General features: G+C 37.3%; 1 protein-coding gene across 4 annotated transcripts; it reads right to left on the bottom strand.

The window, feature by feature from the left end:
- Positions 1-1,285: 1,285 nt before the first annotated feature.
- marchf8 (membrane-associated ring finger (C3HC4) 8) lies at positions 1,286-103,462 on the bottom strand. 4 transcript variants are annotated; one of them, XM_056248095.1, is made up of 10 exons: positions 103,345-103,462; positions 78,790-78,971; positions 28,404-28,454; positions 19,170-19,249; positions 18,026-18,856; positions 13,711-13,891; positions 8,366-8,501; positions 4,876-4,890; positions 4,165-4,212; positions 1,286-2,551 (listed from the first exon to the last, which is right to left on the bottom strand). In XM_056248095.1, exons 2-10 carry the CDS (start codon positions 78,883-78,885, stop codon positions 2,247-2,249), a joined length of 1,743 nt encoding a protein of 580 aa, XP_056104070.1. In that variant the 5' UTR covers positions 78,886-78,971; positions 103,345-103,462; the 3' UTR covers positions 1,286-2,246. The 4 variants fall into 4 exon arrangements, with proteins under 4 accessions (XP_056104070.1, XP_056104069.1, XP_056104067.1 ...); XM_056248094.1 differs by lacking the exons at positions 4,165-4,212; positions 4,876-4,890; positions 18,026-18,856 and having other exon boundaries at positions 103,345-103,456; XM_056248092.1 differs by lacking the exons at positions 4,165-4,212; positions 19,170-19,249; positions 28,404-28,454; positions 78,790-78,971; positions 103,345-103,462 and having other exon boundaries at positions 18,026-19,001.
- Positions 103,463-104,444: the final 982 nt, after the last annotated feature.

Raw genomic sequence — 104,444 nt, 5'->3', positions numbered from 1 at the left:
GACCTTTAATCACTGTTATTACAGTCATTTAAAAAACAAAACAAAAAACAAACATCTTATACAACACAAGGCTGGTGAAAAATTCTACATTTTCTTTATTTGGTTGTTTATTTTTTTTTTATCCTCAAAAATGCTTAGAGAAACTATTTACTACTAGAGAAAAATTACAAGGAGATGCAAGAAACAGTCATGTTTTTCATGTTCAAGCCAATTCAGTAGTAATGCACTGCAAGTTTGATGCACTGAACACTTGTATGATGAACCATGAAACAAAACGAAAAATGACTGCGCTTTAAAACACGTCCATCAAAATATGAAGCAGTGCTAAAAAGAGATTTTGGAAAATGCGTATCTATTAAGGTGTTTCCACCACTAGCTAGTAAAAGGAGCCAGCTCCCGTTGTTTTACAAATATGCTATCAAAGAAACAAAACTAGTTTTCACTGAATCTTGAGAAAATGTCAAATATCTCTCAGCTATGGGGATTTAATTCGAGATGGTAAGGATTTATATGAGGCCTGGCAAACCATTGAAGTGCCGAGCCCAACGACAGTAGTTTTATTCCATGTATTTTCATACATCTCCAACAAAATGAGAGCTGACGGGGTTGCATTAATTCATTGTTGTAGTGCATACATTGTGACATTATGCTTGGTCGCACACAGACAGACCTAGCTCAAGAAGATGAGCTTCACAAAAAGATAGACTTGATAAGGAATACAAAAGCTATGCAATTAGCACTGTGAACATTGAGCATATTTTATTGGTCAAACGGCACAGAGCCAGTCAGAAGAGGTTAAAAAAAAAAAATGAATGTGCATTGTCTGTGCAGTAGCTCTAGATGGCAGAAGTATCCTATACCTTGTGAACATATCAGATCATTAAATTATTCATCATTTCCCAATAGAGTTTATAAGAAGCACAGCCCATGTACGTCAATCAAAGTCGTGTGTTCAGGTCGCTAAAAAAAAGCATTATGTTAGAATGAAGGCCAAAACTAACATGGCTATTTTCCAACATTTAAAGCCATTGAAAAGCTATACAATATTCAGAATAAATATAACCTGAAATTACACCTATGGGAAATTTGCTATGATTGTTTTTAAAACCAAAACAAGCAGGACGTTTTAACCGTCCTGCTAAGTAGTTCATGTCATCATTGCTAAAACACCATTTCTGTTATTCAAGTTATAGATCAAAATAAACTCCGAAGAGGTGCAGGAATGCCAGAAGCGGGCAGATCTTTGATAATCCATTTCGTGAATGAAATAAATCGGAAAACTTGGATTTAATTAACTTCCGAGTTTCCCGCCGGTCAAATTCCCAATGAAGGTAAATCTCTTTCATGATTCAAGATGCTACAATGGAGTTCATTTCCCTCAGGGAGAAATTGGAATTCTTTACATTCGCAACATACACTTTAAGGCCTGATTTACTAAAGTCTTTCACTAATGCACTCAAGTCTTCAGCAAATGCAAAAAACAGCAGCATAGCCAGTGACTAGTCACAGTATGGTATCATTTTTGCACATGCTAAGAACCGTAGCATCGCACTTTAGTAAATCTAGCCCTTGATCGGATAAATATCGTAATCAAATGAACCAGATTATTTAGTTATCAGCTGATATAAAATAAAGCCTATGTCGTGTAAATTTCACAATGACTAAATTCATAATGATGAAATCGTTTTCTAAAGAAGATACATAACAGTACATAAATGTTCCCTCATTGCTCCTTCAGATTCCTTTTTTTTTTTTTGTTCCATCCGAGGGGGTCTGTGGAGATACAAATGCACCTATAAAATGTGAGATGTCGCCCACAAAACTTCAAGTTTGTTTTAATGTCTTCTTATCCAGGTAGAAAGTAACTGAATATATTATTAAAACAGGGGTCTTTAGGACAGGGAAATAAAAAGTGCTTATATGCATCGACTCCATCAGAACCAACGGAGACACGTCCACACATACACAGCTCGAACGGTGGATTTCAACTCTTGTACGACAGCAGTACAATGGCAGTGGTTGGAATGATCGAGATCTAGCGCACACTGATTCATTATGGTTAGCCAACAACTTACAGGAACAGATCGGACAAACGAACGAAGAGAAAATAACATCTAAACGACAAAACAAGTCTAGTCTCAGTCCTCTTGCCCAGTGCTGTGTGGCATCCACGTGTCCCGGAGCATGCGACGCCCCAGCCGGTCCTCTAGGGGGGGTTGGGGAGGGTGTATGTGGGCCAAGAGCGATCACACGTGCAGGATCTCCATACTGTAGTCCTCTGTCTCTGTGTACTGGGAAGAGTTTGTGTCCGACTGCGCCGGCCCGAGCGCCTCTTTATTCTCCAAGTTGGGCTCCAGGAGAGAGGGCTTGTCAAAAACATTCTTTTTACAGGTCTCTGGGCGGTTCTGCACATATATTACTCTGTTGTAGGCCTTGAGTCTCTTCCACAACTGGATGTAGACCTTGCATTGCACGTACATGAACACCAGTCCGCCAGTGAAGCCTATGGCCACCACCACCAGCTTGGTCCAAAAAGGCCATTCCAATAGTCCTGTACGATAAACGAAAGGGAGAAATAATCCAAGTAAATCGCTGGAAGTATGTCACACACATTACAATGCTTATTTTCCATCGTGATATGAATATCTGTTTACAGTACAAGGATCAAACATAAGGGTCAATGACAAATAAGAGGGTCCATAATAACAATGAAGAAAACATTTATTTAAGTTCTTAGAAATGTGCACTTTATGCGCTTGTCACGTTGATTTCATGTGATTTTAAAAAGCTTATAATGTTTTAATAATTAAAAAAGACATTTGGTGTATCTGTCAAGTAAAAATTAAACATGTATATAATACTATGAATAAATAAAAATAAAAATGAACACATAAAATAAATAAGTTCAAAATAAATGCAGAAAAAAGTAATACAAAAAACAAATTCAGGATTACATTTAATTTTTAGTATCTATCTATCTATCTATCTATCTATAGAATACATTTGAATGTTTACATCTTAAACCTTATTTTTCAAATATTTTCAATAAATATTAAAGTATATATTTACAAATATTATGAATTAATCAGAAATATCATTCAGTTTTTTGACATTAAGAGCCACACCATATTTTTTAATATGCCTTGTCATAAATAAAATCATATTATCGGATATTTTAAGGAACTTGCTGAACTTGACATTCCTCAACAATATAATTTCCTGTTTTATATATTTTTTTCTGCATGTTAATTACACCACATGAATTTTGTTGTGTCACATCAGATGACTTTGATTTGGTTGTCAAAGGTTTTTTAAATATTAATAAGTTTTGTTGAAACTTTTTTCTTTCCTATGAATAAAGTTATTTTATCAAACTACTTTTCTTTTACTTTAAGGTTTCTTTTGAAGACTTTCATTCTTTTAATGAAGCTTTTACCTCATTATTTCAAGACGTTCCATCTTGATATTTCCCCCAAAAAAATGTAACATTTAACTTTCAACATTTAAAAATGTAAAAAAAAAAAAAAATCCCCATCATAGAAGAGGTGTATTCAGGTGGTTGTATGTATGAATTGCATTTTTAATGCATTTCTGAATAAATTAAAAGACCTGTCCTGGACAAAAAAAAGATCCTCATGTCATTGACCCATATGCGGCAATCCTAACGCAAGATTGCAGTAATACATTACCCTACAGCAATATTGTATAACCTCTATGTGCATATGAAGTTATTCTGGATTACAACACAAGATCTAAAATATGCATCAAGCACAACACTGGGGCAAACACAGGAGCAGGGATGCAAAGACAGGCGGCTGGAGTCCTGATATCCCACCCAAGCTTCTAAAGAGCCAGAAATGGACACAGGGCTATGATTCAGAATGCAAATACAGCATTTTCACCCTTGACCATTTTACCAAAATCAATCGAAATGTCTGAGAAAGTGAGACCAGGAGCAAAGACATTTCAGGTGTTTCTCAGTGCACCTTTAGTGGAAATAAATTCCGCCAACCTTTGAGTTGTTTACAGTTGCTTTCCTCTCTGGAATTAAGCGTTTGGAAATGTCAGGAAAGATCAAGTGTGAGGGAATTGCCATGTGCTACAGTACATCTCTAAATGCTACGGTCTGTTCAAGCACAAGGCCTTGGACAAGGAATACTGTACTGCTTTCGGAGGCTCCGTAAGTCAGGCCGGGGTGCAGCTTTAGTCCACCTGACATGATTATCAAAGGCAAAGGGGGGAAAAAACGAGGTTAGTGCCGCACTTACGGGACAGTATTTAGCATTTTTGCCAACCTGCTTGCATTTCTACTGATAGAAGTGGCCTTTTCAAAATCAATATCTTGTGCATTACAATATAGCTAATTATATACAAAGGACCGGTTTGATTGGTCCATCTCATTCATTACACTGACAACTACACATTTGCCTGAGCAATATCAGAGGAGAGCAGATCGATACAGATTTATGTCATTTTCGAATTCGATTAAAAACACGCCACAGTCCATTCAAATGCAGCGCTCGCCTCTTTGTTCCACGCATTACCTCCATAGTCATGTACAATTGCTTTCGCTTTAATTTCTTTGTGCCTGAATATATCCAGAAAATCGATTTAAGAAAAAAAAAAAGAGGTCAGGCTGTGATAAAAGGCCATCAAGCCTGAAATTGTCTTTGTCCAGCACATTCGCAATATGGGGCAGGCGTGCACACTGCGTTCGGAGCGCGTTCTCGCTGTGAAGCATTATTGCTTTCATTCATGCTAGAGATGGCTGGTGTAGCTGGGGGAGGGAGAGAGGAACCTTCAAAGAAATAATTACAGTTAGAGGAAAAAGTTGGTAAGTTAGGAGGAAAGAATGGTAAATGTAAAAGCGTTTACCTGGTATTCTCCCCGCTGCATGGTTAAAAAGAGTTCGTTACTATTTCACTATTGGCAAAAGGTGAAGCCACTGATAGGGGGTGGAGGGTCAGGGGTGCAGGCGGATGGGAATCATATCTTAAGATAACTGCTGGTTACGAATGGCAAAAGAGATGAGGAATGACACGGGGAAACATTCAGGTGTGTGCATGCACTGCCTATTGACTCTGCTCAAGCCTTACCATGCATGATGAAGAAAAGTCAATGGTGTAACCATGGTAACAGTGATCAAAGATCCCCCTTGAAGCTACAGTTCTTGTACAATGAGGCGCGTGTGAATGGGCTCTTAATGTTAGGAGCAAATCAGTAAAGTGCCTGCTGTCAGACACCCATCAGCGTACGGGTCGAGGATAGTGCTAAAACTCACCCAGAGTGCTGTAAAAGGATTGGCGTGTTTTAGTCAAATCACACACTTGCATCCCAGCTCAAATCCAATTTGTAAATAAAATCCATTGCCGTCATATTCTCCGAAGACATCCGGTCCCTGCGCTCCACAGCTACCTAATGGTATCGATTCAGTGGAGTTTGATGACCTGGGAGTAAATCTACTCTATTATTCGTGTACTAGTCTCCCATGTAGCTTAAGGCCAGTTCGCATCAAGAATGACAATTATAAATATAAAGTTTAAAATAATCATTCTAATTCTATGAGAATAGGTAAGTCTATGCCACAACTATAACAACATGGAGAAACAATATCTGTAATCAATTTCAGAACGGTTTTTTTTCCAGCTGGAGAATGATAAAAACATTGACAGCCAAGCTTTAAAGATCTCAAGCATTTCAAGTGGCAAACAACATAATTGCCGCACGTACTTATAAAATACAGAGCATTATTAACCTGTTAACTGGCACCCCCCTTTTTTTTGCATAGACATAAAAATCACTATCCAAACTTAAATGGTTGTAATTCAGGAATGCTTTGGAATATAGACCTATGGCTGGTCTTGTTTTAAAGAAGACATTTTCCAGATTATTGTAGAAGTCTAGAAATTGTATAAAATGAAACAGAAAAAAAGTTATATAAGTTTGAGTTTATGACATTGTGTAATGTAAAAATATAATGATTAATATTTTATATAAAATATATATATTACAAAATATATTTTACTCTAAAACTGCAAGAAAATTAAAGTCAAATATCTGAACAAGTTGTATTCCAAATTTTAGGTTGATATCTCAAAAAATGAGCTTTCAGTAAGATTTTATTCGGGCGCAGTACCCAACTTTTTCACTAGGTGAACACCAGACTCCATTACTGCCCATATAAGGGCGCCTCCATTTTCATATGTTTTGAGTGATCTGAACCATGTATTTCCATCATTTTCATACAATTTATGAAGTAGACATCCTATTCAGAAGTAGTATGGGTGGTTTGGCAGTATTTGATTTGAATTAAACCTCTAATAAATGCATAAAGACTACGTTATAGCGTTATAGCTCGCAGCCGCATTACAAATCGAGAATCCATACATTTTTCTTTATATTTAAAACATTTTCAGACCTTTTTTTCTCATAAAATGGAATTGGTGTTATCTTTTTAACTCATGGCATGAAAACAAACTGAGGTTTCTACCAATCTTTCATGATTTTTCATGTTTATTGTTATTTCAAAATAAAGGCCTAAATACTCCTAATGAATATGAAATATTCTTGTTGCAAATTGATAAATTTCTGCTCCTCTGTAATATATTTTAGATAACAGCCACCAAATATGAAAACTAGAGATTTTAAGCTTTCAAATGATATATAGTTTGGCAATATTACTTTAGGTTTTTACTAAGATATTATTGTTTTGAACATGCAATGGCAAATGGGCCCGCCGGCGGTTAAGAGGTTAACCGTTGGTGTGAAAGCTAATATAGTTCTCATTATAATTGAACAACGACCCCCATCAGCAGCATTTCGGCTGATTGAGCATGTTGACTGGCTGTTCAGGTTTTGTTTCGGTTTTAACTATCCACAGTCCTAGCTCTTCCGGATTCTCTTTTAGAACGCAGAATACGGACTACTGCCGTCTGCTGGTATGAAAAATCTTTTCCTCTCACGCAGCCGCATTACGTACAAGCGCAACTTTTTGGCCCAAACGCAGATGACACCACAGTCGAGTCGGCTTTTATCACCGATACGTCTTTGATGTCGGTTTGGTGTCTGGTCCTTTAGCAGCAGTTAAATCTGAGACTGTATCAAAATAAAAGACGAATGTAGAAAACAAAGCAGGTTATACATTTTTATCCGCTACTAAAATAACATACACTGTATTAGAACTTCTGAAGAAGTGCGTTTTTTATTATGTAGGTTTAGAGTATAAAATCCTACCTGGAAAAACTACATCTACCATATTGGCTTTGTCCTTTGAACCTTACTGTATGTTCTTTAACCTACGATGTATAACCAGTTTTGTTAAACAAGTACACTTTAACTACAAAGAACAACTTTCTTGGTACGTTTAGCACTTAAACTTTTCAAAAAAGTTGTGCTTTTAATTTTTTACCTTTATTTGTAACTTTACTGTGGTCTAATTGGATAGTAAAGTATACATTACCCCTGTATTGTTCACCAACTGCATATTTAGATGTATATCTTAGAATACTATATAGTGGAGAAGTATAGAGCGGAGGTTTCGTAAAATCAGCCAATCAGATTAGAGTTTTCCAGTTGTGTGTATCCCTTACATGACATCAATGTACTAAAAACAGAAAAGTTTTTCCTTTGCATTTTTCGCATACAGACGACAACGTTGTCAAAACGATCCCCATTCACACGGATACGTGAAAGCGATTAAAAGCGCTGTATTATGCTGCCAGGCCAGTAGTTGGCGACGTCACTTTGTAAAGAAACACTACACGCTATAGACTGAATGTAATACGCATGCGAATGCCGCCACCATTTTCACAAATTCACGTTTTTATAGTTTACACAGAGACAATAATGGTATCATTTTCAAAAACTTGCACTTTGAAACCCGTTTTCAAAAGTTTGCGTTTTCAGGGCCCCAAAACGCTGTTGTCGTTTAAATGAAGAATGGCCAAAACGCATACAAAGTTTTCCCTTTTAGTTGAAAACTGTGTCATGTAAACAGCCCCTAATATGTATTAGACGATCAGTAAAAGAATTGTGCTCTAGCTGTAAATGTGCCATCTGAGAATGAGACTATGAGCGCACCAGCTCACACATAATTAAAACGAGACACCCATATTAAGGTACCCGTATCTCAAAGAACGGATAAACCATCTGCATATAATGAATACATCAAGATATGCATCACTGAGTACAACAAGTAGCTGTCAGTCAGAGGAATGTGATTGTTCCATAAGCAACAGAACAATCCGGGGGGGAACGTAAGGACAGCTGTATGGTACGGAGGGGGGAAGCAGGCAGACGGTGCTGGATGAGGTAGTGGGAGGTACAGTAGTGTTTAATTGGCTGGTGAAGGGTGGGCGTGGCTAACCTAGTTTGATCTCCTCTGCCGTGCGGTCAATGAGGACGTAGAGCGACCAGACGACACATGTGATGGCGATGACGTGAAAAGTGACCGAGCACATGATCTTCCTCCTCTCGCTGGCGGTCATCTGAAGCTTCTCCCACTGCAGACAGAGATATTAAAAACACATTTAATCTTTAATTGTTGTTGTAAAAGAAGCACTTTGATGACTATAATCAATATAATAGTCTATATTCTTCAGAGTTCCCGTTTACTGCTCAGTAAATATTTCATGTGTGTTAGAGAGAGTGATCTCTGGACTCCATTTTAGCCATTCAGTGAAAGTCTCTATGTCAAGCTATGAGCCAGAATCCATTTCAAAATTTCCACATTTACCAGAATAGCATTATATCAACAATGAATAATCAATTCACTTGTGTTTATTTAAACTGTAGTACACATTTAATCCAATTAAAAAGCCAAATATACTACACAGTTAGGGCTGCATGATAAATCATATTCAAATCACGATTTCTGCTTCTCTCAATTAAGCATAATTGTCTGCGATATTTGCCCGCTGGTTATTTATCCTGTTTCAATTTGATTTGACATTTGTGATATCTTGTACTTTTAACAAGCCTGGTTGCCAGATGTCAAGTGTTTAAATCCCTCAAACAGAGCTTTACTCTTAAGTGGATACATTTTCTGTCCAGTGCTTTATCTTCCCTACCTGGCAACCATGTGCACGCATTCTCTCTGCTGATAACTGAAAAAAACACCGGAAAACATGCATGTTGGAGTTTGGTGATCTATGTGAAATTATAGTGATCACTGTAATATTTTGCTCAAATTACACGGTTAAAAGCCTGTTTAAAGGGATAGTTCAAACCCAACTTTCTTTCTCTTGTGCAGATATTTTGAAGAATGTAGGTAACCAAACAGTTTTGGTGACCACTAACATCCATTGTAATGGCAAAAAAAAAAAACCCTCTATGACAGAAATCTATCAATCTATGTATCTATGTCAGAAGAAAGGAAGAAAGAAAGTCTTGGGAAGACATGAGGGCGAAAAAAATTCTATCCCTAATTAATGTGGCAATTTTAGCAACACATACAGCTAACAGATGTATAAACTCAAGCATATCACCATTAAATCTTTAGACAAACATTTTCAGCACAATGGGAAGTACCAAATAGCTCAGTGACTGTCAATTAAATGATTTACTGGTGTGAAAAAACTTGACACAAACCCAGACCTGAACAGAGTCGACTGTGACCCTCCCTGATGCTCTTGCAACTGAATGGGAGTAAACACCCGCAAACTTATTTCAACATCTAGTGGAAAAACTGTCCAGAAACCTGGAAACTATTATAGCAGCAAAGGAAGGACAAACTCCCTTGTAACATCTATGGTTTTGAAATGAAACGCTTTCAAGCACATATGGATGTGGTGCTTTGCTGTGCACACACTTTTGGCCATGTTATACTCAATGGCAAATGATTATATAAGCTTGCCAGTTTTTGTATGGTTATATAAGCGTGTCAGTTTTTGTTTACACAGCCATAAAACATTTCATAAAATGATGTTATAAAACAGGAGACTCTATTAAAAGAGCAGACAGCATGTTTACAATGTTGACATACCTTGGAGTTTTTCAAACAGAGAACGGATGGAATGTTCAACATTTCTTATTTCGTCTATGTTAAAACTAAGCTATTTCAGTTTTGAAAAACGTATCACATGGGGACCCAATAATAGGTTCTGAAAAAAAAAAAAAAAAAAAAACACTGCACCTGATGCACCAGACCCAGGTACAACTAAATGGGACACGAGCAATGATTTAACCAAGTACTGAGGATTAAGTTGGACCAAAAGTACTTATTTACGAACTTATCTACGAACGCCGATCCAAGTGCGCTGGTGAGATGTGAACGAGCTATAAGTTGTGATAAGGTGAGCACGAACAGTAGGCTTGGATCGGCGTTTGTAGATCGACTGGTAGAGACTGTTTTTCAAAGATGGCTTCTGCCTGTACACACAAAGTTGACTGTATGTATAAAATATCTTCTTATTAAACTGTCTGGACACTGACAAAGTTCTCAATGCTTCGGTTTGAAGGTAGGGACCCTCATTATGCTACCATGTTAGTGTGAGGCTATTTTGAGCCTTGTTAGTGGTATTAACAAGCGATTTTTATTTGTCATTACTCTATGCCCAATATACTAGCGTTATAGGCTAAACTGTTTTTAGAGATAAAACTATTTACATTCGATAATCATGAAAACAAATCTCAGATAACGGTTGACTAGGTAACAATGTGTAATTAGACCAAAGGTTCATTTTGCGCCGGAGTTCTCCTTTAAGCACAATCTCTATGGTGACACATAGGCTGTCCTACAGATGTCCTATTTTAAGCCCCATTTTAGAGACAGCATCAGAAATTTAATTAAAAGAGGAAGCAGTGAACACTGAACACTGAAATGGCTGGACTTTCATCAAGTTCATGCCACTCAAAAATAATTCATTATAACAATTAATTATAAAAACCTCCTGCAGGCTTTATGGACTAACTTGTTTTCAATCATCTCAAAAGGACAGGTTGTTTCTCATCAACACTGATCAGCTATTGTATCTGCATACAAAATATCACAAAGCAGAGTGCCCTTAAAATACCTTAGTTAAATTCGTGTTGCTTGATTACCTTCAAGTACATGTACAGTGTTTTAATTGTGTCAAATGTTGCAACCCAGTTCCCCAAGACCTAATAGGGTTTGTAACTAACACCTGTGGTAAAAATTGAAGTCACTCTCATCCTCTTGTGGCTCATCACTTCATTATACATGGCCTTGAGTGGTGTTACTGTTTTTATGCAACAATGTGATCAAAGATAACACTTTTAATACCCAGAATGAACACTTCTTCCATAAAGCACCTATATTAGCCTAACTTCAGGCTATTTACGCAACAGCATCATTCATAAAGTGACACAGTGACTGCAGTTTCCAAATGATTTTTGTTCCAATCATTTTCACCATAGGAATTCAACTGAATTCTTCAATAGAGAGTTTAGTCTATCTAAAATATAGTCCATCCATCCGTCCATCTGAACTAAAAATGAACAGTTCTATTTTTAATTAACTAATGTTAACAAACATCAAAGGTAACTCTAGCAGTTAAGAACTGGGCCCTCATTAAATTATGGAATAATTGTTAAAAAATAAATAAAATAGGCATATTTGTGGAAAAAATATCTAGTATTTGAGTTACATAAAAGCTTTTTATTTGTTTTCTTCCTAATTGTCCTTGAAATAGTGGTCAAGTCCCCCCCTCCCTCCCCCCAAAACAAAAATGGTTTGGCCACTGATCAAAATTTGATGTTGTCATTTGATTTGAAGTTCAGTCTACGCTCAAAATGTCCGGTCAGCACAAGTCCTGTGCTCAGAAAAGAAAAGAAAAGAAAAGAGAAGAAGAGAAGAAGAAAATAGAGGCCTTAGAGGTGTCATAAACAAATATTTTTAAAAAACGTTGGTGACGGTGAAGCTGAAACTAATGTTAGTAAAGTCAACGTAGAGCAAGGTAAGAAACAGCGGTACTTGATGCGCGTTCATACCCGAAGCGCGTGCAGTTGCGTCCTCTTCATAAAAGCGCTGAGACATGGCGACCGGCGGTGCTGCTGATGTGGTGGCTGTAAATCCACTTGTTGATAAGAAATGAGGAAAGAGCCACATATCGAAATATTTTGGATATTAGCTCATAATAGCGACGCGGCGCGCTCGTTTTTTCCAGGCGAGCCAAGTTCATTGTTGCATAGCAACGACAGACGCCACAAGAGAGCACGCGCTTGTGGAAAGGAGAAAGCGGTGCGTCTGCTCTCCATGATGACGAGGAAGTATTAGCAAAGAATTCATTGATTTCTAGCCCTTGCATTAGCTTTACTACTAGATATATCTATGGAGATGATAAATAAAAAGCCGGCTGAAATGCGTCACTGTCGGCATCGGTGAACAGATAATGGGCCAGATCCGAGTCTATTTTTGCTCATGCTTAATTAAAAGTGAAAGCACACTTTTGATGGACAAAAAATAAATATGATTTCACACAAAAAGTGCCCAAAATGCACAGATTTTGCATGTCTAGTGTGCTTTAACAAGAACTGCAGTAGGCTATGTCAGAAAAGAAAATGAAGACATTTATAGAAAATGTACCCATTTAAACGTGTTTTTATTATTCAGTTTGGGTAAAAGTATATGGTGTTTTATAAAAATAAATAAAAATGGAAGTCTGCTGTAAAGTGGTTAGAAAAACGGAATTCTGATCTAAAATCAGAATTGGCCTAGAAAATTGTAATTGGTAGAGGAACTGGAGAGTAAGAGCAGAGGAGAGGAACAGGAGAGGAAGAGCAGAGGAGAGGAACAGGAGAGGAAGAGCAAGGGAAAAGGAGAGATCTGGGCGTGGGGGGGCCCATCTAAGATTATCTTGTCCCGGGCCCAGGCAAGACTGTCAGCTGGCCTGTATATGACAAGCGCTGAGCGCGTCCGTCTCTGGCTCAGCGCAGCCACCGCGCGAAAGCACAGTTTGAATCTGGCAGTTCTGTCACGTCACTGTACATTCGCTCCTTATTGGTCAACTGCTGCAGAGCGTGCCGACATCAAAATTGCTGATGAGATGTAGAGGAAAATATCTTCGCGTTGTGCCTACGCCTCTTAGCTGTTCTAAATCCACTGTAAAACACGGCTTTGCGGGGCTTATTGCTTAAGTGAAAAATTAGAATGTTAGCCCCGCCCCTCCTCCCGATATCATCGTCCATCGCGATGTTTCACTGTACACATCGTCTGATGCCAAATTGGTAGACATCGCACAACCCTAATGAGCATGAAAGTGCAATATTTTATGCAGTTGTTTTGACTGATATGAAACACTGATATGGTCAAAAGCTGCAATTTTTATATTTTGCCTAAAGAGAGCGAGAGAGAGCGATTGTTTTTCTCCTCATAAAACATTCACTACTAGGATTAAGATATAACCAGTTAAATTAAAAATTGTTGAGTGATGTTTACAACATTTCAAATCCCCCAGTTTTCCATTCAAAAAGCCAAGCCAATGTGGATTCTCGTTTTATCACACGCTCTGTCGCATTCTCTTTTTGCCAGCTGACTCTCCTCTGTTCGGCTTTTTTTAGTTTTTTAAACCGGTGATTCCCCGGAGGTTTGAGATTAACTAATGGGACCTTATCGTAAAGTGTTACCCCATATAAAGGCTTTTCATAACATTACAGACTCTAGCAAGTGACAAACATGCTGTGTATGTGCAGTATGAGCAGGTGCTCAATCCATATATTTTTGCATCTATATATATTTGTCTGTGACATTACCTTGCGGAGTGGCTTGAGCTTGGTCTCCATGATGAAGTCATACTTGCAGAGCTCGCAGCAGCGTGTGTCTGAGCTCTTGATCCACTGCTGCAGGCAGCCTTGATGGACAAACCGCAAACTCCCAGTGCAGTGACAGGGGGTTATCAGTGGACTCTCATCATCCCCCTCACAGTGACAAATCCTACAGTTTATTTACAGAGAGAGAGGGAGAAACACTCGGTCATCCTCCCAAAACCACTGCAAAGCAACATACTCTGTTCTCAAAAAAAGAAAAGAAAAAGAAGAAACACTTTTTAAAGTGACTGACTATGTAGTGGACACTAGGTCCAAAGCTTTTGCAGGATAAACATAACACTAAAACAGAGGTCAGTGGCTGGGAATGAAAGACTCTGTTTTGGTGTTTTATTTCCCATGTCAGTGCCACACTGTACACATAAATCTAAAATCGAAAAAGGATTCGTGAAAAGTCACTCTCAACAAATACATCAACAGAACCTATAGAAGCGTACAACCGTTAAACTTTAAATCACATAAGCGGGGGGAAAAGGAAAAGCAAAAGCTGTTTGTTAGTGGAAGGAAGGCTGGATTTGTGGAGAGTGTCCAGAGGGAGAGCAAGATCTAAGCCGAAGGCTCAATTTATTCTCCATGTAATCTCATTGCTGAGAAACAAATGAGATGTATTGAGATTGGATTAGTCTTTTTCTTCCCTATGGGCTGCTGTGCTTTTTCTTTCACTCGTGGGCATTTATGCATATTAATTTAATTTCTGACTCAGCCAATGTTTAATAAGCTTAGAGGTCATCCGGGAAGCAACATGTACAAACAATTGTGTGCCAAATGTCAAGATTCATATTTCGAGGATGTCAGCGCCATTGTTCCACTGATGCAAGCGGCAGTTCAAAGGGAATCACAGATGAGTTCACATCTCACTGGTGCTCTTCACATGACACCACACATGACATCATTTTAAAATAGAGATCAACTGATATTTTAATGACCAATTCCATATATAATACTAATATAAAGGGTAAAATTAATAATAAAAATAATAATAATACAATTTTGGAGAATACATGGATAGATAAATAGACAGATGATCAATAAATTAAAAATAAAATAAATAATAATAAATAAAAGTAAATATTAATTTGACCTGAATTAACACTATGAATAAAAAAAAAAATACTGATGGGAAAATAAATAAATAAATAAATAAAGTAAAGACTAATTTTACCTGCATTAACAACACTATGAATTATATAATATATATTAAAAAAAATACAATACCATTTTGGAGAAAACATGGATAGATAAATGGACAGATGAAAAAAATATATATATACAATATTATATCAAATACAATTTTTTTTTTACCTGAATTAACACTACTGCAACTGAGATGTAATGAGACAGAAACTAAATTGTGGAAATTAAATAAATATGTTTTGGGAAGATTTACTCGTATTTTGTAAATTGTTCATTGACATGAATGCTGGTAGATTTGAAACAAACACAAGGGGGGAACTACATTTCTGTGTTAGCAGATCTCAAAGTACAATGTCAGTGTCATGGGTTTGCTTCCCAGGACACGTGATAAAATGCACACTTTCAATTCTGTAAGTCACTTAAACGGTCTGCTAAATGTGCAAAATAAAGTCTACAGACATAAGAGAGTTGGCAGATTTCATTAAACATTCCAAGCAGCAGTACTTTCCAGAGGAACGAGGAAAAACTATATATATAGACAACCATAAATTTAATCCCTGATGTTTATACTTACTGACAGAGCAACATACAATAAATGACATTATGGGCACAGCACACGGTTTAGCCACTGTAATGGATGTAACAATCATATCCTTTGCGATACTGGCCCTCTAAATGTTAACTAGCTGCCGCGGGCATAAATGAGAGGGAAGATTGCTTCCGTGTCAGCGTCCAGAGGAGGCTTTTCAGACTGAATGACCAGGATAGTAACTATTTTCAGACATGCCTGATCCAGTCAAGGCTCTACAAGATAAGTAAACAGCACAGACAAAGAGAAAAACGAAGCCTGTCACATCTCCATCATCTTTTACGTGACTTTACAGCCCATCTGAGCACAGTGTGTAATAACTTCCACGAGGGCTGAAGGCACATCGCTTTAATGGGCTCATTTTGTTTATGATCGCTCGTATTCTAGCTCGGCTAGATTCATTTCCCTCTCTCACTTACACCTATTTTAATCAGATTGTATTAAAACCATCACGTAGAGCTAGATTAGATTAAATTAGAACAGAAAGAATCAATCCAATTACCACATTTAAGACATTCTATCCGGCCTTTTCACAAGGTTTGGCCCATGAGTTCATTGACCTGATGTTCTGGAATAGTGAAATTATTTCATTACATTAGACAAACATTTCACTCTATAGCACTGTATTAAAGTAGAAACACTGGCAGATATGATCCTATATGATTAATTCTATATCCATTTTTAATCCTTTTTATGATTTTGATATGTATGGTACACTGCATGGTATTTGCAGTGACATGGCTGACATGTTTCATAAGTAATGTATTTTTCACTAAATGAACATATGGAAAAATTGTATTAATTATTTTAATTTATATGCACCAATATTATCAATCCATTTTCAACATACTGTATATTTTCACTAAATCATTTTAATACACGAAAAATGTCACATGACTACATTGAATGTTTTTGGGTGCAAACGATTCATTGAATTAGATTTTTAAATATATATAACAATATATATTTCAATATATGTATATGTATATACAGTATATATATATATATATATATATATATATATACACACACACACACATGCGCGCACACACACACACACATATATAACTAACTGCAGATGTGAACTGAACACAAAACAAAGAGCAGACATGAATACAATTCCTATATTATTCCATGATTCGATCCCTCAAACTAAAAAATTCAGATGCTGCTAAAATATACAAATGCACCGGTACATGGGATGTTCCTCCCACATAAAATGAGTCCTTGCCATGGATCACACCTCAAGACACCTGAGCATACTTTGTGGCAGATCTCCAAGCCTGGGTATGTCAGCTCTGGTTTAAACCAATAAGTCTTGCTGGCTGATCTCTAAATGTCAGCTATTTTAAGAGCACATGTGTTTTCACAGCACCGCGTGAGAGTGGTAATACATGTGGGAAGAAACCTCACCTCACCCTTAAGAAAGATGTACACAATTGGTATAACATAAGACGTCTAGTAAAGTGCATGCAAATAGCTTTAATTTACATAAGATCATCTTCTCAAAAACCTTGCTGGATGTAGCCACTTTCCAAACAACGATAGGCTGAATCCAAACAATCATACTTCCCTACTATTTAGTAGGTGAAAAATAGCATGTAAAAAGAATACTATGTCTGAATTCACAGTATTTATTAAACAGTAGGTGAAAAGTGCCAGGATGACATACTACTTCAGACGAGATGCGAATCTGATGAACACTTTACTATCCCATGAAGCCACAGTAGAGGAGTTGTGAATGGTAATGAAGCGATGCAACTGACACTGGTAGATCACATGACAATGACAACGTGACGAATGTATTCAGTACCTACCAATTTTGGACGCAGCCACATTATTTTTCTATATAAGCCACAGAGGAGTTCACTTGAAAACTACTTCCTAAAATCTGAGATGTCAAAAAGTATTTGTGAAAACCAATAGTCATATTCATAAGTACTAAGACTTCTAAGGTATTTTTTGTTTGGAGTTAATCATCGGCAAAGCCATTTCCTTCACAAGTTGCGTGCTAATTGTTTCCTGAGGCAACCATGAGGCCCTGTAGATGAATACTGAGAAAAATCAGTTATTTCACCTCAAATACCAAAGCCAGAGAGCCACAACCAAAGCTGCAATCAGATCTCAATCTCCATTCTACCTAAACTTCATCAATAATACCATAAATATATAATAAATTCAAAATACCATAAGTATCGATTGGATCTCTCAGAGGAAATCTGCTTAGATTATCCATGACAGTGCTGTGATACAATATGTATCCCGCACAGCAGGCAAGACACTTCCTCTTCCACACCGCGGATCTTTAACATTCACAACTCCACCAATATACGAGCCTTATCATCGATTGCCATTAGCGAAACGATCACAGCACTCAGGCTCTAACAGGAAGGATAAACAGGGACTGGTAGGAAATAAATATCCAGATGAGGGCTGTAGAGGGACTACGAGGATGAATCACCCTAGAGGTGAAGCCCATGGGTAAGAGGAGCTGGGCGGGAGTGAGTAAGCCCCACCAACCTGCAGCAGTCCCCCGACAGGGAGTAGGGCGACAGGGGCCCGTTTTTTTCCGACAACGAAGAGGAGGATTGATCCAAGTCGCTATCCTCCTCGAGAGAGCAAAGAGGAGCCTCTAACCCCTCCGTCTTCAGCTTCCACCGAGAAGAATTGTCCTCGAACACTTCGTCGTCTCCCATCTCCTCCATACAGCAAGACTCACCGACGTCCAGCATGGCGCTGGATGACTTGGCGATGTGGAGCCTTGAAGCGTAGCTTTCCATCTCAGACGGCTGCAGACTTCCGGCGGTGAAAGAGTGGGTGAGCGGAAAGATGAGGCGCAGGAATTTGGAGCTTCTTTGAAGGTCTGAATGTGGAGGAGCAGGAGGAGCCAGGCAGTTCTCAGGCCTTGGGTTGGAGATGTATTTGTAGTTGTTGAGGAAGGATGGAGGCTGAGAAGCAAACGGAGGGGGAGAGTTGGCTTGACCATTGAGGGCTTTGATGTGGCCATCTTGCATGAGTTGTTCCTTCTCCACTCCCAGCTCCCCGTCCGAACAAGTGCGGTCTATAAAGTGAAGGCCGCTGCATAGGCTGTCCATCTTTTGTCCCACATCATTCAGAGACTTTGAGAACTTGAGACTGCCTCCTTCTGGTTTCAAGTTGACTGGCGGTTTGAGTAGAGAGAGCCATTCTGTGCCAAACAAGGTCCTATTTTTGGGTTTGGTGGGAGAGTCCAGGCAGAGCGTGGTCATGGTGACACACTGAGATGCTGAGCTTTTACCATTAGAGTTCAAAAGCACTACAGTGGCCTGTAAGGGCCTCTGTGAGCCCAGGTCCTGAGCGAGGTCATTAAAACTGCATTCGAGAGGAGAGGAGAGGGATGGGACAGAAAGAGAGGTGCAGAAACAGAGATGGGAAGAGAGAAAACGGACGTAAAGATACATGCAACATGCATTAGAGAACAAATGGAGAAAGATTACAAAAAGACAGGTGGAAGGAACCAAGAGGAAGGTTAGAAATCAAAATGGCAGAATCAAGATGGATGGCAATGTTTGCCCACTGATGCTCTGACAGTTCAGTCTCTCTTTAGATATTTTTCTCTCTTTCAGTACATGATCAGACTGCAGGAGGATAAAGAGGCTTCAGGATTGAGGGAGGGCAAACCTACCTGCATATATCCTGGTTCGAGGGCGTCACTGAAGTCCTGGGGAAGCTGTAGGGAGCGTTCACAGAGGTCGGGCTTCCTGCCTGTATGCAAAACAGAGACCATAGCAGCAAATTAGAAACTTAAACTAAATCAGCACTTCTTGATGAAAATCCCAAGTAAAGTTAACTTTTTGTCTTTGGTTCGGCATAAATGAAATGCATCACAGTCACTTTGCCATTATCACATTCACAATATATAGCACATCTTTTTAAATATATGCTAAAGTTTTTTCTTTGAAAGAAATTAATTTTATTCAACAAGGATGCATTAAATTGATCAAAAGTTACAGTACATTTATAATTTATAAACATAAAATTCTATTTCAAATCTTTTTCAAATACAAATCTTTTGTACTTTCTATTCATAAAAGAAGTGCATCATGGTTTCCACTATATATTAAGGGTTTTCAACTGTGATAAAAAAAAGTTTCTTCAGCACCAAATCAGCATATCAGAATAATTTCTGAAGGATCATGTGACACTGAAGACTGGAGTAATGATGCTGAAAATTCAGCTTTCACAAAATTAAGTTAAATTTTTAAATATATTAAAATAGAAAACAGTTATTTTAAATTGTAATAATATTTCACAATATTGCCATTTTTACTGTATTTTTTAATCAAATAAATGCAGCCTTGGTAAGCGTGAAAGAATTAGTAAAAAAAAAACTTTGGGTGATATGTGTATGGCAAATATATGCAAGGAAGATAAGACCAATCATGATTCAGTATATAAACAGATCGAAGAAAAATGACATGTCATTGATGTAAGTTAATTTTTAAATGTTGAACATTATCTACGTTAATGGAACATTTGAAAAAGAAAGTGAAAAAAAAACGAAAAAAAGTTTACATTAAAGATAAATACCTTTTGAAAATTTCTTCCTCACACACAAACAAACTAATATTACCTGGCTGTTCGGATCAGCATGGATCGCATGCACAATGCTTGATTCCATCATTTATGTCCCAGACTAATTACATATTGATTCTATCTGTAACGAATAGAGAATTTATAGCCCTGAGCCTGACAGGGATCAATACAGGATAGAGTGTCCGGAAATGCCCTCTACACTAACACACAAGCTGACACACAGTCACACAAATTCACATCTTTGATGAATAATCTTCAAAGAAACTAGGAAATAATATATGTGTTCAGGCACAACAAATGTGGAAGTAGGCCTGAGTAAACGGCGCTTTCCATTAGCACTTCTATTAAAACTTAATTATTTCATATGGTTCACATTCACAAACATACACACCCTTTCTGTAACTCAGGAACTGAAGATGAGAACATTTTCAAACATTAAATGGTACTTTCCACAAATGGGGTACACAAGGTTGGGCAGTATATCGTGTTTGTATGATACATCGATATATTTTTTTTAATAAATGACAGCTATCGAGGGAATATTGTTTATATCAATATTCAGTAGTTTGATATTACGACCTGAAAAATCACAGAGGACACAAAGTGAACTGCTGCACGGAAAGTGCATAATTCAATTTGTCCTAAATATACAGTAAGACATGCATTACATTACGGGCTTCACACGTAAGATATAGTTCACCAGTAAAGTTTAAAGCGGCTTGCCCCGTCAGATGCATGATGCGACAGATGTGCTGTTTAATGCGTTTAAAACGTGTGTACATTTTAAAGCCATATTTAAAAATCTAAATTAAATATTACATAGACAATTAAAAAGATTTACAAATTAAAAATAAACAAAAAAACAAATGTGTTACTTTTTTGGAGCCACATTTTTACACGCATAGGTGTAAAATTGTGTTTTTGGTATTTAAAAAAATATTGTTATGTACAGTATACACATTTACTTAATATATCTAGTAATAAAAACACATTTGATGTGTTCTTCTTAAGAATAGTGGAAAGTGGCAAATGTGTTTATGTCTATGTTGCACAGTCAAGTTGTGACGACAGTGTGAACGTGATTAACTGAGTAACTCCGGCTCCATGCAGCCTCAGTCAGCAAGATAAGCTTGACAGAGTGTGTGTTTGTGAAGAGAAGTCTCCTTCTGAGATGTGACACAAAAACACAAACCCTTGACAAAACCACATAGCGACTGCTGAAGATTGGAAAGAGATGAGGCACAGTCTTGCACGTGTCGACAGAAATGCTAGTAATGGAAAATAGTCCTGCAGTTATGGAATTTGCCTCAAGCATATTTTAAAGTGTAGATTCAATCTACCTGTGAGTAAATTTGTGAACATTAAAAAAAATACTTGTTTGTGGAGGCCAACAGCTTGTCACACATTGGGAGTTATTCAGAGATAATGGAAAATCATTTATTCTCTATTGCGAACATCGAACTGACATTAGCTCAGACCTGCGAGACAAGTGCTACTGAAACCAGAACAGAAATTTAATAAACAAGGCCCATCACTGCATGTGGTTTTAGTTAAGATGTTGACACCATGTTTTAATGCCCAGCTCACACTGACAGCAGTTTTATCACTGGAAGCTGGCATTCCTGATGCTGGATGCCATAAGATTTAAATATTTTAAATGAAATGTTTTGCCAGTAAAAAAAAAAAAAGAAAAAAGAAAAGAAAGTAATTCTATTTAGACAAGTTTTTGTCTTCCTCAAAATATCAAGATGCAGGGGAAAGTGTTTGTATATAAACTGCAGCAGAGCAAAATGCATCACATCATTAACAAGATGAACGATTATCAATGCATGAATTAAACATTGAGAAAACTGAATTTCTGATATGGTTTTCCCTGCTTAATTTTTAACAAACTGAACAGTGAAATCACCCACAGTAACATTCATTGCTCAGTCTTACTTCTCCCTTTACTCCACTTGATTGCCCCACGGGAGATGAATTACATAATCTCCACTGACTTCACTCCCATTGGTAGCCGGCCGCCCCTTCAAGTTCTGCTGATTTGCATAAGGTTGCACTCAACTTTGTTGAGTTGAGTTTCTAGATATGCCCACACAGCATCGCCAACCGTCGCTGTCACTCATATTAGAGCTCAATTTAATGGGCAGCATTTCAAGAAATCTCCAGCTTCTTTCCCACATATTTTTGAGACTTGAATGTTTTTTTTTCTTCTGGTCAGCACAGGAAAAACATCAGAAGTGCACAGATGCAGTTTAGAGAGAACATTATTGGGATAATGTGTTCTAGCCTTCAGATGCTGAGAGCAATTTTTGTCAGTGTTCTAACATCCACCAGACTCAAATTAGAATGCCAATGTTAGTATGTTGGATTAGTTGGGATCCTCAAAACAAACAGAGCAATGTTTTGATAGCACCAACCATGCACAATGTTTACACTTTTCATAGGAATCGTCCTACGATTGGCTTACTTTGAATTTGTAAAATAATTAGTGCACATTAAGAGAAAGCATGATACTATTCAAAGGTTTGGGGAATTTTAAATTTTAAAGAAATTAATAGTTTTATTTGGCAAGGATGCATTAAATTGACCAAAAGTGACAGTTAAAACATTGTTATAAAATATTTTAATTCTAAACTTTGCATTTATCAAAGAATACAGAAAAAAAAAACATATCATGGTTTCCACAAAAATAACAGCACGGCTGTTTTCAATATTGATTATAGTAAGAAATGTTTCTTGAGCAGCAAAAAAAACATATTACAATGATTTCTGAAGGATCATGTGACACTGGAGTAATGATGCTGAAAATTCAGCTTTACTATCATAGTAAAGAATAAATTACATCTTACAGACCCAAAACTTTAACACTAGTGTATTTTGAAATTTAAAAAAAACACAAAAAAAAAACCACATGAATAGCCTTTAAGGCTTTCTGAAAGGACCATCACCTGAGACACCCAAACTTCAAAGTAAATGTTTGTGATTTCAATTCTGTTATCAGAGAAAAGATAGGAGAGAGAATGAACATGTGGGATACATAACAAGAGAGGGAGAGTAAAGCCCATGCCTCCAAAACTCCTCAGCAAGCCTTCATAAGACCTTCCGATCTCTTTCTCTCTCCACAAAGCTACTGTAAAGTCATTGTGTGCCATCCGCCTCTGGAGGGCTAAATAGCTCCCAGTGACGAGTGTGATTCTGGGAGTTGTCCTCTCTACATGGCTCCATTCATCACACACACAGAGCACAGTGACCTAGCAACTTGGGCCAAGATTACACGCTCCAAAATCTTCCCTCAGCCCACAACTTAAGCACAAGTGTGCAAAGGGCCACACGACTAAGGTTAATACACAAACTGAATAGTTTAATTACAAACAAAACCACAAAATGTTCATACTGTTAAATTATATCTGCCAAATGTGAGAATGTCAATGTACAAAATAGATTTCAGCCCATTTTCATGGTCTCCTGGCCCTTAGCCGTAAGATATCACTAAATCGCTCACTGATATATTACATATACTGAGCACCTACTGTTACCCGTTATCCACCTACAGTAGATGCCTACAAGTCATTATCAGTCTTTTGAAAAAGACATGTGATGTAAAACTGTGATTCTCAACCTATTAGACTCCAGTGCTCCCCTTTGTTCAAAATATTCGAAAATCCAATTACTTTTCCAGTTGTTCCAGATGATCTGGATAAGAATAAAGGCCTCCTGGTTGAGAACCACTGGAAAAAATGTAGTGAATTAACTTGTGAATCGGAAGATTAGATTATAAACTTGATAACTCTGTACAGTAACTCTGGCAATAAATGTCAGTTCATGGACTGTTAATGTGAATGAGGAAATAAATGATTACACACTGTAGGTTTTTCGTTGATAGCATTATTGCATAAATGATAAAAAAACCAGTGTGACTCAGTAAGAATGTTTCATAATGAGGTGGATTTGAGTTTCTTGTGATCTTTTGGATTGAACCTAAAAAGCAATCAAAAGGAAATTAGGAAAAAGTTGCGTACAGAAATCAGCACTAAATGCAAAAGCCTTTAAATAAGCAAGGTTTTGTTTCCAGACTGTTCAACCCGAACCAATTTTCTGGAAGCCACTCTGTAGCTAATTGTTTGTACATTATCATCTGCACAATTTGAGGCGTGTGTCTACAGATTGATTATGGAAACGAATGCAGACGCTGGCATAAAAAAAGGTCTGTCAATCACTTGCATGTGACACTTGATGGATGTGAGGAGGCAGAGGGATTCACAACAGATGTTCTACCCTCCTTTAAAAACGTACTTAAACTAGGTCCTCAGTCCTCCTGCCTGCTATATGTCAGACAGATATTCCTGCCCCAAACCCACACCATTGTTTGAGCTAGTGTTGCTGAGCAATGTAAAAAAATAAAAATAAAAAAAAATAAAAAGTTGCTGCCTTAAACGTCCAAGTTCATTGGAATTATTTGAATGTATGTTATTTCAACTTAAAATACATTAAAGTTGAATGTTGTACAACTTATAAAAAAAGTTTAAAATTGCTTAACTTATAAAGTTTTAAAGCAATAATTTTAAAGCAATGTAAAACATTTGTCATAACTTATTAATCATATATTTTTTACAGTGTCAAGTTCTCTGCATTTCAAGTATTTTAATATTGAAAAAAAAAATGTTAGTTTCTAGTCTAGTTTCACTAAAAATGATAATTATAATTTAGTCACCCTCATGTTCTTCCAAACCTGTTTGATTTTGTGTTGTAAAACACAAAATATATTTTAACTGTAGTGTCTATAACATGATTGAACCCCATTGACTTGCAAAAAATGCATTTAAAAAATATATCATCTTTGTCAGTCATATGGGATTGGAACAACATGAATAATAAAAAAGGTATTTCATATTTGGATGAATTATCCCTTTAAGGCTCGGGAGATCACCCCAATCAGGAAGATTCTGGATAATAACAACACTGACATGGATCAGTTGAGTGTGTTGTTTTGTTTGATTGCTTAATGTGCGGCTGAAATGACAGAGCTGACAGGAACACCCCATGGACCCCTATTAGGACCCTTTGGGTTTCTCTGCAGTCAAAACCTTGTCATGCAGCATGAGTGCGTGTCGGACACTGAAATGATAACAACTGTAAAGGGACCTCTTATGTTATTAATCCTGTCGGAAACAAATGAGCTCTGGAATGATGAAACGTTTCTTTCCGCTGGGGATGAACGCAGATCATCCTGATGCTCCTTGGTGCAAAACAGTCAATTGAACATGTGCTACAGTACATGAGGCTTTAAAAGTAAATAAAGAAAAACTTTTCACTCAACTCCTAAAAGCACTAAATTATGAGAACAAACATTTAGGGAATTCACTCTACGGAGTCAGTCTAAACTCGAAAATGGTTCACGAACACTTCAAAGGGTGGCCTAAGGTAGTTGGTATTCTGGTGTCTTCCATATTTACAATGTGCAAAATAAAGGAGATATACTTCAAGCAAAATCAAAGAACTAACTGGTGGGACATCATTTCGAACAAAACCAGGCCAAAACAAAGTTTGTTTTGGAAGTTTGAAACAGCTTGCCAAAGCTAACTTTCCGGAAAATATCGCTCAGGCTGGTAAACCCCTTCAAACTACTATTGATCCATGGCGATTATGTAATAGGTAGGTGCGGCTCTGAGGCTCTGCCTTCTTTGACGTGGAAATCTTCACCGGTTCATTTCTTCTGTTCAGTCCTGCTCAGTTCAGACGCAAGAGAACATGAACACACTGGACTGTGGAGAGCTGCTTTATAGTATTAATTGAAGATTTAATTCTAATTAAAAGACACACTGACACTATTTTTCATGTATAATATTATAAAGATACTTACTTCAAAACAAAATTTTGTATGCAGTGGTATTAGCCTGACTTTGTCATACTCATATTCTAGTCAGAATGTGAGTCTGATACTGCTCCATAGGGCTTTGATTATGAGGCGTGTCTTAACCGAACCAGTGCACTCAATTGGATAGACCTACAACCAATCAGAGCAACGCAGTAAGTGTTTTTTTTTTATGAGCTACGCAAAGTTGTCATCAGAACTCAACTACACGCACGCTGGAAGTAGTAAAATAATGAGTGTTGCTTCTTTTACTTGGTCCTCCATGAGTGCGACCAAAGGAGAAACCACAACGACCACAGGGCTTTCATTGCGTCCCATCTTCTTAGTGACCATCGGAGCCAGCTGATAAAATAAACTATTGCCGAATCCTGTAGGAAGGACGGCAAACACATCTTTCCGATCGACAAATGCCTTGATTGCAGTTCTCTGTTCGTCTTTTAAAATGAATGCGCTGTCGATTTCTTTTACAACAGACGCAATAGTGGAATCTATACATCTCAATTCCCCAGCTGCAGTCATCTCTGAGGGAAACCAGTTCAACCCAAGCGCTCTTTGATGACGTGAGGATTACGTAACTGCAGATCATCTGTCCATCATCGTATAAAGCCCGCCCTGGCAATTTGATTGGCCCGACTAATTCTGAACCGATCATAATTACTCCTCAATGGATCGAGTCCAGACCGAACTTCCCGACCAAAAAATGTTGTGGGCGGGGTTCGGGCTGGCATCCAGGCTACAGTGGTATATAAATACTGTAAACGTGACATGACTAGAGTGGCTGGTGCAAATCTGTCAACATCGCTATAAGCGGATGCTTTCTTAACTAATGTTTTCTCACCACTGTCATTTTTGTTGTGCCTTTTTTTTTGTGTTATTCTGAGGGAAAAGAGTAGCACATTTTCATCTACACGCAGGTCCAAGCAGTGTGGGTGGCGTTGGGATGTTTGCTAACTGATATTCTGCTGAAAAGGTATTTCAAACATCGTTTTACTCCTAAGCGAAGAATGAAAAAGAACTTCGCTGTGAGAATATCAGTGTCATAAGTTTGAACCATGCATTCAAACCAAATGTGAAAACAGCCTATAAGCGCTTAAGGCTTGAGTGTGAACCCAAAGTCCTCAGTAGCTGAATGTCTTGAGCTACACCAGTGGAGCGTTTTTCAGAGCAGGTGACCCTGACATCTATTAGTTCATGTGAAGGGTTTATCTGTTAAGAGGCTCAATGTTACGCAGAAGTGCAGTAAATCTCCACTAAGAGGAAGAGAACCATGTTAGAGTGAAAATGCCTGACAGATATGATTCCAACATGAACTCACTCGCAGTCCTATCTTTAAATAGTCAAATCAATACCAATGTGGGGTAGGGTTTATTTGAATAGGGTGAGAGCAAATCTGTTTGCATTTTTTGTCAGAATCCAACTCCAAAGTTATTTTATATTAAAAGAAATTAACGGCAATAAGGAACACTGTTACATAACTAGATAAAAAAAACCCCACAAATATATGAATGCTAGCAATATAAGCTGGATTACACTCATCAATGTATTTTAAAATGTGTCCAAATGCAGTTCATTATCCAACAGGCAAATTTTAATATATAATCTAAGAAATAAGACCAAAAGTGGCATTGTTTTTTCATTAGAGTGGAAACACTATACACGAGTATAAGTGCAGGGACACTCCTAGCTACCTACTGACGCTTTCTGAAATGTGACAATGCAAGTACGCACTATATTCTCAACATGGGTGCAAAGGCCATCGTAGTGCATTACAGTAAACAGTCTTCCATTTCAGATCAACAACTGTCATATAATAGGGCAAACATTTGAGGAGAATCTTGCTGAGCAAGTGGGAGTTAGTTAAACTGTCAACATGTTTATACTTGGCTACCTGCATAACAACACATCCAGTTAAGTGGCACAGACATTTAAGGGCAACTATTGTCCCATTTAGTACAGAGGTTTATTATAACAACACTATCGCAAGAACTCATATTAAAATATACAGTAGGAATGAGGACCTGCAAGCATTCAGGTCTCATTTGCATAGTTGCATAGAATGTTGTAAGCCTACGGCATATGGCATTTATTAAAATATCAGACCGATAAACAGGTGAAAATGGGAATTCAAGATTGGATAATAAAGCACAAAGCTTCCTTGACCTGAAAAATAACCACAGTGAAAGAGTCTACATAAGCATAAAATGAGCTCTTGAGACTTTGTTATTGTCTGCTGCACTTTTTTCTTGCTTCTAGGTCAGACAAAATGTCCTTCCTATCTCCTTTGCATCAGGCAAATAAATATATGTCTGTTTGAAATGCTTAGAAATCTTAAAAGAACAAAGTTTGAGGAAAATGAAAACAGTATTTTTAGATAGCAGGTGCAGACCCCCTAGAAAGCTAAGCCACTCACTCAGTCTCAGTAGAAGAGGAGAAGGAAATGGATTTTCATACCTTTGAAATGTTGCTGGACCTGCTTGCAGAATGACCAAGCGTTTTCTCATTCTGTGGAAGAAAGAAAAAGTTTGAGAACAGTGCTTAGCATTTCTTTCAGAAGAAACTATGAGAACAAATACAAAGTCTCCTGGAACTGACTGCTAAAAAGGTTTTTTAATAACACTGCAAATTTAAGAATCTTTAAAAGGATGAAATACACCTACACAGAAAGGAAATACATTTTGTGTGATTTAACTATATGACTGCGTTAATTAATGGTCTTTATGCTCAATATTTCTCAGCTGGTTAATTCCACCCTTAAGCATTGAGAAGAGATGTATTTTCCCTGCTGCGTTATATTATTTATAGGTCAGTTATGACTGTAATGTAAGAGGGTTGCTATATTACCACAGCTGTTCTCTGAAAAACTGATTTGTTCAACTGCAATATAATGAAATAGTGAATATTAAAGGCGCAGTAAGCGATTTCTGAGAAACACTGTTGATATTTGAATTCAACCCAAACACACGATTCTCTTTTCCTCTGCCCCCAAAATGCACAAACAAGCAATGCAAGAGGGAATGTCGCTTTATCAAAGGAAAATATTGCTTTGCGAAAAAAAGATATGGCAAATGAATAACAAGGAAGAACAAAAATTAACATACAGTACACATACAAGCAAGAGTTGGTTGTTAGTCGCCAGCAGCACTCCAGCTCCAGACAAACAATAGCACTCAAAAATGTCCTGTTACTATAGCTAGCATTACAACAACAGCATATCTTGATTCTGTTAAACATAGCAAAAGCAATGTTACTCACATATGGAGCAGAAACAACATAACCTCAGCATCCGTTATCAGGCCTGGTCCCTCCAGCGCGGATCCTAAAGCTCTTGCCTGATCAAAACCCTTCTTTTTCCAGTGACCTTTTCTCTTTTGCAATGTCTTTCAGCCTCAGCCATCTTTCTTTCTACAGTTTTTCTTCACATCTCACTCTTGCTCACTCTCTCTCCTCCCCCATCATGAGGACACGCCCCCTACTGCTGATTGGCTACAAGCGTGTTGTGGTGCTCGGTTTACTGCACCTTTACGTGCTTTAAGAAGGGAAGAGAAAGGCTTGTAATAATGATAGACTGATTAATTGGCTGATCGTTCAGCATTTAGGGACACTTGTTTGAATAACAGAAGATGTTGTTCGTCTGCAACAGTTTCTCAACAGCCTCGTCAATGAATAGTAAACAATTCGGTTTTGGTTAACTCTTTTCCCGCCACCGACGGAATTTTTCCATAATTTATGAGACGACGCTTCCCCGCCATTGACAAAATTTTCCGGCTTTCCATGTTTTCACTGTTATACGTAGGGGGCGGCTATTACGCAACTTCTGAAAGAGTACCGAATCTCCGGACCAAAACACAGACAAAAAAAATTAAAAAAGCAGAAACAAGTGATAAAAGCATTGCTTATGCACGTTGTGTGCGATTTTCTAAGCTTGTGATTTTCAAAAAAAAAACATCATTTGGGCTCAAGTTTTTAAATAGGCCTTTGTATTTCTACTGACATTCCTTCTTAAGTGGCTAAATTGTGGTTAGACTCAAATAACAACAACAGAGAAACCCTGAGCAAACACACCCTTTCCTCTTTCATGACACCTAATGATGTCTATCTATTGTCATTGTTTTCAGTCTTTGGCATATTTACTCTTTTCTTGTTTCAAATCATACTAAGTTAAAAGTAGACTAAGCTCTAGATTGTACGACTGTCTAAAAAAAGGGGCTCATGGATACAGACAGGCTGATTGAATGCATGCCTACACAGAAAATCACTCACAAGAATCAATATCATATTAACATTTTTGATGGAACATCTTGTTCTAATCCAATTTCCTTTGTACTTTGATGAATATAGTCAAATGTTTTAATGTCACTTTTTAACCAATTTAATGCATCTGGAATATAAAATAGTAATTTATTTCCTAAAAATTACTGCCCACAAACTTTTGAATGGTAGTGTACAGGCCTATATACACCAAATTTAATTTCTTATATTATTCAGTCATGTTCTTGAGAGGGTTCATGAGAGTCAACCAAACAAAATCTTCTTTTCGTCTCGCATCATTTATAGCACAAAAAAAAACTTCCAAACAACCAGCAGCATTACATTTAGAACAAAAGAAAACTAGCACATGCTCGTTTAGCATTTCCAGTCCTGTGTGAATTATGAGACAGAAATGGTGCTAATATCAGTGCTTGGCAGAGAAAAGCTCTGCAACAAAGAGCCCTTTGGCACAATGTGCCATGATTAGCGAGTGGGTGCGTGTGTGAGAGCTCATTGTTTTTCCTCTGAACCGAACTGTAATGGTGAGGACCCAATATGTGTGTGAGCATGTGCAGCAACAGAAGGACATGCTCTTTATCTTTAATCATTCCTGTGCTTTTTACTCATGTCTCCAGCCCTGTGCTGTTACCATGGAGATGGCAGAGGAAGAGACCGAGTCCTAAATCCCTACTAGTTACTGTCTTTCTGTTATTAAGTAGAATATCAGCCATTCTAGACATCAAAACACTTCATCTTTTCTATACAACATTTCTCACATGACAAAAAAACAACAGACCAAAAGTCGAAAACCACACTGGAATTTCATCAACCATCTTTCATCATCTATTTAAACCAGGAACAAAATTTGTTTTTAATTTTATTTTAATGACAAATATATTTATTGATCGCAACATGTCTTATTGTTTATAGTTAAACTGTGTGGATTTTCCTTGTTTATTTTTATGTTTCGTGTTTTCCCTCTTTTGTGAACTTGTATTTCAAACTAAACATGTCTTGATTATTATGTGTAACTAGGTTTTTGTTGTATTAAAATGTTTTGCATTATGCATTTTAAATGCACTTGAAAGGCATTACAATTAAAGGGTACAGGATTTTATGCATCATACACAAGCGATATTTTATTAGAAAATGACTGGATGTGAAGTTAATTTTAAAGGAATACTTTAATGTCAGTGAAGGTTGAGAACTAATGTTGTTTGATGTCACTGACGTCGTCAAACCTGATGAAACTGATGAACATCTTATGATTTGAGAGCTTGAAATGTAAAAATTCAATTTCAATCTGGTTCATTAAACAATGCTGATTGGCTTCAGAAAACATGGACTAAAGCACACGAATCAGATGGACCACTTTTAGGATGCTTTTATGGTACTTTTTGTGTCAGTTTGGAGCTCAATAGCACCCATCCACATTCACTTTTATTATAAATGTGCAATCAGGATATTCTTCAAAAATGGTGGAAATAAGAAATGTTGAGATGAATCAGTATCAGTTGTTGAGACAGAACACTGGGGAGAGACGAGAGCCCTACAGTTACACATAAGAGGACATTTCCAGCTGTTCTGACTACCAGAAACACGACTTCTCATGATTGTGTACTAAAACTAATAATAGTACTGATTAGTGCAATTGCCAATATTAATTGTCTCAAAGAAACCCATATTTGACAGGATGTTCAAGTGACCATATAAACATGGTAAGATTGTTATATGGTCAATTATAAAACAATTCATGGTGTTAGTTATAAAAAATAGCCTACCTCATTCAGAAATTAAATACTAAATAGCTTTTTTTTTTTTTACGAAATAGAACTACATACACTATTCCATTATGTAAAAAAAAAAAAAAAAAGTTTCTTATGCTCATCAAGGCTGCAGTTATTTCAGAAAAAAAATACAGAAAAAAACAGTAATAATTGTAAAACAAATATATTAATAATAAATAATAATAATAATTTATCCCTGTGATGGCAAAGCTGAATTTTTACAGTTTCCAGTGTCACATGATCTTTTAGAAATCATTATAATATGCTGATTTGGTGCTCAAGAAACATTTCTTATTATCAATGTTGAAAACAGTAGCTGCTTAATATATTTGTGGAAACCATAATAATTTTTCTTTGATTAATGGATAGTTCAAAAGAACAGCATTTGAAATGGAAATTATAAAAATGTTAGAAAATAATTGAAATGCTTTTAAATTGTGCTTTTCAGTTACTTTTGATCCATTTAATGTATCCTAGCTGAATAAAAGTATTAATTTCAGGAAATTTTTATATATATATATATATATATATATATATATATATATATATATATATATATATATATATATATATATATATATATATATATATATATATATATATATATATATATATATATATATATATATATATATATATCTTTTACTGGTCCCAAAAGTAAGAATGGTAGTGTAAATTTAACAGTTTTCCTCATCAACACGCTTGATGTGGTTTCAACAAGTGAAGTCATTTGAGGTTCCCATAGGCTTTCATAACAGAGATCGTGCCGAATTGAAATGGGTCACACAGCACTGCAAACTAGTTCGCACAGCGGTGTTCAGATTGCTCCGAGCGGCACAATCCATTGAGCCACACAAGAATACACATGCTCGAGGTGCTCACATCACGCTCTGCACTGTCCGTTCTGTTTGGGTTAATCGATTTGCACTGATTCGTCCTGCTTTTGGCGTTTCCCCATACACAACAGGACATGGCAGCACATGATTTAAAAAAAAATAATTAACAAAACCAACTATAAACGAACAAGAAAATAGTCATAAAATGCAGGATATGTGGCTGGATGTTTACAAGCACTTCAGGTGTGTGGCTGTGTAAACAGCAACAGCAGAAATCAAGTGCTAATACATTGTTGTTATGGATCTGCACAGGCTTCATCAAGTGTGTGGGCAGATCCAGAATAATGAGCCAGACTCCAAGGTTGCCACGAGTGCACATATACTATAATGAGATGACAAATGCATGCCTGGTGCTTGAATGTAATTTGACAGGGACGATTAGAGGAGAAAACAGCATAGTGAAGTTTGAGGTTTATACAAATCAGTGTGCTCAAATAATGCACCCCTCCACCATCTCAGTGAGCGCATGTTAACATAAGCCTCTGATAACACTGTCAGGCTTTTAAAGAAGAGTGCAGGGTACAGTGAACATGGCAGCCGTCTCTGTGGCTACTGTCTGCTCCCATCAGCGTGTGAGGCATCTTCCTGGCCTCAGACTACATTGAATTAGGTTAAGTTAGGCATCCTGCCTCATTCAGTCTCACTATTGTAGCATATGATCCATAGAAACCTGAGGAACTGCTAGATATAACCATGGATAAAAATGTGCCAGTGTTTACTGCAATACTCTATCTGTCACATTGGGGAAAACGCTTCTCATAGGTCGCTTTACCACCACCCACTTAGACTGGAAGAGACCATCTGAACAACATGTAGGCCTGGTTTCACAGATAGGGCTTATATTAAGCCAGGATTAGGCCTTAGTTCAATTAGGACGTTTAAGTAGATTTTATAAATGTGCCATAGAAAAAAGCAATACTGGTGTGCATCTTGAGACAAAACAATGGCACTGACATATTTTAAGATATGTCAGTGCAAGTTGCTGACAGCTAAAACAGCACAATGCATTTTAGTCTGGGACTAGCTTTAAACAAAGCAGAATATACAGGTGTGGTCAATGATATCTTGTTTATTTTCTAATAAATGTCTCAAACTAAAGTCTTAAATATGCTTTTCAGACTCAAACGGCAAGAACCTTGGAAACTTGAGCTAATCCAGAGTTCTACTAGCTCTACTCACTTCATTGAAACAGAATAGGAAACACAGAAAAGCTACAAAAATAAGACAGAGGTTTAAAATGCTTGTCTTTAAATAAAAGTTGCGATGAAATGGAAGTAGCAACAGACCTTTTCTTCCATTTGTGACTTGTATTTTGAGATTACTAACAAATATTTAAAAAAAAAATTATTTGAAAGAATTATATTAAATTAATTTAGGATAATAAATGAAGGATAATAACACTTTCAATAATATGACACTTAACATCAATATTTTTCTCATACTGCTTTTTATGAAAATACATAGGTAGCTTTTTTTTAAAACATATTTTAGGTAAGGGATATCATCATATTGCCATCAAAAAGTTTGAAAACCTCAGATCTACTGGAACGGGTGATTTCAGGTTACTCTTGCAGTTTTGGAGTGCAGTGTGCATCAAATAGTCCTTGAACTGTCTGTGGGCGTTTAGTGGGTGTACTGTCTGAGGTTACACTGCTAATAACAGTTACAGTCCTGAATATAGTTGTTTGGGAAATTTACCTGACTCTGTTATACATGACTATCGTCGTGTCCTAACCAGGGGTGCGTTTCCCGAAAGCATCATAGCCAACTATGGTTGCAAGTTCCGTCGTTATCAACGAACATTCGCAAACAGCATCACCAAGTTGTGTGGTTGGAACGACAGCTCTCGACCTGTGGTTAGAAGCAGAGTTTCTTGTTTGCATGACAAGTGGACTTAATAAATCCTTATCTTGATACAAATAAGCAAGCTGACATTCAGTGCAATCTATATCTTTTATTTCGAATATACTGTATACAAGTGTCATTTACGTCTTTTAGTTTGTCAAGAGATTTAAAGCGCTGTTTTTGAAGAGCGCGCATGTGCGTACGTGCTCTAGTACGCAAGAACGAGCCTGATTGAATTTGGAAATAAAGCAAAATAACTGAGAAAAATGAGAATTAGTCCTCAGATGACATGTCCGTAATTTATAGCAAAAAAATCTAGCATTAATAACATCTCAAACGGATTCTTTAAAATAAGTTATTACTCCACCATACGCATGGCATCATTAACCAATGTGGTTGAGCGTCAAATTTGTGACAGTAAGGTTTCGGGAAACAGTCGTGACAAGCTAGTTGATTTCTTCAACGATGCATGTTCAGCAGTTCAGCAGCGAGTTATGTCGCTGTACGGGAAACACACCCCGGAAGTTGCAAGCAACATGTAAACACAAATCTGCTTTGTAAAGCTACACAATCACAACCAATCAGAAGTTTTTTTCAAATCACAGTTATGCAGTGCCGTAACTACCATAGACATCAACTTTAGGGTAGTCTCAGCCTCAGACATCATCAACGGAGTCGTCATCTGATTGGTTGATTTCTCCAGGATTTCCGGGAAAAGTGTGTGTTGCACTCTTTTACGGTCCGCCTGGAAACAAAGCAGTCATGACATCAAACCCCTTATGGAAAAATCCCAGATATGCTGCCTATATGTCTCACATAGGATGACCTGCTTCAGCAGTCTAATAGCTCTCATCAATGTCAAAATGGTGAGATGACCAATCAAATCAAAGGAGGCGGGCTTTACTGTTTACAAAAGACAAGTGTGAATTCCAATCCGATGCATCAGTTTTAACAGTAAAAGAGAGCAGGGTAAAATATAAGTTGTTAAACATTTAATACCGTGTGTTTTAAGAGAGAATTGCAAATAATATTCAAAGATGTGAACTATGTCAGTTTGGCCAAATTTAAAAAATGAAAATAGTCTACTGTATATCATTTATGCTCTTTGTGTAATTCGCAATTGAATGTGAGAGACAAGAAACAAACAGAGCTATGTTAGGCATACGATTAAGAGTGAATGTGCATATTTTAAAATAGAAATATTATTTGAAAATAGTTGCAAATGCATTATTTTACAACAGATTTTATTACTACCATCGGCCAATGTGTTCAATCCTTTATTTCTTTAATCCCTTTAAATAAAAAGAACATTACAGTTATGACATAACCCCAACCCCAAAATTAAAACTACCCACACACACACACACACACAAAAATTGTCCCTTCAGTGTTTAAGTCATGGTGATGGCCTTGCAGTTATTAAAAGAAAAACGGGGCTACTCTGAATAAGGCCATATAAGTATAAAGCAAGAATATGTCAACAGAGGCTCTGGAAGACTAGCTTTTATCGCTTGTCGCTTTATTGTGTCATGCCAGGTTCATTTTTTTTTTAAGTCTCAGTTGTGGAATGCACATTAATACCTCAGCAATGTGACATTGTGATTTGCACAGTCACACTTTAGTAAAGCTTTGTTGAGAGTTTCTGGTATCTGGGCCGTCTCCGAGGACAGAGTGACGGCCATGACTGGCTCATGGAGAAGATTGAATTATCCTACTGGGTGAGCAGAGGTTGTTATCAGCACTGAGTGAGTGGAGACCTGTGACAGATGGCCATCTACACTTCCTCAGCTGACTGCTCTCTTCCTCTATCTCTAAGATTCCCCATCTCCATGCCTCATTGCCTCAGACAGCTCAACGCAACATCGGCAGTCAGGGGGAACAGACCGCAAATGAGACAGCACTGCTACAACAATCGCCACCATCACGGTCTTTCTATTTTCATCTCTCTACTCTTCACTTCCTGCCAGTTAACGTTTGAATGGCCTTAATGGCACAATCAAATTCTTAGGACATTCCCAGAACTGGTTTCTCATTACCAAAACAAGAAACGCATGGTTCCTTAAAGCATTACGGTAAAAGGATGTGATCATGGTTCAGCTATGGAGATTAAGGAGCAAAAATAAACAGCATCTGTACCAGCGTCACAAATTAAGCAAGGCTTGAGGAAGAAAATTCCCCTGAAAGTGACAACTACACATGCCCAATGTAAATGATTGTACACTTTTCAAAATCAAACAGTTGGGTTGTGGAAGTATAAAAGATAATACAACATAATAAACTAAATTTAGACCAGTTAATAACTTTCGAATTACTTAAATCTTCGAATATTAAGCCATCTGGTGCAAAAGGAGAAAGACTGACTCTGACTGACAGGATAGCATCATAGTAATAAAAAAAAGATCGCATTGTTTGAAGAAAATGTGAGTGGTTCTTGCCTGTGCAAACCTTGGACAATACATTGCTTCTAGTTGGTTGCCAGAGCATTGTAATGATGTTGTTAGGGTGTTCAGAGGGGTTGCCAGGATAGTGAACCCTTTGAAAAGTAACAATAGATCTCTTCTAAAACATATGTATGATCTCAGGTATCATTTGGGTACAACCAAGTGTAATAATTTGAGAAACTGTAAGTGCAATGAATGATAACGAACTCAACCCTGGTCAATTTCCAAGACATTGCATAGTATAATTTTCCCAGCTTACTGTTAAGTATTCTGAAAATGTAACAGTTCACAGAGTATAAACGTTCAGATTGCTGATGTGACAGGGACATGGCTGTTAATTATTACTAATATTATTATTAATATTTAATTAACTAATAATTACTGCATTAAAAGGTTGTTCCTTAAGAGCAAAACTGCTATACACCAAATCATCTGTGCTGAGATTATTGGTTCTTATACTACGGGTCTCTTGAATCTGATTGGTTGACAAACGTTCTAAGGAGTGCAATTATTTTCAGGGAAACCCACGGCTAAAGTAATTCCATGCAGGTTTTGACCGCATTATAGTTCCATATTACTTCGCCAAATGATTTCAATTATTTCAAAGGTCCTTACAGACTAACAACAAAAGGACCAAAACCCACAACGACACTGACTAACTAAGCAAATAAATATAGCAAACAATAAGATAAAAATGACTAATTATTTCCATATTTTTGCCACAAAATTAAGCTTTATTATGTACGGAAAGCACATAGGCTACACTCTTTCTCCCACTCAAACGCACACGCATACAGTACGGACACACGCTCGCACAGAAACGTGTTGCTCTGACGATTTTAGCAGTAAAATAGTTTAGCAACTTAAAAGCTACATGACATTTCTCACTAGTGAGGTAATAACGATGCTGTTCTTGGAGCAGATAAACTTACAGTTTAGCTATTAGTAGATACACTGCTGCCGAACACTGTTGAGAGACAGACTATGCTTAAACTCTCTCTCATTAATGACTGCATTAGTCTGCTATCATTGGCTTAAGCCTGTTACTAGCTCTAAAATGACGTTTTGAAATTAACAACGGAGGAATGGGATGAGATGCATAAAAAATAAAAAGCATTTTAAGGACAAAAACCTGACAAATGTCTTGAAATACAACTTCTGAACAATAATGCACACTCTGTTTTGCGTCGTGGCCACATTACCACCTAAGGTGTGCATTTATTTTCTAATAACTCAACAGCACATTGTCAATTATTCCTTACTTATTATTAAGAGAGTTATTACTGTCTGTGTGTAAATACAGAGAGAGAGAGAGAGAGAGAGAGAGAGAGAGAGAGAGAGAGAGAGAGAGAGAGAGAGAGAGAGAGAGAGAGAGAGAGAGAGAGAGAGAGAGAGAGAGAGAGAGAGAGAGAGAGAGAGAGAGAGAGAGAGAGAGAGAGAGAGAGAGAAAGAGAAAGAGTCGACGACTAATCAGTGATGTGACATTAGCATTTTTCATGCTAAATCATGCTAGAAACATGATAATTCATGGAAGATAATTAATTAGAGAGAGAGAGAGAGAAAGCAAAATAGAATGAAGACAGTGAAAAGGAAGCAGCAGAATTAAATCAACAGAACAAACATCACGATCTGAAGGAAGGGTGAAATGCAGCCTGAATATCGGGCTGATGAAATTTCGGCTTTCACATTTAGTTATAGACATTTCCTTTCAGGAGACAATAATCAAGCGACGCGCACGTCATATTTCATATTATTGCTTCCTGCAAGGCAGCAACATCCTCCACCACAACAAAATTAAGCCATACACAGTAAACAGATACAGGAAAAATAGATGTTCTGATTATGATGCCAACAATGAATCCAGAGGGACAGAGAGCAAAACAGCATTAAAGACCATGAAATAGTTTAATAAAATTTTCTGTCCCATGTTGACGTAAATCCCACTGAAACAGGAAGTTGAAGTAGGACATATAGGCTTAAATAGCCTTCGGTTTACATCACAGCAGGGCCGTAACCACCATAGATGCTATATAATAATTAGATATATGGCCAAATTCATGCTAGAAACATGCTAAAACATACTAGCAATGTGCTAATTCATGCTAACAATGTGCTTATGCATGGTAGAAACATGCTAGCCACATGTTAAAACATGCTAGCAATGCGTTAATTCAAAAATGTGTTAAATCATGCTAGCACCATTCTAGCAATGCGTTAATTCAAAAATGTGTTAAATCATGCTAGCAGCATTCTAGCAATGTGCTAATTCATGCAAAAAAACAAAACATTTTTAGCGATGTGCTAATTCATGGTAGAAACATTCTAGCAACAATCTGTTTTTCTGATATACTATTGCCTTCAAAACCTTCAAACTTTAAGCAACATTACAAACTACATTAAACTTCAAACTGAAAACCTTGTCTTTGTCTTTTTTTTATCTAGTTTTAGTTCAGAGTATGAAGTGCACACCCGAACTGAAACACAGTTTGTTCGTTTATTTAGCAGATCAGAGCGATTTCACAAATAGCAGTAGTGAGAGTCAAACCAGCCTTAACAAGAAACTTTCAAATCCTGTCATGTCACGCGCAAGCAAAGCATGCTGGGATCATCCACTTCTGCATTGAATTTCATGCAGTGTTTAACTTGACATAAACAAGTGATTAGATTTGCAATTCAGCGTATCACACCCCATTCAAACATGTACTTTAAACTAATCAAAAGCTTTGAATCACACACACATTACACAGTACAATCTACTTTCTATATGATTTCTAAAATGACACGTCAGCATAAGTAGGATTCATTTACAACCTAAATAACATTAAAATGTATTATAGTGGATAATGTGATTGCAGGAAAGATCGAAATACCCTGGAACGATTTTCATGCCGAGAGACACTGGGAATGTAACCCTATCTTACAGGAAGTGCGCTTGGAAGTATTTTCCTGTTTGAGCTCCTAATTTTTACACAATGGTAGCTCAAATTTCCATATCAAATAATCAGCACACAGGCAGAGAAGGATTCATATACTGGGCAATGACAACAATTATGGGTCACTTTTCAGCTGAGAGCAGCAGTTTACCCATCTGACCTGTCAAACAAACGCCAGCCCTCTGGGGCCCATGAACCCGAGATCACATGATCCGAAAAGAAGAGTTAGAATCAGCTCAGCTGACTGAAGGCCGAGCACCGGAGCACTATCTCTACTGAATCACAGGAAACGGTCATTTCTCAGCAACTGAAATGGGGAACTGGGTTGTAACATCCACACATCTGTTTGACTTAACCATATTCAACCACAAACTACATTTACACCAGAGTGAGGAATGAAGAAGTACACTTAAAGCATTAAGATGTGAATGTGGATTTGTATACATCTGGATTAACCAGTGGTATTTATAACTGGTAATTATATTTAGCAGTGAGTTTGACATGGAAGACAAAGTAAATGTTCAACTAAAAGAGAAAATACTTGTTGTGGTTAAAAAAACACACACACACACACACACACACACACACACACACACACACACACACACACACACACACACACACACACACACACACACACACACACACACACACACACACACACACACACACACACACACACACACACACACACACACACACACACACACTATATACACTCACCGGCCACTTTATTAGGTACCCCATGCTAGTAACGGGTTGGACCCCCTTTTGCCTTCAGAACTGCCTCAATTCTTCGTGGCATAGATTCAACAAGGTGCTGGAAGCATTCCTCAGGGAGTTTGGTCCATATTGACATGATGGCATCACACAGTTGCCGCAGATTTGTCGGCTGCACATCCATGATGCGAATCTCCCGTTCCACCACATCCCAAAGATGCTCTATTGGGTTGAGATCTGGTGACTGTGGAGGCCATTTTAGTACAGTGAACTCATTGTCATGTTCAAGAAACCAATTTGAAATGATTAGAGCTTTGTGACATGGTGGAAGTAGCCATCAGAGGATGGGTACATGGTGGCCATAAAGGGATGGACATGGTCAGAAACAATGCTCAGGTAGGCCGTGGCATTTAAAGGGATAGTTCGGCCAAAAATGATATTTAAACCATGCATTACTCACCCTCAAGCCGTTCGAGATGCATATGTCAATCTTGTTTCAGACGAACACATTTTCAGTTATTTTAGAAAATGTCTTAGACCCTTCAGTGGATATAATGTGAAGCAATGGGGTCCACCTCCTTCAAGTCCCAAAATGTGCATATATCCTTCACAAAAGTAATCCAACCGGCTCCAGGGGGATAAACGAAGGCCTTATGAGGGTAATCCGTGCGGTTTTGTCGTAAAAATATACATATTTAAAACTTTATAAATGAAAATATCTGACTTCCGGCAACGATCGACGCGCGTCCACGGGTGATGGAAGTCGGCGTACGAGGTAGGACGTAGCGTCGTGACGTAGAACGAACGCGCCCGCGCAGCCAGAGAGCAGAGCAAAACATCACCCGTGAACGTGCATCGATCGTTGCCGGAAGTCAGATATTTTCATTTATAAAGTTTTAAATATGTATATTTTTACGACAAAACCGCACGGATTACCCTCATAAGGCCTTCGTTTATCCCCCTGGAGCCGGATGGATGACTTCTGTGAAGGATATATGCACATTTTGGGACTTGAAGGAGGTGGACCCCATTGCTTCACATTATATCCACTGAAGGGTCTAAGACATTTTCTAAAATAACTGAAAATGTGTTCGTCTGAAACAAGATTGACATATGCATCTCGAACGGCTTGAGGGTGAGTAATGCATGGTTTAAATATCATTTTTGGCCGAACTATCCCTTTAAACGATGCCCAATTGGCACTAAGGGGCCTAAAGTGTGCCAGGAAAACATCCCCCACACCATTACACCACCACCACCAGCCTGCACAGTGGTAACAAGGCATGATGGTTCCATGTTCTCATTCTGTTTACGCCAAATTCTGACTCTAACATCTGAATGTCTCAACAGAAATCGAGACTCATCAGACCAGGCAACATTTTTCCAGTCTTCAACTGTTCAATTTTGGTGAGCTCTTGCAAATTGTAACCTCTTTTTCCTATTTGTAGTGGAGATGAGTGGTACCCGGTGGAGTCTTCTGCTGTTGTAGCCCATCCGCCTCAAGGTTGTGCGTGTTGTGGCTTCACAAATGCTTTGCTGCATACCTCGGTTGTAACGAGTGGTTATTTCAGTCACTGTTGCCCTTCTATCAGCTCGAACCAGTCTGGCCATTCTCCTCTGACCTCTGGCATCAACAAGGCATTTCCGCCCACAGAACTGCCGCTCACTGGATGTTTTTTCTTTTTCGGACCATTCTCTGTAAACCCTAGAGATGGTTGTGCGTGAAAATCCCAGTAGATAAGCAGTTTCTGAAATACTCAGACCAGCCCTTCTGGCACCAACAATCATGCCACGTTCAAAGTCACTCAAATCAACTTTCTTCCCCATACTGATGCTCGGTTTGAACTGCAGGAGATTGTCTTGACCATGTCTACATGCCTAAATGCACTGAGTTGCCGCCATGTGATTGGCTGCTTAGAAATTAAGTGTTAACGAGCAGTTGGACAGGTGTACCTAATAAAGTGGCCAGTGAGTGTATATATATATATATATATCATTATTTTATTGAATGCATGCTTTGAATTACAATGTATATCACCAAAACAGATATAAGAGTAAAAAAGTTTGCCTACTCTTAACTGAAAGTGCTTTAGGGTGTGTTCACACTTGGCATGTTCTGTGGGGAAAGTTGGGTCTTGGTCCGCTTCCAAACAAACTCTGGTGCGGTTCGAATGAAATCTGAACGCAACACGGATGTAAACGAACCAAAAACAGAAGGATGAGACGCTAAAAACGAAAGAATGTTTTTTCTCGTCATAGTCGCGATGTTGCCCATCACAGTTCGGTATCAGAACCTCTTCTCCTCGCAGAAGATCTTCGTTTGTGTATGTGATGGAGGGATTCCTGCCGCTGTTTTGACTCCTTTACACATTTTATAAGAACTTAACGAGTTCTCAGCTGGTCAAAATACCATCATATGTAGACTATGCATATACAACGAGAGCATTAATCCTAGCACACAGCGTTGTTTTGCATGTTCGGTAAGATCCGTCTCAAAATACGCAATACGTCATAAAAGCTAAGGTTGTGAATTTATCCCTATGCCTTTAGGTTTGGTGTTAAAAATGCCGATTTGAACGCTAAGCGGACTAGGACTAATTGTTTTTTTAGTCCAGATCAAACGAACCAAACTACTAGTGTGCTGTGACCACATCCTACAGTCGTATCGTAATAGGAATATTACATTAGTAAACAAGAAATAGGAATTCTGAACATTAAACCTCTGAAAGAATGAGCAAGTGAAATGAAAGTGAAGGTAAGAGAACACAAGTGAGTATGAGTAATATTGAAAATCCATCTATAATACAAAGTCCAAATATAACAGCCCACTCACTGCAGTCCTGTTATTGTTCGAATCTCAAAGAGAAACTACATTCCTTTGTAAAAAACAAAACAAAAAATGTATTTTGGTTGTTCACTTTTAAATTATTTATTATTTTCTGATGTTGGAATAAAATCCACTCCTAATTAACTCAGGCTAGTCAAGACTAATTCGTTTTCTGACACTAGGACCTCTGTGTTCCCCAGTGTCCCGCTGGACGGTTCCCTCATGTCTAAATGCAAATGCGAGGTCATTCATAGATGATAAACAATCTGCTTCCGTCTCTCAAACCACATGATGATGTAGTACATAATCATCTACAACACAATGACACTGGAAATGCAGCAAACATAATCAGACATATTAGCAAGTTAATATACAAATATTTATGAAAATGAGGTTTGAGTGCATAAACATCATTGTGCATTTGCTGTGACTCAGCTCAACTTAACGGGATATTCACTCAAAAAATAAAATGCTGTCATTATTCACTCACCCTCATGTCGTTCTAAACCTGTAATGTATTCCTATTGATCACAAAGAGCTTTTTTGCAAGTTCAGTTAACACATCTGTCAAGCTCCAAAAATTACAAAAACAACAAAAATAGATCATATAAATTGAGCTATCAATCCAAGTGACAAAACAGCTTTGAATGAGCAAAATGTAAGTCATTATTTACTGCATTATATTTCCCTCCAGTCACATATTTTCAGATTAAACAGTACAGTAATTTATTACTAAATGCAGGGGTGTGATGGATTATATAATGATTTATATTTTACATATATTATACATATTGATGTACACTACAAGTTTTTTTTTAAGAAATGAGTATTAATATTTAGCAAGGATGCATTAAATTAATCAAAATTGACAATAACAACATTTATATTGTTACTTAAGATTTCTATTTTTTTTAAACGCTGTTCTTTTGAACGTACTATTCATAAGAGAATCCTGAAAATAATGGTTTCCAAAAATTTCTAAGCAGCATGACTGTTTTTAGCATTGATAATAATAATAGTTTCATGAGCAGCAAATCAGCATATTAGAATGATTTCTGATGGGTCATGTGACACTGAAGACTGAAGTAATGATGCTGACAATTCAGCTTTGACATCACAGGAATAAATTACATTTTACATTATATTAAAATAGAAAATATTTTAAATTGTATTAATATTTCACAATATTACTGCTTTTACTGTATTTTAGATCAAATAAATGCAGCCTTGGTGAACATAAGAGACCTTTCAAAAACATTTAAACATTTTACCGACCCCAAACTTTTGAGAATTATAGTGTACATAGGCCATTTAAATTGTGCGCTATATTCCAAGTCATTCAATATCTTTGCGTGAGCTAAATTTAAGCCACATGAAAATTTTCCCCTCTAAACAACAGATTAAAACTAACCAGATATTTAATACTAAATTCAGGGGCATGACAAATATCAATTTAAATGTATAATAACATAATATATATTATATAAATACACGATGATATACACATTAAATTATTCATTTGTTCTGTGATGGACTGGCCACCTGTCCAGGTTGCGTTCCCCTACCTTCGGCCTAAGATACTGGGATAGGCTCCAGCCCTACCCTTCAGAGGTCATATATAGAAGTAAAAGAGAGGAGAGAGAGAGCGCTAAAGTCATCAAATTCGCCTTTTGAGCCCCTGCACAACTCAAGTACTGTCTTGATGTTGAAATTTGATGATGTAGCAGGTCATCCCAATCGAACAGATTTTGCTAATTGAAGTGATCTTCTACAGATCTATCTTCTCAGTGTGTAGGGAGAAGTGAGCACTACGTAGGGCTCCTGTGAATCAGATGGCAGAGTGGTAAAGTGAAACAGCATGGCAGTAATAGGGATAATCTGTAGTGTACAGCAGAACCCTCAGGCTTTTCAGTCACATCTCCCTTAAATCACTGAGTCATCCCTAATGAAAACGTGTTTCTGCCCGTGTCTGTCTCTCTGGTCTGGAACGAAGATGGCCGGATAATTGTTTTTGTTGACACAGGCACACTTCCTGTGTTCGCTCATGACTTCCTCTATCCCACAGGTTTTAAGCTGGGGGGTTGGTGCATATGACCGCTAATCTCAGTCTGCCCCCTCCAACAAGAGGATTTCACACAAAGCCTACGATTTTGTGCGTCCGTCAATGATGCGATTTGCTCGTGCACTGTCACAGACACGTGTGTCTCTATTGCTGGGATGTTTCAGTCAGAACAACTCAAAAATTAAAGTACTGAGTGTAATGATGAACTTAGCCAGTATATTAACAGGCCTTATTTAACAGACCATCATTGAGATTTAATGACACATAATGGCTATGAGAGAAAGTACAAATCACCGAACTAATGTGTCCGTCATTGCAAACACACATAAAGCAGTAGGTTGCAAATGTGTCGCAGGTCTGTTCTGAAGTTCCGGTCGTGGACAGCAATGCTAAATGGAAATCATAACATACAACTAATCATATAATAGAGCATTAATTGGACAAAATAGGCTTATCAACCTTTAAAAGAAAGAAGAAAACTTATCTTTCGTCCCATATCTTTCAGTGTTGATGTCCAATCAAACTCTACAAAATTCTGGTGCAAATTCATCTTAGTCACTTGGTAGAAGCCAAATTAGGCAAATGCCATAATGTACATTATGTACATATGAGGTTGTAAAACATAGTTCAAATCCAATGTTAGCTTCACTTCCTGTTTCATGAGATACCTTCATCTGATCAATATATGAAGGCAGCATAGATAGCAAAGTCCCCTCGCTGACTTTGCTATCCCACAAGCCTGTGCGTTCCTTTCTGTAACATTTAAGGTAAAAAAATAAAGATTTGTTGCATTTGGTGGTCAATTTGTGTGTTTATGACCAACATTTTCCACTATTGGATTATATTGACTTAGTTATCTCCAAAGCTCTCTCTATTTTGTTGAAGAGCATTAAACCGTAACACTTCCTCAGAAGTCCGAAATCAGTTTCGTGAGATACCTGTGCGCACAAATGCTGCCTGCGAAGCCGTTGCCTGATGTGGTGCCTAAGCTTTAGGATGCAACCAGTGTGTTTTGATTGATAAGTTATTGGCTACCAAACGCATTAAACTAGAAATGCAAGATAACTCAGTTAGTTATCGGAAGATATTAGAGATATATATGAATATATACTAACTCATTCTGTCAATATTTAACCATTTATCGTTTCAGTTCCCATTGACTTCCATTGTATTGATACAATAGAGGCCAATGGGAACTGAAACCATAGCTATCAACATTCATTAAAATATCTTCTTTTGTGCTCCACAGAAGAAAGCTATATAAAAGTCATTCAGGATTTTAATATCAGTCATTTATCAGTTATCAGGCATAACATGAAATCAATGATCAGCTTATCAGTCTCTGCAAGAATATTAATATTGGTGCATCCCTACATGAACCTAAAAAAAAACAAAAAAACAGGAGATGTCTAGAAAGTGTGTTAATTTTCCAATTCAGCCTGTGTCATGTTAATAATTTTATTAGGGCCTTTTAGTCTCATAGTAATATTGAAATAAAATATTGAAATAATATTGAGATAAAAAAAAATTTGGCGCAGCGTTCAGTCACCACTTAAGGTTTAATATAATATTGTGGTTAGTAAGTTCATAAGTCCCAAAACCATACACTAATCTGCATCAGAAACTAATGAATCTTCCCAGCCACTTTATGATTGATTACTGAGTTTGTTTGCATGTCTGCAACCCCCAAAACCATGCAATTACAGTTCCTATATTGATGCGCAGAGTTGAAAATAAAAGGAAGTGCTCTATGTGTAGCTAAACAAAAGCTCAACCCATCTGGTTGGTCAGTATAACATGAGAAAAAAAAAAATAAAAAAAATTCAACAGTAGTGCAGTCTTGCTAGCAAAAATAAAAGCCCTCACCGGAGCACACATTTACAGCAAGAAGTAGAGAGTGAAAAGGGTTGTCACAACCAGGAAATGGAAAGCACAAAAATGCACAATAATTGTCGGCATTGTTTATTTAAGAAAAACAGCATTCTGCTCACAGCTGATGCTGAAACTGGCACTAGTGAACAGAAGCTGCCTCATCTCCATAACACAACAACAGGCCTCTCAATAGCAACCATGGAGACAGCAATCGCACAGCTCCCCTTTCACATGAGCACAATGACACACACACAGCCTCGGCCGCAGGACGCTGACAAACAGAGGAAAGACAACACCAAAACATCGCAGCATTTGTACCTGAATCTTCATTTTCCAACAGGAATGCATTGGTGAATCCTTTAGAAGGAGGTGGTCCCCTCCTTTACACACACACACACACACACAGACAGACAAAGCCTTGCTGGAGAGGTTACATGTCCCCAGTGTAAATCCTGTTGGAGAGAGGTGAAGCTGATAAACACGGAAGTGGTGCGGAACAAGATGCAATGAAGATCCAACTGTCCTACATCCAAGTTCCTTCTTTGGAACAGACAGAGGCAAACGCGCGCACACACACACTCACAGAGCGAACGAGACAATACTAGCCAGGACTTGCTCTCTCAGCCGGTAAACCCAGCAACCAGCCACTTCCTCCAGCTGACTCCTATCAGCAGGGACAACCCGAAGCATTGTGCATTATTTATGAGGGGGCGGAGCCGAGCGTGCTCTTTGGCTGTCTGGGTTTCAAATCCCCACCCCCATCCTCCTAACACACAGTCCCTCCCCCTCCAAACTGTCATTTGTCCCTTTGCTTGGTTAATGTTCACCCTGCCTGCCTTCCTTCCTCATCCTTCAGTGGATTCACTTCATCGGCTGTAATGTAGTTAAGACTGCACGCTCCCGAAAGAAAAGGTCAAGAACCTCAGACGCTCACCCACAGCAATTATTCTAATTTAGCCAGAAACACTGATTATAAGGGCTCGCTTACAACAAAGAAACACTGATTATAAGGGCTCGCTTACAACAAAGCACCAGAGAGATAGACAGGGAAAAACAAAGTCAAAGACAGACCGTAGAGAGGTTGGGGGTCATGAGGGCGCCACGTCAGGGAGTACAAACTGCAGAATCGAAAGTGTTAGAGAAATAATTCTGCTGAAGCTGAGGAGCCTGTCCCAGAAAAACAAGTTTCTTACATAAGGAACTGATTTCACTGTGATTAAGAATCTGTATTATATTTCAAATAAAAAGGTGTAATAAAAAATGCATTTATTTCTTTAGCACTGATGAAGATAAAAAATAAAATAAAAACTGCAATTTTGATCACTCTTCATATTTTTTCATTCTATTTTATTTAGCACTGATGAAGCTAATAAAATAACATAAAAATAAGAAGTGTGATACAAAATTGCATTTTGTTTTTATTTGGCACTGATGAAGCTAATAAAATAAAATAAAATAAATAAAAGTAAGAAGGGTAGGCTAATAAAAATTGCAATATAATATAATAAGAAGGGTGGTTCAAAATGCATTTTGAGTTTTATTTAGCACTGATGAAGCTAAATAAAAATAATAAAATGAAATAAAATAAAAAATGATTATGATTAAATAAAAATAAGAAGGGTCATAAAAGTGCATTGTTTTTTGTTTGTTTTTAGCACTGATGAAGCTTTTAACATTGTAGATATTTACATATATATTGTAAATATTTATATTTATATATAATATAAATTATATATAAATCTATATACAGTATATACATGAAAATATTTCTTAAATATATGCAAGCATGTGTGTGTATTTATATATATAAAATGATTATACACAGTGCACCCACATATATTATGTAAAAAAAACTTTTATTTTGGATGTGATTAATCACGATTAATCATTTGACAGCCCTAATATATATATATATATATATATATATATATATATTCAACAATTTTTTATTATTATTTCTTTATTATATTTGTCTTGTTAAATATACTTTAATGTCTGTTATGCAACTTGCCCTGGGCAGTAATAAATAAACTGACAAACTAAATTTTTATCATCTCTTACATATATATTTTAAATCTTACAGATTTCACTGGGGGTTTGTCAAGTTATGAGCCTTATACAACTTTCATGAAGTGAAAAATCGTACTCTCCAGAGTTATGGGAGGAAATACATGACTGAAATAAGGAAATTGTGGTCACGGCCGCCCTGGACTAATAATGACTAAGCACTTTCCAGTAAAGCAGGTACAAAGGACATACTATACAAAGAGCTGTACGCACAGTACTAATAAAATCCTGCTTAAAATCCCTCATAGGGAGGCTCAGGGTGAGGAAGTGGGCGTAAGGGTTGCTGCTCTCGGCTGGGTCTCGTGCGTTCACCTGAGGTCTACTATTTAAGTGCAAGCCCTTCATAAGCTGGATAATCAACTAAGGGCGTCCTGTACCTTTCACTTTCATTCGCTTGCCCTGCTAAATGGCTCACGCTCTATAAAACCTCTGCTTTTCGCTTTTTAAGTCGCTTATGGACTTTGCTCTGTCAATACAGTGAAGATTACTCATTAAAGCACCTGAATGGAAAACATCAGTGTTTTCTTTGTGCGCTGTGAGGTTGGTAAATACTGCTCAAATACTTGACTACAGCTATTGAGATTTCTGCAGTGATTGAAAGGAAAACGTTCACTGTGCCGGCAGTGATATGTAAATGCTGTGAGGGGTTTAATGAAAATAATTACATTCAGATGAGTCACAGTTCAAAATAAAATACTTCATCTTTTGTTTTTCAGGTTTCATACAGTGCTAAGGGAAATTTGCATAATGTGACAACCAGTAATCAAAGATTTCCAACAAAGTAAATGAGACCTCCTATGATGACTAGAAATGCAATTTAAAGTGCTAAAAATACACTAAATAAGTTTTTATCACCACAATGACCACTGAAAGTATATATTTCAAGCATGCCTTTTTTTTTTGCTCCTGTGCTCCAAGTGGTGACAAATATGTGAAATATTCCTTGCATAAATCCCCCAAAACTGAAATATGAAGACCAAAATCACAAAGTCTCTCGCAATGCTTTTGTGACAGGTGCAGTTTCACCGAGACGTGGTTCATCATTCTCGTGATGCTGAGAGTGATATAATGACTGCACTGTTTGTCACAAGGAGGAAACCGCTAAATAATCCACTGTCACGGGAAATAAAATATTTTTAATTTAATATAATGCACTTTCAAAGCTGTTATAAATTTAAGGCTTGAAAATTCTCTCAGTTGGTGTGGTATAATTTTCTAACTAATATTTATATTAAAATATAAATTTGCAGTAAAAAATACAGTAGTTTTGAGCATCAATATCATTTATCATAATAAATGTATTAAAACGTCGTTTCATGATCAGTAAGAAATATTTTAAAAAGTATTATTCTCTAAATAATATTCATATTAAAATATTATTTTTCTAGTGAGTTAAAAAAAAGAATAAATAGTATTATTTATAATGGTAAATAAATGTAAAATGCTGTTTCGTGGTCAGTAAGAAACATATAAAGCCTGAAAAGTTTCTCAGTTGGTGTTATTATTTTCTAAATAATATTCCAATTAAAATATTATTTTTCTAGTGAGTGGCAAAGGCAAATACCGGTACATAATATGAAATGTACACCAATATTTTTCTTTTTATACATTTTAAATATCATTATTTTTAAATGTAATCCTTTTTAAAGTACTATTTAACCAATATTTGTGTGTATTGCATTTTTAGGCTTATCAATCAGAGCATCATGTTGTTAGCTTAGAAACATGCTAACATCAATTGAGCATCAAGTTTCCTGCACTTCACATGAGGAATGCAATTTGAATGATCTATAATGTTGAATGTTTCAAAACGTTTACCAACAAGATTACATTTCCGTTGGGACTGCCTACAATGAGGGCAGAAATCGAAACAGCTCCCTAGTTTCTATATCAGAGCCAATATTGTTGAGAACAGCAAATTATTGGGCCATCCTTAAGGTGAAATCACAAAGAATAGATAACATCTCTGAAGTGTCTTTACCTGCTGATTTCTATTAAATCAGCAGGTACAAAAAAGTACACTTCGGACTCTGTGCTCAGCTATTGGTCACACACACACACACAGACAAGAGGACGGTGCTAAAAGCACTGAGACGAGTCATTCAGTAGACTGTTGAAAAATAAAGGGTGGTGGCAAAGAGAGAGTGAAATGAGGCATTGAGTGAATCAGGGGTAGGTGAGGAGACTGAGACACTTTGAGCTAAATGTAGTGAAGAGGATATCAGATAACCCCTGGGGCATGAAATTGCGACGTAATAGTCCTTTCAGCTCATATTCAAAAAGAAAGTCAAATCCTCTCACAGGGTCCAGGGGTTGCCAATTCACACAGAAAATGAGAGGGAGACCATCAACAAGACGGCCATATAAGCCCAAACTCATTTAAGTTTGACTGGAAGAGCTGGATGGACTTCTTACATCAGCAGCTTTGAAATCTGCATTTTAATCTCAGCTCTCATGTATTGATAAAGTAAGGCTGGGAGTGTGCGAAGGGAGCGTGTGTGGATTTGAATATTTAAGTAACTCGCAGAGGTGCATATCAGGGAAAGTATTACCGTTCGATAAATATAATGTTTTAAATGACCCGTTTTAAAAATAAAAGCTCTGCTTTTGGGATGTTATTTTTGCAGGCCAGGACAGAGCGGAAAGCACATGTGAAGCAGGTCACCCACTTACACCCCAGTGATGACTGGTTTACTAAAAGCCGAGGATATTGATCTATGCCAGTCACACAATTCCCATCAATCCGTTCTCATCAAAAGCCTCGGCATCAGAGAGATTACTCAGTTCAACCAGGAAATGAACACTTAGGGTACATTTACGTGACAACGATGTACTAAAAATGGAAAAGTTTTTCCTTTGCGTTTTTCGCGTACAGACAACTTTGTCATAACGATCCCCGTTCACACGGATCCGCGAAAACGACTAAAACATCGTATTATGCTGCCAGGCCAGTAGTTGGCGATGTCACTTTTTACAGAAACACTATACGCCTATAGACTGAACACATAATACACATGCGCATGACGTCACCATTTTTGTAGTTTACACAGGCGATAACAATATAGTTTTCAAAAACGTATACTTTGAAACCCGTTTTCAAAAGTTTGCGTTTTCATGCCCACAAAATGCCATTGTCATGTAAATGAACTGCCAATACTGCCAATACGCGCAGCTCTTAAAGGGGCCATATACCTTATTTCCACTCGTTACAGCGTCCATCCTACTGAACAGGTACCGGTGTACAGGGGATCCGGTGTTCTGACGATTTGTGCTGCCTTGTCGAAAAATGCTACCGTAGCACGAATCGATCACAGAATGTCGATTATATTATATGAAATACAATTATAATACAATTCTAAGTTACGTATTAAATCAAGACAGCTCACAAGGTTCTAAAACAGAGCCAATATTGTTGAGAACAGCAAATTATTGGGGCATCTTTGAGGTGAAATCACAAAGAACGGATAACATCTCTGAAGTGTCTTTACCTGCTGATGTCTGTTAAGTCACAGACTGGCCTGACTGCATGAAATTTCCCTAATTTAAAGTGAAATCAATAAGGGCCTTTGGCAGGTCTGTCTGCATGTCTAACCTTGGCAGCCTATAAGTGTAATTAAGGGAGATTAGACACTATTAAATGGCCTACTTCAGTGAGATGAGCATAAACAAAGTTTAAAGAGCCGTTCCATCTCCATTCCCTGGGTAGGCTGTGTTTATCCCAAAGCCTTTATGGCGGAGAGAATGAAAGTTTTCAAAGTCCTGCTGATGGGAATGGCTTGTAGACTGGGTTCACAGACTCAAGACTGTGATCTTTGAGAGCAGCCAGCACAGAGTAATGAGAGCGTTCAGGAAACTCGGGATGGAATTCCCCTCCATTCCATACAGATGATGACGATTCCTGCAGTAATGCAGACTGAAACTGTATGACAAAGCTTTTTGTAATCAGACTTAAGGCTGAGGATTGTGGCACTGGTCTTGATGTGCGCTGGCCTAGTGGTTGGCAGATTGTGTCTATACGCTGAAATGTTGTTTTCGTCAACGATGACGATAACGAAATTATTTCGTTGACGCACTTTTTTTATGACGATAACGCGACGATGACTAGCTAAAAATGGCTCTAAGGTGACTAAAACATGACGAGACGTTTTCGAGTTTTCGTTGACAAGACGAGACGGAATGAAAATGACTATAAGTCTGACGTTCGCAATGCATGTCATTTCTGCCTATTTTGCGTGAAATCTGTCTGTTTTGAGCTAAAAAAGTATCAGCAATGCTGCCGCTTCCTATCATTGTTTTGGGTACCCATGCCGCGCGCGCACCAGATTCCACACAACAACACCTGCGGCTGCGGCTAGTCACTCACCACACATCTTCGAACGACCATGGCGGCGAAGCCAATAAACGGGCTTGGTGGTCGGAAACGACGAGATGATTTATGGACATACTTTCAGTTTCAGCATAATCCAGCGGTTCTCAAGGTGTGGGGCGCGCCCCACTGGCGTGACAGGTCTCCTCCAAAACGGGAGGAAATTTTCCGTTTTATGCCTTTTTATCTTTATTCGTTCACGGCGAGTTCGCATCGTCAAATTCATCTTTGCAGCGGCACCGAAAACACCAGTTTATTAATAAACAATTAAATGTCTCCTTGCTATTTTTTTACACATTCATAATCATTACTTTTGCCGGTTCTTTGTGGCAAGCTTTATGCGTGCGGTCGTGCGCTTGAGTGCGGTTATAACGCTCAATATCCCGTATAGCCTATTTAAGTAATTAAATTAATATAAAGGGGCGATTTGTCCACTAATGGCTTAAATGAACAACTACTAGTCGACTAGAATAAAAACTTTAGTCGGAGGCAGCTCTTATTCCACATATTCTCGAACCAGCAGGCCATTCTGTGTTGAGCGCGCGACCCTGAGCTGAATGAGCGAGCGGAGGAATATTCAGAAATGCGCTCTCCGCTCACATGCTCTGATCGGAACAAAGGAATATTAAAGTAATTAATCATTAGTTTATATCTTATACACTGCCCATACACTACCCATCATTTTAATCCCATATCAAACACAGTATGTTATGTCTATTTTATCTATTTAAAATATCACGTTTTTAAGTAGGCTAAAGGCAGAGAGCTGTGTGCATTCTTCTTCCCTTTGCCATATCATATCTCTGTGAGATGGGCTTTTCAGCTGTTTCAGTTTCACTGAAAACAAAGTAGGCCTACAGATCTCAGCTGAACATTGAGCATGACTTTTGAGAAATTGTGCAATTCAAAACAGGCTCATTGCAGCCACTAATGCAGGGATAAATAGACCTGTCTTGCCAAATGGATTTCTATTCTTTTCTTTTTTTTTAACAGATTGCAAAGTGGCACTTTTATTTCTTTTCTATTTTTGAACTTGATACCAATTTTGACACAGCCGCATTTTATTTTCTCTATTTTTTAAAGACTTTTTTTTTTTTACTAAAATTGACTAAAACTTGATTAAAACCTTTTTGCGTTTTCGGCGACTAAAACTTGACTAAAACCTTTTTTTGTTTTTGTCGACTAAAACTTGACTAAAACTATTAAGTTTTTAAGTGACTAAAATGTGACTAAAACTAAAAAGCATTTTCGTTCAAAAGACTAAGACTAAGACTAAAACTAAAAGGGCTGCCAAAAACAACACTGTACACAGATGGACATCTTCACTAGCCCGGGCTGAATGCAGCCAATCCGCACAGGGGACAGACTGAAGGACGTCCACAAATGCAAGCTAAGGGGTCAAGAGGTCAGGAGCTGTTATTCATGCAGTCGATTACTGTATAGAGCCTGAATCTTTCCTCAATGTCAAATGCTTGTCTCTCTTTATGACTCATTCTCAGCCATATTCTGTATGTTTCATTTTTGGGGGAAAAAGCCAAACTAAAAATGACATTAAAAAAAAGAGGAGGTTACCAAAAATACATTTACTTCATACACCTAATCTTTGTAAATTGAACAGAAACTGATTAAACATTTTGAACCCTTAAATTCACAATTAAATCAAAACGGTTTATAATACTGCAGTATTTATAATAAATGATTTATCTGTGCACATCATTATTTTTACTTTTTAATTCATGTACCCTTGTAATATTTAATCAAAATAAGTTCCCCTCCCTCTAGCATCTCTTCACTGCTCTGATGATGTGTTTACTGTCAAAACTCAAAAAGGGCGGGATACAGCAATAGGAAACCACAATGATCCAATCATCTAATTAATTCCCGTCCCGAAAGACAAGGATATAAGCCCTAAATCGCAACTTTCGTTTCATGCCGACTTTAAATTCCCATAAAAGGTTTAAGATAAATTTTCTTAAAAGAGAAAAACCATGGCTCAGATCAGCGTGAATTTCCATGTGCGCCCAGGCTGGTTTATGCTAATTAGCACTTAGCGATGAATCGCTAAAAACAATATTAGGTCACCCTCTAGTAGTTCAGACAAGCAGACAAGACAAAGAGCTAATATTTTTGGCATACTTAGAGTATATTTTAATGCATAAGTCTGCTGAAAGTCCTTTTTAGCCTAACTAGCCTAGACATGCCAAAGTTTCGAGCCACAGATTTGATTCACATTCATTTTGATGACATTAAGGCAAGATTAAGGGTCAAAATGTTCTGTACATGTTGTCCTTTAAAAGTGATATGATGTTGTGTCTGAAATGTTGTAACTGAGTCCTGCCAGTAATGTTTTCTAGGGCTAGGCTAACATTCCAACAGGAAGTGAAATAGCACGCACTGTAGTTGTGCAAGCTTGTCTATCTGACTGATTCAGGCTGAATGAAAGTGAAACAACTTCCATTAGCAAAGACCAGAAACCCCGAGGCTGTCTGGATGAAATCAATGCCATCTGCACCTACAGTGTAGAACTCAAATCATTACTAACATTTTACCTTATTTTAACTTCGCTACAATGACTACGCTAGAAAGCTGGCTAGGGAGTGTGTGTGCTTCAGTACAGTCTGCGGGCTGCGTTTTAGGATCCAGATTGGGTCATTAATAAAGATCAGTCATGAGACTCACATGGGAGATTCGGCGAGGAACTGTTTTGATTGATTAAATACGACGGAATTGCTCATCATTTCAAGGCCACACAAATGAAAAGGCCTTGAGAGAGTATCGAACAGTGTCTCTCTAGAGTGGAAATAGCTAGACTCACTTCCCATCAACCAAACACTCATTTACTGTAAAAACTAAATCAGTGACTTTCAGTTCCTATATTACTGTTTTTTTTTATGGTAAGAACCACAATAAAATGTATAATGTTTGTAAATCATCTAATAAGACCTGAGGTGTTTTCTATAAAAAGGCAAGAGCTGGTGAATTCTCAAAAACATTAGGATGAGAAAATAACTTATAAATGAAAAAAGAATACTGAGTAAAGTATTTATAGTTCCACTTGTGAATAAAGTTTGAGAGGGAATTGGTGTACTGTGCTCTCACTGAGCTCCTAAAAGCAGCAAAATCGAGGTTAAAAGTCACATGACATGAGGCAGTGCCTCCACGTCACTGTGATTGGCTGATTATCTTGTCAGTGGGATGATGCCCACCTATGTATATACAGTACAACAGGTCCACAAATTGGGCTAAATAGTTCAGACTTAGAGAGCAAACAATTAACCCAACACCACTTTAGACACATCAAAATGAATCTGAAATGACTTGCAACACATAGTGAGTTGGTGAGTTTTTAATGAGCACTTATTAAATGCGATGAAAACTTGATGCCTTTGATGTGACTTGATGTGGATATAATGTTAATATAAACAAGCAAGAATTTTAAAGTATTCATTTCTCATTGATAGTCCCAAGTATAAGATAAATGGTGTTGGATAAGCTTTTATTTAGGAAACCATAAAAATCAAATGCAGCTGAAACATGAACACATTGATGTGAATAAACTCAAAGGTATAAAGGGACTTCGCCTTCTCATTTCAGAAATCACTTCGTGTCACTAAATACAAGTCATTTCAAGCCTAATCATCCTTTGTGTAAGGCTTCATAGAGCCGTGAACCTCGATGAAATGGCTGACAACACATATCATGCAGATGTCTTCTCCACACACTGCTAAAGAATGCCAGCATCCCACACGCCAATACTGCTGCCTCCATCTGTCTCTGCCATTACTAATTCTACCAGTCAGTTCATTCCCACTGAGTTTACTTACAGTACACTAAAATCCAAACACACATAGATAAAGCCTTTTCCCTCAATAATTATTATTATTTTCTGCTCGACTATGAAATAACACAAATGGAAGTATGTGAATTATGTCGAGAGAGTGTAATCACCATGGGGAAATCTTAGAGAAAAACTGGGAGTTGTGAAAAATATGATTGCCGGTTTTTTACTCGTTTAATTCCTTTTATAACTGTTTTATTTTCCTTGCTTTTATTTTGTGAATATTTTAATTCCTTTCTGTGTAAAGCACTTTGAATTCCCAAAGTGTATGAAATGTGCTATATAAATAAACTTGCCTTGCCTTGCCTTGCCTAGAGACAAAAGGCTTCACCCTTTGTCTAGATTCCAGCTCAGCTGCTTTTCTTTCACTGTCGGGTCAAAAATGAAACGAAACTAAACAAAAAACTAAACAAAACAAAATGGCTATCCAGCTAGGGTGAAAATTCAAGCACTGTATTTATGCACAAAACCTTTATTAAAAGATTTTTTAAGATAAGAAATAGAAACTCAGTCAAGTACTTTTAACCAGTAGTGTATCTCTCACACAAGTATCATTTTGAAATGTATCAAGCACAAGACATTTGTTTTGCATGAAATGCTCTTTACAAAGGGAACCTATTACAGACAAAGACACCATTCCTCTTTCATTTGCACACATTATTAGTGAAACACTTAAAGTATCTGGTGAATAAAAAGGAGCAAAAATTATTGAAAAAAGGTCAGATGCCTAATTTGCTACAATTAATGAAACTAATGAGTAAACCTTTGAGCTGCCATAAGCTACCAGTGATTGGAACAATGACGCTAACTAAGCCAATGTCGTAAATGTAACTGATTGCATTGCAATATGTGGAATTATCAAGGAAAAAGTCTAATTAGAATAAACTCTTGCAGAAGAGAGAAAACCAAGAGAGAGAGAGACACCTGGATTCGTACAGGCCCAGACCCAAGCCTCCATAAATTAACAGAGTGGTAATGAAAATGTCATCTCTCTCCTAAAGTAGTCCACCCTAATGTACTATTTCTCAAACACATCATCTGCAGCGCATACATTTGAATTAAGACCAAGCATATTAAAATAATACTGCTGAGGAACACATGCATTAGCATTCTAAATGTTGGTATATACAAATCTCACAACAACAACAAATCTTAGATGAAGAAACATTTCAGTGAATGACAAACTTCTCAGTAACTTCTCAGGATTTGAACGCCACATTCTCTAATCTCATTTTTATTTATGGCGTAAACACTGGCGTGTCTTCATCTACTGATCTTGGCCACCTGACATATGACTGCAGAATGTGTGATGCTGTGATAGTTTGCATAACTCAAGCAGCTGTCTTCACCCTTCAACTCCCATTGGAGCGCAGCAAACGACTGACCTCAGCACAGTGCAGGTGCGTCCCGCCTAAACACGTCCCAGATGATTAAACTGTGAAGAGAAGTCGTGCAAATGAAAGATGTTTATGAATACTGTTTAGAGTTTCAGAAATCAGTTTACAATGGTGTTTTCTTGTGCAAAAATCTCCACAGCAATGCTCAGATGCTCTAGGAATTTGAACAGAATGAACAGAATGTTAATATAAACAAGCTAAAATATTATCAGGAGCACTGTGTCCATTTACACGCGTGCAGCTCACTGTGTTTCAGTCTCAGAGCGGCTTGATTCGCTTGATAAATAAACGCAGTTGGAAGGTTTAGAGAGTAGGCAGGTTTATCTCTAAACCTGCAGTGCATTTATTTATTTTTGCAGACAAACCGCCAAAATAAAAGCTCAATAGTTTAATGTTTGAAAATGAAAAAGATTAAGGCATAAACATTAGTATTGTAATTTTACAGTTGTACTATAAATTAATATTTTTTTCAGTTTTATTAAATGATTTTTATTTTAAAGTCAAGTAGTATTATTGTAATATTATTGTCATATTTTGTTTAATATGTAATAATATTAACAATACAAATTATACTATTCATACTCAAAAAAAAGTATTCAGAGTAAGAAGTCATTTTTCAGATTTTTTTAATTATTAAATAAAATAAAATAAATCACCCCAAACATTCTAGAATGATTAATTATTTCCAAATATAGCATTTTTAAGTCATGTTCTTGGCGGTTACTGGGTTCTTACTTACTGGTCCAAGTCTCTACATATGTTTTGGGTCCTTCCTTCAATGTATTGAAAGATTGAGAGATATTGTCACCTGATTTATCATCTAACAGGTGAAAATCATATGTTGAAGTACAAACTGTTCCAGATGAGCTACCCGCCAAATCTGAATCACTATAAGCAATAGTAATATTAATCATCATGTAATGCATGATGGTGGCAACTGTTTGTGGTCTTTAAGAGGAATATAAAGTGCAATGCTGATTAGGAGACTAATTACCGGTAATAGGAGATTCACTAAAACTCTACTGATTCAGTGCCCCCTGCTGGCCCTGATCCTGAAACTACCACCCCCCTGTGTAGTTCCCTTTCATCAAAATGCCTGTCTAAATAGATTGAGCTTCCATAGAACTTTTAAAGTTATGAATTTTCTCATTGAACCCAACTGAAACCAATTAGACACGAGGAAAGATGTGTGTGCGTGCTTAGCCTGCAGATATGAGCTCTGGGACTTATGGTGCTCACGTCTGCTTACTGAAAGGATCCCCTCCAGGAAGATGGTTTTCTTATTTTAATGCGACAGAACTCCAGAGATGCTTTTCTCTTATAAAACAACAGCCAATGACTTAAACATTAGCCACAGGGCCAAGCACATACATTTTTGGGGGCAGGTGCTCAAGTGAGAAAAAAGGGCACTCTCTCATAATTACTATAATGTAAAAAACATTTAAATTACTTTCATATTCATTTATTTATATAAATAAATGTATTTTTGCTAGCATTACGCTGTAATTGGTAATTGAGCAAAATCAATGTTGTGCATTACTGACAGAAAATTACTATTTGTATTACTACTATTTTTTAGATGAAACACAGTTGCAAGAATAATGTTATGCAATCAGTGTTTTAAATGTAAAATTTTGAATATAGAAATATGATTTTTTTATTTTATGAAATGATACCGTTCTGTATAAAATACTTTTATATGAAACTGTAGGTGGTGGTAAGGCATAATAAGTGTTTCAAAGAATCATTAATTCACTGATTCGTTCAAACCGACTGATTCATCTGTGTTGCAAGGAGACACAACTGTTCTGCTTAGCTTGGAACTATTTTTAATCGTGAATTAGAACAAAAACAGTAAAAATTTACATTACTGTGTTTAAAAGTGTAAATGAATATCGACAAATTGTTTATTGAACTTACTTTTATTAAAATAATATGTGGTAAAATTATCAAATCTAAATATTAAAATTACATTGATTACATTACAATAGGCCTACATGATATTGGGAAAACCAGCATCTTTGCTCGTGTGATATTGCTTAACCATATCACATGATATTAAAGACAAAATCTCATAAATTCATATCTTGAATTTTGCAGAATGTTTTTTTTATTTGGTGCTATTTTCTACCCAGCACAACATTATTTTACACCAACGTCAGATTTGCTTTTTGTTGTTAACCTTAATGAATGGCTATTGCCTAGTTAGGCTGCCTCTATGTAGATATTTTAAAAGTTTTTTATAGCTAATAGTTCATTTAAATAGTTAATTTGACAGCAGAGACAAACAATGCGAAACTTAGGGTAAACACTATGGTTAGCTAGCCGGCTGTCACCAGTGAATGCTGCTGTGCTTTATTTGTGCGGTGGCTGTAATGAGGGATGTAGAGGGGGAGGCAAAGAGGGCTCATGCGGTCTCGCACAGTTAGATCTTCATGTCGTTTATGGGCACACATGTAATTGAGAATTGATGCCATGGGTCAAATTATAATAAAAACTAAAGTATTAAAAAAAATGCCCTCATGACTTAGAATAGGGCACTTAACAAGTCATAAAAAATAGTGATCTAGTATCACTTATAGTCAAAGAAGCACACCCCCCCCCCCACCCCCACACACACACACACACCCTCTCTTTCAATGACAGGTTTACGCCTCACAGTCATTATGAAACAGCTCTCCTGGTCTGTCTGGTCTGTGCTGTTGTCTCTGAGGCACGTGACTGATGCCATGCACAAACACACCTCAATAACAAGACCTGATGGCTCAGAGCCACCGTCATTTTTGGACCAATTGATGGAAATGTCGCATTCCCCATAGTACAGCTTTTTACAAACCTTTTCCACACACCTGTTTGTGTTCACCTTGATTAGGTTCCCCGTGTATTTAAGCCCTGAGTTTTATTCTCTTCCTTTGTTCGGTATCATCAATGTTTGGTTGAGAGTTGTTGTTTTTTTTTAGATTCTCCTGCGTGTTCCCTTTTTGGACTAATCAAAGACTTTTCATTTAGAGATTTTGTTATCTACTCCTTCAGTTGTGCGCTTCACTGCAACTGCCTTTTGTGCAATTTATTAAACATTGCTCTGAATATTTAAAGGACAAGTTTGCTGTTTTTCAACCAGTTTTTGGAAGTAAATTCATTATAGGTCATTACAAATACTGTGCTTTTGAAAGTACAAAGTAGTCACACAGTGAGAAAAAACTAAATCATGTATTGAGAAATAAAAGATACATCAAGATGCATCAATAAGCGTTTTATCATCACATTGCAGCCCTCTGAATGGCAATCGAAATGTATCACCGCTCACGGACAGTTGGATCGAGATCATAGCATTATGTCAAGAAGTCAGTTTAGAGGTTACCGGGCCTGAGAGTAGGGGCGTCGCTAGGTTTTCTGGGCCCTTTGTACAGGTCATTGGTTCGGGGGTCCTCCTCGGTTGAAGTCGCATTTAGGGCCACTGTAACTTTGTTTTACTTTTACCCCCTGTCCAATGCCCTTGCCTTAGAGAAGTGCTACACCTTGTTGCAACCCATCCATAACTGTACACTTCCCTGTCTTTTCCTCTCTGACTCTAGACAGAACAAACAGAACTTATAATTCGGCATTCCTATTCGATTTTTAAACCATCTCGATCTAAAGCCAGAGCAGATTGTGATATTTTCCCTAATGACATGAACTGGCATCCTCTGGGTGGTTAGTCATTTTGCTAATCTTGTTCGAGCAAGCTGTGAAGGACTTCCATTGTCTTGGTCTCGGTTGAATAGCGATTGGTGCAGACACAGAGAATTGTAGGCAGTCAGACAACAGACTAGAAAAGATGTCTTCCTTTCATAACTCATTATTCAGGAATGCGTCTCCTCCTGGTACATGTCAGGTTTGGCAAACAACTCACGTACGCAGTGATTTGTTTATGGTTTAGAATGGTATAAAAAAAATATAAAAAGGCAGTGGTATCAGTTCTCATAGCATTATCATTCATACACTCTCAAAGTTCAATCTTTTTCAGGCATATTCTCAAGGGCCTTCCACTAAAATAATTGGTCATGTCATCATCATGCACTAAACCTTACAATGTGTCTGCTGTCCTAAAACGCCACAGCAGGGTCCAAGTGATGCCCATGACACTGTGATAGCTGCTGCCCAGTTACATGTTTTACTTCAAAGTGCATTGGAGATTGTGAGGAGAAAAAAAAATGAAGCATGAAAGTTTTTCCAGGACACTATTCTCTGAGTGCCTGTTCTTTGAGTATGTGCTTGGGTCTAATACATTCTACTTTATGCACTGGCTCTAACATCTTTCTGAAAGCTCTTTTTTAGTCAGCCTCAGTTTCATTTGTTCCACACTGCATATCAGAGCTTTCAGACTGTGCTGCACTTTTGCATTATGACGTTAACAGAAATCCTTTTAGAAGAATCTGTCTGCATATTCAGAATGGAAATGAGAAAGTAAGAGAGCTCAGAGTCTCAAGCCTAATAGTTCCAACAAGAACCTGAAGGTAATTATGCTCGCAAGACAAACTTAACATACTGTTATTGTAAGCGTTTTCAAAATTCCTACACCTGAGATTTTAAAATGTAACTCGTCCTAGACCTTTCAGCCTGTTCAGTGTGCTGTATATTTTGTGATCAAACTGATCAAATTTACGGTTTTCCTGTAGCGGATGATCAACATATTCAGTGTTGTTAATAAAAAGTAATAAAAAATAGTTTTTGCTAATTGAAATTAATATGAAATAAAATATAATCATTAGATAAAAAACAAAATCTTAAAAATTAGATTTAGAAACAAAAATTAGAAACTAACTGAAAAAAGTTTTAAGTTTAAATATAAAAATAGCTGAAATAAAAAATTTATGCTAATTAGAAATGAAAAAAAATAATAAAAATGGCAAAAAAACTGAAAATATAAAAAAACAAAAGCTAGTTCAAACCTTAAATACATACTATAATATAAATAATAGTAAAATAACCAACACTGGAAACGTGCCTCAACCTACTGTACATTTTTGCAAAAATTCTATGTATCAAATTCACTACATTTTCCTGCTAAAATAAACCAGAGGCACTAAAACAGCAACCACTTTTATTCCTTTTCAAGCAAATTATAATTATGGGGGGAAATCCTTGCACAATACTATGATTTAATATAATAAATAATATAATATAATATAAACGAAACATTTTGACATTTGCATGCATCACATAACCATCTCCATATGGCTTTTTGACGTAGTTAACTTGTTCGGTAGCACACCTGGTACAGCATTGCACTTCATATCTTGTTCCTCACATTTGCTTTTGATAACACTAAAGGTTAGGTTAAGGGAATGGTTTAGTGTAGGTGGTACATATTTTCAAATGAGAGCATTAACCTTTTCGTGCCACTCACCAGACATTTAATTTCCAAAACCCCATGATATTTACAAAAACATTACGTTCATCTGTCTGGGATAAAACTAAATGCGCTGGACATTTCGGTTTTAAAGGGTTGCGAAACATATGCATAAAGCAACGTAATATCATCACGGGCATGTTTTTCCCATGAGCCTGTGTTGAAAATAACACTGCCAAAAATCTCAGATAGTTACATCAAAAGATTTGTATTATAGCTCCAGCTATCAAGCTACATTCACCAAACTCAGACTTTCGGTGAATAGCTCCTCCTGCACCACTTAATCTATGTACATGTGTGAGGGGATGTGTAATATTATATTTCTAATTCATCTGGTTAACAAAACCGATTAAACTGCTCAAAAAATCCTATAGATTTATATTGAAGAAGAGGACCCAGACCATATTAAGAGACCAGAAGGCTCTTTTGAGCAATCGCAAAGAACACCATAGCAACCACCCAGCAACATGTTGGCATCCACCCAAACACCAGTGCAATGTTTAAGTAAGCTTGCATAGGCAAGTACAACACTTTCTTCACAATAACATTTCAGATTTTTCTGGCCACTTGATAACGTGAGAGAAAAAAAAACTGTTTTATTATTCTGGTGAACCATTTTCTAAAGAATTTATGTGGTCATCTCTGAATTTATCTGACAGATAAATCTCCATATGGAAGTGGTTGCCATGGTAATTCAGTCCTCCACTGCAATGCATAATTTTTGCTCCTAAATTGATATATTTCCATTTCTAAAATGATATTTTGAAACATTCATACTTCTCAGGCCTGGCAGCAGCTTTGTCCATTACTGCATTTATGTGCAGAGTGGACTGTAACATCCTGATTGCTGTCATTTCTCATGTGGAGACCTTGCAGCATGAGCATCACAGCCCGGTTCACCCAATTTACCAGACACACAAACCCTTCATTTCTATGGCAGTTTCTTTCTAAGGGGAAAAGCAGCGAGTATCCAAACTGGTTCAGAGGAGCAGTAATGAGCACATGGTGCAATTCCCAAAGCGTGTGAAATGGGGGGGGACAATGAAACATTGGGAAACAATGAAACAAAAACAACTGATAAACCCTATAAAATACTACTGTAAAGTATCATCAATTAATGTCCTTACAAAATGTGCAGTAATACTGAATTCACTGAATGCACCTGAGTCCTGAGCATTGTAACTCTATTTACTCACATTGTGTGTGTGTGTGTGTTTGGTGCACATTATAAAAACACATTGTAAACAAAAATGGCCATCAACCCCTCTATTTTCCAACCATCCGACTCCATTCTGCTATATAACGCCCACTTTTCACCATCCAAACAGTTCCCAATTACTAAAATCAAGTACCAACCTACATTTGGTTAACTGAATGTCCTTTTTCTCTCTCTAAAGCAATTGTAACTGGGAAAAACAGAATTTTTAATTTCAAAAAACACAAATTAGTCTTTCAGTCATATTATTATGCTAGTGACATAATTTGCATGAACAATATTCCTTTTTTAAAGGTACACTATGTAACTTTTGGCCCTCTAGCATTTAAAACCTTTTCTGGAAGAACATTGTTTGGGTTGTGCTTCGGCTCTGCGTGGCTGTGCCGATGAGTAACTAAAAAAAGAGCAAGAGATTATCCTACTGCTCATAAAACATTCACTACTAGGCTTAAGAGATATAACCAGTTTAGATGGAAATGATCTCAAGCTGAATATCTGAAGACGTTACTGTAACTTTGCCCTTTAATAGACACGGTACTTCCTTGAAAATAAATCCCAGCACAGCGCTACAACAACCATAATGAATGACCCTTCACAATATAGATAATGCTTTACAATGAACTCTGTTAGAGAGCTACATATGCCAATTATGTTCAATAAAATACCTTATAACCGGCTGAGTTATGAAAACACCATCTCAGTGTCGCTTTTCAAATCCCTCAATTCTCCATCTCCATGTTTATTCTTGTTTTATTACGAGCTCTGTCGCTTTCTCTCTTTTCCAACAGACTCTCCTCTGTTTAGCTTTTTTTTTTAAACGGGTGATTATCTGGAGGTTCGAGCCGCTCCATATCAACCTTTCATGCGTTTGTTGTGACAGTCAACTTATGCCACTCCCACACCATACACGCGTCAAGTATCGGACGCATATGACGAGACACGTATGGGTGAGTGACGTATCTATGCAATTTCCCATGAAAACCATTCCACCGGTCTAAAATATAAACTTATAATAGGCTTAACGCCAACGTTTTGGAAACACGTTTTAGAAGAAAGATTGATGATGTATTGACTCACTATATCAATGTTGTTAATTTTGAACAAAAAAAAAGGGTTAAAGGTACACAAAGTGTACTTTTAAATTAGTTCTCAAACTTTTGAACCTCGTAAAGAAAGGTGCCATTTCATGCTGACTTCAAGGGGGTACAAATTCACACCCTTTTTTACTCCAGCAACCACCAAAGTCAGTGTAGCTTATGTGTCTGAAGCTGTTAATGTCTGTCTGGCTTCTTCTCATGTCTTTATCTCTCTCCCGCACCTTCCCACTCCCTCTTTCTTCATGACAACAGGTCAGCCTCCCGAAGCAAACAGAAGTTTTTAATCAACTGTCCTGATCCAGCAAGAGACACACTCAGGATTATGTGGATTTGAAGAACGGATACTACAATATCATTGAATAACAGATGAGAATATATAGCATGAGGGAGACATGGCAAAATATCAACAAATTCAAAACTCCCTCGTCAACATATTTACACAGTAAATATTTATAGTAATATTGTGAAATGGTATTACAATTTAAAATAACTGTTTTCCATTTGAATGTTTAGTCTTTAGTGTCACATGACCCTTCAGAAATCCTTTTAATATGCTGATTTGGTGCTCAAGAAACATTTCTTATTATTATCAATGATGAAAATACTTTTTCCAGTATTCTTTGTTGAATAGAACATTCAAAAGAACATCATTTATTTGAAATAGAAATCTTTTAATACATTATAAATGTCTTTAACTGAACTAAACTGTCACTTTGGATTCATTTGATGTGTCTTTGCTGAGTATTCATTTCTTTAAAAAAAAAAAAATCTTACTGACCCCAAAATTTTGACCGGTAATGTATATGCATTCAGAATTGTGATAAGTCTACTTTTTTCTACTTTTATTTGCATATTAAATTGAGATTGGTATAGTCATCCCTGCTGAAATTTTCTTTTGCTTAAAAGTCCTGGACCTGCAGCAAACCTACAATCAGACTGAAAAGTATCCTGAGGCACAAACTGAGCACAGATCAAATTTTGACTGCCATCCATAGTTTTCTAACCCAGCATCACATCCGGAGGGCATAAACAGCAACCGTTGTGGAGCCTTTCACCCTCAGGGACTTGATGAGACAATGGAAGCCTGATTTCAAAGTTTCAAAGTAACAAATTCAATTCAATTCAATTCAATTATAGAATAAACTGTTTCTTGATAAAACAGGCAGTGCAGAGAAACTATGTTCAGTCATGTCTAATCTGTTGTGATGCTGATAAATAGGCAGCTAAGGACAAATAACCGTTGTTCAGGGCGTAAGATCAAGCTTAATGGAGAGAATGGGAAAGAAGTCATTATCGAAGCATCATTTTTATGGAAGTCAGATTAAAAGTTGAAGAATAAAATAGGTATGTTCTGCCGTGAAGTTATATAACTGTTCAGTGAGAGGGTTATCTGTATCTGTGAACAGTTGACACTGCAACATTTAAGTATGCGAGGCTCTTAAAACGACCCTAATCTTCTCAATTAGATCGAATAATCATAGTTATACGCTGGGGAAATGATGGACCTCCGAGGCACACTCTCTCAGAGGCAAGTGTTTGAAGATGGCAGAGAGGCAGGGGGCGTCTAAAAGCGTCTCCTTCTTCCCCTGTCTTGGCAGAGTCCCTCTTAAACAGCATTCAGAAACACAGCAATTGAGTTCCGAGTGAGCAAATCAGCTGGGTCGTGGGAGTCTAAAAAAACGGCAATCAACGTGTCACTGTTAATTAGGCGCCACTCGGAGATGCCCGTGAAACTGTGCTTGCTTAGCCAGGGTGAAAAAGAAAGCACAAAATGCATTTTTTTAGAGCCAGAGCTGAAGGGTTGCCTGGGCTGCATGCGTTTCCTCACGAGAGATTGGACAGGACTGGCTGTCTTATCTCAGAATCCTGACATCAGCTAGGCCAGGACTGAACTAGTCTCAGCCTGAGAAAGCAAGCACAAAGACTGCAAAAAGTTCATTGTAATCTGATTGACAGACTTTATGCAACTTTCAGGAGTAAAGACACAGGTTTTTTCATCAGTTCACTTGGCAATGAAGTTAGGGATGCATGATATTTATTGTTTTCATATCAGTTATCGTCCGATACTGATATATGTTTTACTAATTAAATAATTAAATATTTAAATTAAATAAATTATTATTAATTATAATATATATATATATATTGTAATTATAATCAAATAAAAGTTATAATAAAAATAGAATAATTATATAATTTAAAGACACACACACATATATATATATAATTTTTATATGTAGTTTGTTTCTATTTCTATTTTATAAATAATATTTTAATTTTATTAATTTGATAATATAATTATATAATTATTACTGATTAAAGGGATAGTTCACTTTGAAATTAATTTTTGGTATGTTTTAGCTTACCTCAAGGGCATCCAAGATGTAGGTGTCTTTGTTTCCGCAGTAGTTTCAATTTTGATATTTTTAGGTCAAACCGTTCTTGTCTGTCGTAAATGTTAGTACACATTGATGGCCTAAGACACGAAACGAGCGGTTTGTGTGAGAAAACGAACAGTATTTATATCGTTTTTACCTCTTGTAACGCACAGACCGAAGCGCCCGCGCCCTCAGATCACTTGGACGTGGCTGTGGTTATAAGAGGTAAAAACGATATAAATACTGTTCGTTCTCACACAAACCGCTCGTTTCGTGTCTTAGGCCATCAATGTGTACTTACATTTACGAGTCATTAAATCATGTTTAATTTGGACTTCTCTGTGCATGCTCTTTGAGGTGGTGACCATAGACCTGCATTATATGACTGACAGACAAGAACGGTTTGACCTAAAAATATCAAAATTGAAACTACTGCGGAAACAAAGACACATCTTGGATGCCCTTGACGTAAGCTAAAACACACCAAAAATTCATTTTAAAGTGAACGATCCCTTTAATACTATAATAAAAAATTGCATATGCTAAATTATTGTACATTAACATTACCTTTGTTCTAATCCAACACTCACGTAAAAGTTAAAAAAAACTAACACTGTTAATATAATCTTTAGAAAATCAAAAAATTAAAATAAATTTTCATACTGCGCATAAAAATGTTAAAATGCCTAAATTCACTTGTATCATTGAAATAGCATTTTTCATGTTTTGTCAATAACATTATTAATAATTTTTAATGAAATATTTCAATATAACTAAAGGAGTTAAGACTACCTACAAATTTGAAAGCAAAGACATTCATATGATAGTTTCTATTTTTGAGCAATTTATTTAAAATTTAGACTTTGAAGTAGTAGAATTTTTATTATCAGTGCATTCCTAATGTAAGTACAATGCATTCGAATAGTCTATTTCAGATAACTCTGGCACATAACAACAAAACAAACTATTGTTGGCTGCATAACAAGATGGTCAAGTGGCCTCTTCCCGTCTAAGTGGTTGGTTTTTGGCCAGAAAATATCTTCTTTCTATCCCCCAAACCCTAACCCGCTATGACTTTTTGCCAAATACCTGGCTATAGGACACTTTGGGGTTAATTAGGGGGTATTAGCATCTCAGCCCACATCTTTAACTGCCGCATCACCACGAAAATAAGCGAGGAAAAAGAGTAAAAGTGAGGGAGTGTGAGAAAGAAAGAAACACCAGCAATGCAGCAACTCACCATCAGAATGATGGACAACACAGACAAGTCATGCTGACAACAACATTGGTATTTTCACACTTCATTTCTTTAGGATGCCTGGGCAAAATACAGGGTACAATGCACATGTGGTTTATTTCAGAAACCCCTGCTGTCTGACTGCCTCAGTGATGTCACCAAGCCCAATCGGGCCTGACAACACAGACCAAATGAATAGTTTTGATTTTGCATTGATTTAGCCTCTCAGACATGATGAAAAATATTTTGCACCATTTCACAAAATTCTCACTTTCAGTGTTGCAAGACAATCACCAAATGAACGAAAGGCAAAACTACCACTTCTGTAATAAACCTTTAACAACCTATATTTAAAGTAATTTTGTTGTAATAATTCACTGCCAAGAGGCTTGGAGCCAAGAGGGTTTACTTCACTACAAGTTAATTATGTTTTTCAACAAGAGGGAATGTTATGTACTAATACTGTAAAATAATTACAGGGTTTTTTTTGTCCCAATTGTCCCCAAGGATGAGCAAATCGCCAACCAAAAAGAGTATGACAATATTCAGAGCACAAACATATCAGTAAGGAATTTTATTTTCCAAAACAGTGAAAAAACAAGCCCAAAGTAAAAATTCAAGATGGCAGATGAAGCCAGAGAAATGTTGAATTCACACAACCATTCAAAAGTTTGCGCTCAGTCTTTTTTTGATTAAAATAGTTTAATCCAGGGGTGCAAAGGTAGATCTCCAGGAGCAAGATTGGGAACCCATGGTTTAATCTAATGAAAAATTGACAATTTACCCAATATTTCTTCATGCTATTTCATACTAGCTCACTAGGCTTTGGAACAGAGCCTAATTGTGCACTTAGCTCACATTTAGTTCCATGAAGGCTAGTTTAATTTTCTAATCAACAAACATGCCATCATCTAAATCACTGAATATAATTAGCACACCAAATGTGCTTTCATCCTCCCACGGTAGTTTACGCAGTTCGAATGCTCCCTAGGTTAAAACAAATATTCTGAAAGCACAACCTCCACCTGTTTTATCTAAGGCAACATGTGTGTAGCATCTGAAGGTTTCCCCCGGAGGCTGTGCTTAAAGTGGGGAATGTTCTGAACGATGTAAAATATGAGGGCCAGAGGCTTCCCCTAAGCCAAGCTGAGCCCTCCAGCAGCGTGCGTTCAGATGTCTCTCTGCTCGCAGACACGATCATGAGAGCTTTGTCAAAATGACGAGAAGGAGCTCGCAATCTGTTGCTTCCAAATGAAAAGTGGGTCATCTTAGATTACAATAATCTTAATCTCTCTCTAGTCGAATCAAGTGGAGGATGGAATGGTACAGCGGTGTGGGGAAGTGTGGTAAAATCAATGGATGTTTCGGTTTCATCCTCTTTCCTATCCTAAGTAAATGTAAATGGTCAAAAATAAAAGCTTTTTCAATCACAGCCATAGCATTGTGGGTAGTGCTCATTAATGATGCGTGAAAGAGTCCTCGTTTTACAGAATGCAAATTCAATCATTCCCTGTCTCTCTTTCCAATAGTTTCCTGTCTATCTCAACTCATCCTGTCTGTAAAGGCAGTAAGAATGTTTTTCTTGCATTTGCATTTCATTTTATTTTTAGAGTTCATGCACGAGAGCCAATGAGGGGTTTGCTCTTGCACGTCAAGCAAGTACGGCTGAGCTTCTGTATGATGAGCTCTATGTATGTGGTCAATGTTTCAATAAATTAAATATGTTCATCATGTCAAGTGATCTCTCTTCAAAAGAATAAACTGCTCAATTAATTTGCGATTTTACGATCTCTCTATGAAGCGCCACATTTTTGATTGTGTGGACTTACAATGGATGGACAGAAATCTCACAGGTTTCATTAAAAATATCTTCTTTCGTAAAAGTATTATGGGTTTGGAACAACATGAGGGTGAGTAATTGACAACAATTTTCACTTTTTGGGTTAAGTTTTGCTTTAACAGTCCTTCAAATAGGAATGTGATCCTCTTTCCCAGAAGGATCCTGCACAGGAGGTAAGGGAGCCTGCATACACTGAAAAAAAATAAGTAGAAACGAATTTCATTCAGAAATTGCTAGCAAATTTTACAATTAATTACAAAGAAATGGCAAGTAACATTGAATTAAACTACATTTTTGAAGACTGAAATAGTATTTTCTTATACAATGTACTTCAATAATCTTTATTTACAACTTCAAAAACGATATTTTTTACAGTGTACGTCTTAAAGTTATCTCATTAAGTCAGCTTCTTTAGACTTTGGATGTTGGAAAATAAGCATTCCAGTCAAGCGTGCAGTACGCTTGATTCAAAAGAAATTCCAGATTTGACAGTTTACTCTGAAGCAGCAACACCACATTCTGAGTTATGCTGATATCACAGCAAATGTCAAACACTGACACAAACAAGTTGCTCTAGCAATCACATGGCACCTTGGGCTCTCTCTCGAGGAGATTAGAGAGTTGACGAAGCTTAAAAGCGTCCTACAATGATAGCGCTGGCATTAAAATCCTGTCGTTCCCTCAGAATCCTGTCGTTGCCCTCAAAGCATCCTGGTGGCTTCATGTTATTTTACAGAGCTGTGAGGCTCTTATCTTCATTAGCATATTATTAACATCCAAAACCCCTCCAAACCACAGCATTCTATGGAGGACAGATTTGGACAATATGGCCATGTTAATGTTTGGCCTGTTTCCCTGCCCTCCGGGTAACAAAACGCTTTTTCAAAATACTGAGACTTACAAAACAGGCAAATTTGCATTTTTCACAGATTAATACAGTTGTTTGCATTAATGCCAAATTGGCAGTTGAATTTCTGTCTCCTTCTGTTCACGTCTGTCAGTGCGCACAAGGCTCATTCTCCTAGCATTATATGAGAGATTACTGTGCACAGCAGCTGCTCATGAAAGTGTCATGCTGTACAGCACACAGCTTCCAAAAAGTTGTTGTGTCCAGAGGTTAGTGTTTGATCACAAACCTCAGAACAGTTCCATGCTTTTAGTGCGATTTTCACATTCCCCTCCTGCTGAGGCAGTATCATGACACAGTGATTGTGTGTGATGGTAATATCATGGTACTTTGATATAAACTATACAACTGAATAATTTTCACATATGATGGTATTTACATTGCACTCTGGGGTGATTCAAACAATACTATGGTATTACCATGGTACACGTTCATAAAAACCATTTCTATAAGTGTACTCTGCAGTTCAAAAGTTTGGGGTAAGTAATTACTTTAAAAAAAAGAAATTAATACTTTTATTTAGCAAGGATGCTTTTAATTGATGAAAAGTGACAGTAAAGACATTTATGATGTCGCACAAGATTTCTCTTTCAAATAAAAACTGTTCTTTTGAACTTTCTATTCATTAAAAAATCATGAAAAAAATGCCTTGCCTTGATTTCTGAAGGATCATGTGACAGGTGACTAATTTGAAAATTACATTGAATTATAGAAATTGAAAATGTTGATAATATTTCACAATATTACTGTTTTTAATGTATTTTTGATCAAATAAATGCAGCCTTGGTGAGTATTAGAGACGTGTTTCAAAAACATTAAACTGACCAAACTTTTGATAGTGTACATTCATCAAATAAATAATAAATACAATTCTGCGACATGGCCTAATGTTTAGTGCACATCCTTTGACATGATGTGGCGGTAAACAAATATCTAGTCCAAAAATTGTAAAAAGTCATTATTTACCCTCATATCATTCCAAACCTGTATGACTTTCTTTCTTCTGTTGAATACAAATAGAGATACTAAGATAATTTTTTTTTACATACAATATAAATCAATGGGGTCTCCATTAACTCCAAAAACAGTTGAAACATTCTTTAAAATATCTTCTTTTGTCTTCTGTAGAAGAAAGAAAGTCATACAGATTTGAAATGCTATGACTATGAGGGTGAGTAAATGATGAAAAACAACTTTTTTTAAGGTGAACTATCCCTTTTAAGTGTGGGTAATCGATGTTTGAGTCTGGCTCCCTCTCGATAAAAATGGCAAAAACGAGGAGCCTGCAGATTCCATCGGTGCCTGGTAATGGTGTATTTCAGGCATTGAGATACTAATGCCTCCTGACATCCATTTAAGAAAGATGGTGGTAGATTTTAACAGTCAATGACTGCCTTAGACACGATTTTATTCAAAGGACCAACATGACATCGATGTGAGGTTGAACAGATTGTACCAGCAAAACAAAACAAAGAAATAACAGCGTCCTTATATGTACCTGATATTTCTGACATTTGTTCATTTCGGATCATTCAACAGCACTGCATCCGCAATGGCAGCTGGCGCTGAATCTAAAGCAGAGGGAATGAGGGTTTCTTTCCACTGACACACAGAGGAGGAGTTGTCTGCAACAGGCAGATGGGCTGTGCTTTCTTTGCCTAATGGCGATACGCCTCCCAGCTGATCTGTATGCTGAGCGAGAGGTAAAACATACTGTGGCTGGTGCCAACTCTTCAGTCTGTATGAAAGACAAACTCTAGGTGTTAAGAGCAAAGAATTGTCTAGACTCCAAGAGATTTAGTGTGAAGCTCAATTCTAGGAAATTATTAATGAAAGAAGGGAAACATAATCATTTATATTAGGCAACAAAGTGTGCGAAAAGTCTCCTCAAACCTGCTGAAAAACATTTTGTGTTTATGCATAAAAGGGTCATACTAAACGCAGCATAATCCACTGATGGAGCTTTGAAAGATTATGGTCATTAAATTCATGTGGGGTTTGATTATCGTGTCTTGGTGAATAATTTGAATGGCCCATCACCCGTCTCAATGCATCTGACCAATCAACATCAATCAAAAGAGCCTCATAAACTACATTGAGTGTCAGGACTGATATAGGGCGAGTCTCACGAAGCCTGTCGTCGGGAACATCATATTTCAGGCCAAAATCAAAAGAAAGAAATAGGAAAGTACATTTTAAATGGAAAGTACATTTTGCATAAAGAAAATGAAACCTGTTTTGCATGGTGACATTATTTTCATGACAATTAAGAACATTTCTACCCCAATATATATATAATTGTAAAGTAATGATCTATAATGGCATTATTTGTTGTACTGTGTGTGTATATATATATATATATATATATATATATATATATATATATAAAAATTGTAAAGTAATTATTAATGTACTGCTATTAATTTATGCTCATTTTAATATGCTCATTTTAGTTTATATAAAATATATTGTATTTTTATATAATACACTTTAATATGTTCAATACAAAATATATTATATATACCAGTGTTGTTATTGTTAACTAAAACTTTAACTAAAATAATTTTTTTAATTCTACTAAAAAAGTAGTAAAATTACTAAAAACTAAAATTGAAATAAAAATAAATTAAATCTAATTAAAAATAATTAATTAATTTAATTTATAACAAAAACTAATAAAAATTAAAAAAGCACAACAAAACAACTAAAACTAAAATGAAACCTGAAAATATAAAAAAGTCATTCTAAATAATAAATACTATAATAGTATATAAAAAATATATATATATATGTGTGTGTGTGTGTGTGTGTGTGTGTGTGTGTGTGTGTGTGTGTGTGTGTGTGTGTGTGTGTGTGTGTGTGTGTGTGTGTGCAGTAAAATTGTATACTGTACATATATCAATGTGCCCCATACATTACATGGAGAAACTGAGAGAAAAAACATTAAAGAAAAATAATAAAAAACTCAGAATTAAAACATTCAGACACATTACTGAAATTAATTCATATTATTATATATAATTATAAATATTACAAATATTCTTCTGATTTTAGAGAACAATTTGACCTGGACATGTTCTTCATGATATTCACTCATAGACTACAACACCTGCCTAAATGCCTGCAGTCGCATCTTTAGTCTACAGATCCATAATAAAAGAAACATATATATCTGGGTGGCACTTTGCCACTGCCAGTCAGGCAGAAACTTGTGAGGGTCATGTCACAAAAAAGTGAGCCAGCAAATGAAACTGCAACAAACCAAACTGACAGACCCCCCACCCCCCATACCTGCACAGAGTACGCAGGACTGCAACTCTATTACAAAAATAATCAAAATGCCTCTAAGTCAGACTCAACTGCCAAACGCTATAAATTTACACATACAGAGCCTTTGCTGAAGTTATTCTTAAAAAGTAGTCTGAGAATGATGATTGACACGATGGCATTTCGAATTTAACAGACTTCCTGCTACCTAAGTCACTTGAGGCCGTTCAGAAAAAAAGAAAAAGAAAAAGGAGAATAAAAACAGCCTGTCTCCTGTTTCCTGCCTGGCTCTGACAAACAAACGGCTGACGGGCCACCAGCCTCAGGTCCACCAATGAAACAACACTCATTAGTGTCACCGTCCAGCCTTGCTCAAACAGAACACTGGGCTAGAAGAGGGCGAAAGAGCACTGCTAAAGAGCTGCTGGCACAGTTGCACAAGCTGAAAAATGATGAGGGTAAATATTAAGATTCCTTTGGGTCCAAGTGTTTATGACTCAGACTTCTTCAGTTCTCAGATAAAATCTCAGTGCCAAATATCTTTCGGATACGTAAATGTCATGAGCCACAAGGCTGCACAACATCACACTAGTCCAGGCTTCAGTTTATCGACCAGTTTATCTCTCATTATACTGCTGAGAACAGCTTCCCCACATTTGAAACAGAATCGATCCAATGATTCCAAAAGTCTCTCACTGGCATGAAACCATCATGTCCATTCCACAATATTAGTTTTATAAAGAAAATATATCTCGTTAAAGGAGATATATGAGTTCCATATACTTCACTATCATTTAAAAGTTTGTGTTTAGTAAGATTTTTTTTTAATTAATACTTTTATGCAGCAATGATGCATTAAAATGTTTAAAAACAGTAAAGAAGGCAAATGCATAATGTTACAATAGTAATGTAACAAGAGTAATGTTCAAAATTTAGTAAAAATTCAGCTTTGCCGTCAAAGGAATAAAATTAGTTATTAAATAAAAATAAAACTGTTATTTCACAATATTACTGTTTATACTGCAAGAATGTCAAATAAATACTGCCTAAATGATTATCAGAGACTTCGAGAAACATTCAAAAACCCCTAATTTTTGAAAGACAGTGTATGTAAAAAAGAACGTCATTCCTAGTTCAATAGCTTTTATCGAAACTAAGTTGAAAAACATCTCGTTCTGAACACTAAAATAACCAATGATAAGAGTAAGATGATTACAAAAAATAAACTCTAATAAATTAAAAACACTGTTAAATACAATCTTTCGAAAATCTTAAAATGAATATCCATTTTTTAATACTGTACATTATTATGTTGTGATGCCTAAATGTTGATGATTTTTTTGTATTTTATTTTGAATTTATTTAGAAAGAATCATATAGAAATTTGATTTTGGCCATTTATTGGTTTTAAAATGTTTATCAGCTTATCCAGAATTTTTTATTCTGGTGCATCCCGAAATGAAAGATAACAAAGAATAGTAATGAAATAATGCACACTGATGATTCATTCACTTGAGTCACTTGGGACCTCATGTTAAGTAAGCGCAAAAAAAAGTCTTAAAGGCATATCATCCCAAGTAATTCCTAGGTTTAAGAGAAGCATAAAATGTTAATTTGAACTAAATTATGACTTGTTTTGGCGCAGAAACCTTTGACTAACATGAAACAAATCCTAAAAAATTGAAAAAATGACCTCTTTAACAGTCAACACAAAGCCAGCAGGCACCATGATATCAATCACACTTTGTTTTATAGTTCTCCTCACTAATAACATTTCACACATTCACATACAATTCCTATCTGCATCACTTACTGGAAACCAGCCCCCCCACAAGCACCCACTCTTGTGTATGTGCCACTTCCTCTACTTCGCCTACTTCTCTTATTACCATCTGTGTCAGTAGTTTGCAAAATTTGGGCTGTTCCACGAAAGCACAATATAAACAGTAGTTGAGGTTGAGTTCACAGAACGACTGAGGAACAAACAAGCATTTACAGCCCAGCCCCAGACAGAGGAATATCTGTGCGTACAAGGTTTGTCTCTAAATGCCATTCTTTTCCATGTCGAGTTCCGAGAGGACAAACTAAATGTTCAGAACTGTGAAAACAGGATACTGTCTTTCAGCCGCAATGAGGATGAAGGTTTAAGGGTCACAGATTATAGTGCCGCCTGCTTTTCTATGTCTATCAGTTGGAAGACAAACCTGTTTGTCCTTTTCCTTTCCCTTCCCGCTGCTGGACACCCGGGAGGAAGTGACATCACGAGGGATGACAGAGATTTGGTGCAATGGCATGTTCATCCCCGCAGTTCCGTGGAGCTCACACTCTCTGAAGCTGAAGTCTGTCCACCAGCACCGGCATGATGGAAAGAACCACTAATCCAAATCTGACACAGAGGAAAAAAGAAATAAGAAGTTAATACTCCAAACATTTAATCATCATTTTATGAATTCCTACTGTTATGATGAACAGAAAATGCACACAAATATCTCTTGTAAATGAATTGTCATTAAAGGGATAAAGGCCCCGATACACTTCAAGCGAAATCGAAGAACGAACTGATGTGATGTCATTTCGAACAAAATCAGGCCCAAACGAAGTTCGTTTTGGGAGTTCGAAACAGCTTGCCAAAGAGAACTTCCCGGAAATGTTTGCTCCGGCTAAACACATTAGAACTACCATTGGTCCATGGCGATTGCGTCATAGGTAGGTGTGCGCGGAGGCTCCGCCTTCTTTCACGCTGAAATCTTTTCTGGTTCATTAGGCCTGTTCAGTCGGTCGCGGTCAGACGTCCGTGAGTTAAAACATGAACACACTGGAGATTTGCTTTACAGTAGAAAATGAAGTTGAACTTCTGATGAAACGAGACACTGACACTGTTTTTCATGTGTAAATTTATGGGTAAAGCTGCTTGATTTTAAGCGTTCCGTCAGTTAATTAGGAAGAAAAGGAACGTGGAGCACCGTCTGCTCAATCCCCTGAAGAAAGATGCTGTCGCACACACTTAAGGCTGTTGCCATAGTATTTTTACCATAATGCGGTTTATAGAGTAGACAAAGTTTGATGCAATTTTCATTGATGAACTTTTCTGTTAATAACCCTCTGTTTATCCGTCTGTCAGTGGGCGGGGATACACAATTGCAAAAGTACAATCTGTAGTTTACACGAAAGCCCTGGAGCTGTCAAAAGTTGTTGCTGACAAATAAACAGGAATTTCTCGCCCCAGGTAGATAACGTGTAAACTGTTTATCATTTACATATACTGCCGACATTGTAACAATACAAAACGGGTTGAAAATCTGTGAGCTTACACTTTTAACCATTTTCTGCGGACAGTAATAGTGCAATGTTAACAGAGCCGGGTAATAGCGCTGACTTTTGTGAATAAAGCATTCACAATGGCCTACTATTTCAATTTTTCAATGAATATCTTATAAATCCCATAAATTTGCCACCTTTGATGTCACCTACTATGGCAAATCCAACAATTATCATCAGAAGTGTTCACTGTATTAACTAAGTACTGTATGTTGTAAACAAAACTTTTACGACATACTACGGTGGACTGTATAAACAAACAAACAAATAAATAAAGCCTGGATGTTGCCAAATCATATGAGCTTGCCAGATCAAGAAAAGGCTATCCATTTTTTTTGTTGTGTGCAATAATCATCAGATAGCAAATGGAATGAAATAATGGGTTGATAAAAATGTTGTTGGAGTCTAATCCAAACACTGAAATTTGATTGGTCAATAGGAATTTCTATCTAAGACCAACAAGGATGTAGAATTGGAAAACTTCCCACTTGGTGAAATCACGTTCAGCAGTCAGAAACACTGCTGCATATTAATTGAACTTACAAAAACATCAAGTCTCATGCAGCGAGCAAGGAAATGAGAAGCAGCAGTTAAAAGTTGAATCACCAATTACAAATCAGCTCCAATATTCTCCATAATGAAACGCATTCCTTGAAGGAGAACAAAGAGCTCATGCCATACTGAGACAATGCTAAATCTGCTTATAAAGGCAGTTCAACTTCTACCACCATCTGCTGCAACCATGACAGCAATTCAGTTTCTCCCTATTTTGTGACCATGCCAACGGTTGTGATGTGTGGGTAAGACTTTGCATCTATATTTCCACAGTGACCACCACTGGCATCAGACCAAATCCACCAGTTTGGCACTGAACAATGAAGACGTACCGTTAAGCCCTGTCTGCTGGTTTGCTTAAAAGAATAATGCACGCAGCATGACAAATAGTACATGATGGTACTGAATATCTCTTGTTTCAGAGAATCTCAAACTGAAACTGAAAATCTTGTTGTTGATTTTTAGTTTTTTGGTAAACTATTCAATTAAATGATTAACTAAATACAATTATTAAAATGAAATAAATATAAATGTACACTACCATTGGAATGTTACAAAAGATTTCTATATCAAATCAATTCTGTTATTTTAAACATTCTATTCATCAAAGCATCCTGCAACAAAAAAAATGTATCATGCTTTCCACAAAAATATTAAGAAGCACAACCGTTTCCAACAGCGATAAGAAGAAATGTTTCTTAAGCACTAAATCAGCATATTCAATTATTTCTGAAGGATCCCGAGGGATCAAAACTGTTGAAAAAATCAGCTTTGCCATCACAAGAATATTACATTGAAAAATACATAAAAAAGAAACAAAATATGTTTTGATATTTCACAATATTAATGTTTTAACTGTATTTTTCATCAAAATCATTCATCAAAAAAATGCAGCCTTGGTGAAGGTAAGAAGATAGGAGACTTCTTTCAAAAACATTTTTAAAAACACACACACACACACACACATACAGTATATTGATCAAGTGACATCAGCAAAGGATGAGATGTTCTTGCTTCCACTGAAATACAAGACACTCTTTAGAATCTAATTTAGCCAAACACTGAAATTGTGATGCTGAAAAATATGGCATTAAATAAGAAAACCACCTATAAGGAGAAGTTTAACAAGTGGAAACTAGTCTCAGTTTTTAGGATCCTACTGTATGGACAACAGATTGAAGTCATTTTCACATTTGGTTGTGTAATTATCAGTGCATGCATATTATGATATTGTTATAATGGTCAACACATGGGGGAGGAGCGAATGAAATCCTCCCTCTTTGGCATCAAAAGTGTCATTAATTCATAAGCTGCACACAGAACAGCTGGTCAGTTCATATGGATCTAGGGCTCACAGCAGGACAGTTATCTGAGCAGAAACTGCTCCACATGACTGATCAACAGCCTGTGCTAATCACACCGCATTAAAGCAGGGGGCACGTGACTGCAATCACTCTTGTGCCGTCGGATCAATAGGCCAAGCGAGAATCATTTTCAGCTCTCTAAAACAAAGGCAGCAGGATATGGTTTACTGCCAAGCACATGAGACGTGTGACATGCTGATGGATCTACAATACCCTGGTCCATTGTGTCATTTTTGTAGGTAAACATGGAAAACAGCTTAAAGGAGAACTCCGGCGCAAAATGAACCTTTGGTCTAATAAAACATTGGTACCTAGTCAACCGTTCTCTGAGATTTGTTTTCATGATAATCGAATGTAAAGAGTTTAATCTCTAAAAACTGTTTAGCGTATAACGCTAGTAATGGGGGCATCTATTAAGTAAAGAGAAATCGCTAGTTAATACCACTAACAAGGCTCAAAATAGCCCCACACGAACACAGTAACATAATGAGGGTCCCTACATGCAAAACGAAGCATTGAGAACTTTGTAAGTGTACAGACCGTTTAATAAGAAGATAAAGATAAAGACAGTCCACTTCGTGTATACAGACAGGAGCCATCTTTGGAAAACAGTCTCGACTAATCAAACCACGAACGCCATTCATACAGTTCAGAAGTTCACTGAACTTCATACTCACTTAGCACGTCGTTCGTGGTTTGACTAGTTGAGACTGTTTTCCAAAGATGGCTCCTGTCTGTATACACGAAGTGGACTGTCTTCATAAAATATCTTCTTATTAAACGGTCTGTACACTTACAAAGTTCTCAATGCTTCGTTTTACATGTAGGGACCCTCATTATGTTACTGTGTTCGTGTGGGGCTATTTTGAGTCTTGTTAGTGGTATAAACTAGCGATTTCTCTTTACTTAATAGATGCCCCCATTACTAGCGTTATACGCTAAACAGTTTTTAGAGATAAAACTCTTTACATTCGATTATCATGAAAACAAATCTCAGAGAACGGTTGACTAGGTACCAATGTTTTATTAGACCAAAGGTTCATTTTGCGCCGGAGTTCTCCTTTAAGGCAAATCTTGAGTGTCAATGGAAGAAAAGACACACAAAAAACATCAACCTCATGGCTTCTGTTTTACTGAAAAGCAACTAGTGGTCATTACCCTTTGAGGTTTTCCTGAAATCTGATTTCATAATAATAATAATCACGGTCTTGAAGCCTGCGGAATGATGACTAATGCATGAGGTCTCTGCCAATTCTGGATCTAAATGAGCGGTGCAAAGTGAATATGATGTCTATTTTATGCATGCACTGCACCAGAAACTTCAGCACAGTCGATCAGGGTAGAATGTCTGTCTGACGACGTCCCATGCCACGTACTGTGTGTATTGTGCAAGGAGCAAGTATTATTGCGATTATTGCAAGGGTTTGAACAAACCCATAAACATAAGCATTTATCTTCGCCGTGTAACTTATCCAGAGAATTTGTGCTACAGAAGATGTAGTGATACATGAGATATGATGTCACACTATGTGGAGCCTATTTAAAAACATAAATTCTATGTAATAATAAATTCCAATTATAAACAAATCAAAAATGTAAACCCTGCAAACCTGCACCTTTAGGGTGCGGCCATATTAGCCATATTTCACATGCAAAAATGGTCCTTTGTCAATGTCAGAGTCATATAGATGTACTGCAAAGTCACTTTCAAACCAAGCAGTTTTCTGTTGGTCAACGCGGCAAATTTACATAACCATCTTGAGCATAAACATAATCTGCGTGATGAACTTTTTTGCCCTCGTGTGAATTCCAATTGGAGCAACGGTAAATGTGACCGCATCTTTAAAATGTATGTTCTTTTAATTTAGCTAAAAGGTCACGCCATGACCTATCCAACATTTATTGGTCACGTCTTCATGTGATACAAATTCACAGATCAGAGTTCACCAAACTTGAACTGACCGCCCCAGCAGGTTAAAGGGCTGTTCACACAATACTTTTCCATTGTTCTTTTATGACGGATGAGTTTGACCATTGCGCTCATGTCTTTTGCAGTGTCTCTCATGCATGACACTGTGTTCTAAACATGCAGCGCTTGAGTTAAAAGAAGCTCAACTTTTAAAAAACGCGTGTCTCTAGACCTGTAGTCCACATCTCACGTTTTAACCATAAAAACTCGTTCTGTGTGAATGGCACCTAACAATGAAAGAGCAACCAGAGCCCTCTAGAGAACAGAATATTATAGAGATTTGGAGTGGGCCATTAAGCAACCACCTAGCAATGCCCTATTAACTTCATAGCAATTGACGAAAAACCTCTCAGAACCTTTTAGCTACTAAATAGCAAAAGAAGTTGTGTCCCAAATGACCTACTATACACTAAGTACTTATACTATGCACTATGAATTCTGTCAAGTGTATGAATTTTAGAAGGTTATTTTGTCATCCAGCATTGAGTCTGATAGCCGCTCAGTAAAGAAAGCTGCAACAGTTGAGTGTATGTACAACATTTTTTTGCGGTTAATTAAGTGCATCATCTGGGATTTGAAGTGCTTATTCTTTTTGGAATTTTGGTATGCAAATTGGGACACACCTAGAGAGTTTTGCACAAACACCACTGAGATTTTGTAAAAAAAGAAAAGAAAAAAAAAACATTCAAACCTAGTTGTCATGGTTAACATCTGGACATAAGGTTGGGAAATATGTCTCTCTCTGGCATCAATGCCTCAAAGAGCATACTCATTATTTTTGTGGAGTTTCAGAGAGCAAAACTGTGATAAATTCTTGATAAAGATAAAATAATTAATAATATATTTAAATAATAAATCATATACTAAAATATGGTTTAGCAGCTTGTCTTATACTGTACATAGTAAAAAAATTGCATTGCATTTGATTACAGAGGTAAATCACATACAAACCACAAAGAGAATAACAAATAGATCCGAATATTTGCCTCAGCTCAAATCAGAAACACTCCAGTCATCAAGTTCAAGCTCATGAAAGGAAGAAGGGCTGAGAGGAACAGCAATGGATCCCTGCTGGCTGCATGTGATGAAGTGTACCGTATGCTTCACGACATCCAGCGTTCACAGGATCCAAAGCAGGGACTTTAGTCTTGAAGTCACCATGAAATCAAAAACTTTTATGGAATATTGAACTGTTTCATATAAAATATTTATCTGTACACATCATTATTTTTTAATTCATGTGCCTTAATAATCAAAATAAGTTCCCCTCTCTTTTGCAACGACATCTCTTCTCTGATGATGTGTTTACTGGCGCGAGGATGGGACAATCAATCCAACAATCCAATCAATTTCCGATGGACAAAATTAAGTCCTTCCCTACAGTTTTTCTCATTCGAGAAGCCATTTCACTTGGATATACATTAAGTGAAGAAAAGACTATCGCAACTTCTGTTTCATGCCAACTTTAAGGTGCGGACACATTGTAATTTCATGGGCAAAAATGGTCCATATCGTCAGTAGAATAGTGATGTCTGAAGCACAGCTCACACAGAGATCACTTTCAAAACAAGCACCAAATACTTGTTACCAACTTGAAACCACTGCAAATTGTGTGGATTCCTATTGAAACGCCTGCATTTCGCCCATGAAAATGATTAAATGTGACCACACTTTTAGGGGGGGGGGGATCAGGATCTGAACATGAGATTATGAGGATGAGTGTCAGAGTAATATTTCTTGTTGTCGTTTGCAGTTCAAATCTGGTGTGACTGCCAATTTTTTTAATAAACCAATCAAAACTGCTTGTAAGTAGATGTGTATCAGTAACAATGCCATATTTGGTTGCTTTTTTGATTTCATTTGGTTTTTAGAGGGATTTATAATTATATGAATTGTAGAATAAAGAAAATGATCGTCCCTTGGTGTGGGCACGAACATGGTTATCGTCATAGTTGTCTTTCTTGTTGTGAATAGGCCTTAACTCTACGACAATAAGAGAGAGTAGCTGCTCTGTGCACTGAACTGATCAGGCTGGTAAATTACCCAGCTTCCAGAAAGGACTATCCATCAATGAGCAGCTGGCGCTGGAAATATATGAGATCGATACAGCATTGGATCCATCTAAGAGATGGGCCTGAGCCTGTGTGTTTCCCCTCTCTAGAAAATCTTTCTGCTGTGGTCTCTAGTGTGTGAGATAACGCTGAGTGCCAAGACTCTAACCCAGATTTATTCATCCATGCAACTGTAAAGGTGACACAGTTCGACGTTCCCAAAGGTCATTCCTCCAGACTGAAAACAGCTAAACTTCTGCATGTATGATCTGTGTTTACATACAGAAACTGTCTGTTGGGAAAGCTTGTCAAGCTGTAACATACTCTAAATTTAAAGGTAAACTACAGTCAAGATACCCACTTGAAAAAGTAGTTATCAGATAGTACAGTAGATATCAGATGATATAATCTTTTTTATTGAAATCAGAGGCACAGAAATGCAAATATTGATTTGCAAATCTGTCATTTAGATAACTCCTAAAGATATCTTTTAATATACTATATTTACTACGTGATTCATCAGACAGGCAACCTTCTTCGATTGCTCCATGGTCCAGTTCCACTCACGTACACATTGTAGGTGCTTTCAGATGTTGACAGTGGTCAACATGGGCACTCTGACTGGTATGCACTGCTACGCAGCCCCATACACAGCAAACTGTGATTCACTGCACGTTCTGACACCTTTCTATCATGGGCAGTATTAAATCTTTCAGCAATGTGAACTACAGTAGCTTTTCTGTGTGATCGGATCAGACGGCCTAGCCTTCGCTCCACACGTGCATCAATGAGCCTTGGGCACCCATGACCCTGAGTCACCGGTTGTCTTTCCTTCCACCACTTTTGGTACTAACCACTGCATACCAGGAACAACCCACAAGACTTGCTGTTTTGGAGATGCTCTGACCCAGTTGTCCAGCCATCGCTATTTGTCCCTTGTCAAAGTCACTCAGATCTTTTCGCTTGCCCATTTGTCCTGCTTCCAACACATAAAATTCAAGAACTGACAGTTCACTTGCTGCCTAATATATCCCACCCCTTGACAGGTGCCACTGTAATGGCCTAATCAATGTTATTCACTTCAGTGGTCAGTGTGTGTGTGTGTGTGTGGTCTCAACTCTGGCCCTGGAGGTCCACTTTAACCTTGATTAAACTCACCTGCTTTTAACTTCCTAGTAATCCTAAAGATCTTGATTAGCTTTCTTAGGCGTGTTTGATTAGGATTGGTTCCAAACTCTGCAGGAATGTCAATCTTGAGGTCCAGAGTTGAAAACACCTGCCCTATGTTATGGGGACCAAATGTCCCAACAAGGCTAGTAATATCAGAAATGTTTACCTTGTGGGGACATTTTTTGGTCCCTATGAAGAAAACAGCTTACAAATGATACAAATCTATGTTTTGTTGTTGTTTTAAAATGTTAGATTTAGGTGTAGGGTTAGGTTTAGTAGCCTGACTACGTCAGACTTCGTACTTCCGCTCAATTTCATTTCGCTTCTGTACTCAGTCTGAGACAGCGGCCTATCTATCCGTTTTCCTCCCGCCTTAAAAACAGCCGGGCCAATCAACGAACAGAGGGCGGGCTGAAAGCCGTGACGTAGTCGCTAAGCGCCGAGTTTAAGATTAGGTCAGGGAAATCGAAAACGACCGCGGATATGGAGACGCGGATGCAATTCGCTCTGTTGTGGAGAATATTCCCGGCATTAGCAAACTGAAGCCCGAACAAGAAGAGTGTGTATTAAACATTTTGAATGGAGGTGATGTTGTGGCCCTACTGTCATGGTTCTGCCTTCGTGTTCTTTATTTTCCCTGGTCGTAAGGCAGGATCATGACAGAATCATGTTTTGTGTGCAGGCGCATGGCCAGCTGTTTGGCCATGTGCTTGTGTTGTCTCGTTATGTAACTCCGCCCCCTTGTTATCCTCGTCTCGTCTTGATTGTCTAGTCAGTTTCACCTGTCCTTGTCATTAGTGTTGCTTTTATAATACCCTTGTGTTTGCTGTCCTGTGTCGGTTCATTGTTATATCTCGTGTTTCATGTCGGAGTGTTTTGCTACTTTGTCATCCTCGTGAGTACCCTGTCTAGTGTGTTGTCAACCGAGAAGGTCTGTTTCTTCGTCTGCTGTTTTGTTTGCCGTCAAGTCATAACCTAGATTTGTCAGCCCTGTTCCAGTCCTGTTTTGCCCCCTCGTGGGTTTTGTTTTCCTGTTATTGTCTTTAAATAAACCTTGTGTTTTCGCATACTGTCTGCGCTTGGGTTCGTTCCTGATCAACCATAACACCTACTCCCTTTAGGAAAAGTTTAATTTATCAACTATTACCGATCGTCAGCGAGAAACTGGGGAGCCTTTTGACAGGTCAGTGTCTCCTTTCTTTTCCAGGTCTTAAATATTGCCATGACATGCTGTAATCTTGCAATTAAGTTGCAGCATTTCCGACAGACTCGAGATTAACAAAGAGCTGTGTTTAACATAACTAATCCTAACTTTGACAGTTGGCTGCAAATAGATTAACTTTTAACTAATGCGTAGATTAACTTTGCATAATCTGCAAAAGTCGTTTACAGCCATGCTCACTCCGGTATTTCGCTCGCATCATCAAGTGTTTACAGCAGGTTTACAGTGGAAGTTCGATCATAGATTTGAGTTCGATGCATGATGTCTGTGGTTCGATGGCTGTGTCGGCGCATAACATACGTCATATATAAACTTATCTGATTGGCTTACGGGTAACCAATGATTTTAAACTTCAGACAAGCGCCCCCTAGCGAGAGAGAAAACACTTCTCTATTATGCCATTCCAGACTCTGTCTACGAAGCAAAGTGAAGTAGCAGAGTCTGGTATTACCAGGCTAAGGTTTAGGGCAGGGTTCCTCAAAACCAGCCCTGGAGGGCCACTGTCCTGCAGAGTTTAGTTCAGACCCTAATCAAACTCATCCACCTATAATTTTCTAGTAACTCTGAAGACCTTGATCTGCTTGTTCAGGTGTTTTTTTTGTATTGTTACACGACACCGATTTCAACTGAAAACGAAAAACTTTTTATGCATTTTGTTTTGGGGGCCTGAAAAAGCAAGCTTTTGAAAACGGGTTTCAAACTGCAAGGTTTTGAAAACGATGCCTTTACCTTCTCCGTATAAACAACAAAAACGTGAATTTGTGAAAACAGTGATGTCATGCGCATGCGTATTGCGTGTCCGTGCATGCGTATTGTGTGTTTACGCAAGCGTATTACTTGTTCGTGGGGTGTTTCTTGACAAAGTGACATCGCCAACTACTGGCCTGGCATGCATAATACAGCCTTTTTGGTAATTTTCGCAGATCTGTGTGAACGGGGATCGTGTTGACAGCGTTGTCGTCTGTTTTTAGTACACCATTGTCGTGTAAACATATCCTAAATCGCTCTACTCTCTTGCACTTTAAAAAACACCATATTCCACACAGATTCAGATCAGAGCACACTCAGCACAAGATCTTTTGCAAGAGGAGATGAAACATTTAGAAAATTTAGTGAGGAAGGTGAAACAGTAGACTGCATCAAAACATCAAAAAGAGTCCCTAAAAAGCACAGAGGTAATGAAAAAGTTCAATATCTTTCCTTGAATTTTCCATGACAACTGCGTTTTGGGGGCCTGAATATGCAAGCTTTTGAAAACGATGCCTTTACCATCTCCATTTAAACAACAAAAACATGAATTTGTGAAAATAGTGACATCACTAGCCGACATGCCTAGGGTTTTTTCTTGACAAAGTGACATCGCCAACTACTGGCCTGGCATGCATAATACAGCCTTTTTAGTCATTTTCGCAGATCTGTGTGAAGGGGAATCGTGTTGGCAGCGTTGATGTCTATTTTTAATACATCATTGTCGTGTAAAAATATCCTAAATCTCTCTACTCTCTTGCACTTTATAAAACACCTTAGTTGCATTTTTTAAATGTTGTTTCCAGTAGCAAGCGACAACAGGATTTATTTGTTTTTCTCTGAACAGTTGCACAATCACACGCCTTATTATTAAGCAATCCAGTGGATTTTAACCAAATGGATAACGTCAGGTTGTGTCATATGTGACTGGAGTGATGATATCAGATAATTATTCAAAGCTTAATAAGTGGCTTACTGGCTTAAACCCCATCAGTGTGCTATATTACATGACCTCAAGATCAGAGCGGGACACAAACTCCGCCAGTGCTGGAACATCCTCACAGACTGTTAAGAGATTAGAGCGGGATAAACTGGACTTGATGTGTACTGATGAAAGCCTGCTGATCCTCACACACTCTGTGCTGCACAGCAGTACTTTCATTCCTTCATTTCACATTCAAGCCCAAGAATAAATTATCATAATGTTTGCGCGTAAACACGTTGTCCTTTTGGGACGCTGTAATTTATGGAGCGAAGTGTCACGCCATTGACCACCTCCTTCCTCAATGCTGTCAGATCTGCTGTCGCTAAAGTCGTCTGAATAAGATAAAGTCATCATTACTATCACATTTGTATGTTAGCTTTGATATGTTTCTCGGTTTATTATAGATAAACATGGATTTCTGTCATGCATCTGCGGTGGAAAGGAAATATTAGCAAAACGTCAGAATGTCATACAATATTAAACAGTTTCCTAATCCTGAATTCAACTGTAAAGTAAAGCTATTTCAGACAAACCCGCCCTTAAAAGGGATACTCCACCCAAAAATGAAAATTCTGTCATCATTTACTCACCCTCAAGTTGTTGCAAACCTGTATGAGTTTCTTTCTTCTGATGAACACAAACGAAGATATTTTGAAGAACGATTGGAACTTTGGCACCATTGACTTCCATAGTATTTTCTACTATGGAAGTCAATGGTGCCAAACAACTGTTTGGTTCCAATCGTTCTTCAAAATATCTTCCTTTGTGTTCAGCAGAAGAAAGAAACTCATACAGGTTTGCAACAACTTGAGGGTGAGTAAATGATGACAGAATTTTCATTTTTGGGAGGAGTAACAAACTGTGATTGGTGGTTTTTGTGTCAATCAGACCTTTTTTAGGCGGTTCTTGATCAGAACAAGCTGAAAACTAAACTGGATTTCATGCAGATAGTGAAAGTTTGGGCTCGTGAGACTAAGGAACACATGACCTCAGGGTACATGCAGTTTTGAACACACACATAAACACACACGGGCTCACAGGCTCTCTGCAGGCTCAAAAAGGAAGAGCATTCTAAGAAAGTAAACCTCCCTCACACTTTGAAGACAAATCCTGCAAATTTAATGGAGACAGCCGACTTTCCTAGATTTTCAGCATTAGTTGTAGTTTCTGTCAAAGCGTCTCTCCGTATTCCACACAGATTCAGAGCAGAGCACAGGAGGAAACTGGATGGCGGATGACTTCATCTTTAGCAAGAAGAGATGAAACGCCTTGAAAATGTAGCGAGGAAGGTGAAACTGCAGACTGCATCAAAACATCAAAAAGAGTCCCTAAAAAGCACAGAGGTAGTGAAAATTTTCAATTTTGTAAAAACAGAGCACAGATGGTGTCACTATTTTATTATGTGATTTCGCTGATTGTAATTGAATAAAATTCAAATAGCGGCCAGGTTTCAGCAACTGCTTTTTCTTCTATCAAAATGTTAATGGATGGTTATTGTGCAAAAGGAGGTGCACAGGACGTGTTCTTGTTTCTGAACGCATAAACATTGGATGCAAAATCAAAGCATAGGCTAATGCGTGAATTTAAATTGGGTCATGCAAAGGTTTCCTCGTAACCTTCCGGCAGTATCCAGTCAAGCGACTTAAAACAGTTTATGAAACCATGTTTGCGCCATTCGTACAAAATATGAGGTGTTTGATGTGTGCCTTATAGAAGATATATAGTTAACATATTATAATAATGCATCCTTGCATAATAAAAGTATTAATTTATTTTAAACAAATCTTTCTGACACCAAACTTTTGAATGATGTACATCTTACATATGATATACTTTCATTTATATTTGAATGTTTATAAACTACGGATCTGTTAAGCATTATGCTTGGACTAGGCCCACCCACAGTATTTCATTAAAAGAATTATAGTAGTAGGCCTACTCTAAGGTCTGTTAAAAAACATTTTACAATGTTAAATAATATTCTGGTTAATAGACATTTTCACAACTGCAGGAGAACGAGAATGGCCATCTTTTTGTTATAAAAAAGAAAGGCAATAAAGTAATGTGTGATTCTAGAAAATTGCCCAATACATGGCACTGCTGAATCAATTCACAGGTCCACAGTCATTCAGTCTCCAACACTAGCAGGGACAGCGGGGAGGGCACTGAGCACTGAGACGAAAGTGCAAAAATCAGGATCATTGATTTTTCATCATACACTGGAACGAAATATCTTTTCTTGAATTTCCTGCTCCCTCTCTTAATAAAACTTAAGGTTACTGCCACAATAAGAGGAAAATGCCATTTGCAGAACAATAACAAAATAAAAACACAGCATGTGCTGCAAGCAGTGATGTGGTTAATTACTTTAAACCAAGTTAAAATACCAAGAGGTTATTTGCACTTGTATTTGCTTCCTGTGAAACGCAAAAAGGAGTTATCAAAAAAGTAGAAGCTGTTCTTTTTCAAAGCACATTCATGATGATAGAAACCTAGTAAGATTTATATATGGAACAGTATTAGGGGTGGGCAATATACAGGTAGACACGATTAACTGGTAGACATTTTTCAACCGCTAGAGATTTTGTACTATCGTCTCTATCACGGTTATGCTCACGAAACCTTGCTGTGCCACAACAATCACAAAAGCTTATCGTTTGCATGCGTTAAGTTTTGTGGTTTAAAAACAAGTGATTTTAAACCGTTGAAGCATAGTAAGCAGTGAAATACAACTAATTTCGCTATATACGCATACTGTCTGTCAGAAAGACTGTTTCTCAGCACACATGAAGCCGCTGCTCATAAAGCGTGTGAGAATTGAACTGGTAAGTTTGAGCAGGAAATAAAGCTGAAATTACTGACGACTCATTACAGGCAGTTCAGAATTGGTTCTTTCTTCGATCTTTTAAACTTTGCAGACCTTTTACATTCACAGTTATATTACACACTACATGAAAGCTATATTACACCATACACTTTAAGTAAGCATTTTGGACACTTTAAAGGAGCTGCTCCTTCAAAATGGATAATTTCAGAAAGAGGGTTAGGATGAAAGTTAAAATAATCATTTTCCTGCATGCATATATAGCCTATATTTGGATTTTTTTGTACAAGACAATTTATTTACATTATAAGTGAACCTCAAGGAACATAATAAAAAATATCTGTCACGACCTCGAGAAGTTTTAACATGAACAATGGAAACACTGTGGAGAAGCTGGGTAAATTTCCTTGGGAAATACCTAAGAATACAAGGAAAGCCAATCGGAATCCAAGTCCAGAGCATGGACGATGACATCATTTTTTTATTGCATACCTGCTTAATAGATGAAATGAACTAATTTAATAATAGATAATCTTTACAACAGAACTGAATCAACACTGAACTGACTTCAGCTGAACAACAGCCGAAATGGATAGTAATTTTCCTGTTATCACTGTAAAGCTGCTTTGAAACAAACTTTATTATATAAAGCGCTATATATAAATAAAGGTGACTTGACTTGTCTCTCTTGTTATATATATGAAATATGACGAATAAAACTGCTCCAAACTGTGAAATAAACAACCTTATAGACTTACTGCTTGGTGGTGTACATACTAATCAGGAATGGGCTATCATCATAAGCACGTACAAGTGATGATGACTGAACAGCACTGCAATTCATCATTTCATAAGTGGATTATAATTGTTTTTTCTTTGAGTGGTCCAAAGAGCTGTACACTCCATCTCTATTAAAACTCGTTTTCTGTTGCCAAATGCTCTAATTCAGAGCCGATGAGCAAAAAAGCAAATAAACCGTAATGGAAAGTCTAATTCAGCTCTTTGTTTATGATTATGTTAATAAATGAAAATAATGTGATAATAAATACCAGTTTGCAACATCAAGCAGAATAACAGAATTTTTTTTTGTACAGCTAAAATAATCGAATTTAAATAAATGAAGTTCCTAATGAAACTCACACCTGCTGCTCTCTTACATCAAAAATGGAAAGGTGGATAGCGGTGTTGTGGAAGAAAATGTATAGGCCCTAATGCAGTATGAAGGTCCTAATAACAAGGTGATCATTTATTTATTCAGCATGTCTGAATTTAAAATGAAGCAGAGCGGCTACAAAATCTCTCTCACACACAACGTCTTGCAGGCGAAGAAGTACTGCGGCAATGTTCGTCTGCTTCATGTTTCTCAATTCTCTCAAATCTGCAGCCTCCAATGTAATCTAAATTGCCACTATGACATTTGTGTGTCATTTTTGTTATGTTCTATCAGCTTTAAATATGTACAAATCCTGATATGACTTTAGTTTGGTTCAAAAGTTGTCTCTTTCAATTGTCTGTGGTCCAAACTTTACAAGTAAGGGACCTATGAGGTGACATTTTCAACAAATCTATCAAACGTTTTGTGGCTTTTATTCCATATCTATTAGTTATTAAAGGGATAGTTCACCCAAAACTGAAAATTCTGTCATCATTTACCCACCCTCCACTTGTTCCATCCAAACCTGTATGAATTTCCTTCTTCTGCTGAACACAAAAAAATATATTTTAAAGAACAGTTGATGGACCCCCCATTTACTTCCATAGTATGTATTTTCCATATGGAAGTCAATGGAGTTCATCAACTGTTTGGTTACCGACATTCTTCAAAATTTCTTCTTTTGTGTTCATCTGAAAAAAAGAAATTTATACAGATTTGGAACAACTTGAGGGTGAGTAAAGGATGACAGCATTTTCATTTTTGGGTGAACTAATCCCTTTAAGTTACCTATATGTCTTTGTATTTGCTCACAAATGCAGCATTTGATTGATGAAAAAATACAGTAAACATTTTTATATTATTATTGTATTATAAAATAACTGTTTTCTATTTTTATATAATTTTACCTGTGATGGTACAGTTTTAACAGCCACTATTCACCACTACTCAAAGCTAAGAAAATATTATAAATGTTTTTATTTGTGTATTTTTTAGTATGAGTTAGGGTTGTCACGGTACCAACATTTCAGTGGTCAGTATCAATACCAGTAAAAATGTGCTGTTCTCTGTATCAATTTAGGTTTATACGTTATACGGTAAGGGGGCGCTTACGCAACTTAAAGGTGGGGTATGTGATTCTCTTTTTTGTACATTTTTTCAAAATAACTTGAAATCCTATTCCTAACCCACTTACAGCCACTGAGTTAGAAGCACTGAAATGAAAATTAAGCAATTTAATCATCTGTGGAACGGGCAGGACTCGAAAAACTCCAGCCAATCATTTCCAAGACCACCAGAATCATTGGACAGTAAGTCCGTCAATCAAACGGTTGTACCACACACCCCTCCCCCCAGCGCGCGTGACACCCGTCGTGCGCATACTCAAAGTTTGTGACGCATGCGCATCTCGTCAGTAAAGCCGGTTCCATGATTAGTAGTAAATCGTCATTACAATCTCTCGCGCATCTGAGTTTTCGCTCGTGCATGATTGCGCGTCCATGTTCTTCAAATGGGTGGAGTCAGACCCGCCATTGGAGGAAAGAAGGTAGGACCATTTGAATGGTATATTTTCAAAATCTGCCGGTCGTTTTCCAAATCACATACCTTACCTTTAACAGACTAGAGAATCTCCGGATCAATACGTGCAAAAAAGCAGAAACAAGCAATAAAAGCATTGCTTATGCACGTTGTAGTCTTTGAAAAAAGTATTTTTGTACAAAATGTTGCTTTTTTGTAAAACTTACCCACATTCAAGTGTTATTAAAAAAGAATGCATGAAGCTAGAATAAAAATGTTTTGTTGTTGTTATGTTGTTGTATAAAAGAAGAGGGTTCTTTAGTTTGATACATTGCATGTTCAGATATTCATACAACAAAATATTCTGGGGGCAATACAATTTTTGCTGGCGGTGGCTGGCAACTTTAAAAAAAAAAAAAAAAAGCTGTCAGGGAAAGAGTTAACTGGACGAATCTCTTATTTACATTGTGTTAACACTTTGTAGGTTATGATGAAAGGATTCGCGAGCGTCAGGCTCGTGTTGAACAAAACCAAACCTTTTGCGTTTTCAGCGGTGTTAAGCAGATTCTGACTAACTTACTGACTAGCACCTCTGATACGTCATTGCGTTCACGCAGTCAACAGATATGATTGAGATTGGATACAATACTTAACGCTTGTAAAACCATGCTCAGACAAACACTAATGAGAGCGTTTGAAAGCAGCATCTGTCAGCGGGAACCGAATAAACCCGGTTCTTGGTACTGTCGGTACTACCGGTACTGCAGAAATGCTGGTACCGTCAACTTTTTTTTTTTAGTACCGACTGGTATCGGTAGTAACGGTATGTTTGGCAACCCTCTTAGTTAATATTTTAGTTCATTTTAATTTCATCTGTCCTTAGTGAAGAAAAGTACCAATTTATTTCATTCCATAGTGATTCCAAACTTTTGAAAATAGTAGTAGCCTACATGTCCTGAAAAACAACGTAAAAATACATAGCTTTCTATAATCTCTAGATAGAATGAGAATATATTTGATGTAACTCAAACCTATTTAAAGACTGTAAAAACTAAATGTAGAAGCCCCTTCAATATATCCCGCCCAAACTTCCTTTTTCAAAAGGAAATAATTCAAAGAAAGTTTAAACTGTAACCAATTGTTTTCATGTGGTCTTTAATAAGTCCCAATGAAATCAATATTCCTAATACACATTTCTTGTGTTATTGTGCGCCATTTATCAATGCACTTCATTCAGAAGAAAAGGTGGCGTGTCTTGTAATTGTTCACTACAATGTAATACAACTTACATCGCCTCTGAAAGAACTTTCTTTCCGAGGTTGTTTAGAATTGTTTAGTATCTGCCTGTATTAATCTTCTAAATTCTGCAGTGATGTCTGAGTAATGCCACTTGCTATTCTGTAATATCCGTCCTTTACTTTTGCCCTTGAGAGTTTGTTATCTATTTTTTTATTTTTTTATTTATTTCAAGCAAAATAGTGTGACAACAGAACAGATACACAATAATAACAAATTATACACGTATGCTTGAAAATGGAGTGGGAAGAAGTAAAACTTATTAAACCCCACCCCAATCTATAAAAGAATTTATACAAACAAATAAAGGCTGCTTCCTTCAGCAATAATCTCAAAGAGAAAATAATATAATTAAAAAAAAAGAATAATAATAATAGTAATAATAATACCTCATTTAGAAACAGTGGTTGCACGGGTCAAAACCATACATTCATACCATACATATTAATAATATACAGATATTTCCACAGGTAACAATGATTATCCACAGGTAACAAAGATTATCAAATACCAACAATGGTAGACGAAATACCACAAGGGTACATAACAATGATTATCAAATACCAACAATGGTAGATGGAATACTACAAGAGTACATAATGACGAACAACTACCAACAATGGTAGACGGAATACCACAAGGGTAAATAAATAACAACTAATCCAACAATCCACACAACATGAAACAATCAAACCTCATTGTCATTGTAATGTCTATAAAATATCTAACTATGTTCAGGCAAAATAAATGTTGGAGAAACTGCATCTGACCGACCATCTGACTGTATTTTTTCTTTTTTTAACAACCACAACAGCACGCTGTTGATCTGAATGAGGCATCTCGGATTAATCCCTTCTGCCTAAAGAATATGGCTTACATGCTTCTGTTGCTGGGATTTTGCAATTGTGGATGTAGTGAATAATGAATAAATGAATGAAAAGTACAAAGGGGTTCCTAAGAAAACATGGTTGCTCCCAGTTAAATCCACCTCTACTTGTGGGAAACTTTAACTGTCACAATGATATTTTGCATTTTAATTGATTTTGTACAAGCTTTAGACAGTTTGAGAACTGTCAAGTGCATTGTATTGTGGGACGCAGTACTGAACATACTTTCATGCACACAGAAAATGAGCATACTGCACACGCACAGTGTATTTATTTTATATACTGCAGACAATGTAGTGGTAGTATGTTAGTATGCTATTCCAAACACAGTCCATGAAGCTGAGGGAGAAGTGTCATGAGACAGCAAAGCCTGCAGCATGTGTCCAGATTAGTCAAACAAGGTAAATGTTCTCCCATCTCTAAATAGCACCACTGACTGGTGGCGTGTCTTGGCTATATTATTGAGATCACAAGTGTATGATGCTGTTTTAAAACCCCACATCACAGCACATCCATTTGAAGATCATGACAAGTCATTGTGGATACATGGCTCTTGACCATCTTAAAAATGTATGTATGAGCAATGTGATACTGATGTTTCCCGTGGCAAACTGCACTTTGAGAAAAACTGAATTCCCCAAAGAGGACAAATAAGTGGAATTCTAAAAAAAATTCTATTGCCATCTATTAGTATTAAATTAGATTAGTATTAGATTAGATGTTATAATGGATTTTCCGACAGTCTTAGAATAAACCATTAAGTGTCTTGGCTAATGCTGGAGCTCTATCAAGTGCGTAAAGCACATTTGAGCACAAAGGCGGATGTGAATAGTCTTAAAAGCATGCACATGACACAGACTGTCAAAACAAAGGTGGCCCGTTTTACCGGCATTCACTCAATTAGAATTTTCCAATGTAGTAGTAATTTAGACAAATGTGTTTTTGTAATTAAATGGCTTCCTGAGGTCGAACCAATTTCAAGAATCTTATTACTTTCTACTGTAACTAGCTACAGCAGCCTCTATTTTTCGGTCAGAAACACATTCCAAGATATAACACCGCAAGTGGTCCAATACTTAATCAACAACTTTATTTTAATCCCATAGTGTGAATACACATTTGGCTATATCTGTTTAAATTGCAGACAGCGGTGCAATACACGTTAGCATAAAATTCAACACTTTGCAAGCACTACAAAAGGATGAGGACTCACGCTAGAATTGATACAGAAAAAATTAGACCATCATTCCTTTAGTATCACTGTATAAGAGCTGAGGAAGCACCCAGAGCTGAAATTCAGATATGAGTTTCGTTTCTGACACCAATAACCTAAGTGGTAAGTGGTGGACCAATAAGAACAAACTGGGCTATCTGACCAATCAGAGCAGAGTAGGCTGGTGAAAAGGGGGGTTTAGAGAGACTGAATCTTCGAACAAACCGTTTTTAAACGTCTTTGAGAAATGAGGTGATGTGCAATGTATATTATGAGAAAATTTGTTTTTTGAGAAAAAGTGTTTGACCTTTGATGCATGCAAATCTATTGTAGGGGCGCTTTAATATCGTACAATATAGAATAAACAAGTTCTTCCCCATGTACAGCATCACTTAACATATTCATTTACAGCTTCGCATACGAAAAGACTTCACACTCACCGCAACCAGAAAAGAGGGCACACAGATACCATGAAAACCATAAACACATGACATTTCACAACATGGAAGTCACAGCCAAATCTTGATACAGTGCGCAGCCACAAAGATAATGCTTGATGAACAACATTGGAGAAATGGTTTCCTTCTCTACAAAATTCACTGTAAGGGAGGCAACTCCACAAATCCTGAAGCACATCCCTCCATATGAAGTTCTTGAAACCTCATGCAACTTCAAAAAACAAGCAAACAGGATCAGAAAGTGCAAACTTGGAGAGGTGGAAACTTGGAAAGTACAAAGCCATCTATTGTTTTATCTATTGTGACATACTGTTGTTAAGAGAACACAGTGATGCCTTCAAAGTGATAAGAAGGTGTATAAGAAGTCAGGCTGGTACAAATACAGTTTTTTTTTTTTTTTTTTTTATGTCTGCATTTTATAACTACCACATTAATTGCCAATATGTAATAGCTGCACATATTATTACTGTAATTTATAATTCAGAGTATAGGAAATATTATTTCAATCAAAGAGATTAAGTTAGACCTGGCCTATAGTTCTATATTTATAAGTAACTATTTTTAACAATTGTTTTGCGTTTCATGCTATAATTATTTTAGTGTTTTAATTTAGCGAAAAGTCTATAATAAGCAGGATATAGTGTGACAACTTACCCCACAGTGTGACAACATGTCCCAACAACGTGTTCAATAATTGTATCACTTGGCTGCTTTGTTACTTGTCAAGACTTTGAGGTAACTTAGGCTACATGTCTACACAGAAATTGACTTTCAAAAACAAACATCCTGAGAGAAATATTCACTGGAGTAAATAGAGTGACAACTAGCCCTGGACTCTCCTATTAAGTGTTTTACAGTTGATACAAACATAGAGACAAAATTATGAGCTTACCGTAGCTGTCAACATCTCAACGAAACTGGCAGTTCAAAGCATTATTCGAATGTGAAAGACTAGGCGCGCATGAATGTCCCTGACTGACACCACAGTCACTGACTGATCCACCCTTCAAACCTACTAATGCGCAAGATACTATAGCAAAAGCGCACTTTATAGTAGCCTACGCACTTATGTAGCACTGTAATCCATACTGCATTGAGGCGATACATCAACAGACCTACAGCAATCCAAGTGCACTGGGCACACTGGGTAGCAGCAGCAGCATCCGATTGGAATGAATCGTTCTTTGGAGTCGAATCTTTTTAATCAATCAATTGAATCGGTTCTCAAAAAGGTTTCAACATTTTATTCATGAATCGGACTGATTCAGTCCAAGAGTGGTTCTCCAGTGAAAAACTCACGGGCTCCGTCCGAAATCGCATACTCTCGAGTAGGTAGCCTAGGCTACTTATTTAAAATAATTACTCCACGACCGCTAAAACAGTAGGCTAGGCTATGTTCTATATAGCCTATGAGTGTGTGTAGTAGCCTATGAATGTAACCTGCACTTACTACACTGTAGAATATGTGGGTGTCGCACCTATTCATAGATTAAATAAAATGTATGAATGTCATGCTTTCATTATCATGTGACCTGGCTACAGAGTCAGTTACGTCGCTTCAATTGCATTCACAAATCCTCTCCAGTGGCCTCACGGGCTAGTAAAGTATCCATCGTATGCGTACTTAAGAATCTCACTTATAGTAGTAGGTCATCCGGGTACATTTTGCCTACTAATTTATTACTATTAGTGCTACTGTGAATTCGGCCATACTTATTTTGTCACTGAGGCTGCATCCGAAATCACATACTTCCCTACTATATAGGGAACTACTATTAACAGTACTCATAAATGAGTAGGCAAAAAGTAACCGTACCAACTTCTTCCGCGAGATTCTCAAGTGTGCATAGGATTTGTGAATGCAATCGAAGCGACGCAACTGACGCTGCAGGTCACATATATGACAACATGGCGAATTTAGTATGAACGGATTACATTCATACTATACTACACACATTCATACTATAGGCCTATAGAAAATATTTTTTAGCAACCGTGAAGTACCTAATTAGCTACCTATTCGAAATAAGTAGGCTACCTATTCAAGAGAGTAGGATTAGATTTCGGACGCAGCCATACTGTTTTTCACCAACTATATAGCAGGAAGTATGCGATTTCGAATGCAGCCACAGTCTAATTGAAACGAAAACTGTCTCTTTCTAACATGTCTGGCTAAATTACTGTAGGTAATGAAACATACTGGAAAGTTTTATGTCTATGCAGCATTTTAAGTAAAAAAATACAAAGCTGTTCCACCCTTTTTTTTTACAGTCTATAGCCGCGTTTCCACCGCAATTGCCCGGAACAATTTGTCCCAGGAACTTTTTTCCCAGGAACTTTTTTTGCCCCAGACCGGTAGCTTTCTGCGTTTACATCGCGGTCTAAAGTACCGGGTAAACTGCGCGCGACTGCTCATTGCTTGCTTGTGACGGACAGTAGACTGTAAAGGACAGTAATCAGTTTTGAGCGCCACATTTATAATAAATATGGAAGAGATTCACACTGTGCTGCAGTTGTTTGAGATGTATTGGTTTACTAACCAGGTAATTAACAAAACGGCAGAAAAGAGACGAGCACTGATACTAAAGCGTGTTCAGAAAGCTCGTAATGCTAACGTTAGATCTAAAATTAGACAGCGTATGTTATCAGCTATTGCGGACATTGACCGTGAGAAGGCTGGGACGAACGCGCAGAAAATTTCTCTTCCGCAAATACGCTTAATAAAGCCTGAATCTCGTCGTCGGTCCAGCTGCCTTTTTTATTTTTATTAAATTCCATATTTGCAGACAGACAACTCTTACTGCATGGAACTTCATTACTGCATGAAGCCACGAACTGCAATAGATTCTAAAAATTCCGGTTAAAATAAAATGCTGCGCGGAGTTATCCAATCATAATGCGGCGTGAACACAACCAATCAGCATGTTCAGCGCACAAGCCCCACCCGCGAAAGTTCCTGAACTTTGAAAAAGTACTACCTCGCGAGCAGGGACTTTCGGAGGGGGAAATATCTACCCGGAACTTCATTTAGACCCTGGTTCCTGCGGTGTAAACACACCGAGTACCAGGCCAAAGTTCCTAGTTCCTGGGTAAAGTTCCTGCGGTGGAAACGCGGCTTATGGTTCCACCTGAGTGATTTAAGCTCAATTTCATTATTGTTACATGCCAATTATATGTTAATTAATTAAAAGCTGAATCATGTTTGCAAAAGAACTGAACTAGAAGACATGAAATCACAATCGAAATCGGAAACAATCGACCAGTAATAAACACAAAAATAGGTGCCTGCCTACCACTCTGAGTGTTAAAGGGTTCGCGTGATGACGAAATAGAATCATTTTTGAACTGATTCTTTGAAAAGAGCTGTTCAAAAGAACTGATTTTCGAAAACGAGTCCTTCAATGATTAATAATAATTATGCATACAACAGATCAAATGCAATCAAAGCGCTATAGTTTTCTCTGTCTGGAGTCTGGGTTACATCTCAGTCTTCTCTTTTGTTCAGTTAAGTTGCACAATATAGCCTAAGCATAAACAGTCCGCTGATGGCGCGATATGAAGGATGACAGCTGCATGCAGACCACCACGGTTATTTTTCTTACCTCATTTTCAGGACAGTTTCATTTCTACGAAGTGCAACATGCTCGCTAAAACAAATACTTTAGCATTTTCTTGGTCTGTTCATTATTAACACTGTCAAGGCAGAGACAACACGCATTACAATAGAGAATTAACGTTCAGCACTGTATTCAAGCACTGGAATAACGAAGGGACTCGAGCTAATACAATAAACCAAGTCTTTATTTATGCCTTCCGCAGTGCTGAACGAAAAAATTCATGAGATTGATATATGTAAAATATATATTTAAGATAGCCTATATTTCCTAACTTGATATGCAAATCCCCCCATAAAGATACAAATTATTTCTCGGCGTATTAAAGGACGACCGTGCGTGGTGTTACAGTGACAGCGGTGTAGTGTTTACCCTCTAATGCAGGTTTACGTGATTCGCTCAAATATTTACTTACCTCGTCTTTCCCCGACTGTATAAAGCGATGTTTTTGTTTTTATTTCATAGTCCCCATCTGATAGCGTGCGTCACGTCCACCGACTTCCGCGTTCGGGGTGGAAAAATAGGGCTGAGAAAAGAAAAAAAATATCGGAGAGGGCATGCGCGTGCTTCATGTACTCCAGCGCTAATGTCTCGAGTGTTCAAATAAATTATATACACAGCTGATCCGGTAATGTGGGCTCATTAATTCACCCTAATGTTTATGTTCAAATATAAGAAATTGAACTTTTTTTGTGTGCTAGAGGAGGTGATGATGATTCCTTTGTTTTTCTCCTCTCATTGTCTGAGGCTCATGTCTCCATACAGTGATTTCATTATTACAATGGTGCACTGTGAGGGTGTGAGTTCACATTGTTTTTTTTTTTATGAACAGGATTCAAAGATGCTCCTTTTTTGAACATTATCATAGTGGTTAAAGACTATAATAGTCTTGATTAAAGAGGGATGGGTGTGCTGTGCCCTGCTCCTCCTCGCCTCTTCTGGAGAAACAGGTGATCCATGTGTCATGATAGAGGAGCGAACGGCTAAAATCTGTCATGCTTTGAAAGGGTTTACACGTTTTGTGATCAGAGCATTGTCTAAACATGCTTTCTTTGATTCATTGTTTTGTAATACTTGAGGTTATGAATTGTACATGCATGAATAAAGTTGAACAATTCGGCCACTAGAATTAATGACACGCAGTAAAACGTTTATGTGTGTGTGGATGTGTCATGTAACGTGTTAAACTCAACCTGTAAAACAAGTTCCTCTTGATATTCTTGTATTAACAGATGCATGTTTCCTTAAAGGGCAACTGGACTAATAGAAGCACAAGACATTCATTTGGAAATGATATCGGTTTTCTTCTATGGTGTGATACTGTACGTAAAGGAGGTGATTTCTTCTCAAATAGCATAGAATTGTAAAATAAAAATGTGCAACTAATAAAAGCTCCTGCACAAATTCCACAGCTTTCACATTCTGCTTTGAGCAACGCCTGTTTCCTTTTATTTAGTGTCGCATAATTCAGCTGAAGAACTGCATGAACCATTCTAACACCATCTGTTTGCTGCA

Source organism: Rhinichthys klamathensis, unplaced genomic scaffold, assembly GCF_029890125.1.
Source record: "Rhinichthys klamathensis goyatoka isolate OS25496 unplaced genomic scaffold, OSU_Roscu_1.1 h1tg000053l_1, whole genome shotgun sequence".
NCBI lineage: Eukaryota > Metazoa > Chordata > Actinopteri > Cypriniformes > Leuciscidae > Rhinichthys > Rhinichthys klamathensis.
This window is presented reverse-complemented; position numbering and strand designations above follow the sequence as displayed.

Bases quoted from the DNA above. Each gene is read 5' to 3' on its own strand.
- marchf8 (XM_056248095.1), bottom strand. From the start codon at position 78,885: ATGAACATGCCATTGCACCAAATCTCTGTCATCCCTCGTGATGTCACT. The intron at 8,502-13,710 runs GTAATGTCACAG...CTCTGTCTGCAG, and splicing joins AGCTCAAGCCACTCCGCAAG to TGGGAGAAGCTTCAGATGAC. The intron at 2,552-4,164 runs GTACAGTATTCC...TTTATCGTACAG, and splicing joins TTACGGAGCCTCCGAAAGCA to GACTATTGGAATGGCCTTTT.